The sequence below is a fragment of the Electrona antarctica genome (assembly GCF_951216825.1).
Source record: "Electrona antarctica genome assembly, chromosome: 20".
NCBI lineage: Eukaryota > Metazoa > Chordata > Actinopteri > Myctophiformes > Myctophidae > Electrona > Electrona antarctica.
The window spans coordinates 23,638,556-23,772,655 of NC_136801.1; the positions used below are offsets into that span (position 1 = coordinate 23,638,556).

The 134,100-nt window shown below is 41.9% G+C and overlaps 10 protein-coding genes across 11 annotated transcripts in view; 5 read left to right on the top strand and 5 right to left on the bottom strand.

Annotated features, from left to right (window-relative positions):
• The window catches only part of LOC306913077 (ADP-ribosyl cyclase/cyclic ADP-ribose hydrolase 1-like), an 11,945-nt gene extending 10,798 nt beyond the window's left edge, over positions 1-1,147 (bottom strand). The window contains exon 1 of the mRNA XM_079489600.1: positions 562-1,147. Coding sequence (XP_079345726.1) covers positions 562-782 — 221 coding nt within the window. The 5' untranslated portion in view covers positions 783-1,147. The remainder of the gene's footprint in view (positions 1-561) is intronic.
• A 4,915-nt stretch (positions 1,148-6,062) lies between these two features.
• LOC306913213 (ADP-ribosyl cyclase/cyclic ADP-ribose hydrolase 1) lies at positions 6,063-16,690 on the bottom strand (the record flags this gene model as incomplete). Its single annotated transcript, XM_079489801.1, has 8 exons — positions 6,063-6,189; positions 10,853-10,939; positions 11,820-11,912; positions 12,021-12,094; positions 12,387-12,469; positions 14,643-14,778; positions 16,043-16,175; positions 16,611-16,690. The coding sequence occupies 8 exons, from the start codon at positions 16,688-16,690 to the stop codon at positions 6,063-6,065; spliced, it is 813 nt and encodes a 270-aa protein (XP_079345927.1).
• Positions 16,691-21,326: 4,636 nt separating this feature from the next.
• LOC306913214 (nuclear pore complex protein Nup155-like) lies at positions 21,327-25,424 on the bottom strand (the record flags this gene model as incomplete). Its single annotated transcript, XM_079489802.1, has 1 exon — positions 21,327-25,424. The coding sequence occupies one exon, from the start codon at positions 25,422-25,424 to the stop codon at positions 21,327-21,329; it is 4,098 nt and encodes a 1,365-aa protein (XP_079345928.1).
• A 1,657-nt stretch (positions 25,425-27,081) lies between these two features.
• On the top strand, positions 27,082-27,837 carry LOC306913215 (transcription initiation factor TFIID subunit 7-like; the record flags this gene model as incomplete). The annotated part of the gene is made up of 1 exon (XM_079489803.1): positions 27,082-27,837. The coding sequence occupies one exon, from the start codon at positions 27,082-27,084 to the stop codon at positions 27,835-27,837; it is 756 nt and encodes a 251-aa protein (XP_079345929.1).
• A 2,083-nt stretch (positions 27,838-29,920) lies between these two features.
• On the top strand, positions 29,921-33,740 carry lsm5 (LSM5 homolog, U6 small nuclear RNA and mRNA degradation associated). The gene is made up of 5 exons (XM_079489089.1): positions 29,921-30,049; positions 31,717-31,812; positions 32,859-32,886; positions 32,981-33,053; positions 33,494-33,740. Exons 1-5 carry the CDS (start codon positions 30,001-30,003, stop codon positions 33,524-33,526), a joined length of 279 nt encoding a protein of 92 aa, XP_079345215.1. The 5' UTR covers positions 29,921-30,000; the 3' UTR covers positions 33,527-33,740.
• A 196-nt stretch (positions 33,741-33,936) lies between these two features.
• psme2 (proteasome activator subunit 2) lies at positions 33,937-39,903 on the bottom strand. The gene is made up of 12 exons (XM_079489088.1): positions 39,805-39,903; positions 39,340-39,424; positions 38,757-38,789; positions 38,590-38,652; positions 37,807-37,893; positions 37,102-37,147; positions 36,513-36,610; positions 35,883-35,951; positions 35,633-35,700; positions 35,380-35,434; positions 35,207-35,293; positions 33,937-34,194 (listed from the first exon to the last, which is right to left on the bottom strand). Exons 2-12 carry the CDS (start codon positions 39,385-39,387, stop codon positions 34,114-34,116), a joined length of 735 nt encoding a protein of 244 aa, XP_079345214.1. The 5' UTR covers positions 39,388-39,424; positions 39,805-39,903; the 3' UTR covers positions 33,937-34,113.
• Positions 39,904-40,201: 298 nt separating this feature from the next.
• On the top strand, positions 40,202-69,963 carry LOC306913583 (E3 ubiquitin-protein ligase RNF31-like). The gene is made up of 24 exons (XM_079490339.1): positions 40,202-40,434; positions 42,665-42,866; positions 43,799-43,945; positions 48,194-48,349; positions 50,549-50,614; positions 51,318-51,453; positions 51,670-51,831; positions 53,711-53,861; positions 55,539-55,699; positions 56,305-56,447; positions 57,068-57,355; positions 59,712-60,041; positions 61,012-61,197; positions 61,738-61,944; positions 62,521-62,694; positions 63,105-63,203; positions 63,937-64,026; positions 64,224-64,338; positions 64,981-65,093; positions 65,358-65,471; positions 66,443-66,491; positions 66,703-66,799; positions 67,661-67,826; positions 69,253-69,963. The coding sequence occupies exons 2-24, from the start codon at positions 42,666-42,668 to the stop codon at positions 69,298-69,300; spliced, it is 3,399 nt and encodes a 1,132-aa protein (XP_079346465.1). The 5' UTR covers positions 40,202-40,434; position 42,665; the 3' UTR covers positions 69,301-69,963.
• Positions 69,964-81,166: 11,203 nt separating this feature from the next.
• irf9 (interferon regulatory factor 9) lies at positions 81,167-92,119 on the top strand. Of its 2 annotated transcripts, none has more exons than XM_079490098.1 (10): positions 81,167-81,242; positions 83,249-83,304; positions 83,853-83,975; positions 85,175-85,358; positions 86,882-87,015; positions 87,573-87,657; positions 87,870-87,929; positions 88,997-89,410; positions 89,875-89,990; positions 90,377-92,119. In XM_079490098.1, exons 2-10 carry the CDS (start codon positions 83,251-83,253, stop codon positions 90,491-90,493), a joined length of 1,287 nt encoding a protein of 428 aa, XP_079346224.1. In that variant the 5' UTR covers positions 81,167-81,242; positions 83,249-83,250; the 3' UTR covers positions 90,494-92,119. The 2 variants fall into 2 exon arrangements, with proteins under 2 accessions (XP_079346224.1, XP_079346225.1); XM_079490099.1 differs by having other exon boundaries at positions 89,000-89,410.
• A 94-nt stretch (positions 92,120-92,213) lies between these two features.
• On the bottom strand, positions 92,214-98,476 carry emc9 (ER membrane protein complex subunit 9). Its single transcript, XM_079489440.1, has 6 exons — positions 98,287-98,476; positions 96,438-96,654; positions 95,650-95,726; positions 94,884-94,953; positions 94,505-94,599; positions 92,214-94,066 (listed from the first exon to the last, which is right to left on the bottom strand). Exons 2-6 carry the CDS (start codon positions 96,630-96,632, stop codon positions 93,886-93,888), a joined length of 618 nt encoding a protein of 205 aa, XP_079345566.1. The 5' UTR covers positions 96,633-96,654; positions 98,287-98,476; the 3' UTR covers positions 92,214-93,885.
• A 3,348-nt stretch (positions 98,477-101,824) lies between these two features.
• Positions 101,825-127,842, top strand: ezh2 (enhancer of zeste 2 polycomb repressive complex 2 subunit). The gene is made up of 19 exons (XM_079490097.1): positions 101,825-102,257; positions 107,543-107,666; positions 109,411-109,539; positions 109,662-109,781; positions 111,136-111,256; positions 111,393-111,554; positions 111,748-111,853; positions 112,712-112,875; positions 118,470-118,567; positions 119,051-119,411; positions 120,309-120,475; positions 121,333-121,468; positions 122,737-122,862; positions 123,452-123,630; positions 124,172-124,267; positions 124,370-124,451; positions 125,074-125,154; positions 126,519-126,603; positions 127,535-127,842. The coding sequence occupies exons 2-19, from the start codon at positions 107,550-107,552 to the stop codon at positions 127,593-127,595; spliced, it is 2,391 nt and encodes a 796-aa protein (XP_079346223.1). The 5' UTR covers positions 101,825-102,257; positions 107,543-107,549; the 3' UTR covers positions 127,596-127,842.
• The last annotated feature ends 6,258 nt before the right edge of the window (positions 127,843-134,100 follow it).

The following is a 134,100-nucleotide window of genomic DNA, read 5'->3' on the forward strand; positions in this document are numbered from 1 at the left end:
TTCTACATTGCTTTATAGATGCTTTTATATATATATATATATATATATATATATATATCGTATAGATTTTTTTTCCATCACTGACTTTTATAGCCTAGTTTTACACAGTTTAGGCTCGCAAAAAACCCCTAAGTTAATTTAACTGAGTGTAAAAAGAGGGTGTGTGTGTGTGTGTGTGTGTGTGTGTGTCATAAATATTTATATAAATTATTTTAACGCTAGAGCCATCCAGGATCCTTGTGAATCATTCATGACCATAACACCTTTGACTCTGCATGTGAATCTGCATTTTTGATGAATTGAACAAGGTAATGTAAATGTACTGTAATTCTGCAAACTGTAAATATTTCAATCAATCAATGTGAAGAAAGAAAAATTAACTGCTATGCTCTATATATGGTGGCACTGGCAAGTGGCATGAACATCCGATGTCATTCAACAGGAAATAAACCTGGACCCATTCCGAATGATGTTGTCAGTGAAATATCGATCATCTCCTAAAATGAAAACACTTAATTAACACATAATTAACACATAAAAAATGTCTTAACAAAAGGCTACCTCTTGTTAAAGCGCGTCGCAAACGCTTCGCATCTGGTGGTGAATTCCTCCCTGAAGCTGAGCGGTGCGGGGGTCAGTCCCAGGGTCAGAGCCAGGACCAGGACCCCCAGCCCCAGCACCACACACACCACGACGACCACCAGCCAGCAGCCACGGCTCCGCACTTTGCGTCTCTGCTGCGAATTCTTACCGAGCCCTGCATACTCTTCTTCACGTTCCATGATGATCGGTAACAGTGAGTATTCTTCTCGGACTATCGATCATGCAGCAACAACAGTGTCTCTCTCAAAAGCTGTTTCCTTGTTGTTGTGAGTGACTGACCACCCGCAGCGGGTTGTGTTTGTTTACCAGCAGCAGTAAAGTGCACCGTAGCAGCATTCACAACACACTCACGTCTATTTGTGGAACAAGTGGGGCTGGACAAGGCACAACAAGTCACTGCGCGCAACACTCACACACACACACACACACACTCACCACAGTAAAACTGGTGGCCAAGGCTAGTTAGTTGACTCTACTCTTCTTCACATAAATCTTCTGGAATGTCACCTGTCGTGACTCTGTCACTGATTAAATGGATACAAGAAGAGTGGGACTCGAAGAGCATATTGGTTGTTTTATGGGTCCCTCCCAAGGGGCTGTACCTTCAATACAAATCTGAAACATGCTAAATTGGCCATTTTGTCTAAAATGTAAAATAAATAAAATCTAATAAAAAGTCATAAGTAATGTAAAGTATAGCCTACATCAGTGGTTTTCAACACTTTTCACATCAAGGTCCATCATTTATTTGGAATTAATTTGAGCCACGGACCACCAATTTTGTTGTCGCTGGATAAGATTTTATCCACAATTCCATGCTGTATTGATGTTGGTACTATTAGGAGAGATAACAGGCAAACGTTGATTAAAATAACAATTCTTCTACATTATCTAATTGTGTAAACGTCCTGTTAATTAAGTAATGCAGATGTTTCACAATAATTTTACTCTTAGAGAGCGTAAAATGAAACCAAATAGACTATTTGGTTTCATTTTACGCTCTCAAGAGTTAAAGATCTGTAAGGGTCCATTTGGATACCAACTCTCCACATTTAAGTTCTAACTGGGGACCACCTGGAACCTCATCATGGACCACTGGTCGTCCCCGGACCACTGGTTGAAAACCACTGGCCTACATGATGGCACTTTATTATCAGACTTACATCCTTCAACTTAAAATGCCCCAAAAGACTAGCAATTTTTGTAGCAATTGTAGAAATAGTAGATCCTTCCTACTATACCGTTATATATTATTTACATGGCTATGAGGCAAGCTGGGACTTATTGCAGGAGTGTGAATTCATGAGGTCCAATATCTATGGCTGCCAGTTGCAGACTTGCAGTTATAAGTTAGTTGCCAAAACCTCCATCACATCAATATCAGTAACGGGAGAGACTGGCAGGAGGCAGGCAGAAGACAGCTGTGGTGGCGGCGGTGGCTCAGGGGTAGAGTGGCTGGATGGGAACCGCAAGGTTGCCAGTTTGAACCCGGGCTCCCCCAGAGTTAGTGTCGAAGTGTCCTTGAGCAAGACACTGAACCCCTAATTGCTTCTGATGTGCTGGTTGGTGCCTTGCATGGTTTCTGCCACCATCGGTGTATGAATGTGCGTGTGAATGTACTGCACACAATCTATGTAAAGCGCCTCGGATAAAGGCGCTATATAAATGCACCATTTACCATTTGTCAGTAAATGACTACATGGATGGTCACCAGTTAAGTGAGTTGCGAACAAAAGCATGATTTTGGTGGAGTGGACAATGGGGGAAAGGCTGCTCACTTCGAAATGCTTTAATCATAATTGACCTGTGTCGTCGGATTCACTTCATGGTTTAGGAAATATACACATAACATTCAATGAATAATGTGATGGCGTGCAGGTGGGGGGAAAAAGGTTTGTGTCTGAGAACTGAGAAGAAGACAATAATTATTTTCATAAAGTATTTACTGTAATATCCAACACTGTTCCAGCATGCCCCGCTTCCGCTACAGGTTGTAACGTGCCTCACCTCCCTTTATGTGACACTTAAGACTCAACTTTGGTATGAACTTCTGGCTCAGTGGTCCAGGCACCTTGGCTGGTAATCCAGTCTGGCGGTAAAAAAAAGGCTCAACTTCTTAAACAGCCTATGTGAAGTTGTATGTGTAATGGACTTAAAGCTGCACAATGCAACTTTCATCATCTACCCTGGATTTGAACCCGGTTTCCTGCATGTACAAGTGTTGGAAGTTTTACCATTAGCCTGCTTGCTCAGGTGATACATTGAATCATCAGGTCCTTTGTCTATATACGATCTAAATGTCTTAATAGATGAGCAGGGAGACAACATACAACCACCCTAATTGTATAAATTATATTGTATTAACATACCCGGTACCCATACAGATTGTTATACGCCATATTATAACATACTCTACTACAGTCTACCATACAGATTGTATAAGTTATATTTTATTAACTGTGAGATGGAGGATGACTGATTTAAGCAGTCACACCTGGCCTGAGTCAAACTAGAACTGGACTCAGAGCTGGGTGTGGCTGCGCACCTGTTGTGCATGGACTTGATCAAGGCACAACAGAATAAATCAGTCATCTCCACAAACACTCAGGGGAGAGGCTCTGTCCACAAACACTCTCCCCTGAGTGTTTGTGGACACTCTCCCCTGAGTGTTTGTGGAGATGATTTATCCTGTTGTGCCTTGATCAAGTCCACCCAGGTGAAAAAGAAATATACTAAAGTATAGTACATTTATTATATAAATGTATTTTTTTCAAAAAAATTAAGTTGTACTTAGTTGCACTAAAGTTGCACTAAAGATATATTTAAACATATTTTAAATATATTGTAATGTACTTTCCCCCCCGAAAAAAATACAATTTAATTACAAATAAAGTACAGCACAGTACACTTTTGCTGGTGTCATTAAGAATATTAAAGTATACTATCATTACATTTATAGTGCATTAACAATACATATCAAGTACTAAATAAATATATAGAGTATATTGCAATTATGCTTAAAATATATTATCAATGTATTGCAAATATACTTGTATTTGTTTCAAGCATACTATCAATGTATTACAAATATACGAGTATGTAATAAATTAATTTAAAGTATACTTTTAATAGTTTGAAGTAGTAATGTAATAATAACGCATTTAAACTCACTACAAGTACACAGACAATTAATTTAAAATATACTATTATTACAATTAAAGTATGTTTGTGTTGTAACATTATGATTACATTGCTAGTATACTTGAAACTATTGTAAGTATACTTCAAATTAATTTATATTATACTCCAAGTATATTTTGAGCATAATTACTATACTACTATTACTATATATATTTATTTAGTACAAATGAGTATATTAAATATACTTCTGAAAAGTATAAATTTGCATATATTATTAAAAAAAGAAAAAAAAAATGTCATATTGTAAAGGCTTGAGGTATAGTTGCGGCCTGCAAGAGCCATGACAACTCTTTGTTGGCGCAACCATCAACAACAAACCCAATCCAACAGATACTACGCATACAGTATGAGAGAGACTGGCCAAATGAACAGACATTTACAGTCATGGTTTTACTAAACAAATTACATAAAACAACATAAATCACCAAAAAACACTAACAAAACACTAAACACAATGACCCATAAAATAACGCCAATATGCATTCTAATATTCAAATAACACCACAAATAAGAACAATAACAGACAGTCCTTGGAACCCCAGTGCATGCTGGGAAATGGACTTCCTCTAGCCACCAATATAAGTATATTTTAATACACTCAAAATATCATAATTTTAAATATATTTTAAAGGAAAGGTACTTAAGTTGAACAAAAGATAAACATTATTTGAATACACTTTTAAAAGTTACATTTGATATTTTTGTTTAGTACACTTAAACAAATTACAAAATTAATTTATGTTGACATTGAATGTGTATATATTCAATATATTTTGAATTTACTTAATAACAATACATTACAAATATAATGTAAGAAATATATTTCTAATAGCATCCAGGAACATTCATGAATAGTATACTTAAAATAAAGTAGACTAAAGTAAACTTTAAGTGTAATGCTTTTTCTGTATACTTTGTCAGCATTATACTATAAATGCACTGATGAAAAATGTACTTTTATGAAGTATAATTAAGTGAAACTTCAATACATTGGTCATTAACATACTTACAAAAATGTATACTTGAACATATTTTGATTGAATTTGTGAAAAGTATACTTTTTATATGCATATTATAGTATATCTTAAGATAAGTGCATATTGAGGATACTTTCCTAGGAGTATACTGTATAAGAACTTCAAATATAATAGTTTAAAATATATTTAAAATGAAATGTATTTAAGTTCAACAAAAACTTAACATTATCAGAATACATTTTTGAAAAGTACATTTAATTGAATTAGAATTATGTTGACATTCAATGTACTTTCTAGAAATATATATTGAATGCACTCTGAATATATTTGTAAAAAAGATTATTGGAAAAAAATGTACTGTTAGCATGCTTTGACAAAAGTACCAATATACTTTTAGTACAAAAGTATACCTTCAGTATAATAAATGTACTAAAAGTATATTTTTAATATATTAAAATACATTACTTTTTCACCTGGGCATGCACAACAGGTGCGCAGCCACACCCATCTCTGAGTCCAGTTCTAGTTTGACTCAGGCCAGGTGTGACTGCTTAAATCAGTCATCCTCCATCTCACATTAACATACTCTACCTACCATACAGATTGTTTAAGCATTATTCAAACTGGTTAAGCACGTAAACCCTGTGCCGAATAGTGAAAATAGACGATCTACGATCTCACAACATGTTGCTTTGTGAGGCATTGTGAATTTATAGATCTGATAAAGTTTAGTTATATTTGTTTCACTTGTTTCACAACATTTGTTGAAAAGGTTTGAAAATGTTGTCAATCTAATGTTCATGACATGCCCAGATAAGAAATGAATTGAGTCCACCACTGTTGCAAAAATAAATTGTTTATTCCCAGATGTATTGTTTTCTTTCAGCATAACCACATTGTGTCTCATTGTGTCTTATACCGCCCACAGGGGAACTTGAGTGAGTACTGCCCAGTGCCCATGCAGTACATGAGGAGCGCGGAGGGTGTTTTAAGCATTGTTATACTTTAGCTATTGAAAAATAGCAGATCTACAATCTCGCTACGAGCTTGTGCCTTGTAGGTTTGCTATTTTTGAAAAATCGTCAAAATGTAGTGCAAATCGAACATTTTAACTCAAATCTTTGCTTCTGGGGGAGTCCCTGGAACAACACATTTTCAGATGGGAGTCCATGGCCAAATGCAGATAATTCTTGACATGAAAAAGGTTGAGCACCACTGACATAGAAACATGAGGTTTTTCAGAAAACTGTCATGATTTAGAAGACATTTGTAGAATGGAGCTCAGGTCAGTCTTGCTGAGCACTGGAGCCGTACCGGCACAGGTGCTTCTCTGTGCAGCAGGCTGTCGGCACACGTCCGACAGGACGACTGTCTGGGGTTCTGCATGCACTGAAGGATCTTCAAAGTCCTGTGGAGTTAATGTCGATTTTGAGGCAGCAAAATTTAGTTTTTAGTCATAGTCTCTTGACTAAAAATGCAACCAAGTGTAAAATGATTTGTACTGAATCAAGTCCCTTCCTAACATTTTACTCTTAGTCATCAGAGCTTATTTTCATTTAAGTTTCCATTTAGTTTTCGTCAGTGAAAAAAGGTAGTCAACGAACATTTTTTGTCGTAGTATTAGTCGACACTGCTGTGGACAAACATGAGCAATATAGTAACTCATTTAGTGATTTTGTGTTGTGTTGTACACAAATAATATGTTATATAATGCACAAAGTGGTTCCCAGTCATGTTTTTCTACCGATATATATGCCAAGGCAAGTATACGTATTCTCCTGTGCAGTTATTTGTACTCTATCAACCATTCAGTATCTTGGCAGCAGTATAGGTCGTGTTCAGCTCTTTCTCTTTGTGTTGTGATTCTTAGAAAAACACAACAGAGGCAACAGTACCGTAGCCTGATATCAGACTGAAGCCTGAATGTGTTCACAAGTGTCTGGACTCAGGCAAACAGTAGCAAGCAGTATCAATATGCTGCAATGTATAACTAAAGTAAATGTCAGGAATTCTAAATGTACTTAATTGGCATCAAAATGTACTTAAAGTACCAAAAGTGGAAAGTACTACACCACTGTTCACAAGTAATAAAACATGCAGACCCAGTAGTCGAGTGCTCCTGTTTTGTATTTTAGTGCAGGAACAAAAGCCCCAAAAGTTGACTATACCCCTCCCCGAGGTATAACAAAACGGGACATAGTTTTTTCATATCTTTAGGATGTCCCGTTCATGAAATGGATTGTCCCGAGATTTACTTTTACTGCAAAAGTCTTAAAATTGATCCATGAAGTGACTCACCACATAGGCAATAAAAAACGCCTATCTGAAAGAGAGAGTTCCAAGTAAATCCTCTGTCATTTTTTACCTGCTGTTTGTTTTTACATCATACTTGCACAAATTGTCTACAGGTAGTGTGCCTACATCCCAGAACAATCAGAATGCCAATATTTGGTTCTAATGTGAATCAGCAGCCTTTTATATAAGGCCTTAAATAGGCGGAAATAGCAAAAAGTTTACTTTTCTGACATTCACTTGTAATTTTGGTCCTACTATTTATCAACAAAATGTGACATTGTTTTTTCATATCTTTAAGATGTCCTCTTCATGAAATGGATGGTCAGAAGTTTTACTTTTACTGCAAAAGTCATTAAATCCATCCATGAAGTGATCCCCACTGAAAGAAACGCCTACCCCCCACCACACACACACACACACACACACACACACACACACACACACACACACACACACACACACACACACACACACACACACACACACACACACACACACATTATATATTTTTATGTTTACATGGAAATTAGAATGTATTATTTTACTGTCCAATGACACAGGCCAAGTTATTGTGGAACATCCTAGTTGGATATTTCTGATGTGAAATGGCACAAGGGACCCCCACAAAAAGTCCACCCCAAAATGGTGCCCTTTTCTGGGGGTTGGGCACCTTCCCCCTCAGTGCTCTCTGCCCCCAGGATGCCAATATTTGGTTCTATTGTGAATAAGCAACCGTTTATATAAGGCCTTATTGTGACCGCAGGTCGCGTTTACTATGAAATCGTACATTTTTGTCCGTCAGTCAGTGTAACACTCTAAAGCCCCAATATATGGTGCCCAGGTCTCATAACATCACGTGGCATCGGAGATCCCTGATGTCATAGTAAATACAACCTGATGTCGCAATTAAGCCCATACAGTATATGGAGATCCCTGATGTATCAATATTGGCCAGCAACTCTACATCTGACCTCAAACCGCGCCCGGCAGTCGGCGAAAACTAGAGTTCTCAACAGGCCTGAAAATGAAGGCCCAGCTCATGTGCCCTCATCAAACCCTTTACACTCAAGACACTGCCCCCGCTGCCACCCTTAGATCTATATGGAGCTGACCTGTTCTGACATTCCATATGTTGATCTGACCTCATCAAACCCTGTACACTCAAGACATGCTCCATATATGGCCAGTACAGAATTCATTCCATATGTTGATCTTAACCCCCATGCCAAAGCGCCAGCGCTCGCCCAGCAGTCACCCAGGTGGATGCGTGCACGTCACCTCGCCCTTTATGACGCGGTCGCTTCTCACCCTCAGGCGTCTTACTGGTTATAAGTGGATCTATCTATCTATCTATCTATCTATCTATCTATCTATCTATCTATCTATCTAACAGTTTTCTTTTCAAGAGTTACTTCTAAATGTTCTAATCCTGATCTAATACTGTAAAAGGCCTATACAAACTTAATAACAGGAAATATATTTTGATGCCATGTTTTTAGTTTACTCACATTCATGTGGAATCTAAGGATGTTTCTGTCTTGAGCCTATGCCTCAAAACAGCTGGAATGACAAAATATTGTTATATAAGGCAACATTGTTGTATGCTAGATGTATAGGTGTGAGTGAGGCCTAACGTCTTCTATGGTACTACTTATCAATCAGCAGCTTATTCTCAATGTCATCTTGAGCATTGTGGGGGGAACTGACTGACTGGGGCCAAATTGGTTTCCATAAGCTGCTGATTGTTGATTATTCATTAATAATGGCACACACGGGGGCACGGTGGCACAGTTGGTAGTGCTGTCGCCTCACAGCTAGAAGGTCCTGGGTTCGATTCCCGCTCGGGGCGCTGTGGGTGCTGGCGGCGTGTTTCCTCCTCCGCATCATCAGTGCCCATACCCGAGGCGGGGTTGGCGAAAGGGGCTTTCTGTGTGGAGTTTGCATGTTCTCCCCGTGTCCCCTAGGGTAGGTACCCTCACAAAAAACATGCAGTAATCCTGGTCTCTAAACTGCCTCCCCCTGGCCAGCCGGGGTGCCTGATGGAGGGGAAAGGAACTGGTTGGAATAACGTGTTCCTTCCACGCGCTACGTCCAACCAGGGAAACTCCTACTGTCAGGTGTAAAGGAGCAACTTGGACACTCAGGCATGAAGGAAGCATGAGTTCAAGTCCGTTGCTCTCCCCATGTCCCCCATATATGGGGACTAGGTTGGCGGAGGGTGTGTAGAGCCCAGGATCACATTAGATAATTGACACAGGGGTGAAAAATGGGTTACAAAATCGTGGGATAAACATTATTTAAAAAAAAAAAGAATGGCACACACAAAGCTGTGAATTCTACAGCATTAAACCATACTGCATTTAGGCTATATGGACCTATAGAATACAACATCAATAATGTGTCATTCTTGATGCTTTCAGGTGTAGCGATATTAGGTCCATCTGAGAATAATAGATTCTATATGAATATGAAGTGGCTGGGTAAAAACATATTGTCTCCACCAGGACGAAAGGCATGGCATCTCTATGTTTTTCACCCTGTCTGTCCGTCCGCGTGTGACCGTCATCTGTACAATAAAGAAACAGTTCTTTCAGATTTTTCATATTCCATCCTGACTGGCTAAGATTGACTTCCAGCCCACAATAACCTGTAATTGGTCTGGCGGAGACCTGTACTCTTGAGTGTAACACCTATGATTCTAACCCAGAGTGCCTATAAAACCCTAGCCTGGCTAATAAGCCAGACTCAAATTGCCAGAGGCAATTGTTTTTGACAACGGCTGATTCGTTCTGGCTTATTAGCCAGGCTAATAAAACCCTGCTCATGTACGGTAGACACTACTGTCTACAGACACCTGTAGACACTGGGGTCACTGTATGCACTTTTTTTGGTGCAAAAAGTTAATTGAAGAATTGCATGACTTTTGCATTCAAAGTAAATAGATTGATGGTTGATACTGCAGTTTCTATGCTTTTGGCTATTTCTGCCTCTAATAAGGCCTTATATTAAAGCCTGCTGATTCACTATAGAACAAAATATTGGCATTTAGGTTGCTTTAGGATGTACCTGACTAGACCATCTGTGCAAGCATGACATAAAACCAACCATGCAGCAGGTAGAAAATGCTTGGATCTCCCTCTTTCATGATTGAGGCGTTTTTCATTATTTGGTGAGTCACTTCATGGATTAATTTCATGACTTTTGCAGTAAAAGTAAAACTTGGGACAATCCATTTCATGAAGGGGACATCCTAAAGATATGAAAAAACTATGTCCCATTTAGTTCTAACCCTGATAAAGAGTAGGACAAGTGAATGTTGCTCAGAAAAGTTAACTTTTTACTATTTCCGCCTATTTAATACCTTATATAAAAGGCTGCTGATTCACAATAGAACCAGATATTGGCATTCTGATTGTGCTGGGATGTAGGCACACTACCTGTAGACCATCTGTGCAAGTATGATGTAAAAACTCCCTCTTTTAGGATAGGCGTTTCTTTGCCTATGTGGTGAGTCACTTCATGGATTAATTTCATGACTTTTGCAGTAAAAGTAAATCTCGGGACAATCCATTTCATGAAGGGGACATCCTAAAGATATGAAAAAACGTTGTCCCGTTTTGTTATACCTCGGGGAGGGGTACCTCAAAAACTAAGCCTCTTTTAGAGGGTTCTTTCCTGCACTATTTGGGAGGTCTCTTCTGAAGCGCCCTGGTCATTTTTCTTTCTTATTAAAGTTGTCCCTGTTGAGAGCACATCAGACTTTAGTCGACACTCACAGGTCATTGTCTGTGCATGTCCAGCGGAACCCTCTGCTCTGCAGAATGCTGATCAGTTCCACTATTGATCCTGTGCTGCACGATTCTCTGCGGCGTAAGAAGAACAAAGAGACAGACTCTCACACCTAAATATATTGTATAGATTATAGAACAGTAAAGGCTCATTCATAGTCTGGATTTTCGGTGGTGAGGTGACCACCGAACTACAACATGACGTCACTGAGCCGTGGTGAAGAGCAAACCACCGCCACCGCCCCAGCCCTTCTCTCTGTTTTTACTCACCACCGGAGCGGTGGTCACCTCACCACCGGAGCGGTGGTCACCTCACCACCGGAGCAGTGGTCACCTCACCACCGGAGCAGTGGTCACCTCACCACCGAAAATCCAGACTATGAATGAGCCTTAACTGTGTTCATGTAACCATAGTCATAGTCATAGTCAAGGAATAAACAAATTGTTATGGACATATGTGTTATTATTACTCTCATGGAAAAACATTCAGAGACCACGAGGAAGCCCAATGTGCTCATGGAAATGAGCAGTTGCTGTGCTATGGAAAGGATAATTTATATTCTGAAGAGGAAAAGTGAAATGTATGATGAGGTTTGGGGGTCTTTTACCCAATTCATAATGATGATATAGCTGTAAATAACTCCTAAACCGTTTATTAGACGCTGTTGCGTTTTTCCCTATGTGCTGATTTGTTTTATTCTCATTTCTCTCTTTTTTTTGTGTCTATGTAAAATATGGGTTACAGGCTTTAGCGGGAACAGCACATGTTCGAGCGCTAGTCTGAAAATTGTTTGGACTAATGCTCCGTCGGAATTACCATCGCTTCAAAAGTTTGGGTATGACTGTTGTCATGTCTTGCAATTTTGTTAAAATGTTGTTAAAAACTGTGTTCATCATAGCAGTATGAGATCCATTTAGTTTAGGGTGTGTACTGTGTGTATGTATGTATCCTCACATAAAGGGTCCCTCCAGGTTGGATACGACCTTGATGTTGACATGGTCCACCATTCGTGGGTTCAGACTGTCCAACTCAACACTTCCAAACATGCTGTGAAATGAAGAAAATAAAAAGATTTAATTTTATTGCAGGCATATATTATACAGTATTATACTGGCATATTTGCTTTATAATGAAAGAATGAATGTCTCACTTTACCTTTTCCTGTTGAAGGCATTGTTAATAGATCCGTTCAACAGAACCGTGATGTTGCCACATGCTGTTTCTGCAAACTGATCAAGCATAAAGACAGTGGCAGTAAGTTACAAAACTTATTTTTTTATTTTTTTTTATTTTTTTTGCCTGAGATGATCCAAATTGTGTTGTCAACCGCTTACATTTTGTGCCTCTCGCTTTACCATACTCTGTTCAACAGATTCTTATGCTTGACACACTTGATAGCAAAGAGAACATTTTTTTAATTTTAGTGCACAACTTCTTGTTGTGTCTATTGTTGATACCTGTCTGTTATGTCTGATAACATCTATAACAAATATATATATAAATTAAAAAACTAAAACGTACATTTTGTGAGGCTTGCCTCCACAAGGAGTACACTGGATGATGGATACATTCTGACCACTCTGGACAAGAACCTAAATCAAACCCTGTAGAACAAAATATTGTGTGTGACTATATGTTTTATAGTGGGTACAGAACATACAGTAACATAGTGCAAGGGTTTTCAACTGATTGATTGATTGATTGATTGAAAAATGTATTAACAGTTTGCAGAATTACAGTACATTTCAAGCACAAACTCAATACAAAGGCTGTTAACTGTGAGTGGACGACCCAATTAAGTAAGCATTACACTTGTTTACAACAGGGTCCACCATGTTCAATTCATCAAAATGATTATGAGCCAGGGACCACCACCCTGACTGAGAATCAACCTGGGGACCACCACCCTGACTGAGAATCAACCTGGGGACCACCACCCTGACTGAGAATCAACCTGGGGACCACCACCCTGACTGAGAATCAACCTGGGGACCACCACCCTGACTGAGAATTAACCTGGGGACTATTGTTGTGTTGGGAGGGGGGATATGGTGGTGTGGGAAATAAAATAAAAAATCACACCTGTGTAAACTGAGTGGTGCAATGCAACTATACGTACTAGGCCTCCTCCCTGGCCTCTGTGGCCTTATTCACACATATCAAACGAACATGCTCTGTTCCGTCCGTGTTTCATGGCCGCCTCAATGCTTTTCCAATGGAAGTCACGTGGTTTGACCAAACACTTGTGTTTGATTGCCCCCCTCCCCCCATCATACACAAGTGTTTGGTCAAACCACATGACTTCCAATGGAAAAGCATTGAGGCGGCCATGAAACACAGACGGAACACAGGATGTTCGTCTGAAATGTGTGTGTGAGGCCTGTGTGTGTGTGTGTGTGTGTGTGTGTGTGTGTGTGTGTGTGTGTGTGTGTGTGTGTGTGTGTGTGTGTGTGTGTGTGTGTCTGTCGCTGCACAACAGTGCCATCCAGCGGTATTGGTGAGGTGGTGCAGCTGTCCGTGCTCAGACAAGGCAAGACAGACACACACACACACACGCACACACACACACACACACACACACACACACACACACACACACAGCTGCTTAATGGAGCGGTTAGGCACCGCTCAAAAATCCTCCAAAAATGACTCATTATTTTAGGAACAAGGTGATGAAGACAAAAGGTCTAAATGTGTTGCACGAAATGCACAACTAGCCCGTTGTCACGTAACCAAAAGTGCAGGAAGGAATCTTTTCTTCAATCCTTACATGTCATTGTGTCCCGTTAGATTGACCATTACTAACCCTAACCCTATCTCTAACCTAAACATACCCTCACCAACCTTAATTAACGCATCCCTCACCAACCTTAATCCGGTCGTTTTAACGCATCCCTCACCAACCTTAATCCGGTCGTTTTAACGCATCCCTCACCAACCTTAATCCGGTCGTTTTAACGCATCCCTCACCAACCTTAATCCGGTCGTTTTAACGCATCCCTCACCAACCTTAATCCGGTCGTTTTAACGCATCCCACGCCAACCTTAATCCGGTCGAACTAACGGGAGGTGGAACCTTAGGGAAGCCCCCAGATCGGTTTCAGTGCAAAAATATCATTTTTTTCCTCCACTACAGGTGTGCAGACTGAATATACAATTACAGGCTACAATTATCTCTGGACAATGGATTGCAAATAATGAACGATGACAAAGAGTGTAACCCAAGAAGATGATTGACAGGTAACCTCGTTCTCAAGGAGATAAGAACTACTAAATGTGTCTAACCGGAAGTACAGGACATGTCCAGCCTTTTGGCAGTGGTAAGTGGTAACTAAGTACATTTACTTAAGTACTGTAATTAAGTACAGTTTTGAGGTATTTGTAGGCTACTTTACTTGCGTATTTTTCGTCACTTGTTACTTTGCAGATTTTGTTTATTATTGCAAAACATACATTAACTTCAGCCCTATACACATTTCGGCCATTTGAAAATAGAACAGAAATAGGATGGTGTCAAAGGTCATGTCTCACCTAGACAGACCACATGATCTCGGTATAGAAGAGCAGGCGGACAAAATACAAGCACCCCAATAGTACAAGTTATATTGTATTAACATAATTAGATTTTATGAATTGAAAAAAAAGTTAACCACAGAAAATGTCTGCCTAAAATTGAAAACCCTGATGGTAAAACATGTTGAAATGTGTCGATCGGCGGGGCAGGGTCACTTCAGGGTTTTTAGCCGGACTATACAAAAGTAAATAGAATCCCTGCACCTATGTCGTCCTCGTGGCCGCACCAGATGAGGTCATTGAACATGTAGCCCACCAAGGTGTCCTCCAGAGTCCAGAAGCCACGCAGCACGGCTGCATAGCTGTGCACCAGAGTCCGGGTCTTACTCCAGAACAGGAACTGATGAATGAACAAGGAAGCAAGAAGCTATTCAATATGGTTTAGGAGTCAGTGGTTCCCAAACTTGTTCATATCAAGGACCCCCGAATTGACACTAATTAGCCCCGCGGACTCCCATTTGAAAAGACATGCCAGGGACCCCCCATAAGAAAAGATTTTCAACCTGTTTAATTTCAAGGACCCCCAGTTTGACATGCATTAGTCTATATACGGTCCCCCATTTAATAACATTTCTATCTCTGGGACCCCCAATTTATATTGTAAAATCAATGTTAATTTTAACTCTCAGAGTTACAGACCCATAAGGGTCCATTTGGTTCCAAATGATAACTTAGCTGGGTCCCCCCTGGAACTCCCTCAAGTACCCCTGGGGGTCCCCGGACCCCACTTTGGGAACTGCTTTAGGAGTCAGTGATTGATTTTATTTTAGTGTCAACCTTTGCCCTGGGCCTAACTGAAGTATATTTGCTCTTTGTATTCGTTGCTGTCGGGCAGAAACCTACTAATTCCTTATGTTTTTTTGTAAATGAATGCCCTACTTGATCATACTACAGTACAGCGTCATGCAAAAGCATCAAAAGTAGCATATCTACAACCTCAAAACACGAAGCGAAGCGTTTTGAGGTTGTACATCTGTTCATTTTGCTATAGTTTTGAATTTGAATCCTGAGAATTAACAGTTTTGGACAGGTTTCCACCCGACATAGATAATATGGTCTTTGAATTTCATATATTATATTATATTATTTTATATATTATACTGAATAAAAATGCTCTGATTCGAGTTGACTTGCAATGGTATACACACTTAAGCATTTAAGACTTTTTTAAAGATTTTAGATTGTATTCTTCGTACGAGGATTAGCGACAAATTGTGATCTACAAGCATACAACGTGTTTCACTGCAAACTTTCTGACAAGATATTTTATGTGTACTGTATAATGGACAAAGGGATTTGGGGGACACTTGACATAACAGTGCGGCGGTGGCTCAGGGGTAGAGTGGCTGGATGGTAACCGCAAGGTTGCCTGTTCGAACCCCGGCTCCCCCAGAGTTAGTGTTGAAGTGTCCTTGAGCAAGACACTGAACCCCTAATTGCTCCTGATGTGCTGGCTAGTGCCTTGCATGGTTTCTGCCGCCATCGGTGTATGAATGTGTGTGTGAATGGGTGAATTGATGCACAATCTATGTAAAGCGCCTTGGATAAAGGCACTATATAAATGCACCATTTACCATTTACAGTAAAAAGAAGAAAACACTCACTCTGTCACAAGACCAGGTTTGTTTTGGCACCATGGCATCAAACAGCTGATGGTAGTGCTTCACCTTTACACCACAAGAGGAGCGCTGGATAACTGCCTCCTCAAACTCTCTCCAGATCAGCTCACAGTCATAGCTGAAACACGCACGCACGCATGCACGCACACACGCACACAAACACACACACACACAGACACACACACACACACACACACACACACACACACACACACACACACACACACACACACAAACACGTCTGCCTGTATGTAATGTGCTGTTTACATTTCTGACAAATAAATATTCAATCAATCAATCAAAAAATCACACCCGTGTGAACTGAGTGGTGCAAGGTCTTATACAGCCTGATCAGCTGTGGTCTGACGTAATGTCAGTGACCATAGCAACCATTCTCATTTTTTTGGGTCCCACGTGGGGCCACGTACAGGTACCATGTACAGGTACACGGGTACATGTACAGGTACACGGGTACAGACAAAGCTGGTTGTTGGAGTGGTTTGCACCACTCAAAAATGTGCAGTGGGACATACAGGGACTGAGAGAGTATTACCTTGAGCCTGGGTGTAATAGTGTGATGTAAGTGTAACACCGTCCAATCACAATCTGTCTTAGGTTGGGTGTTGTCCCCATCTCCGCACACAACTCATGATTAGGACAACACAGCAGCATTATAAACCCTTTGAAATGAATACAAAGAAAGATGATTATAGGTATCATGATGTCAAACACCACAAAGAAATAAATAAATAATTAATTATATAAAGAGGATGACATGCATTGTAAAGAAAAGAAAAGTAAAGAAAAGGAATGAAAGAAAGAAAGAAAGAAAGAAAGAAAGAAAGAAAGGATGCAAAAAAGAAAAATAACTCAATCAAAGGCAGCGGCAAACAGATCTTTAGTTGTGTTTTAAAAGAAACTAGAAGTGTAACACCGTCCAATCACAATCTGTCTCAGATTGGGTGTTGTCCCCATCTCCGCACACAACTCATGATTAGGACAACACAGCAGCATTATAAACCCTTTGAAATGAATACAAAGAAAGATGATTATAGGTATCATGATGTCAAACACCACAAAGAAATAAATAAAGAATTCATTATATAAAGAGGATGACATGCATTGTAAAGAAAAGAAAAGTAAAGAAAAGGAATGAAAGAAAGAAAGAAAGAAAGAAAGGAAGGAAGGATGCAAAAAAGAAAAATAACTCAATCAAAGGCAGCGGCAAACAGATCTTTAGTTGTGTTTTAAAAGAAACTAGAAAAAGTGCCCCTCGGGGCACAGGTCTCCACCAGGGCAGGTCAGGTTGTGGCCTCCTGGTGGCGCTATAACAGGCCAATGTGAAAAGGGTGGGATATATTCCTCAGCCTAGTAGGAAAGTCTGTGAAAGATTTCACTTAAATCGCACGCTGCGTTCATGATTTGAGGCTTTTTGTTCAAAACGGGCCAATCCTGCAAATTTTGAAAGCTAATGTTAGCCAATCAGGATGGAATATGAAATATCGGACAGATCTGTCTTGAGCACATGACTATAGAGATACTGTGTAACGATTTGTGGGATTTTTGGACAAAATATGGAGTCGGCCTCCTGGTGGCGCTATAACAGGCCGTTCTGGAGAATTTGGGGCAGAGGTTCATCGTTGGCATCTAGGGAGTGTGTGTGCAAAGTTTGGCATCGACCGGGTTAACGGTGCCGGAGATTAGCTGTACACAGACGGACGGACACACACGGAAATACACACACACAGACGGAGTGTAAAACACACACGGACGGAGTGCAAAACATACTCTCTCCCCATGCCTTCAGCCTGGTGGAGACAATAAGAGTGGCAGCAGACCTGTGGATTTCTGTGAGTTTGTTCCATGTTGTGCATAAAAACTAAATGCTGCTTCCACACATTTAGTTTTGGTTTTAAGGACTCCCATGCAGATGACCTGAGAGATCTGGATGAAAAGAAAGAAAGACAGACAGACAGAAAGAATCCCACCAGTATAGTCAGGGTCAGTGACTTACGTAGCAGGCTGGACAGTGCAGAGGACTGTAATGTTTTATGTGAGGTCATGGTGATGGTGAGGGAAGCCTGCTCTGGGTTCCCTCATTGGTCTTCACAACCGAGACAGATCTGTGGCAGAGAGGCAAGTTGAAAGTGTATACGTGTGTGTGTGTGTGTGTGTGTGTGTGTGTGTGTGTGTGTGTGTGTGTGTGTGTGTGTGTGTGTGTGTGTGTGTGTGTGTGTGCGTGTGCGTGTGCCCGCGTGCGTGCGCGCGTGCGTGCATGTGAGTTTGTATTTCTGGGAGAGTAACTTCATTAAAGATGAAGTGAATGAAAGTGTTTGTGATGTCTGCATAAAAACAAACACGTTAGTTTTAATAGCCTTATAACGGTGACTGCCCCGTGGTTCAACCTCCCGTTAGTTCGACCATGCGTTAAGGTTGGCGACCGGATTAAGGTTGGCGAACATAAAAGCCCCCGGCTACACCCCCCGGCTACACGAAAATTATTTTGCAACAAGTTGGCTAAACTTAGTTTGTGAGTTTCAAACACTTTTTTAATATCATGTCTATAAAAGGCTGTAGCTACTTTGATAAAAAAAAGAGATCACTGTCACAGCCCATACAGAACTGTTTCTCAATTCTGGAAGATGGTCCATGTTAATTTAGTCCCTCCAGAAGAATGCGGGCAAAAATCCTTATCATGCGGGAACAAATCCATCATTATGCAATTGAATATGTGCAGGGGGTTGATGAGAATTCATGCTGTGAAATGGCGGGAATTCGCTCAAATTGATCTTGGGAAATGTGTGGAAAAAATGTGGGAAGTTATAATGCGTTTTGATGAAAAAAGGGTATTCTCCTATACATCCTGTTCTCTCTAGGCTACTATGTTTGCAGTGCTTGGTAAATCCAAGAAAACAAAACATCAAATGAGTTCTTACCATTTCGGTGTATGCTCAAACCCTAGGAAACACCAACAAAAGCTATACTTCCACCAGAGGGACGTCCATGGCTCTTCTCCTCTTGCTGTGGTGATATGAGCAGCTTGTGGCCTCTCCTCTCTCGGCCTTGTGGTTGACATAATCCAGAGGCTGGTCTTCATAACCCAATAAAAGCAGCTCCTTCCTAATTCTTAGGGAACAGATAAAGCCTTTTTCTCTCAGCTTGTCAGTCCAAATAGTTGATCCACATGACTCTTGTTAGGGTGCCATTAAAAAGAAGGAGAAAAAACCCCTCTGACTATACAGCCCTTTCTCTATGACTGGGTGATGAGAGCTTGAAGAAGAAACATTGGGCCCTATCCTTACCCTTATGCTTAAATGTTGTAAGCATTTGTTTTGCTGTTTTGAAAAAACAATTAAATATAGTTCAAGTAGCCGATCTACAAGCTCACAACGTGTTGATGTCGATCGGCTATTTTAACTATTTTTTAAATGTTTTTCAAAGGAGTAAACAATGCCTAAAAAGTAGCGCGATTGTGATTCCCGTTAGTAACTGTCTGCATTTTAAAATTTTGTTTTGTTTTGTATGAACAAACAACTTACAATACAATTGTATTTATTGTGTCATTTATGAGGTTCTGAATGTGACTTTAATAGATCTATAGATAGATAGATAGATAGATAGATAGATAGATAGATAGATAGATAGATAGATAGATAGATAGATAGATAGATAGATAGATAACCTTATTGTCATTCAGCAGATACATAAAATGCATAAGAGAACGAAATGTCAATACATATTAAGGAAATTAACAGTTTTGACTTTTGAGTGTGATATATTCTAACTTTCACCGACTCCCGTGGACCACTCGACCCCATTTGTTTTACTGAGGTTAGAAATAAGTTTGGGGTTAAGTTTAAGAATATGGTTCAGTTTAGGCATAGTTTTACTGATGTTAGGTTTAGGAATAAGCCGGTTTAGGCATGGTTTTACTGAGGTTACGTTTATAGGAATAAGGTTAGGGTTAGGCATAGTTTTACTGAGGTTACGTCTATAGGAATTAGGGTTAGGCATAGTTTCCAAAACATACTGGTCAGGCTACTACTTGGCCTCACTCCCCGAACCCACCTCACCCCTGCCCACTTTGACAGGCTGGAATGGCTTAGGGTTGACGACAGAGTACAGCATCTTGCAATGGGTCTGGTCCACAAGATTCGATACACCACCAAGATACCCATGTACCTGTCTAAATACTTCCTTAATGTCAACAAAGTCCACACCCACAACATCAGAGGGAGTTCAACAAACCATGTGCAACCCAGATTCGGCACAAACCAAGGGACTAAATTCATTTTGCTCCTATGCCACCAAAATGTGGAACGCCCTACCAACAGTTATTAAGACATGCGAATCACTTGACTCCTTCAAAACCGCTCTCTCAAAGGGCAACTACGGACGGCTGCAATTCGAAACTGGCCCCCGTAAAATCTGAATCCCCCACCCACCCCTTTCCCCTCACTGTATATGCTTTTTCCCCTTTTTCCCTCCTCTATGATGATTTCCTATATTTCTGAGGGGCGCTAGCCCCTCCTATACTACAGCTACAGGTTTAATGTTTGTGTTTAGTTCAATGTTTGTTTTAAAAACACCATTGACAATGAAGAGAAAATGTACATCATCTTGTCCCTAACACAAACATTAAATCCCATTAACAATAAAGAGAATTTAATGTTTGTTTTGACACCGTTTGTTTTACATCATCATTACATCACCTAATCACCTCCTCCATGTTGTAAGATGATACGAGAGCCCCTCACTTCACACGGTTGTGATTTTTGGCTTTATAGAACTGTATATTTGTACGTCTCTAAATGTTATGATGAATTGAACATGGTGGACCCTATTGTAAACAAGTGTAATGCTTTATGGTGTCATCCACAGTTAACAGTTTTGTATTGAGTTGTGCCTGAAATGTACTTTAACTCTCCAATCTTTTAATAAATACGTCAATCAATTAATCAGTTTACCAAGGTTACGTTTAGGAATACCTGGTGGCGACTGTTCCGAGGTCACCGGATTTGCCCCGGGGCAACTGTGTTTTGGGGCAAGCATTTTAGTATTCCTGGAGGGGTACCCCATCCCTCCAGCTCTTGCTTAAACAGAAAATGCTTTCTCAGGTCGCGATACATTTTAAGCTAATTAATACTTTCTACTGATTGGCTGAAGATTGACCGCCCACCTGAAAATATATTGGATTTTATTGTTGTTAAAGTTCTATTTAATGTATGCCAAGTGGTCTATCATTTGGCCTTGATGGTGTATTCAGGGGTTACACAGAGAAGCTCAGTTGCTCCAGCTTGGCCTTCAGGGATTTGAAGTTACCAATGTTTTGTTGCAAGGCGGCAGAGTTAGGGCTGAGACCTTGCAGCTCCACTAGGTAACCACAGATGCTGTCAAGACACAAGTTAGTGAATCGTCGTTGTCTGTCGTGCACGAGTACTGCACTGGGGTCGTCCACATATCCTGAGAGAAGCACATGGATACACTCCATCAGGTGGAGGGGCTTCTTAAGGCGTTGCCAACAAGGATCCCGTGTTTTGGAGAGTCGGTCATAGACTTCCAGCAGGCGAGGCAACTGTACTCCAATCCCCCGCATGGTTTCCGTGACAAAGCCTGCGTTCCAGTTCGACTTACACACCTCCTGCTCTAAAAACCTCACTAGGAATTCAAGGGGAAAGTATCTGGGAGTTCCAGCATAGTTATTTCCGAGCGACACCACTTTACACTTGAGGGCCCCCATTCTGTCCGCAGGACTCATGGCTACACTGTCGGCCAGCTCTTTCTCCATGATCTCCTGCCACAGCGAGCACACTAGAGTCGGATCCGAGTGTCCAGCGCAATGAATGATGGCCAGCTTGCACTCTGACAAATTAAAACGGTCAGCAAACTTTTCATAGAGCTTAGCGATATCCAGAAGTTCCGAGTCCAACTGTGAAATTATATTCCTCCCTGAGGGATGTCTATACAATGCGTCCTGGATCTGTACTTGGATACGCACCACCTCCATCTTTTCTTCAAGTTCATGAAGGAACTCTCCATCGGCCCAGGAGGAGCTCCTAGCAGACAGGATGGCTCTAGAAATGTACTCCAAACGCTGCTGCAGGGGGATCTCAGTGCTGTACATGTCGGCAAGGCGTGCCAGTACATGGGCTGCCTTTCCAAAGTTGCGTCTCTTCTCGTAGTATTGCCACAAGAGGTCCATGTTGTGCACCTTACTCCGGGCCTGCTTTATCATGTGCATAAGGTGTTCCTCCAGGAATGGAGAATTCATCTCCAGCAGCTTATCAGTAAGGCCAGCCTGGATCAGCCAGTTGTAGAGGGCTATGTGAAACAGCTCATCCTTAGACCTCCGGGCCAGACCCAGCATCTGTTCCAAATGGGCAGTGGCATCCTCATTACTTGGCATGTCATGGTCAGATGTCAGAACTGGTGGTGCAGGCTGCTCTGGGACGCTAGGAGACTGAAGGGCAGCCATGCTCTGGTTCACCAGTTCCTGCATGGCATCTGTGATGCATTTATAACACGACAATCTTTCCTGCCATGCCGTCTGTCCAGCTCCGTCCGCTTCTGGCTCCCCGCTCTTATAGAAGCGGAGTCCCAGACATTGGGGATCCTTCTTGTCCGCTGCCGCGAGGCACAACTCCAGGACTCCCTCGTAGAAACGAACCTGCCTGTACTGAGAACAGACGAGGGGCAGGTCTGTGTGACGGCTGATCTGCTGGTACAGTCGTAGAGACTCTCTCAGGGTTCTCTCTTTGTCCGCCTGGTTCTGAATCTGCCAAGACCTCTGCAGCAGCTCATTAGCCTCGGAGCACACACTATCATCACTGCTGTACAGTAAGGGACAGACGTCCCTGAGGTGATTACTGACCGCATCCACGGAGTCACTGTTTTCGATGTTAACGTTAATAAGCGCTGTGATGAGAGCTCCTGTAAGCTCTTTCCCCCGAATTACCACATCCTTAAAACTCACTCCCTTCATCTGCTCCTGGAGCTCCTTGGGGAGCACTGAGATAACGTGGCTAAACTGATGGTCACAGAGAAGCTTCCAGAGGGCCAGTGTCTGACAAGAACGATGAACCAGCTGCTGTATACCCTGTAGGGACATTTTCTCATAGACCTGTGCCTCCGTGTGAAATCTCCCCTGGAGCCCCTGCTGAACGTGCTGTGAGCTGGACCCGTCGGACCGCATGACACCCTGTGGCCTCCGTTGAGGGTTGGCAGGGGAGCTGAAACTGGCTGCTCCCAAAGATGAGGGGATGAACTGCTGAGAGTTCTTATCAAGGAATTCCCGCAGACCCTCTAACTCCAGGAGGACCGCCTCCAGATCACAAGAGCTAACGCTGCTCTCCAGAATAGTCGTAGTCTGATTCCCTTTGTTAATCTTCTCAACAGCAAGGCTCCCATCCCAGATACTCCCCAGAATACGGGTAAAGTAGACGCTGACGCCATTATGTTTTCCTGAGAAGACCGCCTCAGGTTCAGCCGACATCGAAGCAATAGGGGCAGCACCAGAAGGGATGGGGGTCGAAGCCACAAAAGGTCTAATTGGTGAAGGTAAAACACCTGGCAAAGGAGAGCTAAACATGGGTCCAACATGGCTTGGAGATGTGATGGTTGAGGGGAATCTCATCTGTGCTTCTCCATATCTGAAGAAGGCTCTAGCAGCCCACACTGAAACATCTCTGTCACAAGCAGCATTAGAACAAGCCAGGATCAAAGCTGTGGCACACGCTTGCTCCTCCCCATGCAGCTTGAAGAATTGTTCAATTTCGTCACCTTCTCCTCCAGCACCGCTAACCAAGAGGTGGCGCAGTTGGTCAACCGGACGCAGCTTATGGAAGATGTGACTACCCTTAGAAGACAGAAGGACAAATCTTTGTGGGGGGACACTGTGTTGTTTAACTACCACAGGCGAGTCTATAATGGGGACCAGGTCTTTGTTCAGTGGAGTAGAGACCTTGGTGGACCTCTTCCCATTAAGAATGCAGAGGGCCCAGGAATGACCGTCTACATTGGACATTACCTGAGTCTCCATCAGGGGTTTCTTGAAGGGGAAAGAGTCGTGGTTGATGCACCACAGGTTGTCGCTATCCTCTGTCTCAGACGCAGCCATTAGTAGAACTCCTTTGCTAAGTAGAGCCTTGTGGACCCTTGCGGGTTTCTGCAGGGTCGAAGATGCAGAAAACCCTGGTGGAAGACGGACATGCACCAAGCAAAGAAGGCTGGGTCTCGCAGTAACATGCGTCTGTTGTGTCGATTCATGGGGGGTGGTGCTGAAGTAGAGACGCACACCTCCATGAGTAATAGCAAGCAGGTGACAGTGTAGAGACTCAGATCTGTCAATCACAGAGATCTGGACGATAGGTTCAAAGATGGAACGATCAATCGTCCTGGCGATGTTTGCAGCTGCTCCCACAATGCAACTCTGTGCCATAGATGCCACGTGACTCATGCCCATGCCATTGGCACCTAGGTCATATACCTGTAGGACTCCTTTATCTGAGCGTGTGAAGAGAGTGTTGCGAGAGTCGTCAATGGCTATCTGCACAATGGGATCATCATCTGAGAACCAGAACTGGAACATGGAGGGAAAAAGAAGGGATAGTCTGCTTTGGGAGAGGTTGATTTTTTGGCATCGCTGGTTAAACCAGTCTGCCTCGGCCTGGTGGTACACAATCTCATACAGGCAGCCGTCCTTGCCTGCCACGAAGATCCGTCCGTAGTCTGTGGAGGCGATGGCCAGGATGTGGATGTTGTCTGTTGGTACAGAGTAGAGTGGTTCCGGCAGCAGTTGCATCCCACCATGCATGCTGTCATTCAACCCCGTATGGCCTTCGGGGAAACTGAATCCAAGGATAACCACGTCCACTGGAGTGGCCAGTACCAAGAGATAGTGGATGCTAGGCTGGAAAAACCCTGGCTTTGGTTTCACGAGACCCACCGACAGGATGGTTTCAACGAGACCATCAAAATATGCCACATCTCTGCCATCTTCATAGTTCCACATGAAGATGTGATTGTCTACGGTGAGCCACGCTCGACTTATCTCGGTAAAGACTCCCATCATGCAGTTGCACTGCACGTGGCCAAATTGCTCCACCAGCTCAGGAGGTAAGGGTACTCTGTGGACCGCACTAAGCTCCGGGAAGTTTGGCACACCAAGTAGCCCCAGTCCCTGGAGGGGATAATCCACGTCTGACATTCCAGAGAGCAATGGTATGTCATGGGAGCGAACCGACAGCAGCTCTGACAGATCAGGAAAGCAGCGGTCCGCTTGCAGGTGTCGGTCAATGAGTCGACCGGCACTCTCCAGCGCCTCGGCGAGCGCAGCAGCCGGGCTGCTGGGTCCAACGCTGGACGGCATGATGCTGATGCTACCCTACCACCACCACGGTATTAAGCTGTGTTTCTCACCAAAGTGGCTGTAGAGTTAGTTTCCAGGGACACCGATATGAATTATGAATTAAATATTCTCAACAAATAAACAAAGAGCACTGACAGGCAGCACGCCACAGTCCATGCACTACAGCTAAGTTGAAACACACACACTTTTAAGGAGGTCAGATGGGCCCGGTTGAAACCTTGCCCAAATATGGAGCTGACTGATATATGTCACATAATGTCTGAGAGAATGAGATCCACAAGAGACTCCAAAATTGATATGCATTTGTGCCGTGCTGTTTTTTAATAACAATCATACATGCATAAAGTGATTAATATAATTGTGATAATATGTTAATTAAGAGGGCCACACTAGGCCATGACATCATCAGTGGTCCATACGCAGCATGCCACCATACTGGAGCCACATGCAGTCCGCATTCGAGTCTATGACTCGAGGCACCATGCCACTGAACCATCAGGAGCTAACAGACTCCAGGGCTCCATTTTCATCACCGCCCATATATGGAGTTGACTGATTTGTTTGTGCCTGATGCCATCACAACAGTACATTGAGGTTAGCATAGGTTAGTCATAGCTGCATTGGGAACTCCTTATATGGTTATGGCTGAGTCATGTATAGGATTTCACTTTTCACAACAGCTATGACGTCTGTCACGTATTATAGTTAGTTATAATACGTGTTAGTTATAGGTAAAGTTAGCTTAAGTTGTGGCAAATCTGCAAAAAAAATGCTTACCACTAGCTTTCTTCACAGATGTGTTCATAAAGGTGTCCACTATCACAGAAAAACATTGTTCCAACCCAACTCCCTTGGGAAACTTTGTGACAGCTGCTGAAAGTTGGGGTACCATTATCAACCAATATAAGGCAAAGAATTCCAAATTTCATTATACTTTAAGTAGCATGTGATGTGTCAAACTAGGGGGTTTTCATGATGCTGAATCCATTCCAAGCATTAGTTTTGCACAAAAAACACTCCTTGGGCTAAATTCGGCCATAGCCACTTGGCTTGTGCTGACCTCATCACATTTGTGATGACGGCTATGGGCATTTTTAGGCAAAGGAGTGTTTTTTGTGCAAAACTAATGCTTGCAATGGATTCAGCATCATGAAAACCCCCTAGTTTGACATGTCACATGCTACTTAAAGTATAATGAAATTTGGAATTATTTGCCTTATATTGGTTGATAATGGTACTCCAACTTTCAGCAGCTAGCTGTCACAAAGTTTCCCAAGGGAGTTGGGTTGGAACAATTTTTTCTGTGATAGTAGACACCTTTATGAACACATTTGTGAAGAAAGCTAGTGGTAAGCATTTTTTTTCCCAGATTTCCCATAACTTAAGCTAATTTTCCCTTATTATTAGTATGTCACACCAGTTCAGGAATGGATGACATCATTCTTGTTGTTAGATCGGCATAACTAGGTACTCTCCAAATATGGTGATTATGCCCACTAATTAAAGTTAAATAGGGGTCATGAATGCAGCAAAAATACACTGCAGAACAATCAACTTGTTCATTTTTCACGGAAGCTGTTGTCTCTTAATTAAAGTCAACGTTTATGCAGCAGTGTTAGCTGTCGCATGCAAAAAAAACAAAGCAAGGAAAACAATAATGACTTCTAAATACAAAAGACGAAAAGTTGTCAAATCAAGGAATAACGAAACAACAGAGGATGCTCCCAATGACCAGGAGAGTCAGTTCATCCTCAGGCTGCCTACGGAATATGCATCAACAGTAAGAAGCATTGCTCAGTCTACCAGTGCGAAAGACAGACTCACCATCAAGTTCCACCCGGATGGTCATCATGGAATTGTAACAGTGGACCGTGTCTCCTTGGCCTGCAAACTGATGAATCTCCCCTGCGTCCTGGAGTCACTGAAAACAGTAGACAACAATACCTTTTATAAGACTGCTGATATCAGTCAGATACTGGTGTGCACGCTAGATGGAGACCTTAACCCGCCGACTGAAAGCACAAAGAGCAAAATGAAGGACAAAGAAATGGACAAGAGGTTTCTCTGGAATTACGGCATCACTCGCCCCCTGAAGAACACGCGGAAGAGAAGATTCCGTAAGATGGCAAAGAAGAAATATATTGAGTCTCCTGATGTGGAAGATCAGGTGAAGAGGCTGCTAAGTGCAGACGCAGAGGCCGTTAAGTCCACGTATAAGGTGGAAGCGACGGAGGAGTCCCAGGAGACGGACCAGTACGGCTCTCTGGACAACAGCCTGGGCTCCTCACCGGCCACCTCAGGACACAAGCTGGGCCAAAGGTCCAAGACCCAGCGGGACGAACTGAGGGAGCTCTTTGATGAAATCAGCAGCAGCAGCGAGGAGGAGGATGAAGTGCAGTGGCAGAGGACCTGAACATCTAGAACAGGGGTTCCCAAACTGTGGTGCGTGCACCCCCTGTGGTGCACCCCCTGGGCCTGTGGTGCACCATGAATTCCTGTTCTGTCTATAGAAGTGTCTATTTGTACGTCTCTAAATGTTTTGATGATTTGAACATGGTGGACCCTATTGGAAACAAGTGTAATGCTTAATTGGGTCGTCCACTCACAGTTAACAGCCTTTGTATTGAGTTTGTGCTTGAAATGTACTGTAATTCTGCAAACTGTTAATAAATTCTTCAATCAATCAATCAAAAAACCGCGCGAGCGCCTTCTAGGGGGTGCGTGACATGAAAAGGCTAATGGTGGTGCTATGGTTTTATTTTAAATATATGAACAAATTATGCCAATAATATATGGCAAGTATATATGGCAGAATATATGCCATATTCAGGTTCATATATGTGGATATATGCGCATATGTGGATATAGGAAATATATGTCTCTATATAGCAGGTGGCCAATTTAGAATAATATGTCACATATATCTTGCACATATAAAAAATATATGTTCATATATTTCATTTCCATGTGGGCCCGGGTGCGTCAGCTAGGTCAGGAGGTAATGGGGTTTGGCCGAACTGCTGATGTAGAACATGGACGACGGCCTGGTCAAACACATGCATGCAGGAGGAACTGAGTCTGACTCAAAACTGATATAGGCTACTACAACAATAGTGATGGAGTATCAGGTGCAGATGAAATCTAGGATATTACCTAAACTCTACCCCCTCTGTCTGAAGGAAGCCGAACAAAAATGTACCAGTTCACAATATGTAACAATAAAGCACAACAAACCTTGAAGAAACAGCAAGAGAACATCATGTAAGTAGAGAACCAGGCCCTGAAGAATCGCAGGCATTTGGTTGATTGATGTTACAGTGTAAAACAGTCTATTGGCAGCGTGGAAGTTAAGGAAAATACAGCATTCTTCTCCTTTTGTGGATAAGCAGACGAATTTCCAAGATATCGGATGTTCAGAAAACCTGTGGTGGTTTGGGGCCACATGGCACATGCGATGTGAATGACTCTTTTCAGATGTACACCCGTTCTAGTACAAGCCTTGTACAAGTTCCAGTGTACATGATGTTCTGGACCTTCAAAGCTGATCAAGGAGATCCTCTCATGTCTCTAAGGTCTGCATACTTCACCAGCTAGAACAAAGGCCCATTTTCCAACCTGACCAGAAACTCCCCGGAAGCTTCTGAATTTCCCATTGGTCAGGAAATCCCACTGGAACAGGATAAAAAAGAGAGAGAGAGATGTGGATGGTCCACATGAGCAGAGCAAAGGAGCTCTGCTGGCTTTGGCTTTTGACTTTTAGTTTTTAAATGCCAGTGGTGGAAAAAGTACTCACAGCTTTTGTCCCCACACCACACGTCTCAAGATTTGCCATTTTGCCATTGACAATTCCGCTAAATATGACGTAAATTAATCATCAAAACATTAAATGCCATTGACATTGAAGGGAAAGTTCAATGTCACAGGCAACAGGCATTCTGATTAGCCAGTGTGATGCATGATGATAAGAGCCCCCCTCACTTCACATGGGTGTGATTTTTAACTTAACTAAAGGTATCAATACTGCAATATAGAAATAGGCTGGAATTCTAAATGTAGTTGAGTGAAAGTGTAGGCTATAGGTGGCTGCGTTACTACTTTCCTATCGGGCTCATTAGCCGAATGGTAACATACGCTGCTTACTGATACGAGGTTCTGGGTTTGCCTCCCGGCTGGCGCTACATAAGTACAAAAGTGTTGGCATCAAAATGTACTTAAACTACCAAGTAGGCCTACTCATTATGTGGAATGTCTAATTTCCAGTTTTCAAATTACATAAAAGTATTTTGAAAATATTAATTTTCAAATGGCCAAAATATAGGCCTTATACAGTATACACATGTACAGGCCTTTTACAGTCTATGGTACAGGCCTACAATTCTACTTCTACCCGGGTTGAAGTGGTTACTCATGTATATTAATGCAAATGTTGTCCAGCAGGGGGAGTGGTTCTACCAGGCTACTAAAATGATACATATGGCATCGATCGATGTGTGTATGTTTGATTGGTCTGGCCTGACTGCCGGCATTCTTCAATCAATCGATTGATCTAGTCTGTTATTCAGAAACCTGAACCAACATGGCGTCGACAGCACCACCAACAAATCCTTCACAGTTGCTCCCACTGGGTTCGTAATAGACGCATGTATTGTTTATATATTAATATTTTAGCATTAAACTCGTGACTAGTCGGCATGGATTGAACGGTGGTTGTATTTGGAGGACAGCAGGATGTTGTGTAGAGATGTAGCGTTCAGCATTTTAGCGTCCCGCTCTGTCCACCATGTTCATGATGCACACGTTTTTATTAAACTTGTTCGTGACTAGCAGGACCCCCAATTAAGCTTTTGATTGATTGACTGAAGTATTTATTAAGAGTTTGCAGAAATACAGTACATTTTCATTCAAGCACAACTCTATACAAAAACTGTTAACTGAGTGGACGACACCATAAAGCATTACACTTGTTTACAAGAGGGTCCACCGTTTTCAGTTCATCATAATATTTAGAGACGTACAAATATACACTTCAAGGTCAAATTAAATTGTATTTGGCCTTAAGGCGGTTAAACTGAGTTATACTAATATCTCATTTCGCTGGGGACCCCCTGGAACCCCCTCTGACCCTATGTGTATGATGGGGTGAAAAGAGTACACAGGAATGTGTAGACTATTCTGAGTAAGTCTCTTCAAGAGAGTAAAAGCAGGCGTCATTGGGATAGATGGAAAACTTCTCTGTAAGTGTTACCTTTCAAAAGTACGTGTACAACACTTAATGAAAGTAAAATCAAATGACTGATTGTAGGGAAAAACTAAATCCATTCTCTTTGGATCGAATAGTAATCTCAGCAAGGCGTCTTCTCAGTTAAAAGTGGGTGACATTATTATCACAAGAAAAGACTAAATTACCTACCTAGGTTCCATCCTGGAGACAAATCTTTCCTGTGATAAAATGGCTACCAATGTAATAAAAAGGCCAACAGAATCTTCTCACTGGTCAGCAAAAATACTTTGAAGACCCTAACAGGAGCCCTCATTTCTTTGACTATTCATGCACCTCATGGTATCACAGCACCTCACATTTCCTAGTAAAACAAGGCTCAAGACATCCCAAAACCAACTAGTCAGGTTTCTACTTGGCCCAACTCCCAGAACCCACCTCACCCCCGCTCATTTTGATAGGTTGGAATGGCTTAGTGTTGACGACTCGCTACACCTCTAAGATACATGTACCTGTCACAAATACTTCCTTAATGTCAACGAAGACCATGATCACAAGTTCACAACACCAGATGGAGTTCAACAAACCATGTTCAACCCAGATTCGGCTCCAACAAGGGGTTAAATTAATTCACTCCCTACCAACGGGTTAAGAAATGTGAATCCTTAGACTCCTTCAAAACCGCTCTCAAAGAGCACTTAAGGGCACTTAACATTCAACTTGTCATCATGTACTTCAGTGGTTCTCAATCTCAACCAGTGGTCCCCAGCTAAATGATGGAATGTTGGTAACCAAATGGACCTTTTATTTATTTTAACTCGTAAAATTAGACCATTGTTTCATTTTACGATCTCAAGAGTAAAATTATTGTTAAATATCTACATAGTCACGGAAGCATGGAATTGTGGACAAAACATTCTTTAGTTGTGTGTCTGAGAGGCAGAATCTCGTCAAATGGTGGTCCGTGCGTGGCTCAAATGCTGAATAAATAATGGGCTGTGGTATAAAAGGGTTGAAAACCACTGATCAATGCACCATCAGTTAATTAACCCTTCATCTCAATCTATTTTTCAGAGCTTGTGGACAAATGCATCGGCTCTCGTATTCACATCGTCATGAAGACGGACAAAGAAATCGTGGGCACTCTGTTGGGTTTCGATGACTTTGTCAGTATCCTTTTTTCAGATTCTGGTGGTCTATTGATTTTACACGATGCAGCAGCATCATTGTGCAAACTAAGCCCAGTCCCCACCAATGATTCACATTAGGCCTGTCACAATTATTACATAAAATGTCTAATTTCAGTTATTTCAGAGATAATCACAGTTATTTGTGCATAATCGTCTCGTCATAATCTTTTTTTCTATGTTGGATTTTCAAAAGTAGTTGAAATAGCAGAGAGATACAAGCTCAAAACGTCACGTTGTGATGCGTTTTGAGCTTGTAGATCGGCTATTTCCACTATTCACAAAGTATAAATGTATGCGATTCATCCAAGTCATTTGTCGTATCTGCCCATTGCACCTTTTGTTTACGAAGCCTAAAAGCCAAACAGAATTCATATTTTTATTCATGTGTTCCAATGCTCAAAGCCAAAAACTCAATTAAATCGTTAATCACAATTATTTGTGTGACAATTATTCGTCAAGCTAAATTTGTAATCGTGACAGCCCTAAATGCAAGACCTGCAACAGAGTCCCAAAACGGCACTGACGGTTTTGTCTTGTCTACCTCATGGACCTTTGCGGATTATACCAGTGTCAGTCCTTTTTTATGTAGATTACGTGGTTGACACAGTCACACACATTATGGATGTTAATCCCATGTACAACGCCCTGATTTTAGTCTTGTTCACCTTTATACCTTTATCTCAAGTTTGTGTAAATATGTAGATTTTCTTATTTTGTTGATCTCTTTCCCCCCCCTTCCCTTTTTCTTCTGTGGAAAAAGCAACACGATAGGAACTATGCACAAAAACACATTTCACCCACTCTTAAGGTACCCACACACCGAGCACGTTTTTCGGATTTTTAGCTGCGTTTCTCCATCGGTTTTCAATCGGTGTGCAACCACCTTTACTCTGTGAATCTGACAATAAAGCTGATTCTTCTTCTGACAAATGAGTGTGGACTGGGCCTTAGTACTGCACTGAATGGAGTGGTTTGGACTTTGTAGAGACATTTCTTTGAGTTGAATTCCATAACTTATTATCTCAGACATGGTCCTTGAGGATGTGACAGAATTGTAAGTATGCATCTGGTTGCATTAAGTCACATTTTGTAAATTTAACTAACTATATATAGTATCTGTAACTTTTCTTCTCGAACTTGCGTTTTAGTGAACTCACGCCAGAAGGAAGGAGGATAACTAAATTGGATCAGATTCTACTTAACGGCAATAACATCACCATGGTATACAATTTTTCATTCGGCTTGTTTTTACTTGTTTGTATTCAATGAGTATCAGAAATGTATTCTGTGGAAACCCAGGTGTAAATTGATATAGTAAACTTTATAGTAAGTTTGGTAACCACTTAATTCCTATTTTCAAAAATCGTGAAATTAGCCGATCTACAAGCTCACACGGTGTCACAATGTGACTTGTGAGGTTGTAGATCAGGTCTACAACAGAAATGTTTGCAAATGACGTACAGCAGGTAACCAAACCATATGCTGTCTCTTAGCGATTTCGCTTGTCTCATGCTTCCATTTAGAAATGCATTTTGAAACATATTTTTGTATTTAAACAGTCCACTCCAAACGGCAGATAATGCTATTGAGCTCTGTGATATAATTGTGTGATAAAGTTCAAATTAGGAATGAAATGCAATGTATGTTTGTCCTTTCTTTAGCTCATACCTGGTGGAGAAGGTCCTGAGGTATAGAGGAGCAGCAGCAGAGGGCGCTGTGCTCATGTTTTGTTTTCTGTTGTGGATATGTCTCATTCCTTACTTTGTTCTACCTTGACTTTTTATTTGTGGTGTTTGAACAGAAATGACTTTTCTATCAGGTTTGCTAATTGAGCATTTGTGTTAATTGTACGTGTAAACCACATTATGAGAGACTGCTTTTTGTTAAGAATAAAATCACAAAGATTGACACAGCCTTACAGACCGCTTCTTTCAAACAGATTTGTTTTCCATTGTATCACATGTAAACAATATTATACAATTAATGATATTCTATCATTTTATATTTGCTCCCAATTACTGACACAATATACACTTATACAGCACAAGCTGACAGCTGCAGCCTGCATGCGTTTGCAACGACAGAATATACTTGACTCCATGTGTTGTTTGGATGTGTTTATTGTCTTAACAGATGTGATTTGAAAGGAGAAAAGTGTTTTAAGACACTGGTTTGAGAAAAAGGGTCGACTGCCTGGCGTGTTAGCTGTGACTTGCTTAGTTACTAGTTGGAAGGTTAATCTGTCATAGTTTTACTAAGAGGTCAAAGAGGATCTAGTGGTTCAGTACATGGGGGACTTCTCTTCTCCTTTCGGATTGGTCACCTTTTCGAGATTCTTGTTGATGATGTCATAAAGCTCCGCCTAGCAAATTAATCAGAACACAAGGTTAAAGTGATAAGTTAGTTTTTGGCTAACATGGCATTTTCAGTACTTCTGTTGGCTGATAGACTTACAGAGTGACTCAAATGATTCCACAAAATAAGCCTCAATTCAGAGTAATACTACTGTGCTACAAGCAGACAATAGAACAAGGGTTAGAGCCACTGATTCATGGATGGAAGAGGCAGAAAAATATAATTGGAACATGGTTATTTTTGTTCATAATGATCCTCAAAGATGGATATATGGGGGCGAGTATGTAACAATATATACCTCCCCGTTTGGCCTTTCCCCCCCTTTAAGGCTATTTCGATAGTAATCATTGTTATGTCTCTTTAATAAACAGAAAATACATTTTCAGGATAAATGAGTAAAATTAGATGTGATGAAATGAGTAGACAGAATTAGAACTGGCACACTACAGTAAAACTGAAAGTTGACTAATGGGTTCTTCTCGTTTGACTGGATAAAATGATTAGCCCAAACTGAAAATTAATGTTCTGTTTATTAACGTCGAGGAGAGACGGGGAAGACCCCCTACCAAAAGTCCATGTACCTCCTTTAAGCCCTGGCCTATAGAGCGTCGCAGTCCCGCCCCCTACCTTTTAAGCCTTGTACAAAGCCAACTCGAGTTGTGACAAATCATGACAACAAACACAATTTTTCGGGCCAAACAAATAATTAGAAAGAAGAAAACTTTTTTTTGTTGTTTTTCTTCTTTGAAATTATTTGTTTGCTCCAAAATATTGTTTTTGTTGTCATGATTTGTCACGACTCGAGTTAGGTTTGTACGAGTACGACGCTTATAAGGTCTTTAAATAAATACTTTTTGAAATGTCTATGGGAAAAATGCATTGGGAATTATTTCCTGGGCCTGGCGTCGTCATGAAAGGGGGGGACTACGACGCTCTATATACTTTATTGTACAACAAGCTCAAGATCAGCTATATTCACCCATCAAATGTCAACGCGATTACAAAAAGTCTTAACTTACATAGAAGCCGCGGATGTCTAAGATGATCACCCTCATCTCACAGTAGATATTCACATCCTTGTCATGAACGAGTGAACGATAGTCCATCTGGAAGAAAGCAGATCACAAGCGTTGCATTAAGCTGTGTTGAATGTGTGTTACATTTTGGTAGATACAGAGTCTCCATGTCTTACCACATGAGTTTCTTTGCACGCTTTGGCAACAGCATCTCCTCTCTCTAAGAAGTACCTGAGCAAGAAATAAAGGGATAAGACAATTATATTGTCTTTCAAAAAATATCAACAATAGGCCATCTACGATCAGAATGCAATGCATCACATTACATGTGTATTATTTATAGCTTGTAGCCAATCTATAAAAATAAATAAAATGGCTACAGTACATACTATAGAATTGCTGGAATTAAACCACTGTTCTGAAGCCTACTTGTTTATGTTGACCTGAAAGCCATCCACCTTCGTCTTCACAGCAGTGATCCTCTCCAAGATCTTCTCCTGTGCTCAGTCAGAATAAAATCATATGTTAACTGCATCAGACGTCTTGACCGAAGTTGTCAGTCATTAAGTGAAAGACAATAAGGTTCATGTTCATACAAAGAAAAAAATATATGTGTATATATATATATATATATCTCCACTGTATGGAGTCAATAAGCCTAACATCTCTTGAACGTTACCTGGATAGCAACACCAAAGTCATTTCCATCTTCTATCTTTGGGATCAGGTGCTGAATCCAGCATGACACCTAAAATAACATTTATTAGGAACATTATTGATCCACAAGCAGGGTACAGCGGATTAAAATACCATTATTAATGTTCTAGCCCAAGATTTAGACTCTCGTAGTGTTTATTTCAAGTGATATCGTCAGAATCGTAAGAAACCTTGGGCTAGCCTATTACTAAATATTGGGCTATTAATGTTCCATTATACATTTTCAGTCATGTGTATCATTGGATGTCATATGCAGCAACAGACAAAGGAATATAATAATTAGCACCAGATGGCAAATGTTCATAAAAATACAGTAGGCTAAAAGTGACATTGTGATACTTTGTGATATGACAGTGTTGCTCACAAGTCACAAAATAACATATTTTCAAAGCAACAAAAAGATCTGACACAGATTCAGCATGCAGTGTTCAAATCTAACCACATGATGTCGCTGCAATATCAGTAAAATACTCCCCGTGCAGGGCTTAAAATCCCAACAGCCTTGATTACTTTTAAAGAATAAGATTGGATTGTTTTTAAAGTATTTTAAAGGCCTTTAATTAATCACTGTTCATTTAGACTTCTTACGTACAGTGATGATGGCCTCTCTTAGTGCAGCGATCTCTGGTTTTACTCTGTCCAGCAACTTCACAATATTGTCATTCCCCTTGATGAAGCCACATTTAGGAGCTGAGAAACAGAGAGGATAAATTTAGTTGTTGGAAAGAAACCAGCTGTTCAAACACTTTTCACCTTTCTGACTTAGTGAAATTATTTTTCCATACAGTGTACGAGTACGTGTTTCAAGTATTATCATATGGTGTGTGCTACAGATACATGTGGTCTTTGCTATTTGGACTATAAAATTGGGACCACCAGGGGCCCCTGGGTCAGTTTCCGTGTAGTGAGAAGTAACAATCGATTTCTCATGTATAATAACATTTACACAAATTTATCGGAGGAAAAAAGGAGAAAAGAAAAACAGTCCTACAAGGGGGGTGGGGGTCTATATAATCATTTGAAAAGGGGGTAAATGGCCCAATGAATGAACAACCAAACACCAAGCAAGCCAACAATCCCATTTGTAAAAGCAACAGTGTTTAGAGTTTTCTCTGTCTAGTTGTTGCTGTGTAATCAAACTACACCTGACCTCACAGTGACTGAAAACACATGTTTAATACCTTTCTTCTTTTTCTTCCCATCTTCATTTTTGTCTGTCTCCATTTCCTGTCAAGATGACAATCCATGAAAGACTGGTGCTTAATTTATACATTGTTTGAGCTCTAATCTATGCATTTTCAATACATGTTACTATCACATAGCTTCACATAAACAGCCTAAATAAATCTCATGTGCATTTTTCCATGCTGGTTTATTACCAACATGTGTTGTAAATAATTAAATAACAGTAAGTTTATTCTCCGAACCTCGTGATAAGTTGGTTATTTCAACTGACACCTTGAGAATTGACACCTTGACAACAATGCGATTACATTACATACTATTGTCGCCGTCTTGTGGAAACCTTGTAAAACCTCTTGGTAATATTCTTCATTTATAAAACCTGCAGACATACTTTCACTTTAAAATACATTTTGAAAAATGGCTACAAATTTGCAACGTGTGACATTGCGACACTGCTATTTTCGCTACGTTTGTGTGTTACTGTAGTAAGATGAAGGGTGAAAAAAATATGCAAGGTTTCTGTCTGACAGCAACAATATGTAATGCAGTTGACGACGTCACATACTGCTGCAGAATATGGGAATATACGTTGGGAAAAAAAATACATTCTGTACATATGAATGGAAACGATTCTGACGATAATACTGATTACTAGGCGATTATGTAATTACGATAGGCATACTGGTGGTATCTAGCCTCACCTCTTCCTCTGGAGTAGGAGGGTCTGGGATGGGGATCTCCAGAGGAACCTGTAGTGATGTCATATCTGTGATACTGAAAGCATCCTCCTGACAGAGGGAAAAAAGAGGGATTGTAGTGATGGGACATGATGAGATGAGGCTTTTCCTAATAATTTAATAGGGGCGGCTGTGGATCAGGGGTAGAGTGGCTGGATGGTAACCGCAAGGTTGCCAGTTCGAACCCCAGAGTTAGTGTCGAGGTGTCCTTGAGCAAGACACTGAACCCCTAATTGCTCCTGATGTGCTGGTTGGTGCCTTGCATGGTTTCCGCTGCCATCGGTGTATGAATGTGCGTGAATGGAATGCACCTATGCATCTATGTAAAGCGTCTTGGATAAAGGCGCTATATAAATGCACCATTTAAAACGACATTTCAGACAAAATAACGTTTTGTACCCTGTAATGTCTGTGTTTTAAGTTAACGAAACACTGAGGATAAACAGACGATCTACAAGCTCACAATGTGTCGCTATAATGATACGTTGTGAGCTTGTAGATCAGCTAGTTTAGTGCAGACTAGAGGGAAATGTAAGGGGGGCTAGCTAGGGGCCCCTGGGCTCAATGAAGTGGTTAACCATAATGCTAGGCAACAGGTTCATTTTGTGTGAACGTATGTAAATGGTATCTACTTTTAGAATGAACATGTCTTGTTCAATGGTAGATATCTACTTCAAGAATGAAAATATTTGAAAGTTCCCTCCGTGTAAAGCTGTATGCAATGAATGAATGTTGAAATTGTTTTACTCTCAGCAGATCATCCAGCAGGACGATCTTCGAGGGGATGTAGGTGGAGAGAAGATTATCTGCCTGCAGGCAGGAGAAGATAAATAGATGCAGTATTTAGCATAATAAAGCCTGTGAATATAATAGGCCCTCTGTTTGTGTCCAATATATTTTTCCAAGGCACAAACCTCTTGATATAGCGACTCGCGGAAGTTGTCCACCTGTAGAAAACAAATAGACACACATGCATTATAAGTCAGTAGTTCTGGGAGGGTTCTGCCAGGGTCCCTGGCACAAAATATGTTCAGATGGCAAATACATAATTTATTAATTTGGGGGTCCTTGACATTAAAAAGTATGAGAACCACTGGTAGGTAGGCTATAAGTGAGTAAAGTGACACACATCAACATGCATTGCCATGATCATCATCAGATCATTATGTCCCTTATATTATATTATGCAGGGGCTGGGCATGTAATTTGACCTCCTGCTTGTGCTCTAGGAAAGGAAAAGGGGCTTCCCAGTTCCCATAAACCTCCCACATGAGGTGAGTGCTCACTGCTGTTGCTTGCCGAGAACAATATCTCTAGTCTGTCCTGAAGAACATTAGTTTGGCAGCTTGTAGATCAATCTGTCCTTCTCAGCAAGCGACACCGTCGTACTACGAAATAAACAAAGCACCGTGCGTGGGCGTACGTAGCCTACTACCCCACGCAATGCATTTAATGTTTGGTATTATTTTAAACACATTACCAACGACGTGACTTTACCTTCATTGCGTTGTCTTTCCGTATCTTCAACACGGCCGCTTTCGACATGGTTATGAATTAAAGTGGGCTGCCTTTATTTAATAATCTGCATGAATGAAGAGAAATCAAACTTTAGTACCGACGTCGTGTTACGGTGTAGCTGTTTCCTGGTCGTCACATAAATAATAAACTTTCGATTCATTCTAGCAGATAGATTGACAAAATGAATAAAGGACACCTCCTCCCCGGGGCTCCCCTTGTTGTAGGCCTATCTCCTAAAACTTAGGTTATTTCCAGTCCCACCACGAGATCGTATCGATGAAACCAAACAAATGATTGTATAATAATTCTAACAAACACACTATTTTCAAAGTAAATAAATGAACTCGAACGCACATAATAAAGAAGGCAAGAAGCGGTCCATTTGCGAGAATGAACGAGAGTGAGATTTAAGTTAAAAATGACCAAATATACATTTAAAATTACCTCATAAAATGTCAACACACAAACTGCACGACGATAGCGTGGCGTTACGTCACCTTAACTCCTCCTTTCACGTCCACTTGGCAACATTTGGTGTTGCCATGTCCGCTTGTTATAAGCGACGTTCGAGGGTATGTATATATGTATATATGTATGTATGTATATATATATATATATATATATATATATATATATATATATATATATATATATATATATATATATATATATATATATATATATATATAAATATTAAAACATTTCCTTTTTGGGACATTATTTTCAAATATCTGGTGAATATTAGATTGAACTTGCCAATTTGTGGAGTGGCTTCTTTTGGGCTTGTTTTCATATAGACTTGGTCCCTTATTTCTGTCGCCAAATCTGGCAACATTGTAGCCGTACAACTGGAGTCAGGGAGTTCCGTGTTCAAAGCTGGATGGATGTGTGCTTCAGTTAAAAGTTACCATTGTGTATCATCTCACCTGTGTGTTGTTGACAACATCAGAACATTATGGATTGGAACGTAAACACACCGTAAACATGATGAAGGCACAGCTTGTAACGGCGGTGGTGTAACAACACAGTGAAGTGAAAGCTTGAAGACCAGAGCCTGCATAATAAGCATAACAAGTATGTGTTTCTACTTTGTTGTCGTTGTCTTATGCTTGCTTTAGTATAAAACAATACGGTGTTGTAGTGCGACAGTGTCGCTTATTGTGGCTTTGTAGATCTGTTCTTGATTGTTTGTCGGCCAACGACCGCAGTTATTTATTATGTCGACTCATCATCCGTCAGTGGGTGACAGTGGTGACTCGAGGGTCGAGTTTCGGTTTCAACTTTGGCATTTTTCTAAGTCCACATTAAGAAAGAGAGAGCGGGAGACGAGACTGCCACTTCTAAATTTAATTTGGATTAATATTTGGTTATTGTTTTAGTTATTATTTTTGGACATCACCTTGTTGTTTGTTGAATATTAGGTTCATGCTTACGGTACTTTGCTTTAAGTGCTGCCTCTGATCTTGCACTTGCTACCTGCTAAATGACTGAATGGTTAATCCCCCTTTCATGTTGTTGTAATAACAATGATGAATCTTTATTTGGAGGGGGGGGGGATTTGTATACGGGTCAGTGACGTGACACCCCTAAAAAAGTGTTTTTTAAAAACCTTTAAATAACAGGAATAAAAATCATTTACTTTTGTTCTACTCACTCTCATCTTTATGGAAACATATTTTGTTTTTAGATATTTTATTGGAATCAGAATTTATTCAGCATTTTGTTGTACTTGTGCCTAAAATCATCATATGGTGTGACATGACAATAATTGTTTATAAAATGAAAATGGAGTACACCTTTCTTAAGTTACTCACTTTATCAAAGTCCTTTATCATAACTAACCTGTAATCCACTATAGTTTTGTGAAAATTTCTTAAATCTGTATATTATTTTCGTAATCAACACTCAATGTGAGGCCCATGTTGTCGGTCTTTCAACATATTTTGTATTTATTGTGACACAACTTTCTCTAAAATTACACAAATATTTGTGACTCTTCCTGATACTATTTGCTATGTAATCCATGAACATTAATGGTTTCATCATTAACAAAGGTATGATTTTTTCACTATTTGGAACGTCACACCAAATGATTTAGTGTCACACCGTATGATCATATCTTCATTTCTCAAAGCAAACTGTGTTTTAACCTACCTATTAGTGAGTACTGAACTTTACAGATTGATTAAACAATTACTCAGGAAAAACAGCAACAGGAAAATTGCTTTAACATTGAATAACATGCAAATGACTGAATAAAACAAAATTAAACACATTTTATTGTGGATAGTTGCAGATTTTAGGTGAAGCTGTTTAAAACAAATGTTTAAATGGACAAAAGAAACATGGGTCTTTGTTATTTATTGTTATATCTGTAGGAAAATACAGTTTGCATCATATGGTGTGACAAAAAAGTCATATGGCGTGACAGGCAGACAGTCACACCATTATGATATAGTGTCACACCATATTATGTTTTCTGCACTTAACATAACCTTGAGGCTACTAGCTACACATTAGCATGCTAACAACATGCTAGCTATAACAAAGCAACATAGATTTACATGTAATTATGACCAAAAAATCTAATAACTTTAGCTTTTTTAATGAAAAAGGTGTCACACCCACAGACACTCGGATGAGTCGCATTGGTCAGCGTTCCAACAAGATCGTATTTCATGGAAATGTTAAAATGATAATTCACCACAGACACCTGTCATGCTATTGTAATGCAAGTGCTGAGCAGCCTTACTGAAGAAGGACCTCTCTATCCCAATGGGTGTCCAAACAATTGCCTGTTGAAATTTCCCAAAATGTTGTCACACAATATGATTTTGGTTTGGGGGACAAAATCTTTTTGATCAGAAATTACTGAAAACATTATGCTTGGACTTTGAAAAGATTAGGCTCACAAATAGACATCTATATTATATTTATGGAATTTTTAAAAGAATTTTAGCATTTTTTCCCCTTAGTTTTATTCAAGTTCCTACTTTGAGAAACAGGGCCAGGACAGTCGCACCATATGAGTTTTGCTATGTTTGGTTGAAAATTCTGAAGAAATGAGGAATGAAATGTTTTAATCTTGAGTATGTTCACATGAAGCATAATGTCCTGCACAATATTCAGAAGGTTTTTGACAAATATATTTTGTATTTATACGTGTTTGACACTGAGGACAGCAAAGGACAGCATGTCACGTCACCCACCCATAAATAAATCAATCAGTCAACAACATGCTCTACCCTTGCGTGAAACAGTGTTAAGATGAAAACACCTGAATTGTGTTTCCTTGTGTGGTCAGAATGAGCAGTGAGGTGATGCAGCGCCTGGATGAGGTGAGGAGGAGAGCGGGGTCACAGCTGTCGTCCTCGGGTTCGGCCCAGGACGTGCGGGCCGACGTCCAGCAGATGGCCAACATGGCCCTGTCGCTGTCCGACAAGTACCGACACATCGAAGCAGAGACCATGCTGAGGGACAACGCTATCGGGAGCAACAGACTGGAGGTGAGGCCTTATTGATGCTTACACTGTGTGTGTGTGTGTGTGTGTGTGTGTGTGTGTGTGTGTGTGTGTGTGTGTGTGTGTGTGTGTGTGTGTGTGTGTGTGTGTGTGTGTGTGTGTGTGTGTGTGTGTGTGTGTGTGTGTGTGTGTGTGTGTGTGTGTGTGTGTGTGTGTGTGTGTGTGTGTGTGTGTGTGTGTGTGTGTGTGTGTGTGTGTGTGTGCGCGCGCGCGTGCAGTAGGCTACTTAATCGTGGAGTGGCAGTTGCTCAGTGGCCGGTAGATCGGCCGGATGGGAACTGTGAGGTTCCCAGTTCGATCCCGGGCTCCCCCAGAGTTAGTGTCACATGTTCTTGAGCAAGACGCTGAACCTCAAATTTCTCCTCATGTGCATGGTTTCCTCTGCCGTCGGTGTATGAGTGTGGGAAGGGAGGTCCCTTGTAAGCACTTTGAGTAAGCACTCTGTGCAAAGAAAAGCGCTATAAAAATGCAATTCATTATTATTATTATTATTATTGTAAATCTCATTCAGTTGTATGGGTCCGTGGGATGGCCGCGAATTACACAGACACAGAACTGTCAAACTAAGGTCAGTATGAACAAGCCGAAAGCGAAGTGTAAAGACATTTAATTCCTCAAGTGTCCTGAGTGTAGATGTAACATAAGACTGCTCTCACTCCTTTGACAAAGGGATGTTTGTCTGTCTAGCTCACACTCCTTCCTTCATTCATATAAGATCATCACTTGTCTGTCTTTTCAGCCTTAGGATACAGCACCTGCCGAAAGGAGACCTACTCATGTCTCTCTCTCTCTCTCTCTCTCTCTCTCTCTCTCTCTCTCTGGCCACTGGAACAAGTCATTAAGAAAGAGTACACATATATATTTCTTATGATTAGAGCAGTGACATGAATCATGATTGATGAGTTTTGACTCTCCAGGTCACGGAGTCTCTGAACAAGCTGGTCAAGGCCCTCAGCATCCTGGAGAAGTATGGTTGTAATCTGACCAATCCCAACAGGCCCAGATTCTGGCGCAGCGTCAAGCACAACAACCCAGTCTTCAGGGCATCCGTGGACGCCATCAAGGTGAGGAATGATGCTTTTTCCCCCCTTTTTTATTATTATTATTATTTTTTTACAATACAGGTACAGGAAACTATGAGCAAAGAGATGGAAGGACACGATGCAGGACCTGTGTTGATTTTGTTGACTAAAACTATGACGAAAAATGTTCGTAGACTAAAATGGTAAATGGTATATTGTGCATTTATATAGCGCCTTTATCCAAGGCGCTTTACATAGATTGTGCATTACATTCACACATTCACACACCGATGCCGGAGGCAACCATGCAAGGCACCAACCTGCACATCGGGAGCAATTAGGGGTTCAGTGTCTTGCTCAAGGACACTTTGACACTAACTCTGGGGGAGCCCGGGTTTGAACTATCTGGTTGCTCTACCGCTGAGCCACTGCCGACTACTTTTTCACTGTTAAAAATGATAATAAAAACTAAATAAAAACATAGCTTTGATGACTGGAACTATGACTAAATATACTGACAATGTCGTCAACAAAAATGACTAAAATGGCTAAAATGTTAGGCATGAACTAGTGGAGAAGAGATCCAGTAGAACTAAAAGTAATTTTATGTTTGGTTGCCTTCTGCTGTTGCGCTCTGAAAATAGCAGATCTACAAGCTCACAACGCATCACATGCAACCACGTGTAAAATCAGGCATTACGACTACGACACCATCAAGGGCCGCCAGACTGGAAGGTGAGCATTCTTTCCTGCAGTAGTACATTCTGCTGTAATAGACTTAGGGAGACCCAGTACAACATTTTGCATAGACAACACAGGACGCATGCTGTGTTGTCATGCTGAACATGCTGACATGCTGAACAAGTTTGACCCTTCAAGATCTCCATTATGCTCTAAATGCAAAGACAAAACAGGTACCTATATTCACAGTTTTTGGGACTGTTCGACAATTTCCAAATTCTGGTCCTCTATTTCCAAAGAGATAAATACAATCTTTAAATGTAAAATTGTAAAGAGACCAGGTTTCTTTTTGCTCAGCCTTCCAGAGCGGACCATGTCCCTGAACCCAGCTAAGCAAAGCAAAGCAAAGTTCTTTGTTTACCCAGAGTGAATGGACTAAGCTCGAGATGCTTGTTTACAGCCAGACCCTGCTCATAGAACATTTCATGGTAGGGGTTCAATGCCTTGCTCAAGGGCACTTCAGCGGTGGTAATTTTAACGTGCCGGTCCGGGGATTCGAACTGGCGACATTCCGATAACAAGACCTCTCCGCAAACCGTTCGGCCACCGCTGCCCGCTGCTAACGTTATGCTTCTTCAAAAACACAAGGGAATGCTTGATGTGTCTTGCTATAGCTGATGAAATGTTCTGATTAATTAATGCAAAAATAACCAATGATCCATTTTTATTTTTAATTTTTTTCTTATTTAGTTAATTTTATTTTATTTTTTATTTACTTTATATTGATTTTTTATAATTTTGTCTATGTCTATTGTTTGTCTGTATTTGCTAGCCTGTCTCTTATGTGCTTTATTGTTGAATTGAATGTGATTTATAATTTGTCTGTCTTAAAAACAAAAAAACAAAAGGACACTACAATGTAAGGATGACAAGCACATATGTGACTGTGTGTGTATACTGTAAATCAATGTTCGCTAATAAATAAACATAAAAAACTAAAAAGGGCCGCCAAAATACGTTTTAGTCGCCTAAATCAACTGTAGATTTACTCAACTAATGATTTAATGACATGATATTTACGGTAGTCGACTAAGATTAGACTCAAGGTAAAACATTTCAGATGACTAAAATGTGAAAAATGTGCTGTCATAATCAACACTGTGCAGAACAAGTCTCCAGCTGGAGTCGAACCGGTTCAGCTCGACGGACTATACGGGGCGGCCGAGTCCGTAATTATTACCTTGTACTGAAAGTATGATGACGTTATTGAGAAAATATATTTATCCCCTGATGTACTGCGTGCATCTAATAATTAAATGTCACCATCTCTAATGTAATGTCTTAATAACTATATCTAACCTAATGTCTAAACAGAACCATTTTAACCTAACCATGTGTAACCTAATGCCTATAAACGCAACAACCTTTATCTAACAATTTGCACAATTAATTATATATATATATATTTTTTTATCATTATTATCATCATCATCTGTAATCATTAACTTTCTGAGGAATATATTATTGCCAGAAGGTCTAAAGGTCACTCTGCACATTTATTATCTCAGAGGTTTAAAAGGAGCAGGCAATTACAGGCCTCTGGGGACCCCGTTCTTGAAAATATATAGGGTTTAAATGGTTTACGCCCAATTTTACATTTCATTGTGCAATGGTGGACGGCTGGACGCACTGTGAAAATACGGTGGAAGTTGCATGAATACAACAGAATCAGAATCAGCTTTATTGTCACATCACAGTTTTACACGAGAAGAAAGGGTTTCAGATTCACAGTCAGCACACTCGTAGGGTTTCTCTTAGCTTATTTACAAACGGAACAGCCGTAGGGTCTCTTATCTTATCTACAATACAAGTAAGGGGGTTTAAGATATTTACAAGCTTGTTTCACAAACGGCACAACCGCAGGGTCTCTCTTATCTTATGTACAGGCTGTACAGACGTTCAACCAAGGGGTCTCTTTTTCCACATTATTCCACAAATTACATATAGTACCTGAGATAATGTATATAAGGTGCGTGAGCATAGCAGCCGCTGTTTGCGCATAGTCCGTGGGTGGTTTAAGAAGACCTAAAGTCCAAGTCAACTAGTCCCTGGTATAGAGCGTCGCAGTCCCGCCCCCTTTCATGACGATGCCAGGCCCAGGAAATGATTCCCAATGCATTTTTCCCATAGACAATTCAAAAAGTATTTATTTAAAGACGGTTATGCCGCGGACAAAGCCAACTCGAGTCGTGACAAATCATGACAATAAACACAATATTTTGGACCAAACAAATAAGAAGAAAAACACCAAAAAAAGTGTTGTAACCTGCTGTTTTTTTCTTCTTTCTAATTCTTTGTTCGTCCCAAAAAATTGTGTTTGTTGTCATGATTTGTCACGACAAGAGTTGGCTTTGTACGAGGCTTAAAAGGTCTTTAAATAAATACTTTTTGAAAAGTCTGAGGAAAATGAACGGGGAATCATTTCCTGGGCCCTGGTAGGGGGCGGAACTGCGACGCTCTATAATCCACAGTAGGTTCAGGCCACTGAGCAAGGCATCGCCCGGCATCAGGCCGCTGAGCAAGACTCATGCCATTTCCATGCTTCAGCAATCTGACGGCTGTCGGGTGGAAACTGTTCCTTAGCCTGGGGGTGCTGCTCTTCATACTGCGGTAGGCCCAGCCATGCCCTTCCGTTAGTGTTGTTGTGAGGGGTTTTGAACAGTTTGTGACTCTGTGGTGCTTGTCCTTGATGCACTGGGATTTGGCTACACACCACTTGTTGTGCAAGCGAGCTCGGGGAGCTCGCCTCCCATTATGCGATCCGCCGAATGCACTTTTCTCGGGCAGTACAGTTCCCATACCAGACTGTGACACAGCCTGATAGGATACCTTCAACTGAGCTGTTGCAGCACAACCTGAGGATGTGGTGTCCTATACTCCAAGCTTCTTCAGGCGTTAGAGCTAAGCCCCCAGTAAGGCTATCCAACGTTGAAGCTGCCACTACCTACTGGCGAAATGTAGAATTGCAGCACTTTCATGGAGGTGGACGGACGTTCATGACGTCACGTGCGTAAGCCCGGACCTCAAAATTGAGGTCCGGGGCTAGGCTAGGCTATACTTCCGTTCGCTCGAGCCATTGAGTTATAATTATACTTCCGGCAGTCTTCCGGGTGCTTCAAAACGCCACTGAGCAACTTCCACTGAAATGAATAGCTTGGGGGCAGGGCTAACGCTCCAGTTCGGTCTCTATCCTTTATAGCTCTATGGTTAGAGCCAGTACAGTCGCTGTTGGGCCTTTTTCCTCACGTGTGTGCAAATGTGTTGTGAGCTTGTAGAGAGGCTATTTTTGTTGTTTTTTAAACATTTTGACAATTTTCACGTAATGACATGCTCAAAATACAGTAGTGACGCGAAGTTACCTTGACAGCGGCCACTAATGCTTAAACAAACAGGACAAGATAACAGAAGGATCGGGGTAAATTGTAGAATCAAATGAATAAATGAGGTTTTACAGTATTGAGATATTGTAACATCTTAATTGTTTAGTCCATAAATGGTGCAATATGAAAAGATATGTCGCCCACCACTGGACGTGTGTGTCTGAAACAGGGTGGACGGGCGGTTCTGCATCTGTACGGATACACCAGTCAGCAAATTGACGGCCTCAGCTTTCCCGACGACGTCTCTGACCCTGACGTTCCCAATGTTTCAGCTTTGACCCTAGAGGTCATGACCCTGCGCTCGGAGATGGACATGCTCATTAAGGTGAGAGTTGAGCATCATTGGGTAATGGGTACTGACTAGGGCTGTGAATCTTTGGGTATCCCACGATTCGATTTGATTCTGATTCTTGGGGTCACGATTCGATTCAAAAACGTTAAAAAAAAAATCAAAAGCATTTTTTTCCAGATTCAAAACGATTCTCTATTCAAAATGATTCTCATTTTCAATACCTAAGATTTCATCACAATCTACTCCAGTCTTGAACTGAAGTGACTACAGTAACTTGAAAATGACTGAAGACATGATGTTTACTGTGGTTAGGTTAAGCTTACATTTCATATCACAAACACCATGTAATGAAAACTATTAATTGTAGCAAAAAAATGAAAAATTATGAATCGATTTTGAATCGTTCATAATGGGAATCACGATTCTAATTCGAATCAATTTTTTTGACACCCCTTGTGACCCCTAGTACTGACTTCTTTGGATTGGAAACGCGTATATCGGTAGCTCCCAACAGGGGTTCTTCACACTCAAGGTTGTGCTGCTGTGCTCCATATCAGTGGTTTTCAACTGATTGTGAACCAGGGACCACTACCCTGACTAATAATCAACCACCATAGGGACCACCACCCTGACTAATAATCAACCATGGGGACCACCACCCTGACTAATAATCAACCACCATGGGGACCACTACCCTGACTAATAATCAACCACCATAGGGACCACCACCCTGACTAATAATCAACCATGGGGACCACCACCCTGACTAATAATCAACCACCATGGGGACCACCACCCTGACTAATAATCAACCACCATGGGGACCACCACCCTGACTAATAATCAACCACCATGGGGACCACCACCCTGACTAATAATCAACCACCATGGGGACCACCACCCTGACTAATAATCAACCACCATGGGGACCACCACCCTGACTAATAATCAACCACCATGGGGACCACCACCCTGACTAATAATCAACCACCATGGGGACCACCACCCTGACTAATAATCAACCATGGGGACCACCACCCTGACTAATAATCAACCATGGGGACCACTGTTGTGTTGGGTTAACCCATTCTGGGCGGGAACCCCTTTTGGTGTTTTAATCATCATGTTATGCTTTTGCTATTGAAAAATATTTATTAATCTAATAAAAATAAAATGAAAATGTGGCACAAATCTTTGAATATATATTATTACAGAGTGAACATTTTAACTCAAATCTTTGCTTCTGGGGAGGTCCCTGGAACTACATATAAGTTTTGGGGTCCTTGACATGAAATATTGAGCACCACTGATACAGAAACATAAGGTTTTTCAGAAAACTGTCAGGATTTAGAAGACATTTTTTAAATTTCGACGTCAGGTCTAAATGGGTTAAGATTAGTGCTTTGGTAACATTTGCTATACTTAAACCCGATGTCTGTACGTACCACTGTTTCTCAACTGTCTGCTCTAATCAGTGGTTTTCATTCAACTCTTCATGTCAAGGACCATTATTATTTATTCTGAATCTGAGCCACGGACGGACCACCATTTGATGAGATTTAGCCTCTCGGACCCAAACCTTATAATATTTTGTTGTCGTTGGATAAGATGTTGTCGTATTGATGTGGCGTGTGTAGACTTCTTGCAAATCAAGTAATGCAGATGTTTAACAATAATTTAAACCTTTTACGGGTCCATTTGGTTTCATTTTACGCTCCTCAAGAGTTAAAGACGCTTTTCACATGTTGGGTTTGAACTAGTGCTGCCAACGAATATTCTAATTCCTAATAAAAGAATAAAAGAATAATCGAATATTTTAAATTAAGATTCGAATTAAAAAAATAACTAAATAAATAAATAATACATTTGCTGTGAGTTCTGGCGAGACTCTGTACCACGTAAACTAAAACATTATACAAAAATTAGGCTATTAAGATAATTATGAATCATTCATTTGATCTCGCAAGACTCAAGAGTGCATTTCTCAGCACCAACCGTGGCCCATACAGGACCGGACCATATAGATAAAGAAAGAGAAAGTTTTACAGCATATTATTGTGCAATATTCATATCATATTCATATTAAAATCATATACATTCGACATTCAAAATCATTCGAAAATTGATTTTGAGTTTTAAAAGGAATATTCGAATATCATTTTTGGCCAATTCTGGCAGCACTAGTTTGAACTCAACCCTACGTTTGTCTCCTGTGTATTTTGTTGGTTTCAGGAAACACATCCCCATCCAGAGTTATTCAAAGACATCGTCCCATTGCTGGTACAACATCTGCAACAGGTATCTGCAGTTTCTGCACACTACTTGACTGCTAACTAAACAAAAGTAATAATATCAGTTTTGTTCTTTCACAATCAAACAAAACGTGATTATTGATTATGGCATTGTGCAGTCTCCTTTCATTTGTTTCCTCTGATCTCTCAAGCTGTTGGGGTGGACTGTTAAATAGGAAGAGACAAACATTCCTTTGTGCTGTGCAAAAATGTTTAGTCTACCAATGAAGTTGCACTGGCAGAGACAGAGTTTGACTGTTGTCTCTACAGCCTGTCTCTTCCCAAAACCTTCTCATAATCAAGAGACACTAGTCTGTAGAGTTCCAGAGACAGTGTAGAGTTCAGAGACAGTCTGTACAGTTCCCACGTTGGCTGTTTTGTTTCCCAGTACAACTTTTCAGTGCATGACGGATACAGACATGAGAGAAAATGACTACATAGGGAACCTAACCGAGTGAGACAGGTAGGCGGGAGCATTTAGACAAAGCGTCGGCCAAAGTTTCAGTCTTGACAGAGTAGTTTGATTGCAGACTGGACACACACACACACACACACACACACACTAGAGTCGTGCAATTTCCCACAACTCCAGCCCTATCCCTGCCCTGGCCAAGTGTTCAAGCCCAGCCCGTCCCACTCACGCACGCATTCATTGTTTTAGTGCTGTAATAACGATGATATGGTGTCTCAAGTTTTTTTATTTGTTCCAGGAGGAACTGACCTGTGATGCTGTGGTCATCCCCCCAGAGGAAACCCAGGGGTCTTGGGCGTCACCTTCCACACCCAGACCAGCTGAAACGCAGCAACAACAACAACAACAACAACAACCCAATACAATATCTACAGGTGAGCCCATGCCACGTTCTGTGACTTTGTCAACAAGAAGCGTAAATAGAAAGTACTCATACAATGTTTACACATCTCTGAGTCTGTACATGAATCTCACTTATTCTTTCACTTTCATTCTCCCTAATTTGGTTTCTTTCTTTTCTCCCTTTCACTCTCCTCTCTCTCTCTCTCTCTCTCTCTCTCTCTCTCTCCCCCCCCCCCCCCCCCCCCCAGTCTCCCCCCCGGTCAGTGAGTGTAATCTATGTGGTGCTACGTCCACTCTGCTCTGTATCGCCTGTGGTCATCTTGGTTTCTGTGACGCGTGTGATGATTTCTTCCACCGGCATCCAAGCAGAGCTGTTCACCAACGGGACGTGATACATAAACCCATGCAGGGTAGGTCTGCTCTGATGCCCTGTAGCCACTAGCATACAGTAGTAAATAAGTATGAAACCGCCCATTTGTATCCCAATTACCGGTAAGTCATTATTGCGAACGCAGTGATTGCGAACGCAGTGAGCATTTACTATGAGACCCAGCAGATCACGTCTGTGTGTGTGTGTGTGTGTGTGTCTGTGTGTCACGCTGTAACACCACCCGCCCACCACCAGAGGGCGCAGCTGTATCACACACAAAAACACACACACACATGCACGCACGCACACACACACACACACGCACGCACGCACGCACGCACGCACGCACGCACGCACGCACAAAAAACTTAACTTAAAAAAAAACTTAAAAAGGAAAAACGCACACACAAAAAACTTAACTTAAAAAAAAACTTACCTTAAAAAAAAACTTAACTTAAAAAAAAAACTTAACTTAAAAAAAAAACTTAAAAAAGAAAAACGCACACACAAAAAACTTAACTTAAAAAAAAAATTAACTTAAAAAAAGACTTAACTTAAAAAAAAAACTTCAAAAGGAAAAACGCACACACACAAAAAACTTAACTTAAAAAAAAATTTACTTAAAAAAAAACTTAAAGAAAAAACTTTAAAAAAAAAACCTAAAAAAGAAACACGCACGCACGCACACATACACACACTAAAAAAATAACTTGAAAAAACATTTAATTTAAAAAAACTTAACTTAAAAAAAACCTTAAAAAGTACGTAATTTATTCTAATTGTTGTTATTGCAATTTACGAGCTGCGTTCGCTTCCCGCGTTTGCGCGTCTTACTTGTACTAGGCAGAGGCAAGGAAGCAACCAGGTGCTCAGGAGGTGTGCAGGTATAAAAAATGTAAAAATAGTAAAAAGGTGCTCCTGGGATCCCTGATGAAGACCGTATAGGTCGAAACATGTCGGTTGAATACAGTTTTCCTCCTTTTTTAACTTTAAGTGTGCCCGGATCTCCGCTTTGTTCTATAAGTCATTATACTAATTCCCAGTTTGCCATGATGGAGATGTAGCCGAGCATGCGTTGCCTCTGATATGCAGCTGTTTATTTTCACCTAACACTGAGGAGTTTGACTGGGAGAGCATGACGGCGCAGTGACCGAGTTCCCCCTCCCCTGCCAGCTTCCCACCCATTAACACGGCCGATAGGCTCTATGCACATAGAATAACTCTTCCTACTTCCAGGGCCCTCCCTTCCTTACTTCCTTCACAGGTGTTACCACCAATGATGCTAATTAAGGCTCTGTTCCATTTCCATTTTCCAAACCTTATCAAGGACCCCCATAACTCTTGAGAGTGTACAAATGGAACCAAATGGACCTGTAAGGTTCCATTTGTTTCCATTTGTACACTGAGTTACATGCCTGTACGGGGGCCATTTGGAACCTACTCAAGGACACGTTGAGACCCACTGGTGTAGCACAGTGTTTCCATATATATAGCAGCACCCTGACTCTGTTTGACCAGAATGTAACAGAGCCTTCATTAGTACACCTGTGAAGGAAGTATAGGAAAGGGGCCCAAGTTCTTTCCAAAATGGCGTGTGTGCAATAGAGCCCATTGTGTTGGTTGAAGCACACTATGTGCCAAGCCAGAGACACTGCAGAGGATTCAAACCCCTAGTCTATGCGGTGGTGCGTGGAACTTTAGCCCTGCCCTACCGTACGCCACCCAGATGCCGCTGTGCTTTGACTAAATAGTCTTCAGAAGTGTGCCGTCATGTGTACTGTACACGTCGGCAAACTCATTAGTCTGTTATAGTCCATAAAGTGTCTATACTCTATACCTTATATTGGATAACTTTGCTGAGGGCTAACATGCTAATCTTTGATTTTGTGGTTGTTGTTTTTGAACTTGCACACGAACAGGTTCCTGTTCGATCTGTGGTATTTCCTCAGTGAATATCCACTGCTCCACGTGTGGACAGAAACTGTGTGTTAAGTGTGACCGACTCTACCACTCGCATCCTGACCGCACGGCACACAACAGAACCACCATCACGCCTGCCAAGCCTTCCAGGTGAGACCACATGGCATATGCATGGACTCAGTCACTGGCTGCAACTGATTTCAGTCATTTTGATTCCGATAGAAGCCAGCATGTCTTCTATGGAAGCATGCTGCACAGCAAATATAGCAGGTTGAGAGCTTGCAGATCTATCCGGGTTATTATTTTAAGATCTCAATAGTCTCGGATATTTCATATAATTTTAAGCACAGGTTTAAAGCCTCAGTCTGTGATTTCTTCACCTGGTTGGCAGTATGTAGAACAGCAGGAACAATATGAACTAACGCATCATAATTGTGTTAATTGTTCAGGAATCAGCACTAGTGCCCCCGGCCCACACTAGTCTCCTTTCACACTCGCCATACAAACATTTGAAGTCGTGAGATTGTATTTTGCTTTAACGCATTTTGGGCGGGAACCCCTTTTGGTGTTTTAAGCATTATGTTGTACTTTAGCTGTTGAAAAATAGCAGATCTATTAAGAATATATATTCTTTCAGAGCGAACGTTTTTAACTCAATTCTTTGCTTCTGGGGTGTCCCTGGAACAACATATTTTCAGATGGGGGTCGCAGGCCAAATACATGTAATTTGTAGGGGTCCTTGACATGAAATATTGGCATGTTTTAGAAGACATTTTTTTAATTTCGACGTCAGGCCTAAATGGGTTAAAGGGATATTTATTTATACAGTAGTATTGCAATGTGATTAGTCTTGTTCTAGCCATGTCATAATATTACAGGCAAAATGATTGAAAGATTAAATAAAACTAAAGAAAAATTGCAGACCGACAAGCTATTTATAAAGCTTATAGATTGTATATGTTTGATGTGTGAAAGGGAAACCCACTGTGGCTGCCACATGATGTCACCTCTTAAAGCAAACATTACAAGTCCATAGACATGGCTGCCACATGACGTAATTTCTGAAAGCCAGCCCCTCAAAAAGGGCGTACGTGGTGTAAGTACGGGCGGCGGTGGCTCAGGGGTAGAGTGGCTGGATGGTAACTGCAAGGTTGCCAGTTCGAACCCGGGCTCCCCCAGAGTTTGTGTCGAAGTGTCCTTGAGCAAGATTCTGAACCCCTAATTGCTCCTGATGTGCAGGTTGGTGCCTTGCATGGTTTCCGCTGCCATTGGTGTATGAATGTGTGTGTGAATGGGTGAATGTAATGCACAATCTATGTAAAGCTCCTTGGAAAAAGGCGCTATATAAATGCACCATTTACCATTTAACCCATTTTGGGCGGGAACCCCTTTTGGTGGTAGAATTATGTAATGCTTTAGCTATTGAAAGATCTACAAGCTCAGATCTACAAGCTCATAGCGCGCCACCGAGTGGCACGCTACGAGCTTGTAGGTCTGCTCTATTTTTGAAAAATCGAAGAACCACTGACATAGAAACATAGCTTTTTCAGAAAACTGTCAGGATGTAGAAGACATTTTTAGAATCTGATCTCAGGTCTAAATGGGTATTCTTTGTTGTGTGACCCTGTGACAGCATCTCAGAAAGGGAGACCTTTGCTGGTACTGATGAGAGACACTTGGACACGGTGACCTTCTAATTACCAGACGCATTTCTAACCACTAAGCTGCGGCCGCCTACTGTTAGGTTCTAACTCATGGTTGAGAAATATTTCATTACAAAACTCGGTGTGTAATATTGTGGTTTGTTTCTCCCGTCTTCCTGTCCAGCGGCAGCCCGTCTCTCTCTCCATGGGAGTGTTCTCACTGTACGACGGTCAATGAGGTCCGGGCGGTGCTCTGCGCGACCTGTGAACGACCACGCCTGGCCACGGCCACCTCCAGCGCTCAGGAAGAGTCCATGTCCGTCCCCTCGTCCCCCAGCAGCACAGGTTGGTCCAACAGTGTCCGGAAATTAGGGATACGAAAAAAGAGGAGTGCTAGAGGGGTGAGGTATATTGTGAAGAGGATTACTACTAGGTGAGGTAGAATATGAGAGGAGTGCTAGGGCAGTGGTTCCCAAAGTGGGGTCCGGCGACCCCCTGGGGTACCTGAGGGAGTTTCAGGGGGGACCCAGCTAAATGATCATTTGGAACCAAATGGACCTTTATGGGTCTGTAACTCGGAGAGAGTACAAATGGAACCAAATGGACCCTAACAGGTCCATTTGGTTCCATTTGTACGCTCTCAGAGTTAAATTAGCATTGATTTTACATATAAATTGGGGGTCCCATAGATAGAAATTCTATTAAATGGGGGTCTGTAGACTAATGCATGTCAAACTGGGGGTCCTTGAAATTAAACGGGTTGAAAATCCGTGTCTTGTGGGGGTCCCTGGCATATCTTTTCAAATAAATGTCAATTTGGGGGTCCTTGACATGACAAAGTTTGCTAGGGAGTGAAGTTAGAGTCTAAAGAGGTGAGTTTTCGGATGGGTACCTTGTGAACGAGACAAGGTGACTAACTGAGTGTGAACGGCGGTGTGTTGTGGTGACAGAGTGGCAGTGCAAGAGCTGTACAGTGGTGAACCAGGGCAGCAGCATCCTGTGTGAGGTGTGTGAGCGCCCCCGCCTGGCCACTCGTCCTCCTGTCATCACCCCGCTCTCCTCCATCCCAGGATCTCTGGGCGGCGGCGGCCAGGTTGGTCTTCACTATGTCATCCTCTTTGGTTGTAATATTTACATTCTCAATGTCAGTGTTTACAATAGCAGACATGATTACAAATTTAAGTCTTGATGATTAATTGTCACACAAGTAATTGCGATGAACCATTTAATTGTGTTTTTGTTTGTTTTTTAGGCTTCGTAATCACAAATTGCACAGGGCAGATATGACAAATAACTTAAATTACAATTACAAATAAATCACTGACACATTTAATAAAAATGTACAAAATTGCAGAAAATGTGTTGTAAGCTTGTAGATCTACTATTTCTGCTATTTGTGAAAAATGTATGGACATTTTTTCAACATGGAAATATTTGACGATTATGCAAAAATAATTGGGATTATCTCAAATAATTGCAATTAGGCGATTGTGTAATAATTGTGACAGACTAGTGCATTATTGTTTTTATAAGACTGTGATTCACACACAATTTGAACCAAAAACATGATATTACCACACAGAACCTGGCATAGCAGTGAGTTCTCATTGTCATACGACAGAGAATGCATTCTAAAGGATGAGGACTTCTGTTTGGATCGTGTTCTAATAAAGCCCTTTGTGCCGTTGCTCAATCTTATGTCTCCTGTCTCAGTGGGTGTGTCAGGGGTGCACGTACGTCAACGTGAAGCCAACCCTACAGTGTGAGATGTGTGGCTCCCCCTGCAAGGAGCCAGCGGCAGCCTCCCTCGTGGAGCGCTCCCCCAGCAGGGAGCCGAGCCCCCCGCAACCCAAACCCAGAGTCCAGGAACCGAGCCCCCCGCAACCCACACCCAGAGTCCAGGAGCCGAGCCCCCCGCAGCCCAAACCCAGAGTCCACCCGGACCTGAACAGACAGAAGCTGATGAGGGACGACGGACTCAAACTGATGACTCAGATAAGGGTAGGATTCACAAAATATATTGATCAACAGTAAATAAGTCTTATTAATTAACAACTGGAATCCTATAGGGTGCGTTCGGAAATGCGCACCCGGAATGTGCTCAGTTTTCAGCTGGGCGGTGAGGTCATAGAGCATAAATAATACACCTTCCTGTAACATTGAAAGGTAATTCATAACATTAGCCTCCTTGCTGTTGGTCTACACGTTGGGACCAATTTCGCCACGCGGAGCATTCGGGTCAGCAGTGACGCACGCACACTGGACAACCCCAACTTCTGAGTCGGTTCGGTCAGTGCGGGCACACCCAGGTCGCAGCGCACTAGATTTTCGAACGACAACGCACAGAATGCACTGAATAAACGAACGACAAGAGGGCACACCAGTGTGCTCAGTGCGAATTTCCGAACGCACCTTTAGTTGATACATACCTTCCCCAGTATGTGAGTATGTGCTATATTGACTGTAACGCCCAAGTCCCTGTACTTGGGTGATACTGGTTGCCGAGGAAGTTCAGACGTGTGATCAAAATAACTGATGTCCAAAAATGTCCGTTGAGTATAACTTTGCTTTATTTTCTGCAGTCATTTTCCTATACAACATACAGATAAAATAATAAGAAAGAAACTGTAACAAACACAGGCGACCAGCCCTCCTGAACACAGTGGAAAACTGTTAGGCCCTCATTTATCAACCGTGCGTACGCCAAAATATGTGTGTACGCCGAAATTACCGCAATTTTCGGCATTTACGATTTGCGCCAAAGATTGAAAATGATCTTGTGCCAAGACAAAAATCACGTCTGGTCGGGAGCTGTCGTACGCTTTGTCCTCACCTGTTTTTCTGTCGTAGAACAGCGGAGCAGCATTGTTTGACCAGCTGAGAGGCTGTCACAGGCATCGAAACATATGTATTCACTCCTAAAATGTTTATATAAAACTGTATGTAGGTATGTATATGGGCTAAATGTAAAAAAGGAAAAAAAAGTAAAGGAATACATCAACGATGTGTCTTTGTGTCATATGAAATTAGTAGGAGATTTCCAACTTTACAAGCAAGCAATTAAAATCGCGCATTTAAAAACAATGTTGCAAGTTAGATGCGTAAGCCATTTAAACAGTGTTTTGCATGATGAGCACATACATGCGAGGATTTGGGCTGTCTGTGCTGAAATATTTCCATGACGGGACGTTTAGAGTATAGTGCAGTGCTGCAGCGCGGAGAGTCCCAACATGTGTAGCCTACTGTAGCCTAATCTACAGCAGGCCGATGTCTTTCTGGAGTTACAGTATGTGCAATCTCCTCCTCGTTTAATAAACCCGACGCGTCGCTCGAATGCCAAATGTGCCGTGCCAGCGCAAGTGGGAACGCATCGGAGATAGTATAGGCTAAGCCAGCCTGCAGCCCACCACCACCACCACTGTCCAGTGCCACATGAGGCTACGGTTTTGGCTGCAATATTCATATAATTGACAGTTGACAGCGAGGCAATTTAAATAGACTGTCGGACGTGCATGGTCAATTGGTCACGGTGTCACGGACGGACCACAGTGATAGAGAGAGACAGACAGGACAGGAGATGCACCTTGCAAAACAGCAGCGTGTGTGCGCGTCTATTTTTTGTTATATAATTCATGGTTCACAGGTTCAGGTTTTCGTTCACTAATATATCTTGTTGTATATTAAATGAATAAAGACTTTAATAATTGAATATACAACTAACAACACAGTGACAGTTGCTTGCAAATTGCGATATGTGCGTGCGTGCGTGCGTGCGGGGGGGTGAGGCGGGCAGCAAGGGAAGCGAAGCGAGAGGAGAAACAGACAGGGTAGTCCTACAGTCCTACAGGTTTATTTATTTAAGATACAACAAGTTGTGTGTGCGTGCGTGCGTCTCTGTGTGTGTGTGTGTATGGGAGGGGGCAGCAAGGCAACTTAGGCAAGCGAGTGAAACCTTTTTTTTCCTGTAACCATGGTTTCCAGGTCGTATTGCAGTTGTTCATGTCGCAAAAACGAGGGCGAGGCTTGATTTCATAGGGCGTGCCAGATTGATTTCAGCCGTCACATTTATCACTGCTAGGAATGAAATTAGGAAGGATCAGCTGTCTGCGATCACTTTATAAATGCCGACCCGACGTGGGTGTACTACGAATCCTACACTCGAATTTGGGGCAGAATTTACACTCAATTGATAAATGAGGGCCTTAGCCTCTGCCGTCTGCCACTGGCAACACCTGTGCCTGATTAGCAGCCTGGTTAAATACCTGGGCTGGCCTTGACATTGACCAAGCTGCAGTGACATTGTCAATCAGGAAAACATTAGGTCATAATGGCTCTTACATTGACCTTTGACCCTCAGGAAGCAGAGAAGAGAGGGTTCACTCCAGAGGAAGCGTACGCCGCCCTCTGCGTCTGTGGAGGAAGTGACATCAACCCCTGTGATTGGCTGACGTCAGAGCTGCCTCACCTGCTGGACGAAATCTGCGCCATGGCACTTTCAGTCCAGCAAAACTACAACGCAGGGGATTCCGGGACGGCGGGTACCGGCGAGAGGGATGGAGGGACATTGCCGCCATGTAGTCCTAATGCCCTCCAGCTGTCCAGGGCTGAGGCCAAGCAGGCGTGGCTGGCAGTAGGGGGCGACACTGAGAAAGCAGTGACACAGCTGCTGAGAGACAGACAGGCCAAGGTAACAGGATCTGATGCTACGCTCTCATGTGCTATTAAAGATCCATAGACTGACTGACTTTCTATCTTTCTTTCTTTCTTTCTTTCTTTCTTCCTTTCGTCATATTGTCCCTCATTACGTCATATTGTCTCTTTATTGTTAATGGCATTTAATGTTTGTGTTGGCACCGTTTGTTTTACATCACCATTACATCACCTAATCTATATTGGTACACCGCTACTATGCACTTATGCAGTATATTATTTCAGGACAAACATGCTGATGGTGATGGGTGTAAATTAGGTCTTGTCCATTAACTGTTGGGTGCAACAGCTCAAACTCCTCAGTGATGGTCAAAGATCCATTAGCACTAATACATCTAAGGCTTCATGAGTCATGCTGGTGCTTGGAGAAAGACTGTAGTTAGTTGACTGTAAAACTCCATGATTCTCTCTCTCTCTCTGAAGGGTCATTATAGCATTACAGTAGCCAAGATCCTTTAAATCATATAAAACAGTGCTTAAAGGACCACTTCACCACTTTTCAACTTATCTTCATATAATAGGAAAATGGCACGATTTCTTTCTACTCAGTCTGTGTCTCATAGGAGGGGCTGTGGGCAGTTTAGAAACTGTCCTCCAGTGACATCATCATTAGGCAAGATTTTTTTTACAAAAATGTTATATTTTCATTATCGTGAGAATGATGGCTTCCATTTTCGCATTGCAACTTTTCAGGACAAGAAAGCCTGCAGTTTCTATTAGCTTGTATTCCCCATCGATGATGTCACTGGAGGACGGTTTCTGAACTGCCCACAGCCCTCCTATGAGACACAGACCGAGTAGAACAAAATTGCGCCATTTTTTCATGATTATTAGTGAGGACCTATTAAATGAAGATAGGTGGTGAAGTGGTCCTTTAAAAACACAGTGTTACAACATGTCTTAAACGTTGGAAAAACGTTAATCTGCGAGCATGTGTGATGCGTTAGATGAGAGAGCTGCGCGCCCTGGGTTTTCGGGAGACGAGCCAGTGCGAGGAGGCTCTGCGGCTGAGTGGAGGTGACATCAGAGAGGCTTTGTCTCTGCTCCAGCGCCCCCTCCTGGAGCCCTTTCACCAGCGCATCTGGAGCGAGCAGCCGGAAGTTCCATTCGACGCCAAACATCCCGACAAGCAGGTTAGTCAGTCTGGTGGTTAGAGACACCCATAACAGACCCCGGGCCAGTTCATGGCATGTTTACTGTACACAGGCGTTGGCATGGCGTTATGTCTCCGCCAGTGTTCTTTTTATATTTTATAGCTGGGCATACGCTATTTATGCTGCTATTATTATGACATCACATGCACGAATGCTTGCACCGTTTGGCGAATGCACGCAAGGCCCCCTTTTCCACCAGGGTTGAACCAGTTCCGTTATGTTTTCCCCCCACTTACATTTTAACAAAAATAATTGGTTCACATCCCAAAAAACTTTGGTTCTGAACTGGAACCAAAAAATACTTCTTCATGCCCTGAAGTGGGAACCAAAGTGGGCGTGTCACTACTCAGGTTGGAAGATGCAAGTGTGATAAAAAAAAACATCCTAAACAATATGAATAACGGAAGCGGTTCTGGAACCAAAGTGCTTTTGGTGGAAAGGGGGGGGGGGGGCACAGACGCAGGGGGCACGGCGGTACATGAAATGCACCCTTTTATTTCTCCGTTCACTCTTCCACAGAGGCTGTGCAGACGACTGCTGGCGCTGTACGAGCTGCCCAGCTGGGGGCGCTGTGAGCTGGCGCTGTCTCTGCTGCAGGAGGAGGAGGTGTCGTGCTCGCTGGAGGACGTGGTGCAGGTCGTGAAGGAGTCCCAGGACCGCGACTTCATCCGACGAGTCCTCAACAACCAATGTCCCTGCTGCTTCTGTAACTACCCCCGCAGCAAGGTGTGTGTGTGTGTGTGTGCGTCTTATCCAAAGTTAAATGGTAAATGGTGCATTTATATAGCGCCTTTATCCAAGGCGCTTTACATAGATTGTGCATTACACATGTATAATATATTATATAGTATAGTATGTATAGTATGTATAGTTAACATAGATACGTTCTTAGTTTATGATTCATGATAACTACTTTTTATATATGTGATGTATGCCATGCTTTTGTTATTGCTTAATGTAAATCGCTCTGGATTAAGAGCGTCTGCTAAATGCCTAAATTGTAAAATTGTAAATTGTAAATTGCATTACATTCACACACACATTCATACACCGATTGCGGCGGAAGCCATGCAAGGTACCAACCAGCACATCGGGAGCAATTTGGGGTTCAGTGTCTTGCCCAAGGACACTTCGACATGTAGACGAGAGGAGCCGGGGATTCGAACCGCCGACCCATGGATCATTGGATGACCTGCTGATCTACCTCCTGAGCCAAAGTTAAAACTGCATACTTTGTTCTGAACTACGGTTTTACCCATGCAAGATCATAGAAACTCTGTGTGTGCGTGTGCGTGCTGACAGATGCAGTGCCTGACGTCGTGCCAGTGCTCGGTGTGTCAGGAGTGTTTCTCGCAGCACTTCACCATCACGGTGAAAGAGAAGCACATCAGAGACATGGTGTGTCCCGTGTGCGCCGGGCCAGACATCAACGACGCCGAGCAGCTGGACAGTTACTTCTCAACCCTGGATATACAGGTAATAAAGCTACAGTAAGTACTGCAGAACCAAAGGTTCCCGTGCCATGTGGCTCATGGTCGCGATTACAAATTTAAGTTGACGATTAATTTTCACACAAATAATTGTGGATCATTATGAATAGCATTAAACGTTCTGTTGGGCTTTTAGGCTTCGTAATCACAAATAGCACAAGGCAGATATGACAAATGACTTGAATACTGTATAAGAAATCGAATAATTTTATACAAAATGTAAAAAAATAGCGGAAATGGTATTGCTTATAAGCTTAAAATTGTATTGTTTTGTTTTAATCGGCAATGATGTAGCAACAGCCTGACTCTACTTTGTAGCCGACTCTCAAAGTCTTGCTATGGGTCCTTGAAATTGAAATTGTATTAATGATATTCTTATTGACATTGTTTGGCTAGCTGAAGGCCTGTCTGGAGAACGATGTCTACAACCTCTATCATAAGAAACTGACGGAGCACACTCTGATGATGGACCCCAAGTTCCTATGGTGCTGCCTCGTAAGTCTTCCAGCTGATTCAACATGGCATTGTCATTTGAAGTTACAGTGTTGTATAATAATTATATAAATAATGTCAAACCCGATCTCACCCAAACACGGTGAAATTGCACGGATTGGCAATTCTGTACATTCAATACTAGTGAAAGCCATGCATCCATCGCAGTCAAAACAGTAGTAGTATAATATGTACGTATTTTGAGGTTTTCTAGGCGTGTATGTATGGAAATGCCAATCCGTGCTATTTCACCGTGTTTGGGTGAGATTGTGCTGGATGGATTATGGGGAAGTCTTTCCAAGCACCACTTCTTCTTCTGTTATATTTTGTCATACTGTATATGTTTGTTTTCATGTTTGCTGTAGTGGCATAGTACAGTGTAGGAAGAGATGATAATATGACATGGCTCAAACCCATGATGTTGCATTTTATGGATTTCTGACCCTCACTGGTTGATTCACCAGGAGGTGCTGTTTACACACATTGTACTCCTGTGGGGTACAGGCATAGGTTCCGACATACTAACAATCTGACAGTCATTAGTCCGACACGGCGACACCCTGCTATTCCCCTAACCACGCTAACCCTAACCGCAAGCATGAAGCAACGCATGTCGGGAGCAACGGGTGATTTGCACATTTTTGGTGTGTCGGATAAGCGTGCGCACCCACTCCTGTGTTCACACATGCGTAATATGTGTGTGTTTGTGTGTGTGTGTTCTTTCTGTCCCTCCCAGTGCACATTTGGCTTCATCTATGACGGAGACCAGTTGAAGGTCACCTGTCCATCCTGTAACAAGAGTTTCTGTTCTCTGTGCAAGAAGCCTGTAAGTGCAACCGGCGGGTTTTACGTGCCTGTCCTTAAGGCTGTTCTTAACATAACACGTTGACCTTTTACAATTGTACTCGCTGTTGTACAGTAGATCTGCAGTTGAAGCTCAACTCATGTTGTCATTTGTTTGTTATCGATTGTGTTTAGTTATTGATAGTTTAATAATAAATGCAATGTTCGCTTCTCCTCCAGTGGGAAGTTCAGCATCAGGATATGAGCTGCGATCAGTTCCAGCAGTGGAAGCGAGAAAACGATCCAGAGTATCAGAAGCAAGGCCTCGCCTGCTTCCTCAGAGACAACGGCATCAGTCAGTCTCTAGAATAACACGCTTCTATGCTTCTATTCCGCATGAAGTTTTATTTGGGGGGAGGGGGGGGGGGTCCCCCCAGATTACAGTGAAGTGGCAATTTAAGACCTTTTTTAACCCATTTTGACCTGAGGACAATTCTTAAAAAATGTCTTCTAAATCCTAAAAGGTTTATGAAAAACCTATGATTCTCACGATTTTTCAAAAAAAGCAGACCTACAAGTTCATAGTGCGGCACTCGGTGCCACGCTATGAGCTTGTAGATCTGCTATTTTCCAATAGCTAAAGCATAACATAATGCTTAAAACACCAAAAGGGGTTCCCGCCCCAAAATGGGTTCTAGACGGGAACCCCTTTTGGTGTTTTAAGTATTTAGCTATTGAAAAATAGCAGACCTACAAGCTCATAGCGCGCCACCGAGTGGCGCGCTATGAGCTTGTAGGTCTGCTATTTTTGAAAAATCGTGAAAATGCGGCACACATCTTTGAATATATATTCTTTCAGAGCAAACGTTTTTTTTTTTTTGACGTCAGGCCTAAATGTCACAAAGTCACCCAAGAGGTTGGCATGTACTGTAAATGGAATACATGGAACTGTTGGTATTAATTTAACTACTGCCCCCCCCTCTCTCTCTCTCTCCAGCATGTCCTAACTGTAGGTTCCAGTATGCGTTAACAAAGGGAGGATGTATCCATTTCAGCTGTTCCCAGTGCAGATACCAGTTCTGCAGTGGCTGCAACAACCCCTTTCACACTGTAAGTTCACATCATTTATTACTTCATTTATTACTTTATTACTTTCTCGGATATAATGCAATTGATTACCTCTGTGTAAATGTAACTGTGTGTGTGTGTGTGTGTGTGTGTGTGTGTGTGTGTGTGTGTGTGTGTGTGTGTGTGTGTGTGTGTGTGTGTGTGTGTGTGTGTGTGTGTGTGTGTGTGTGTGTGTGTGTGTGTGTGTGTGTGTGTGTGTGTGTGTGTGTGTCTCTCTCTCTCTCTCTCTCTCTCTCTCTCTCTCAGACTGCATGTAAGACGGCTCACTGTAAGATCACAGGCCTCCATGCTCATCATCCTCGTGACTGTTTATTCTACCTCAGAGACTGGGACCCAGCCAGACTACAGGCTCTGCTGCAGGTATGATGCTTAATGATGTACAATAGACTGGGAACCAGCCAGACTACAGGCTCTGCTGCAGGTATGATGCTTAATGCTGTACAATAGACTGGGACCCAGCCAGACTACAGGCTCTGCTGCAGGTACAATACTTAATGCTGTACAATAGACTGGGAACCAGCCAGACTACAGGCTCTGCTGCAGGTACAATGCTTAATGCTGTACAATAGACTGGGAACCAGCCAGACTACAGGCTCTGCTGCAGGTACAATGCTTAATGCTGTACAATAGACTGGGAACCAGCCAGACTACAAGCTCTGCTGCAGGTAGAGACTAAAAACAAACAGGGGGAGACCAAAGCGACGTTTCACGCCTTTTCCGGATCACACTGGCGATTTAGCAACACAGACCAGGCTTTCCTCTGAGGTGGAAAGTCTGGTGATGCGGGGTTAGCTGACAATAATATAACATGCTAGATTTGATCACTATACGCTAATATTTTACAATATTATTCTGTGTAATTTTGCATAGCACCGATCTAATCTTAATGTAGTGTTGTGTAACAGGGCTGGGAAGGTATTTTATTATTTTATGACTCCGTGAACCTACCCTGGATAAATAAAGGGTAGGTTAAATAAATACATAATACATTACAGTGCATACAGTATGTGTGCGTCTAATGAAACTTGTGGTCTGACACTGAGAGAGTCTTTGTGTAGAGGGAGTTGAGGAGGGAACCTTTCCTGGTAGACATCACAGGAATGTCAAGGCTACAGCATTAACAGTGGATGAGTGGTCTTCCTCAAAGACACAGCCTGTGTCGCACGCACATCCGCTATTTATCTCTCACTCCACACGCGTGCGTGCGTGCGTGTGTGCGTGCGTGCGTGCGTGCGTGACAGACACTGTACTCCTACTTATACGAGATGTACCAAAACAACTGTTGAAGAATCTTACATCTCTGTATGTGATGTCTTGATGTTGTTTCTCAGAGGAATGTTCAGGAGTTCAACACTGACCCTCCTAATGGAACACAGACTGGTAAGACAACTTCCTGTGTATACTGTATATATTTGTTCATTTACTTTGTATTATTATTAATGTCTCATAGGAAAAAAAAACAATATTGATTGATGGAACCATACATTCCTTTGCTTCAGAGTCCAGTTCACTCTGAACAGTTGTTTTTCATTCTGAACAGTTGTTTTTCATTCTGAACAGTTGTTTTCCTGTGTTGTATTCCTCGTCCCAGACGCCTGTGGTGTGATGGAACAGAAAGATGAAGCTGGCCAGCAGATGGACTCTCCCTGTGGGATCAGGACCCAGCCAGACCACGCAGGCCTCTGCGAGTCAGTTCACATTTCATTCATTTATTCAAAATCCTGTATGTATTCGTACATCTTGGTGAAACTGTGTCCCAGGTGCTTGGTACAGCGCAATCAGACAATGTAGGAAATATACTGGATACTTAGGGCTCCATTTTCGTCACCGCTAAACCCCTTATCCCTAAACTTCTTTGCTTTTTTTTACTATTTTGCTAAACATTTTTGAATAGTTCAACTAGCCACTAGACTGCTGATGGCCCTCAGGGGCATGGCACACTTTTGATCAGGACAGGAAATCTGTTCAAACCTTCCATAAAACACCCTGGCCCTCCTTCCAAGCACCCGACCTAGACCCTTCCCCTCCTGGCACCGTGGAAAAGACCACTGACCACCATCTTGGGCGCATCTTACCCTTTATCTCTAAACGTCTTTGTCATATCAATCATTTTTAAATCGTTCAACTAGCCAATCTACATTGACACGTTGTGAGCTTGTAGATCGGCTATTTGAACAATTAAAAAAAAAAAATCTAAATAGTAAAAGAATGTCAAATACGTTTAGGGATAAGGGCTAAGGGGCGGCGCAAGATATAGCACCACCACTATAGTCGGGAATGCAGACTCACTCCATATTTTCCACCACAGTCTGAAAATTCACCTCTTCACTCCGCCTCACCCCCTATAATGTTATTTAGATAGCATGTTGTTAGGCCTACTACTTGATTTGTAGCACTAAACTGTTTTTCTTTGCACTCATATTTACGTGATCATGTATTTGTCAGTTACTGTGATCCTGCACATTGTATGATAAAAGCATCTGCTTTATGCCTAAATTGTAAAATATATCCTTTAGAACGTATCAAATGTCACTTCCTGTCTTTCACAGGAAGCACTACAAGGAGTACCTGGTGAGCCTGATCAACAGCCACTCCCTGGACCCCGCCATCCTCTACGATGACCAGGAGATGGCGGTGGCCTGCGACCGCTACCAGGTGGACCTGCCCAGAGCCGAGAACGAGGAGGAGAACGTGCACGCCGCTCGACTGCTCAAGGTGAGACGCGCAGCGTGTCACATCAGGACATACGCCTACGTTACGAATAGGTGTTGTGGTTTTTAGTTACCATATAGACATAATTATGCAAGCTCTTGGTGTTCAAGAGATGTGTTGATTATCATAAACAAATTCATACTTCCATCTGTGTGAGAGAGAGGCTGTATAGTCCAAGTCAACATCTGGACTTTATTAACCCATTTTGGGGCGGGAACCCCTTTTGGTGTTAGCGTTATGTTATGCTTTAGCTATTGAAAAATAGCAGATCTACAAGCTCATAGCGCGCCACCGAGTGGCGCGCTACGAGCTTGTAGGTCTGCTATTTTTGAAAAATCGAAGAACGACTGACATAGAAACATAGCTTTTTCAGAAAACTGTCATTTTTAAACAGACATTTTTAGAATCTGATCTCAGGTCAAAATGGGTTAAGAACAAGAATGTCTGGGAATATCACCAACAACCCTAACCCATGCAGCATTGTGTAATCTGGTGCAACTAAGCAGCGTGATGTGGTGTACTAGCCCTTTAGTTAGGCTACAGAGAGTCTGGTAAACACATATTTTGGCTATAGACAGGGAACGTTGGAGTTACGCAACTTTCCAGAAAGATCGATCACTTCTGTAACTCAAGAATATAAAGTTGGGACGACTCTCTGGTGAAGAGGGGAGTGGAGTGGAGGCGAGAGGGAGAGAGCAAGTAGAGAGAGGACGACGACACAGAGAACCGTGTGAGAGATGGTAGCTGCTGGACTCTGGACGTTGGTTCTCTGCTTCTGTCTGTCACTGAATAAACTGAAGATGTCAACAACTGCTATGTCTTCCTAATTCTTTTCCATAACATAGGGAGCTGGGGAGAGGTAGCCTGGCTAATAAGCCAGACTAATATCACACAACACTGTCGCGGTATAGTCTGGGCTGGCTCCACTTGGATTTCATTTCCCGGGGGGCGGGTTCAAACATTTTCTCTTTGACGCAATTGGTCAGAGATACTGTCAGTCAAAGGTCTCAAGCAGGCCCATATTGCATACCGTGTCCCGATTGGTCCGACCTGTTCTCGGTTGTAGGAAAGAGGCGTGCTACTGAGCCTCGCCAGACCGTAATCCGCTGGTAGGCAATTTTTTTTGGCCAACGGCTGATTCGGTCTGGTTTATTAACCAGGCTAGGGGAGAGGGGCTGAATTTGAATTAGTATTGTACTTGACTGAAACGTAAGCCATAACAGTTGTGGGTACTGGGTAGAGAGGCAGCCTTGTAATTTGAAGGTCAACCGGGTTACCTCCCGGTCAGGCCAGCATACACGTGTGTCCCTGAGCGCTAACCATGACCTCCTGAATCCTCCACGGGATTCAGATGGTTATTTTTGTGACCGAATGACAAACCGAACCCTTCTCGATTCTAACATGTAATGTTTTTCTCCCTTATTTGCAGAAACTAATGGAAGTTCCTCTTGGAGAAAAGGTTCCTGGACGCAAATGAAGATAACTCAACCTGATCTGTTTTTAATCATACTTCGAAGCATTATTTAATCATAAATTGATTTTTATTTTTGGACATTTTTATCAACCTCCGATCTATTTTCCTCTACAAGACTTGTCAGCGGCTATTCCTTATAAATGTAATTCTTGTTTTCGTTTTGGAAGGAGGAGATATTTTGGGGATCTTTATGCTTTATTTTATGCAGTAAAACAGAAAGACATGACAAGTGGGGGTGACCTTCGGGCTGTGGCCATACAGGTAGGACTACAGCCTTATTTATGTGGTATCATGTCACTCTTAGTCCCCCATTTACCACTGTATGGCTGTGCCCATACAGGTAGGACTACAGCCTTATTTATGTGGTATCATGTCACTCTTAGTCCCCCATTTACCACTGTATGGCTGTGGCCGTACAGGTAGGACTACAGCCTTATTTATGTGGTGTCATGTCACTCTTAGTCTCCCATTTACCACTGTATGGCTGTGGCCATACAGGTAGGACTACAGCCTTATTTATGTGGTATCATGTCACTCTTAGTCCCCCATTTACCACTGTATGGCTGTAGTCCTACCTGTATGGCTGTGGCCTTACAGGAAGGACTACAGCCTTATTTATGTGGTATCATGTCACTCTTAGTCTCCCATTTACCACTGTATGGCTGTGGCAGGTAGGACTACAGCCTTATTTATGTGGTATCATGTCACTCTTAGTCCCCCATTTACCACTGTATGGCTGTGCCCATACAGGTAGGACTACAGCCTTATTTATGTGGTATCATGTCACTCTTAGTCCCCCATTTACCACTGTATGGCTGTGGCCGTACAGGTAGGACTACAGCCTTATTTATGTGGTGTCATGTCACTCTTAGTCTCCCATTTACCACTGTATGGCTGTGGCCGTACAGGTAGGACTACAGCCTTATTTATGTGGTATCATGTCACTCTTAGTCCCCCATTTACCACTGTATGGCTGTAGTCCTACCTGTATGGCTGTGGCCTTACAGGAAGGACTACAGCCTTATTTATGTGGTATCATGTCACTCTTAGTCTCCCATTTACCACTGTATGGCTGTGGCAGGTAGGACTACAGCCTTATTTATGTGGTATCATGTCACTCTTAGTCTCCCATTTACCACTGTATGGCTGTGGCCATACAGGCAGGACTACAGCCTTATTTATGTGGTATCATGTCACTCTTAGTCCCCCGTTTACCACTGTATGGCTGTAGCCGTACAGGTAGGACTACAGCCTTATTTATGTGGTATCATGTCACTCTTAGTCCCCCATTTACCACTGTATGGCTGTGGCCGTACAGGTAGGACTACAGCCTTATTTATGTGGTATCATGTCACTCTTAGTCCCCCGTTTACCACTGTATGGCTGTAGCCGTACAGGTAGGACTACAGCCTTATTTATGTGGTATCATGTCACTCTTAGTCCCCCATTTACCACTGTATGGCTGTAGTCCTACCTGTATGGCTGTGGCCTTACAGGAAGGACTACAGCCTTATTTATGTGGTATCATGTCACTCTTAGTCCCCCGTTTACCACTGTATGGCTGTGGCAGGTAGGACTACAGCCTTATTTATGTGGTATCATGTCACTCTTAGTCTCCCATTTACCACTGTATGGCTGTGGCCATACAGGCAGGACTACAGCCTTATTTATGTGGTATCATGTCACTCTTAGTCCCCCATTTACCACTGTATGGCTGTGGCCGTACAGGTAGGACTACAGCCTTATTTATGTGGTATCATGTCACTCTTAGTCCCCCGTTTACCACTGTATGGCTGTGGCAGGTAGGACTACAGCCTTATTTATGTGGTATCATGTCACTCTTAGTCCCCCATTTACCACATGAACCCCAGCGTCCCTGTTCTGGGCATGTCATAATAGGCAAACGTGATTCAGCGAAAATAAGCAAAGTTTCTGTGAAAATAAACGATCTACAAGCTCATGACGCCTCACTGTGGTGGAGGGGAAGGGAGGGCCAGACCCCTGTGGTACCCTGTCAACAATAAGTGGTTAATGCAATTATATTTTTGCAAATATTATCTTTACAGGACTCTAAAGAAAGATGACTTAATGTAAAAGGCTATTGTTGTTGTTCTTTCTTCAAATGTTTTGTGATAATAATAATAAAAACATTATTTTCCCAGTGCCGGGTGTTTTACAAGTAACTTTGGCACAGAAATGTATTGACGGGAAGACAGAAGTTGCAACGACATAAAAACAATATCATTATCAAGGAGGCAACAGGATGGGGGTGAAATACAGAATGTGCTGTGTTGGCTCCTAAATGTGTCACATGCCGCCACAAACACAAAAGAGACAGGAAATTAAGGTCATATGCAGTAGTCAGACAAATGCCATGTCCTTGTCAGACTCAGACATGTTGTACTTTTCAGTCACACAATTTCGTTTTTTTATGTAATTATTATGGTTATATTATACACTAACGACTCTTGAATTATCCCCATACTATTAGAATCTCTTTATTTTATTTTAACACATCATTACATTTTCTTTTTAAAGTCACCTTGAAATTGTAGCAATACTTAAAGGACCACTTCACCACTTTTCAACCTATCTTCATATGATAGGTCCTCACTAATAATCTAATAAAATGGCACGATTTTTTTCTACTCAGTCTGTGTCTCATAGGAGGACTGTGTCTTCCAGTGACATCATCATTAGGCAGATTTTTTAAAAACAAGATATTTTTACAAAAATGTTTAGATTTTCATTATCGTGAGAATGATGGCTTCCATTTTCGCATTGCAACTTTTCAGGACTAGAAAGCCTGCAGTTTCTATTAGCTTGTATTCCCCATCGATGATGTCACTGGAAGGCGGTTTCTGAACTGCCCACAGCCCTCCTATGAGACAGACCGAGTAGAAAAGAATTGCGCCATTTTTTCATGTTTATTAGTGAGGACCTATTATATGAAGATAGGTTGAAAAGTGGTGAAGTGGTCCTTTAAGTAGCTGGTTGGTTGGCTGACTGGTAGCTCTGGTCCATAGCATTATTTCGATTTAAAAGGAGTTCTATGGGCCAGAGCTACCTGGCTTGCTAGCTAGCTAACTAGCTGGCTGGTTGGTTGACTAGCTGTCTGGTTAACACCTTTTTGAGCTCGGTGAGGATTGTGATGTGTATGCATACATGCACACTCTTGCATCTATACATAGAGTATATAGGCTAATAGGACTATACACTCACTCACACATGCACTTGAACCTTGAATTTATGAATACGCACCTGCACTGATGCTACACATATGTAATGTTGAGTATGGAATGTTAGAGTATACCCACTTCCCCATACAGACCCCAGACATTACACCCTTGATTACAAGCATATCTTTGGGCGAGAGAAATTAACTGCAGTTTCTTTCCATTATGATTATAGAGTTGACTTATCGGCATCTTTGACTTATGTAGGTAGACGTTTGGACATGTTTTCCTCTAACTCACTTGCGGTCAGCACCGTCAGCTATTCAGACCATCGCGTGCCTATAGGCCTCCTGCCAGCTACAGAGAAACCACATGTGTGTCGTGACACAAATGAACGGTTATTACTTGACATGAAACAGATCATAGCACCCTCACCCATCAGGTGAACTGGAAGCTACAGACCGATATGGATAAAATAGTCATTGTAATTCTCACTTTGGTCTGCAGTTCAGGTACAGTAGGATTCTATTTTAATGACACTTGGTTGTTGGGAGAAGTCTATATATGTGAAAATACTAGTCAGATGTAATGACAACATGCCATTTAAATGCATAATGTGATTGCTGGATGTTTTACTGCATGTTTCTATGTTTTTAGACAATACTGTGACGTGAAGTTTATAATTCAGAAAGTTTCAAACGTGTTTTTGAGGTGTCCATATAAGGTCACCCTAGGCCAGGGGTGCACACACATTTATGACGTGAGATCTACTTTCAAAATGACCAGCTCAACAAGATTTACCCACTGAAAAAATAAGTGTACCATTGCTGAAAATAGTTTAAATATATAATGTACCTGGGGGGGCTTTGGAATAGGGAGAAAATATGACAGGCAGTTTGCTGTCATATTTCCTCAATGGCAATAGCACAAACTTTGGCATGCTGCTAGTCCTACATACTTACACATACGTACTTAGATTCTCCAGAGAAATAAACGTGTAAATGCTCATGTTAAAGACACCACTATTTACCGGAAGTGGGCGTGGAAAGCGGGCTGTGAGATAGGCCTATTCAGCTTACTGTGGAGACAAATGCTGGAACTTTTTACTTTGAAATAATTTGTAGTTTCTGAGTTATTTAACTTAAACGCCCAATGCATTCTCAATGGCAATAGCACAAACTTTGGCATGCTACTAGTCCTCCTAGGCCAACTACTATTTTCGCTCAAAACCATCACATTATTAGTCGCCACTGATGCTCATAGGATGGCACAATTTCTGTCTACTCTGCATCTCACTCAGACTCACTGGTGTGCTGCTGTTGACGGCTCAGAAACATGCCTAACAATGACACTGTCCCTGTACAGATTCTGATGATGTCAGGTTGGTGGCAGGATTCAGTCGCTGTGCTGGGACGCTGGAGATGAAACACCAGGGAGAGTGGAGACCAGTGGATGGCTTGTCTGAGTGGAACCAGAACTCATTAGCTGTAGTGTGCAGACAGCTTAACTGTGGCACTGCTGTTTCAATGGAAACTAGATACAGTTTAAGTTGGATAGACTATAAAGTAAGGGTATGGGAGATTACATCTCCCTGCGTTGGGTCTGAGACTTCACTGATGGAGTGTGGAATAAAGACGTCTGACGGATCCTGGAGGAGACTGAAGGTGATCTGTTCAGGTAACAATGAATTCAACAATGACACTAATAGTGTCTTATTTTAGTTTTCTATCTATCCACCCATCTGTGTCTTACTCTATGTCCGTCTGTCAGAGGATGTTTAACTATTTGTTCTTTTTTTCCTATCAATTTAATTAATGTGCATGAAATATTTCAGGCAATGGTAACGGTTTCATCGAGAAATACTGTGATAATGTGATCAAGCTAACTGCCACTCACCTCTGTCTCTGTTACAGATCTGCTGTTTAAACCAAACATCACCATAACTCCCTCCATGAAGGGGGTTTCTGAGGGCCAGCAGCAGCCTGGGCTGCAGGTGTTTGAGGGTTCCAACTTCACCATCAGCTGCTCCGTCCAGCCACAGTACCCAGGAGGCTCCTTCCAGCTCTCCTTCAATGGATCCAACACAACACACAACCGCACACAACCAGCTGTCAATCACGCTGCCAACTTCCGGTTTCCTGTAGCAGATCACACCCACCAAGGGAACTACAGCTGTTTTTATCACATCTATGTTTTTTCTCAGAACTTCTCCTCCGGAAGCGAGCTCCTCTCTCTCACCATCACAGGTAGCACGAATGAAATAAAAGGCGTGATTTGTTTTCCTGTTTGGATTTTGTTAAAATGTATAAACTCTATAGTGATAGTAGGCCTAATCATTGCTACAGTGTGTTCAGTAACAGGGGGTTTACCTGTCTCTCCAGCTCTTTATGCGTCTTTATATGCTACAATGCAATCTGCTACTTTCAAAAGATTTTTATGCATTTGAAAACTTGAAATGGGAAATTTCAAGTTTAAAAAATTACTTTTACTTTTGCTACTTTACTAAGTACATTTTGATGTCAACACTTTTGTACTTTTGAATTCAGGACTTTTACTTGCAACGGAGTAGTTCTATATTCTATACTTTTACTTAAGTAAAAACTTTGAGTACTTTTTCCACCACTGACGTTTTTAATTCTCCTCCTATTACAGCTGACATCTTCAAAGCCTCTCATCGGACTGCGTTCATCATTAGACTTACAGTCATAGTGTCGGTTCTGGTGATACAGTTTATCGTCCAGTACCAGTATCATCTCTACAAGGTATGCTGTACTGTACTGTACTGTACTGTACTGTACTGTACTGTACTGTACTGTACTGTATGCAACATTATCCAATACAAAACTGGAACGTAAATGAGCTAATCAGACTGTTGGGACAAATTTGACCTTATATCAAAGTTTGGTGCTTTCCAGGCAACTAGACGGCAGAAAGCAAGAGCGGAGAACGTTTAGATGAATATCCCCTGATACCGTGCTGGTTCCAGGGAAGAGGTAGGAGTCCAGAACCCAGAAGAGGATCTCCAACAAGCAGTGCTGGAAAGTACTGTACTTAAGCGCAATTTTGAGGCATTTGTATCTACTTGAGTATTTCCAATTTTCAATACTTTAGTTACTAGTTACTTTTTATTATTTTTAGTATTAATTACAAAACACACATTAAAGTACTCATTGTGCAGAATGTCCCATTTAAAGTTTTCAAATATATAGATCTTTTTGAAAATTGCAGATCTACAAGCTCACAATGCATTGCATAACGACACATTAACATTCCGGCTGTCACCCGTCTCTCCGGTGGTCACCAGACTATACCTGGTTGTCACATAGTCTATTCCTATGAGTCACTATAAATAGAATAACTATAAATAAAAATACATCGCATGGATGCACCTGGGACGTATCTTCAGTGATGATGATGATAATGTTCTAAATTTAGGCTGCCATGGAAGTACAGATTTGCCGTTGGAACATTTAGGCTGATTCCTGGCCTGCCTGATGACTGATACGTCTTCTAGCCAGTTGTGATTAAAATGCATTAAATCAGGATCTTATCAGTTCGGTTCGGACCAAATTTGTGCTAACCAAACACACATATCACAGGCTGCTTCAGCATGGCTTGCTGGTAGATCTCTCTGGCTGTTGCTCCTCTGATGCAGCAGCTGAAAGCTGTTGAACTTGAATATTTCGGGGTGCAAGCCCATCCTATATCCAGCTTTTGGTGTCTGTCCACAAACTTTGTCCTACCCAAACATTAAATTCCCATTGACAATGAATGGAGAGTTTTACGCCATAGTGAGCAAATAGACAGTGTCTATTTTACCTCATGATGATTACGTACGATGATAAGAGTGCCCATCACATCACACAGGTGTGATTTTTGAGGGGCGCTAGCCCCTCCTATATTCAGCTATTTGTGTAGATATTCGTCTTATACAAACATTAATGGAGAATTTACGTCATATGTGGACGGGCAAATCGGTATTTTTGTCCTACACGGGTGTGATTTTCTTTTTAAATACAATAAACTTCTACTCGACTGATGTAGTATATGAAGAGACATACACTCACGCACACACATATCTTACACACACACACCAACACATCTTATACACACACAATCATTCAACAATCATAACACTTGCACTATACACAATCATTCAATGGACCCCCTTATAACACTCGCACTATGCCAGACTCACATGCACTCTCACGAACATCACACGCACATGTACTGTATATTCAATGGTATAGTTTACCATGTAAGGACCGTTTTGGGCCAACGCAGAGTGAATATTGGTCAGTACCATGTTCTGACACACACACACACACACCAGCTAACTTGGGTCCATACACACTAATGGTGACATACCAGTGTGTGTGCACGTACATACACAGCCATGTATTGCCCAGTATAATAGAGACAAAGAATCCTTTTTATCCTGTAAACCCATCTCCCTTTTTCCATTCTGTCCATCCCATTCCCCATTTCTCTACAACATATCCACTTGTCATAATAAATGTATTCCTAAAACCTTGCTGGACTGTCTGAGTCTCCCAGTTCATTTCAACCGTAAATCTCCTGTTACCTGGTTGGTTGTTTGGTTGAATGGCTGGTAGCTCTGGTCCATAGCGTTATTTAGATTTAGAAGGAGTTCTATTATATATGGACCAGAGCTAGCTGGCTTGCTAACTAACTAGCTGACTGGTTGATTAACTAGCTGTCTGGTTAACGAACTGGTTGGATTTTCAACACAAAATCACACCTTTTTTAGCTCAGTGAGGATTGTGATGTGTGTGCATACACTCTTGCATCTATACTAGAGTCGCCTATATACGTTGTAGGCTAATAGGACTATACACTCACTCACACATGCACTTGAACCTTGAATGTATGAATACGCACCTGCACTGATGCTACACATATGCTATCATACATCATTCTGTATATAGGCATATTTGTTTTGGAATGTTAGACTTAGAATATACCTTGATTACAAGCATATCTTTGGGCGAGAGAAATTCACTGCAGTTTCTTTCCATTATAGAGTTGACGTATCGGCATCTTTGACTTATGTAGAGACTAGGGAGACGTTTGTACATTTAAACAATGTTTTCCTCTAACTCACACTTGCGGTCAGCTATTCAGACTGTCACATGCCTATAGGCCTCCTGCCTTTTCTCGTCATCTTGCACCTTGCTGCCATTCTTGCCAGCTACAGAGAAACCACATGTGTGTCGTGACACAAATGAACCGTATGAACGGACAAGAAACTTCAAAAACATCTAGATCATAGCACCCTCACCCATCAGATGAACTGGAAGCTACAGACCGATATGGATAAAATAGTCATTGTAATTCTCACTTTGGTCTGCAGTTCAGGTACAGTAGGATTCTATTTTAATGACACTTGGTTGTTGGGAGAAGTCTATATATGTGAAAATACTAGTCAGATGTAATGACAACATGCCATTTAAATGCATAATGTGATTGCTGGATGTTTTACTGCATGTTTCTATGTTTTTAGACAAGACTGTGTGTGACGTGAAGTTTATAAGATTCAGAAAGTTTCAAGCGTGTTTTTGAGGTGTCCATATAAGGTCACCCTAGGCCTACTATTATTTTCGCTCAAAACGTATTGAAGACTTTAGGCTTACTTCACCCATTCTCAACCTTACCATCACATTATTAGTCGTCACTGATGCTCATTATAGGATGGCACAATTGATGTCTACTCTGCATCTCACTGGCGTGCTGCTGTTGACGGTTCAGAAACAACACTGTCCCTGTACAGATTCTAATGATGTCAGGTTGGTGGCAGGATTCAGTCGCTGTACTGGGACGCTGGAGATGAAACACCAGGGAGAGTGGAGACCAGTGGATGGCTTGTCTGAGTGGAACCAGAACTCATTAGCTGCAGTGTGCAGACAGCTTAACTGTGGCTCTGTTGTTTCAACGAAAACTATATACAGTTTAAGTTGGCTAGATGATATGGTATGGGACATTACATCTCCCTGCGTTGGGTCTGAGACTTCACTGAGGGAGTGTGAAATAAAGTCCTCTAACAGATCCTGGAGGAGACTGGAGGTGATCTGTTCAGGTAACAATGAATTCAACAATGACACTAATAGTGTCTTATTTTAGTTTTCTATCTATCCACCCATCTGTGTCTTACTCTATGTCAGTCTGTCAGAGGATGTTTCACTATTTGTTCTTTTTTGCTATCAATTTAATTAATGTGCATGAAATATTTCAGGCAATGGTAACGGTTTAATCGAGAAATACTGTCATGTGATCAAGCTAACTGCCCCTCACCTCTGTCTCTGTTACAGATCTGCTGTTTAAACCAAACATCGCCATAACTCCCTCCATGAAGGGGGTTTCTGAGGGCCAGCAGCAGCCTGGGCTGCAGGTGTTTGAGGGTTCCAACTTCACCATCAGCTGCTCCGTCCGGCCACAGTACCCAGGAGGCTCCTTCCAGCTCTCCTTCACTGGATCCAACACAACACACAACCGCACACAACCAGCTGTCAATCACGCTGCCAACTTCCGGTTTCCTGTAGCAGATCACACCCACCAAGGGAACTACAGCTGTTTTTATCACATCTATGTTTTTTCTCAGAACTTCTCCTCCGGAAGCGAGCTCCTCTCTCTCACCATCACAGGTAGCACGAATTAAATGAAAGGCGTGATTTGTTTTCCTGTTTGGATTTTGTTAAAATGTATAAACTCTATAGTGATAGTAGGCCTAATCATTGCTACAGTGTGTTCAGTAACAGGGGGTTTACCTGTCTCTCCAGCTCTTTATGCGTCTTTATATGCTACAATGCAATCTGCTACTTTCAAAAGAGTTTTATGCATTTGAAAACTTGAAATGGGAAATTTCAAGTTTAAAAGAATACTTTTACTTTTGGTACTTTACTAAGTACATTTTGATGTCAACACTTTTGTACTTTTGAATTTGGGACTTTTACTTGCAACAGAGTAGTTCTATATTCTATACTTTTACTTAAGTCAAAACTTTGAGTACTTTTTCCACCACTGATGTTTTTAATTCTCCTCCTATTACAGCTGACATCCTCAAAGCCTCTCATCGGACTGCGTTCATCATTAGACTTACAGTCATAGTGTCGGTTCTGGTGATACAGTTTATCGTCCAGTACCAGTATCATCTCTACAAGGTATACTGTACTGTACTGTACTGTACTGTACGCAACATTATTCAATACAAAACTGGAATGTAAATGAGCTAATCAGACTGTTGGGACAAATTTGACCTTATATCAAAGTTTGGTGCTTTGCAGGCAACTAGACGACAGAAAGCAAGAGCGGAGAATCTTTAGAATAGAATCCCCTGATACCGTGCTGGTTCCAGGGAAGAGGCCAGGACCCAGAAGAGGCTCTCCACAAGCAGTGGTGGAAAGTAACTAAGTACATGTACTCAAGTACTGTATTTAAGTGCAATTTTGAGGCATTTGTACTTACTTCTGCTCCATTAGGCTACATCTCAGAGGCAAATATTGTACTTTAAACTCCACTAGAATTATTTGAAAACTTTATAGTTACTAGTTATGTTTTATTACTTTTATAATTATTACAAAACATTAACATTAACCAGTTAAACCCTATACATTTCATCCATTTGAATATAGCCCATCTACAAGCTCACAATGCGTGGTTATGCAATGCATTGTGCAATGCATTGTAGATCTGCAATTTTCCCCCAAAAAAATCTATACTGCACAATGAGTACTTTCTACTTTGGTACTTTTAAGTACAACTTGATATCAAATTGTACTTACTCAATGTATTTACTCAAGTCAATTCTGAACTTGTAATGGAGTATTTCTACATTGTGGTATTGATTTGATTGGTATTCCATTCTGTTCATCCCATTCCCCAACGTATCCACTTCTTTTAAATAAATGTATTCCTAAAACCTTGCTGGACTGTCTGAGCCTCTCAGTTCATTTCAACCGTAAATCTCCTGTTACCCTGGTACAAAACAACTACATCTCAGAGCCACAAATTGTACTATAGGGGGATGCATACTGTGTTGTATCGCTCAACTTGTCAGTTTGTCATCACCCCCTTCACATTCAGTAGATCCTGTGATCTTTTTTTTGGCCGGATGTAATTTTGGGGTCTGGGGTCTAGTAGCTCTATAGTAAATAATACAAATAGAAATCGCTATATAAAATTGTGTAAAAAAATACATATTAAGCCCCATGTTCGAATGCCTCTGCCCCCCTGTAAAAAATAGCTAAAATGAAAGAAAGCAGCAAATTAAAAAAGATTAACACTCATCTTTTACTTTCTCTAATAACAACCTAAAACATGAACCTTGGTTGAAAAAAAACTAAAGTTGTCCTTTAATGAACTTAACTCATCAAAGGCACCGCTTTTTTACTTGAAATTTGCGCGCGCGCGCACACACACACACACACACACACACACACACACACACACACACACACACACACACACACACACACACACACACACACTTTGAGTGGCAGCCATAGGTACACCCACGCAGACGAAACCTTACCACTGACTGTCCTGGGAATGAGATTTCACATTTCAGTTTACAATGTCGCCCCCTGGCGTTCAAAACACGACTCAGTTCTCCAAAGTCACGTGCTTTCCTGGAAAAGGAGCGTCTGTGAGCAGCAGCAGTGAGCTCAGTGGACGGACCTTACTCTAAGGGACGGACGGACTGAGAGCTACAGTCTACATCTGTCTCTGCTCCGAGGAAACTGCAACTGAGAGGTAAACGAAACCTAACGTTTCTTCCTTCATTTTAAGCTACAAAACACCCTTGTTTGATTTGCAAACAGCCGATACGGCTCTGAATTATTATAACATGTCGTGAACTAGATTTAAGTCAAGTTTGGTTTAACTGTTTATTTTGCCTTTCGTGCATTTATAAAGTTGCTCATATTCTTGTTTATCATTAAATAATGAAAGGTTCATGAATATTTACCTGTAGTTTTCTCCAAATGCAGCATGGATACAAACGATCGGGGGAGGGGGAAAAATAGCTGTTGAACTTTAGTTGTTTTTGTACAGTAGGCCTATATTTGTTTTGATACAATACCCTGAAACACAAAAACAACACCTACCAGGGTGTGTGTGCGTGTCTGTGTGTACGCGCGCGCAAAAGCTGAAAGGCATATGATTTGATTACACACTCCCAAACAGGATTGTAAATGTGAAGTATTCTTTTGATTGATTGATTGAAATATTTATTAACAGTTTGCAGAATTACAGTACATTTCAAGCACAAACTCAATACAAAGACTGTTAACTGTGAGTGGACGACCCAATTAAGCATTACACTTGTTTACAAGAGGGTCCACCATGTTCAATTCATCAAAACTCTCAATTCTACTATTGTATAGTCCTATATATTTCATTTGTATATTTGTATGGTGTAATCAGCCTGCAGTCAGTCAGTGTCCATGCAAGAAGGCAGCATCCCAATAGTCGTAGATGGTGCGCACTTGTCTTAGCCCCAATATGTTCCCCTCAGTCCCTACGCTCAGTCTGTAGCTCCGAGCTACAGTACAGAATGAGCGTAGGGACTGAGGGAACATATTGGGGGCTTTGGGGCTAGTGCGTACTGTGCGTAACTTATGACCACAGCGTGGGAGGCAAACACGCTGTGGTCATAAGTCACTTCATGGCACGAAGTGTTAATGTTTTGATGAATTGAACAAGGTGGACCCTCTTGTAAACAAGTGTAATGCTTTATTGGGTCGTCCACTCACAGTTAACAGTCTTTGTATTGAGTTGTGCTTGAAATGTACTGTAATTCTGCAAACTGTTAATACATATTTCAATCAATCAATCAATAATAATGTAGTTATTAGCCAGGATATATAACTTTTTTTGTTCAGTTCAGGGTTGGCCGTGAACATTTGTTCCCTTAGCCTAAGGTAGACTCGATTCTGACATTTTGGATAAAATAATCTACGAGAGTCTCTTCCCTCCGTAAATGAGTTCCATCATTCTGCAGGATTTCCTGGGGGAACTATGATGTTATGTCTGCTCAGCTGCTCACTATTTGTCAACATAAGCACCTGACTTAACCTGACTTAACCAGTGTACTCTCTGCTGCCCCATCTGGCGGAGTCAGGTTACACCTGACTATCTGTAGCAGCAATGTTGTTCAGCGTTACACCTGACTATCTGTAGCAGCAATGTTGTTCAGCGTCGCAGTCCCGCCCCCTTTCATCACAGGCCCAGGAAATAATTCCCCATTCATTTTTCCCATAGATGTTTCAAAAAGTATGTATTTAAATATCTGTAAGCCTCAAGCAAAGCCAACTCGGATTGTGACAAATCATGACAACAAACAATATTTTGGGCCGAACAAATAATTACAAAGGACTGAAAGGAGAACAAAAAACAAAACAAAGCGTTGTACCCAGTAGGCCTACCTGCCCTTTTTTTCTTCTTTCTAATTATTTGTTATAATTTCCAATATGTAGCCTAGACTTCAGTTCAGTACGGCATCAAGGTTAAAGGGACTAGGCTGTATATTATCTCAGGACAAACGTGCTGATGGTGATGGGTGAGTGGCTGTAAATTAGGTCTTGTCCATTAACTGTTGGGTGCAACAGCTCAAACTCCTCAGTGATGGTCAAAGATCCATTAGCACTAATACATCTAAGGCTTCATGAGTCATGCTGGTGCTTGGAGAAAGAAATACATGACTCCTTTTAGTTGACTGTAAAACTCTGATGCTGATGATGTATGTTTTGTTTTTACAGCCATGCCATCTAAGATCCGCTCCACACGTAAACTGTGCACCTGGATCGTAGAACAGGTGAGTTTTGTGTGCTGCAGCAGTTGGTCCAACCACTGTTACCATCCTGCCAATACTAAAAAGAACAGTGTTTCAGTACAAATGTATAATTTTAATCCATTTTATAAAATACAAAAATGTATTTCAATGGTTGAAGAGTATAATAGGTGTGTTTGTATGTCGGTCTTTAGTATATTTTCTTGTTGTTGATGGTGGTGACTGGTGATATTTTGGTTAATAAAATGTCTTATATCTGTGGGGATTTCCTAGATTTAAATGACTATGTAAAAATGGAGATATGTTTTGCCAAAGGGACTTTTGTTGTGGCAGATTTTATTTGTCAAGCTTGGGAAAGAAGACAGAGTACTCTGTATAAATCTGAGTTGTAATATAATTAATTATGTAATGTAAACATGCTGTAAAGCATGGATTATGTAATGTAAGCTGTAAATGCAATTGTGAAATGGTGTCTTATAAACCCATGAGGGTTGGGCACATTGTGTGCAGGACACGAAAATAAATAAACAATCATCATAATCAATCAATCATCATCATGTTTATGACTCCAGGTCAACAGTGAAAGGTATGCGGGCGTGATATGGGACGATGAGGCCAAAACCACGTTCCGTATTCCGTGGAAGCACGCTGGCAAGCAGGACTTCCGCAGCAACGAGGACGCAGCCTTCTTCAAGGTAGGTAGAGAGACAGAAAGAAAGAAAGAAACCTATTTCTTGTCTGTGTGCATGCACCGTGCTCGCCTCTCACACACTTGATGGGAAGATTAATAATATCACTCACCTTGGAGGCCCAGGGCGGAGTTCTCCGCCCAAGTTCAAGGTCATGGTCAAGTGCCCAACACGGAGATTGATGATAACAAAACCGTTCGCATCGCTCTAGAGCCTTGGCGCGCTTGTTGCCCGATCCGATGACGTGTCAAAAAGTGACACGTCATCGAAAATGTCCCCTGCCTGTTAAGCTGACGAAAACGAAAATCTTAAAACGATCATAACTCCCGATCTAAATCATCCCGTCTAATTCTGAAAAAAGATCCTGTGTTTGACAGCCTTCCGCAGTCCAGTCGCTAGTCGCGATAGATTTATTATTACCTCCCGTTGTTGTCGATCGACTCTAGAGTGGTGTGGCTATTGTTAGCTGCTACACAGACATGCACACCAGCTTCCGGTGCGCCGGTAAAAGTGGTCCGTGCGCTATAAATGATGGGCACATGAATGAAATGGATTAAATAGTTCCGGGCCTCCAAGGTGTTATGAGGAGTGAGCAATGTCTCCCTCTCCTTAAAGTGATATTTTTGGTTTAAAAATAATGTTTTTGTTAAAAGGTTAAATCACTATGTTCTGATAGTTTGCTATATAGTGTTTGTTCAGTAACAGGGTCTCCCTGTCTCTCCAGCTCTTTAATAAACAGAAAATTCATTTTCAGGTAGGTGTCAAAATTTCACCCAATCAGGAGAGAGTAGCCATTTATCATCTTAATTTTTATAGTGTTCCAGTTCCAAATGTGTCTGCTCATTTCTTGTTGGAAATACTTGTTTAATCTGTATGCTGACTGAGTTATCTATGCTGATTGGTCTGTGTAAATACAAACATTGAAGACAAAAGTGAGGATGCAAATTGTGATTGGCCAGAATGAGATGATGTATGATGACGTATGATGATAAGTCACACGGGTGTGATTTTTTTTTTACACTTATTTTAACCAAAGAAAATCACTTACCTTACCTTTTAATGAGGGCAAAACAAGGAGCACTTTGTACCGCAGTATAACAGCAGCCATAATGATATCAGGGTTACAGAGAGACAGGAAAAAGAGAGAGAGACACATGTACAGTTTACTGCTTGTACATGTAACCTCCACCCCATTCCTCCTCCAGGCATGGGCAGAGTACAAGGGCAATCCCAAGAAAGGTCCTGCTTCTGACACGGCAGCTCACTGGAAGACCCGCATGCGCTGTGCCCTCAACAAGAGCACGGAGTTCAGTGAGGTCGCTGGTCGGTCACAGCTGGACATCACTGAGCCGTACAAGGTGTACCGCCTGGTTCCCCTCAGTGAACAAGGTGAGATCCAGCACAGACAGGCCTCCTTTTCTTTTGTAGCGCTTGGTAAGCCCGTAGAAAGCAATAAGCTTGAAAAATGAACAAGAAAATGGCATGGAGCATGTGGCGCATGCATGTTGCTCCATAGGCTTTTAGCTCTTTATTGGGAGTAGTAGGACACAAGTATTATGACTTAATGGCCCTACGGAAGCCTTATGCGTCCGTACAGTATTTAGTATTAGAATATATAAATATGGCACCTCTTACAGTCGCCACTAAATCAGGAAAGCTAAGCTTAAGAGAGTTTAATTGGAGAGCACATTTCATACACAGGCACAATTCAAAGTGCTTTACTGTACATAAGGTATCAAAAGACTTTAAAAGGCTTCTAAAGATAAATAAAGCTATGGGAGTCAAACCTACACCACCAGAGGTGTAACTATATAAAATCATTTTACGAGTAGATATCCAGTAGATATTGAAGATGTTAAGTATAAAATGACAGACATTGTATATTTATTTATAGACCACTTATCAAAACAAAGTTGCAGAATGCTTTTCATAAAGCTAAAGAAAAACAGTACAAATTAAAACACATGTGCAAAGAGTGTAGTGCAGTTTGAAATGATGAAAAGCAATCAATGATGAGATTAACAAAGACAGTGCACAAACACAAATCTGTAAACCACATCCTGATGAAAGAGCGGGCATAACATGTGTAATTGTCTTGTTTGCACACCATTGCATATGGCAGGAAACCATGGTAAAAACAAATACACCCATGGGTGTCTCTCTCGTTGTGAAGTCCACTGATACACACACACCCAAACGGGAGGCCTCAACACTTAAACTGATTAGTGTTGCAAAATGTAATTGTACTGTAGGCTATATGAAAACTTGTCTAACCTGTTTGATCTTAACACATATGAACATGAATATGAACACAATAAAACGGCTATGGCCTACAGGGCAAACTTTTCAGCAAGACAGAGAAGCACCTGACAACCAAAGTTCATCACATTCACATCAGCTGGTGTGTGAACACTCTGCACAGGTGATCTAATCTGCTGCTAGCAGCATTACCCTGAAACTAAAAATGTCACACCTTTTACTGTAAGTGTTTGTATTGCTTGGTTCTTTAGCCAGTACAGTACAGGGTAAACTGTGCCCTTATGTGTCCTTTGTTTGTTCAGGGTTGACTGCAGGTGCGCTGGTCTCAAAAAACTCGCAGAAAAATACTCGATCTCTGCACAAAGGATAACTTGCAGAAAAATACTCGATCTCTGCACAAAGGAAAACTTGCAGGAAAATAATTGCTCTCTGCACAAACTATTAAGGAATACTATAATACTATACTATAATAGTATTAATTTGATTTTAACATGCTCATGAAGTTCAGTCAGGGAACTCAGTTCCGTTAGTTCCCTATTGGTAGGGGAGATGCAGAGTGCTTTCTCAGAGTACCTAAAAGCAGGTACATTCATCGCCAAAATAACTGTATTGCTCGTTTTCTATTCATTAACAAACTGGTTCTATTGGGTCAGGAGTGGTGGCGGGGCCGCAGAAGAAGAGTGTGAAGGCAGCCAAACAGACTCAGAAGAGGAAGCTCAGCGAGTCAGGAGGTCAAGAACCTGTCCAGGCCAAACACATCAAGGAGGAAGTGGTCACCCCTCAGCTGGTGAGTCATCCCCACTGTGTGTGTGTGTGTGTGTGTGTGTGTGTGTGTGTGTGTGTGTGTGTGTGTGTGTGTGTGTGTGTGTGTGTGTGTGTGTGTGTGTGTGTGTGTGTGTGTGTGTGTGTGTGTGTGTGGGTGTGTGTGTGGGTGGGTGGGTGGGTGGGTGGGTGTGTGTGTTTGTCCACGGTATCACATGAATCAGTCACACAGGCTGCACATGAATCAGTCACACTGATTGCTGCACAAGTCCTGACAAGTAAGCAATTCCTCTATTTTGCTTTACCCTTATGCACCTCTACAATCATGCCCTCCTCCCTTATGCGCACGTGCACACACACACACACACACACACAGTGGGGATGACACATTGGTACAGGACTTCACATTCAAGGCAAAGGGATACGGTGTTGTATTTCATTAATAATAATAATAATAATTCTACTTGTATAAGACAAGAATCTATAAGAAGCTATAAGAAATGCAATTTATAGAAAGCATTCTAAAAACGCAAAGGATTCCTAAATTGGTGTTTCAGTAACGTGTTGCTGGTTTGATTGCAGTGCATTGAGGACATCCTGTTGGGAGGAGAGGGGGCAGCGGAAACACAGGAAGCAACTCAGCAGATCACCTTGAAGGCAGGAGGATGTACGTTCAACCATACCTGCTATATGCTATTTTCAAAATATTTTAATACATTTTAAAACTACATTTTGATACCAATACGTTTTTACTTTTACTCAAATACATTTTGATTTCCTAACTTTTACTTTTAAGTATTTCTATATTGCAGTACTGATACTTTTACTTAAGTGAAAGCCATACTTTTTTTCTGTACATGACTCTCTCTCTCTCTGTAGTGGTGGATGACGAGATCCTGTTCGACATGCGGCTCGAGACTGCCCCACCCTGTACAGGAGGTAATAACATCAGTATAGCAGAGCTGTACTTTTCTGATAGCCACCAATTCTGATAGCTGCTGCATAGCAACGTCATATACATGCCTCTCAACACTGCAGTCTTGACAGCGACATCATGGTATCTCTCTGCAGTTTGAATAATGAATCATTTTATGGTTACATGTCATGGGTCATGGGTCAACATGTCATGTTGACTTTCACGTTGGCAAGTGTTCTCACACCAGTGTTGTTTTCGTCGACTAAAACTAAGACGAAAAATGTTCGTCGACTACCTTTTTTCACTGACAAAAACAAATGGAAACTAAATGAAAACTAAGCTATGATGACTAAAACTAAATATACTGACAATTTCGTCGACAAATAAAAACTAGACTAAAATGTTAGGAAGGGACTAGTGGACAAGTGATCCAGTATAAGTCATTTTACACTTGGTTGCATGCTGAAAATAGCTGATCTGTAGATCGGCTATTTTCAGCAAGTGTAAAAACACTCATTACGACGGCATCAAGCCCCGCCAAAATACATTTTAGTCGACTAAATCAACTGTAGATTTAGTCGACTAAAATCTTATGACATTTAGTCGACTAAAACTAGACTAACACTAAGACATTCCAGGTGACTAAAATATGACTAAAACTAAATGAAGTTTCAGTCCAAAGACTATGACTAAACTCAAATCGAAATTTGCTGCCAAAAACAACACTGTCTCACACTTTATCTCCCTATCTCGCTCTTGCCTCCCACTCTCTCATATCTCTATATCCCTCCCACTCTCTCTCATAACATTTTCTCTTCTATCGCTCGCCTCTCGTCCCTTCTCCCCTCCCTCTCACCACTCTCTTTGAATGAGAGTGTATATATTTTTCTGTGTCTTTGCTCAGCTCACACATTACAAATAAGCTCTCAAGATTGTTTTTGTTTTATCCTTTTGACAGACAAATATATGGTCATGTATATACGGTATGCATTTTTGTCATAGATATAAATGTCACTCTCTCTCATCTGTCTCCCTCTCTCTCTCACCCCCTCCCTCCTCTACCTCTCTCCTCTCTCCCCGTTCCTCCCAGTAGTCCAGGACTCGTACCTGGTCGTAGTGAACTACCTGGGCAAAGAGGTCCTGAGGCGGGACATCCCGGGAATCGACGTCCGCATTGCCTACGTGCCTTCCTCGTCCGCCCCGCCGACCCCGGCCCACCTGGTCGGCGGGTTCCCCCGCGTTGCCCTCCCCGAGCCGTGCCCTGGCCCCCTGGAGGACCCTGCCCCCAGCCCTGCGTTCAGGGCCCTTTCCGACCTGCTGGCCTACATGGAGAAAGGAGTGGTGCTGACCACCGGCTCCCTGGGCGTCTACGCCACGCGCTACTGCCGGGGCAGGGTGTTCTGGACGGTCCCGCCCACGGACGCGCCGGGTCTGCACAAGTTGGAGAGCAGTGAGCACAGCACCGAACCCACACTGGTCTTCAGCAAGGATACCTTCAACCAGCGTGAGTCGCCTTTATTCAGACTGCTGCATGTTAAGAATCATTTTAATTTAAACCACCTATTTTATACTTTGTCGTACGAAATTTGCAGATCTTCACAAAGCGTTAACGCTATATATATGATATGTATGTATGTATGTATGTATGTATGTATGTATGTATGTATGTATGTATGTATGTATGTATGTATATTTATTTTACTTGTTTTTTTATTGTCATTAGGGCGTTACTGTATCACATTCACATACATTTTGAATTAACAGTATGAATTAACGCATTTAGTTGCATTGTTCAAATATTTACAGGAGGGAAAATGGAATAAATAAAATTGAAACTTCACCTTCTTTCACCTTCAGATTCTCCTCTGTTTTTTAAAGTTGTTGAAATGGTTTACCTATTTATAATGACATGTGGCCAGGTTGAAAAAAAAGTGGTTAATGGTTGCTGGTGGTTTTGGTGGTTTGCAGAGCTGGAGCATTTCCGCGTGCATGGTGGTGAGCTTCCTCAGTGTAGCATCACTCTGTGTTTCGGCGAACAGTTGAGCGACACAGAGAACCCGTCCAGCAAACTGATAACCACTCAGGTACTACACACTCACTCACGCACGCCTCACCGATGGTTCCAACTGTTCTTAAATCAAATCGGAACTGTAGCATTTCATGCAAAGATAGCTGAAAGATTTGCTGTGATGCTTTGCATATGGGCATCCTTATAGGAGGGAGGGGAGATTGTTTCTCATTCATTTTTCCCTTCCAGATTTTCCTAAATCACTTTCTCAGACACAACATAGCTTTTCTAACCGTGAGGCTGTCGTTACTCAAAGATGGTTAGATTTAGGATAGAGTATTGTCCTCACAGTGCACACACACGCAACATGAAGCTGTACGGTAGCTCAAACGGGTTCACATTAAAGGATCGGGTCGAGGGCTGCTGTTGAGGTACTGATCCATTTGTGTCTCTGTGTTGCAGATCACACTGCCGTGGGCTCAGCAGCAGGTCCAGGAAGCACAAACCTTACATATCTTTCAGACCCTGGCCGCCAGCCCGCTTGGAGAATTCACTCTCAACCTGGTCGCATGCACCTGAGAATCCAGGTTCTACTGATTTGTACTTCATCAAACGACCATGTCTTATGACAAAAATGTGGTTCTTACCGTGTACAGTAGGAGGCGAGCCATCTAGAAGAATACTTTATTAACAACGTTGAACGATACACTAAGTAGAGTCACAAAACACCCCAGAGGGTTTGTTTACATTGTGGTCAGCACATTAATTGTATCAGCCCAATGCTGCTAGTAAGCCAAAGGGAGTAAATCCCTGTATATTTTTCACATATTGTGAATTTGTGTGTGTTTCACATTGTGTGGGAAGCCACACACGCCGTTAGATACTGTCTTGTATCAGTTTTAAGTAATTTTGCCATATGACACGGTCATGTGACAAAGTATAAATTAGCCTTCTGGCATTGAGGAACGCTACAGTTCAGTTCATCTCATGAATCAGCTCATCCATCTCGGGTTGAGGGTGTGCACGAGATGTTGTGCACGTCAGGTATAGCTCTGATTTAGTCCTCCTTCGTCATGCACAGCTGACCGGTTCAATTCCTGTTGCTATCGAGTGTTTCCACTGAAAATTAATTGGTTCAGAACCCTAGAATTTGGTTCGGAACTGGAACCAAAAAATGTCCGCTTGTTCCGTGAAAGCACCACGGTTCCAATAATCTGAAATGGAACCAGTTCTAGAACCAAAGTTATTTTGGTGGAAAAGGGGCCTCTGTTCTTGAAAGGCACTATTGACCTATACCCGTTATCACTTAATAGTGTAGCCTCAGCCGGGAGGCCTGATATGGGAATATGATACCTGTCAAAGGTTATCTTTTACAACCACTGCCAGTTATGCAAATATTTCCTTCTGGTACAAATTACGCTCCAAATTAATCTTTTCCTATACACACCGTGCTCAGAACAATAGTACAATAGTACAGGACCGGTCACATAAAGGGAAGGGTAACCGGAAGGCTCACCCCAAAACACGCTCGCCACCATTTTTGTTTTGCGCCGACCAGCGACCACATGCTGGGGCGATTTGTTTTACTGATGATAACATTAGAAATAAGAAGTTTATGGTTTGGCATAGTTTTACTGAGGTTAAGTTTAGGAATAGGGTTAGGTTTTGGTACAGTTTACTGAGGTTAAGGTTAGGAGTAAGGGTAGGTTTAGGCATAGGTTACTGAGGTCACATGAGAATGTAGGCTATATACACGGTCATGTTGAACATTATTCAAACTATGATAGCTTTTCATTCTGTTAACTTTCAAAAATGTCTGCTTTAGTACTTTGAGGAAAATGCACCACAGCTGTACCATCTTTTCATAGATTTGAATACTAGTAGACCATAACATATTATCATTACATACCGTATACCATATTGTCATTATCAGCCGGTCATTGTAATCACTTCTTATCTGCTCATATTCTCATTACATATAGGCCTACCATATTGTCATTATCAGGTCATTGTAATCACTTCTTATCTGCTCACCTGTTACATAAGAGAGAGAGAGATCTGTTCCAAAGTGTCCACTGTGTTCACATCGTACCCCTAACCCTCTGAAGGGTGTCACTGTGTTCACACCGTACCCCTAACCCTCTGAAGGGTGTCACTGTGCACACCGTACCCCTAACCCTCTGAAGGGTGTCACTGTGTTCACACCGTACCCCTAACCCTCTGAAGGGTGTCACTGTGTTCACACCGTACCCCTAACCCTCTGAAGGGAGAGATCTGTTCCAAAGTGTCCACTGTGTTCACACCGTACCCCTAACCCTCTGAAGGGTGGCACAAATAGGACTTTTTAAATGACAGTACAGCACGTAATTGACTGGTTGATTGACAACCATTTTAGAGAGACAGATTTCAAGACACCTTTTACCGCGTGGCCCCTCGGCTGTCTTTGTCCGTCTGTGACTAATGTCGCCAACCACTGTCAAATGTAGTCCCCGAATTTGTTTTCTTTTTTATCCATAATCTCAGATCAACTGTCACTTCCACAGGGAAGTCACAGCGTATGCAAATGTTTCCAGCCTGAAAGTGGACATGCACATTTTGGAACACATCTCTGCTTCATTGTTACACAACAAACCACCTTTGTGTAAGTGAATGTCTGTTTTAACCACTTCCCTATTCAAAGAGATGTGGTGTAGACTGGGTAATACTAGTGGACTTGTGGGTCCTTTGGGACCCCGGTGAAATATAGGGTTTACGTAAGAGGTTAATCCATTTATAAAAATCATTGTCTTAATTCATGTAAGACCAACACACACACAAATGTGACATGTTTGTTTGTGGTGGGTTTGATAATATTAACTGTTGGTATCAACTGTCAAATATGGCTGATTAAATACTTTGCGCCAAACGCACTTACAGTAGTAGCAGCAGCAGTACTCAAATAGATTTTTTTAGCTCTGCATCATTCCATACTATAGCTTTACAATAACTCATAACATATGCTCTTTATCAATTAATTCATATCTCACCCGTTTCTGTGGCTCGACATAAGAAAAAGAGATGTGTTCCAAAATAAACTATCCACTGTGTTCACAGTCACACGTACCAAATACATGTACACAACAATGACTTTCAACCTGGAAAAGTCTCAAATAGGGCTCTATGAATAGTTCATTCATTGGTTTTACAACACTGACAGTTAATGTCAAAGTGTTAGTTAGTTAGTTTGAGTTAATAGTTAAATACACTTTTTCATATTAAAATGAAAGTGGACCAGCAAATAACGTTTTTGGAACACATCGCGGCTTCTTCAGTTTCATACAAATGGACACAACAAACTCTTCTCCATGTGTATGGATGTCATTACGTTTTAATTCATTCAAAAATCATTGTTTTAATTCATTTAAAACCTACAGTACACACGCTGGAGGAATGTGAAATGACACGCACTGGACGCTGTACGCATGGATCAAAGTTCTCAATTGCCACGGCTGATTTCAGTCATTTGATTTCAGTCATCATGTCGCACACCGAAAACAGACGATCGACAAGCTTGTGTTGTGAACTTGTAGATCGGCTATTTTCGGTTATTAGTTATTCAAGGGCTCCTTTCATGCCCTTTCACAAATCACAGATTAAGATTTCGGCCTCACAAAAATGTTTCAGATGCAAGACTTTAATTTGCTTTAATTCATGTATGTACGTCCTGTGGTGTTGTGGGTAGAGAACGATGTGTCTGCAAAACTACCAAGATGTAAATATTTGTATTGTTACTGTATTTATGCATGTACTCTTTTTCATTTGTCGAAACACAAAAGGCATTAAAAATAAATGTGTTATTTCTCTAACCTATGTTGACACGTGTGATGTAAAACAGTTAGTGATAATCTCTGAATGTTTGCACATCGGAGAAGACTTCAAGTAAAATAAATCTGGGATTCATTTTTTACAAAGCTATGCTAACTAATACTCCTCTACACGTTTCCATTGGCCGGCGACGCCAGCTCCGCTATCTTGTTATTCAGCTTCTGATTTGTCCAGTCCCTTGTGATGTCGTCCAGGTGAGTGTCAAAATCCACCAATAGCGTGTGATCTCCGGTCTCCAGGATCTGACTGGCTATGGCTCGGGTCTCCTCCCACTGTCTCAGCATTATCCTAGGGGTCACATGGCCACAAGTTACTATTCGTCCTCTGAGGAAATGTATCGGGTTTAACCCATTTTGGGCGGGAACCCCTTTTGGTGTTTTAAATATGTTATAATTTAGCTATTGACAAATGGCAGATCTACAAGCTCATAGCACGCCACCAAGTGGCGCGCTACGAGCTTGTAGGTCTGCTATTTTTTTTAAATCGTGAAAATGAGGCACACATCTTTGAATATATATTCTTTCAGAGTGAACGTTTTTAACTCAAATCTTTGCTTCTGGGGGGAGGTCCCTGGAACAACATATTATCAGATGGGGGTCAGCGGCCAATTACATATATTTTTGGGGGTCCTTGACATGAAACATTTTGAACACAACTGGCATAAAAACATGTCAACGGTCACTCTAAATGGTTTGTGGTTTTGAGTGAGATAAGATAAGCTCTTACGTGTGTTTGTCTTTGAGGGTCCATCGTGAATCTTTGCGCTCGTACATCACTATAGGAGGAACCCGATCGTCTGGAGACATTTTGGCACCGTCAATCTGAATGTGAAATACAGACGGTCATGATCAACACTAAATCTTAAATAAATGTCTAGCCTGCATGCATAGTTGCATACATACATACATGTGTCCAAACAACTAAAATACCATTCTTATCTTATTCTTTCTTATGATATAATAAGTAAATAGCTATTTTTAGCTTCAAGCTTAGGGTTACAGATGGCAAAATAAGCATGTAAAAATGCTGTGTGTGTGTGTGTGTGTGTGTGTGTGTGTGTGTGTGTGTGTGTGCGCACACACATGTGTACGTGCGTGCTGCTCACCATTAACAAAACAGCACTGCTGAACTGCTCCGCGATCTTGTCGGCTATCTTCAAGGCACACGGCGTGGGGCTTCACGGTCAAAAAGGAAGAAAGAGAAACATTAAAACTCAGCTGAAAACGTTTGACACTTTTTTTTAGGTTTTTTTACGGATAATACAAGGTGACCTCAGAGACAGTGTGGCACGACAGAGAAGGCAGAGTGGATACAACTCAAAGACCCTTGTGCAGCTGCTAATGGGTGGGCATTGAACCTTTTCTTGTAACTACTAACAACTAACTTCTGGTGCGCTATCCTATCCACTTAGATTAACATGATAAAAATACAGGTACTGGGTCGCACACACCTCTTGGTTGCAGTTTGAGGTTACAGGAGGGCCCGCTCTCTGGCCATTAAAGCTGCAATGTGCAATCCATCACTTTTTGGTTAACAAACATTATTTTGCTGCTGCAGTGGTTGTAGTTTGATCAACAGTCTCAACTGCTCTTCTATTGAGACATTTACTGTAGAGCCTGAGCCTGTGGTTGGGTAGGACACCTACTGGTTGACAAGTGGTACTGTATTTACTCAAAACCAAACAGGCTTTCTGTATTCGCTCAACAGTAGATGGAGGGCTCTTCTGAGGACAACCTAGCTTGAGCGTGGGACCCGGGTTTGAATCCTGAGTAGGGAATGGAAGCTTTAAGTCAACTTGTTCTATCTCACGACTTATTGCATCGACTTTGTCACTAATTATATCGGCAATGGTGGAAATACTGGTCACTGACCTGCTGTCTGCTATACAAGCGTTGGCTTGGTAGTAGCCAACTATCCTCTGCTGCGTCTGTGAACACCACACGTCAACCTGAGATGCAAGAAAAACAATATATGCCATTGATTAAATGGGGTGTTGAGAGAGCGGATGAGAAGGAGTCACATCAAGAATATTACAATTACACATCCATTTAGTGACTTGGTGTCTACTTCATACATATGCCCTGTGCAGGCTGTGCTACAGGAAGGTGGCGTGCCCACACAGCCAGTGCGTGCCTCTGGCTATACACCCCTATCCTCAGGATAGGGGACTGAAGAGGAGCGCTTGGTTTTGTTGCTTACCTTAGCAAGGCAAGTCACGTGAGCCTCAAGGCTGTGCACAATGACGAGGGTGTCATCCGAGCTGGCAAGCTGTGGTTAGTCTCGCGTTACCAGACAACTATTCCACAATCTCCGAATGCTATTGAGCTGAGTAACGGAAGCTGCCATTTCCATTCACGAAAATACATTTTTTATTTCCTTTTCTGCTAAGCAACAAGCTAATGTTTTCTATTTATATTAGGATAAATGTACAGAAGTGGCGAGAAGGCTCCACTTCCGCTTTATCGCATACTCATGAGACCTCTTCCGTTGGCCCAGACTGTATGATGAAGCGTTTAGAAATCGCGGAGGCAACAGTCTGGTAACGCAAGACTAAGCCGTGGTGGACGCAATCGTTTATCACACTAAGCAAAACGAGCGCCCCCACCCCATTTCAGCCCCATGTCCTAGGAAACAAAATGAAACAATGGTAGCGTAGTACCTGTGTGAGGGCCAGCTGAGTGATGGGAGCCAGAGACAAGTGAGAATGAAGAAGTGGGACACAGTCTGTGATTAGGACGGCGCCACCTTGTGAGCTGGGGGACAACAGCAGTCCGTTGATGCTGCACCGCGGGAACAAAGAGGCGTGAAGGTACATCTTTACGTAGGCACGACAGGACAGCTCCACCTCACCCATGACTGAGACACAACACACAGCTCTGTAAACGGTAAAGAAAACACACACACGTCACACACACACACTTTATTTCTCAACATTTTGAAGATGGTACCTGAAAAGGTATTTTCTTTTTTAGATCACTCAGGAGTTGCCCCTGAAAGTGTATTTTAATTGTAAGATATGTAAGATATATAACAACTTATTCATGTATTTTATTTATTTTTTATGTTTTTTTGTGGCTTTCACCTTTATTTTATATTTTTTATGGAGGGACAGACAGTAGGCTGACAGGAAATGGGGAGAGAGACAGGGGGAAGACATGCAGTAAAGGCTGTCGGGATCGGGAGTCGAACCCGCGGCACACTGCCAGACTGGATTACCAGCCAAGGTGCCCCTGGACCAGGCCTTATTCATGTATTTTTTATATATTTGAACACAAATCTTGTATGGGAGGGACTCCCTTTCACAAAATCTTTTCAGGTAGTGATCTGCGGGCCAAATACATCATTTATTTGGAGATCTCTGACATGAAGTTTGAGAACCACTGGCCTACACTGCTCTTTTAGAAAAGGTCTAACTGTCCACCCTCGGCTGACAGGTGGATCTGTGGACAGGTGGCTCGCTCTTAGCCCCTTTTGGGGACCCTTGTTTACTTTTTCTGTTAGAGATGCTCCAATCAATCGGCCACCGATCGGTGATTGCCAATATTCACTACAAATGACTCGATCGGTGATAGGCAATTTATCCTATCTGTGATCGGCAATTTACCGTATCTGGAGAAACCGATCTAAAGTGGTATAAAAGTCAGATATATAGTATATCATTTTTCATCTTTGTGACAGACCATTCCTCCCCACACACACAGGAACAGTTTTGACGTGGGTTTTGACATATCATTTGGAAATATTCAAATTTTCCCCTTACGCACAAGATCGGTATCGGCTGATCATGAGAAAAACAATTGGTGATCGGGATCGGTCCCCAAAAACCTTATAGGATCATCATCCCTATTTTTATCTATTTTGTATATATATAGTTTTTTATTGGGGACAGCCAAGCAGTACATCTGACAAGAAAATCTTTGCACAGTCACCCATTTTTTTTTCTTTTTTAAAATCATCACAAACATCAACAAACAGCGTACACCCCCCCCCCCCCCCCCCCCCCCAACAAAACAAGGACAAACAGGACAAAAGTAAATAAAAAAATAAAATAAAAATAAAAGTAAAAACACAGGTCACATCATGGATGGGGGTGGGGAAACTGCTGATGTTTGCTGCAGTAGGTCAGAGCCTTCTGTGTGTGTGTGTGAGAGAGAGGGGGGGGTGGGGGGGCAGGCAGTATTGTATGTACTGTATGCCTTGGTGCGAGACTATCTATCATACTATGTATTTTAAAGATTGTGTCATATGTCTATCAAAATCGATCAAACGCATCTAGTCTTGATCCAACAGTAGCTCCGTTTGGAAGCTCACTCTCCGCTAGCTCTGGTCCATAACGTCTCAGAGCTAATATCGGACAGTGAGGTTCCAAACGAACCTACATACCGGTACATTATACTGTGGATGCATCCATACAACATCTGCATGCATACACTGAATCAAAGGAAAAGCAGAAAGCTAACACCGTTAGCATGCTGGCTAAGCGAGCAGGACTGTTTGCATATTCTTACCTCAAAGAATAATTGATTTGATTTAGATGTTTACAATACACAGCCTCCAGAAATGACTGATCACTCTGCGATGCTACATCAAATATTGTTGTTATTATTAATAATAAAACACTGAATGATGATGATAACGGTTAGCTATAGTCTTCAACTGCAAGCTACTTCCCTTTCCCCGCCCACAACAGACCGCTTACGTAGTTTGATTGGTCACCATGTCCTCGTTTTAATATTTGATTGGAGGGTTGAGGTGTCAGCCATTTCTTCAGCTGCTGTGTCGAGTTTAGTTTAACAATAGTGCTCCTCCTGGTGGATTGAGTGTGAACCGCGTTTTTAGTCTCATTTCAAGACTTTTCAGGCGTCCCACAAATTTCTGTTGTAAAGCTCTCTCATCGTCTCTTGTCCTGCAAAAAAATAAAATAATAATACAAAAAATGTAAAATATTATAATATATTTTCAGGAAATTAAGAAAACATTTTATTTAGAAAACAAAGCAATACTGCCTCAGTGCCTCATCAAAGTTGGTGTGACTATTGTCAATTACTTGCATGAGAGGGGAAGATGTGGTGGAGTTAGCTGTTTTAGCAGATAGTTTGACTGAGGGTCTCAAGGAGTTGAGAGGTTTTGTCCGAAGCCCCTTTTAATACTTTCCATTGGTTCAATTGTTTTCACAATGTATTGTATCAGTATCAAAATCAATATTATATCTTGGTTTTTCAGTACAATGGCAGGTGTAAGTATCAAACAAACATTACAAACCATGGGTCAAGGTCAAGTGTATTTATTAAATTGTATTTATATATCCCAAGCTGGGCAATTAATTTTACAGCAGATAATAAAAGCTCTAAAAGACACAATACAGTAAACATACAACAACAACAGTCAACAACAGACATATGTATACATTATCACAAGATACAGATTATTACCTTTAAATATAAAGTGCAACTAGAACCAAAAGTGCACCAAGTGTAACTACATCTATCCTCACCACCCACCCCTGAAACTACACGGCAGCTATACCTCCCCCTGCTTCCCCCATTGATGGCCCGGATGGAGGTTGGTATAAAACAGAATTTGTGTACCTGTTATTTTTAGTAACAGGGGTCTTTAACCACTGGCCGGAAGGCAGCAATATATTCGCGGCAAGGCGCCCTGAGTCTGAGGGCGAGAAGCGACCTCGCCCTTGGCTTGTGCACTCATCTGCCTGGGTGACGGCAGACTGCTGGGCGAGCGCTGGTGCTTTGGCATGGGGGGGTCAGATCAACATATGGAATGATTTATGTACTGGCCATATATGGAGCGTGTCTTAAGTTTACAGGGTCCATATATGCAGATCTAGGTGATGATCCAGTCTTCTCCATGTATGGTTATCCAGGGTTAGATAAGGTCAGTGTCGTGATCTTCATATATGGAGATGGTCATATATGGTGGCATGACGTGTCATGAAGCGTGATGTCACGAGGTGTGACCATATATGAAGAAGTGATGTCACGAGGCGTGACCATATATGAAGACGTGATGTCACGAGGCGTGACCATATATGAAGGTGTGATGTCATGTCACGAGGCGTGACCATATATGTAGGTGTGATGTCATGTCACGAGGCGTGACCATATATGAAGGTGTGATGTCATGTCACGAGGCGTGACCGTATATGAAGGTGTGATGTCATGTCACGAGGCGTGACCATATATGAAGGTGTGATGTCATGTCACGAGGCGTGACCATATATGTAGGTGTGATGTCACAAGGCGTGACCATACAGGCATGGAGTGACTAACTAACGATGCAGGGTTTCATAGTAAATGTGACCTAAGGTCGCAATAATAAATACACAGTAAATATTAATAGCTTCAGGACCACAATGGAAACAAGGCCTTATGGGGCTTCTTGTGTTATCCTTTTGGTATAGCATTGTATACCACTGTAGTATGGTATTTGCAAACTGTTAATAAAGTAATAGGCCTACATCAATCAAAATCCTATAGTAATACTAATGATAACACTCTTGAAATGTACTTTAGTACAGTACAGTACTCAAGTAACAGGCTGCAGGCCGCTTTATTGTCACAGACTGTCACAGTGCTGTCCCCACCCCTTTTCCCCATATGTTTCTTTTCCCTTTTTACCTCCTTTATGATGAATTCCTGTTCTGTTCTTTGGCTATATTGAAGTGTCTATTTGTATGTCTCTAAATGTTTTGATGAATTGAACAAGGTGGACCCTCTTGTAAACAAGTGTAATGCTTTATTGGGTCGTCCACTCACAGTTAACAGTCTTTGTATTGAGTTGTGCTTGAAATGTACTGTAATTCTGCAAACTGTTAATACATATTTCAATCAATCAATCAAAAACAGAGTTTGACAGTGTGTAAACCAATGTTACAAAATAAAGCTGAATCTGATGTTGCAGTGGACCTGAGACGACCACGTAGCGAAGCTGGTGGGCTGGCCAGCTTATGTGGCTGTCAACCAATTCATGTATAGAAAAGGGAGCCTTCCTTCGTCGCTCTCAGCCCATAAGCTCGTAGAAGAGGATGGACTTCGTGGCTGTCAGCCAATGAACGTTTAGCAAAGGAGGGGTTTTACAAACTCAACGACCCTTTGCCGGGTACAACCCCCCTACAACTGAACCAAAAGGTACAAACGGTACAGCAGCTAAATCAAAAATCTCATTCATCAAACGAAGCCCACTTGACTTTCAGCCTCTGTACTTTTAGGAACAGACAATTGCAGCTTTATTGAAATACATATACACACTGTCTGCAGAGCTCCTCCGTGCTGTTGTAGTGCATGGGGCAGGTGGAGGAGATTATGATCTCAAGAGGTCACCAGGTTTATTTGGTAATACATAGTACTAGGGGTTGTTGTGGTTGGGAAACATATCTTTTTTTAATACGACAGCACTAAACAAAGGATGTTTTGATGTCAATGTTTGGTTATTTTAGATGTCATAATAATCATTGTTGTTATTAAATATTAAAGTAATACATATGAACATCAGTTGATTGAGAGGGTGGGTGCACATGGAACAAAATGAAACCATTGTTTCCATATCCACCCTTTCAGAGTTAAATTAACAACACAATTTGACTATGTACATGCATTTTAATGTTTGGTATATTAATAAATGTGAGAACAAAGGGAGAGAGTCTCCATCCACATGTCCCCCCCGCCCCTGTTCTAGGGCCCCTGAGTCAGCGCGGGCTGCCCATTGGTCAACCCCCCGCGATACGATCCGACCAACCGCGCGGGCGCACAGTGACACTCCTGAGCAACGTCGCCGCCGATTGACCCAACCGTTTGGCGCTCGTTGAACGCGGCCCCGCGTCACCGGGCTCCCCGCAGCACCTGCGGGAAGCCTCGTTTCTATTTACCGCTCGGCGCCGACGTCCGGGTGCAGAGCCCGCCCACCGTATCCGGCACGTTTCCACGCACACACACGTGGCGCACGTGCAGACCGTTTCCGTATTCGCCCTAGGCCGGAACTGCGACCTGCGAGGTGAATCGACCCTAAGTATAGTTGAACGTGCGGTAGCCGGTAGGCACTGGGCAGAGAGGAGGAGGAGAGTCCGCGAGTCGAGAACACACACTATTTGCAAAGGAGGAGAGAGACGTTTGAATCCTTACCGAGGCGGAAACAATATCATTACAATTACATTAAACATTTATTTAACCGGTAATAACAATAAACGGCGTTTTAAACCGGAGTTTACACCGGTTTAACGGGAGAAAGGAGAGCCGCGCGAGCTGGAGCCTGGCTGGAGGAGAAAGAACAGAGCCGGGTTCTGTTGTGTGTTGTATGTGCCGGCTGTTGGAAGAAGAACCACCAAGAGCTAGTAGCATAGCTAACGAGCTAACAGTGTGTTCACTATAACAAGCAATTCATTAATCTGTGTTGTTATATTGATATTATTATTATTGTTGCATAGCTGAAGCAGTGCGTTGGATGAGGACCGAGTGTCTCTTCAAACGTAAGTGAAATGATTTTGTTTGTCGCTCGCACACACACACACACACACACACACGCACACACACACACACACACACACACACACACACACACACACACACACACACTGTATTAATGCATCTGTTGTAAAATAATTGGCTCCTTTAAAGAAAGGACTCATGAGCTGTATTTCAATTAAGTTTCTTTGTTGTTCAACTAGAGGTGTGATTGTTTTGTTTGATCATTGTGTTCCTTTCAAAGTATTTACTTTTTTAGTCATGTCAAAACAGTAAGTTGTCAAATTACTGTTGGGACTTTGAGTTGGGTCTATTAGGCATGCACCTTCCCCCTGTTATGTATGTCTTGTATATTTCTTTATGTCTCTTTATGGACTCCTGTCTGACTGACCGATGACAACCTAATTTTAAAGTACTTACTTGTTACTTACCTAGTTTCTACCTACCTTAATGTAACTCTGACGGTGTACAATTCAAATAAAGAATACAAAAATGATGAAATGAAGCAGATACATTGAAAAAGAAAAGCACAACATGAAAGGAATACAGTTTGAATTGCAATTTCACTTTGTTCACTTTTTCCTTCTCAACCAAGTAATTTGAAGCTTTTGTACAATGAAATACATTTAAACAATGTAGATGAATTCAAACATTGAAATGGCACTCAGACTGTGTTCTCTGATAAGGCTGTAATGATCACATGTTCAGTGATGATGCGCTCTAGTGTTGATGAGGTTTGTAAACAGAATTTATCCATGGATTCTTCACGACATCACTGCTGTCTTGTGACAGTGAGACTGAAAGAAAGGTTAATTTAAGGCTCATTCATAGTCTGAATTTTCGGTGGTGAGGTGACCACCGCTCCGGTGGTGAGGTGACCACCGGAGCTGAAATAACGTTGAGCGGTGGTGAGTAAAAACAGAGGGAAGGGCTGGGGCGGTGGCGGTGGTTTGCTCTTCACCGTGGCTTGTGACGTCATGTTGTAGTTCGGTGGTCACCTCACCACAGAAAATCCAGACTATGAATGAGCCTTAACGGTTCAGGTAGCGCAAGTGTTGGTTTTTTTCTTTGTTGTTAAAATGATGTATTAAACGGCTCTATATTCTGATCCTCATTGGCGTGCCGTAGAGGCGTAGACTACATCAATGAGGATCTGAATATAGTGCCTTAACCGTTAAAGTTTAACAAACATTTTGTTTATCCAAATCGCCCATTTATAACCTAAGTTATACTTTGAGTTGACTTTGAGTTGACTTGGACGGTGGACCCCCGGGGGTGGTCTTTATTGGGTCCTCTCCTTTTTCCCCTCAACGCCAAATCTCTTCGCTGGAAATAGCCATACACAGTGCTATTTTCGGGAAAATGTTCGACCCCAGAATAGTGATGATCTGGCTAAAGGCACAATCTGTGATCCAAAAGTAAACAGTCAAAAATAACACACATGGAGACATGTTTTCATGCTGTTTCTGTTGTTGATTAACATGAGCTCTTGAAATAAATACTACAAATTCCAAACCAACATGTAGATGCATTTTTGTTATTAATTGTTTTGCAGCAGTAAAAGGTGTATTGATGTTAATGTATTAATCATTGTAACAACACTGGAATATGATATACCGGCTACAGTATATTATATTCCCATTTCATTTATGAAAGTAAAAAATCACACCCGTGTGAAGTGAGTGGTGCAACTCCGTGTGGGGGTCACCGGTGGGACCATATATACAGTTAATATGTGTGTGTGTGTGTGTTTGTGTGTGTGTTAGGTTGTGCACAGGTGGTGAAAAACAACCATGCTGTTTTCGTGCTCGGACGCACCCAGCCACCCACACACATAGCTCTGTAAGGGAGTGGTTGCACCACTCAAAAAGAAAAGATGACATTCCATCTAGCGATGAAACTCTTTAAAGTAGTTTGTGTGTATGATTTGGATTGAGGCTCATACTAGCGTAGTAGCGTCCCATCTGTGCTAGAGTTGTCCCGATGCCATTTTTTTCAGACCGAGTACAAGTACTTAATTTTTGTAGTTTTTAGTACTCGCCGATACCGAGTAACGATACGAGTACTTTTTATTTTTGTTGCATGACTTATTTGACCCCCTTTTTCCTCATAGATGCAGATGGATCTCTGATCTACACTTGTCAGTTGTCATTTATGCTTGTAGATCGGCTGTTTCTGGCGATTTGCTGCAGTGTTGGGTCAGACTTGCTCCCGTTGCATTCGTTCAGCCTAGTGTCAATTGGATGTTTTGGTACTCGGGTCAAAGTATCGGGCCGGTACCGAGTATGAGTACTTGAGGGTGGTATCGGCCCGAGTAACCGATACCAGTATCTGTATCGGAACAACTGTAATCTGTGCCTGTTTGACAGTTTGATAGGGTCGGTTGACTGAGTGACAGTAAGATCATTTCGAGAGAAATAATTATGGAAAGAACCACCAGACCAGACATTGTCTAATTGTAAACGTTTACCCCAGGTGACATTATCGTTACGTGAGATGAGCATTTGTGACAGTTGAGTTGTAGCCTGGATCACTTGGCTGGTGGTATAAATATACTTTTTAACTCTTGACACCAGCGTAGACTAGAGTGCCACTGCCTATACTGTTAGGTGCCAGTGGTGAGAGATCGAGAGAGAGACAGTAAACATTCAATGTCTGCTCTAGTATTCACATCACAGGTTTTGTGTGTGTGTGTGTGTGTGTGTGTGTGTGTGTGTGTGTGTGTGTGTGTGTGTGTGTGTGTGTGTGTGTGTGTGTGTGTGTGTGTGTGTGTGTGTGTGTGTGTGTGTGTGTGTGTGTGTGTGTGTGTGTGTGTGTGTGTGTGTGTGTGTGTGTGTGTGTGTGTGTGTGTGTGTGTGTGTGTGTGTGTGTGTGTGTGTGTGTGTGTGTGGTAGGTACTCAAGTAAATGTACTTTAGTTACCATCTACCACTGCCAATTCCTGACAGTCCCGTCTGTTCACAGGAAATTGGACACGGTGACCGGCGTGATTGGACGGGGCCAGTTCGAGGGTAGAGTACTATTTGTTCATTGGCAAAGAGACACTAATGGCATATTCCCTTCCTTCTGTTTTTAAAATGGATCAATCTGGTGTTCTCCATCGAATTACATAACCTCCGCCTGAGTGACCATAGAACTGGAGTGACTAGATCGGACAGAGCAGGTGACAGCAGGTGTGCATAATTGTCTTCTGTCCAGTGATGGAAAAAGTTAAAGTATCGATAAAGTAGAAGTCGAGTATTCAAAATGTTATTGAAAGTATCGCTCATTTACAATAACAATAGTCTGGTTGCGCTGTCAGGGCAACCACACTAATTAATGTATTCTTGGCCAGTTCCCACTTGAAAAAGAGACGCAGTCAATGTGTTTACTGGTTAAATAAAAGTTTTTTTTTTTTTTGGATTTATGTTTTTCTAACCAACTCAACTTCAGCTACACTCACATGATCCAAAGGTAAAGGTTCGATTCGATCTAAATCGATCTGGAATATAAATATATTGATCTGTCACAGCAACAGGAGCATGTATGACTGACAGCCCCTTAGGACGACTCACGCTGAGAGCTTGTAGAGCTTTGCAACTAACTAAGTATAATAAATAAGGCTTGAAAGTTGATGGCCTTAAATAACGCATTATCGACTACTTCTGCTTCTGAGGAAACGAGCGACAGAGAAGTTAGAGTAATGCTTCCTGTTAGACTTGTGAACCAAGTGAAGAATAAAGACAGGGTCTCAAAGTGTGGGAATTCCCCCGGTTTAGCATTGTATCATACAGTATCATGAGTCATTTTTTGCAATGTGAATGTATGAGAGCAGAAGAAATGTGTGATTTAAAGTGAGAATCTGTCATTATGCCTGGCCTGGGCGTACCGTGTCTTGTCTGTGACCACAGAGCGGTACATTAATTAGATGTTCCCTGAGCTCATTGTGTACAGTATATTCCCAACGGACACAAGGGGAATGGGATTGGCTTGAAAACCTTCTGCGTTTGAATCGGTAGTTGGATGTTTATGAGGTGTGCGGTGCTCATGGAAGGGGGCAATTAAATCCAGACACTGACCAGATCCATCATCCGAGCAAAATTCTTTAACTTAAGTTTAAAAAATAAAAATGGAAGCCAGGGTCTGTCACACACAGGATTTTGTTTACTAAAGTTTGTCTACTCAACCACCCGTGCCTAACCCATCCTAAACAACATTCTGTGGAACAAAACAGAGCCAGACCCATTTATTGTTTTGGTCAATATATTGGCCATTGTTTTACTTATTTTGATGATTTCAGTTTTTTTTCCAGTTATGTAGCTGATGTGTCCTGACTTTTAAATGATTATAATAAATACATGTTCTTTTTTTTTCTTTTCTTTTTTCTTACATGTGCATTTCTGATTTCTTTAATCTAACAAAAAGTTTGTTTTTGTTTATTTTTGTTTGTTTTCTCACGAGTTAAATTGGTCTAAATATCTAATTGGTGGGCTAGGACTCTATAACATGAATCTGGCATTGCTTAGCCTCTGTAAAACAGTCTCAACTGTCCATCCACTATCTTCTCTTGAGTGACGGGATTCATAAAAATATACTTTCACTCGTATTTGTTTATTCTGTTTACTTGCTTCTCTATACTCTGACGCTGGAGCAGCAGAGATTCTAAACAGGCAAAAATAAATGCTCAGTCTAGAGGTGTTTTGGGACCGATCACCAATTGTTTTTCTCACGATTGGCCGATAAATTACCGATATTGTGCGTAAGGGGAACATTTGGATATTTCCAAAATTATTATATGTCAAAACTGTTCCTGTGTGTCGGCCTGGGCCATGGCTCAGTGGTTCAGGCACCTTGGCTGGTAATCCAGTCTGGCAGTGTGCCGCGGGTTCGACTCCCGATCCCGGCGGCCTTTACTGCATGTCTTCCCCCCATCTCTCTCCCCATTTCCTGTCAGCCTACTGTCTGTCCCTCCATAAAATATATAAAATAAGGCGAAAGCCACAAAAAAAGAAACTGTTCCTGTGTGAGTGGGGAGGAAGGGGAGAATGTTTTAGGCCTGTCACAAAGATGCAAACTGATATTATACTATATATCTGATTGACTTTTATACCACTTAGATGTCATGAAAGATCGGTTTCTTTCTCCCTGTAAATTGCAGATCACTGATAGTCATTTGGAGCCAATCACCTCTAGCTCAGTCCATTTTCACCACTTACACACTGTACAAATGTACGTAACCAAAGGCGTTGGTTAAATTTTTCCATCCATGCACCCATGATTCTGACACCCTGTGTGTGTGTGTGTCCCCTCAGGGAGAACATGGTGCTGACAGGGAAGCGATCAGAGAAGGGGCCCAGCTGCTGGAAGAGGAGGGTCAAGTCAGAGTATATGAGGCTCAGGCAGCTCAAACGCTTCAGGCGGGCTGACGAGGTCAAGGTGGGTAACTGACACTAACTGTAACCCGAGACTCACATTTACACCGATTTTAAACACGTGAACCCTCTATAGCATCCCTATCCATGCAGACAACAAATTGTCGACAATTTGTTAACGTAGACACACACAAAAAAATCCATGTAGGAATCATAAAAGAACAGCTCAATGTTTACAATGACGATGACCAAACCGCTGACTGAGTTTGAAACATTAGCCAGAACCGTGGGTCTGTGTACTGCCTAAACTCAGCACAAACGCTCACGCCAGCCTCTCGTCTATCTAAACGAGCCACAACACACTCCACATTCATAAAATAACTGAAAAACAGCAGCTTTTTCCCTGTGATTCAAACGAAGTGATTATTTTTGTCATTGTAAACATTGAGCTGTTGTATTTCTTTCTCTTCTGCACCGTATCTGTTATTTTTCTTTTACTTATTGTGTTTTATGCACTATAAAAAAATGTAAAAAAAATAAGAAAAAAATAAAAAATATATATATATAAAAATAAAACAGTATAATTGTTTGCTTTGTTTGATGTTCTGTGTAAAGCACATTGAATTGCCTTGTTGTTGAAATGTGCTGTTGAAATAAAACTGCCATGCCTTGCCTTATCCGTCCGTTGTGAATGCACATTGGAAATGATTAAAGGCCAGAGAAACAACAACAAAGCATGAATGACGTAGACCACTATAAACTATTGCAGAGTTTAACTGGCTATTGCATCAATTTCTATGCAATATTTTGGTGACGAGGGAGGGAAGCAAGGCAGAGACAGAGGGGGGAGACAATGTTAGAATAGAAAACACACCTGGGCCATGGCTCAATGGTCCAGGCACCTTGGCTGGTAACCCAGCCTGGCAGTGTGCCGCGGGTTCGACTCCCGATCCCGACGGCCTTTCTCCCCATTTCCTGTCAGCCTACTGTCTGTCCCTCCTATAAAAAAATATAAAATAAAGGCGAAAGCCACAAAAAAACATGTGTGTGTGTGTATTAGGGGTGTAACGATATAGTAACTGCATCGAAAAATCGATTTTAATTTAAAATTTAATGGAACTCTGAAACGTGATCAGTAACATTACGAAGTACATCTTTGTGATGTCACTGAGATGTACCGTAATTTCCGGACTATAAAGCGCACCTGAATATAAGCCGCACCAGCTACATTTAGGGGAAAAAACAAATGTGTGCATATACAAGCCACACTGGACTATAAGCCGCAGGTGGCCATAGAGATAGATTTAGAAGGTCCCCTAGTGGCCGTTAGCTGTAAATCCATAGATTAGCCGCACCGTTGTATAGGCCGCAGGGTTCAAAGCATGGGAAAAAAGTAGCGGCTTATAGTCCGGAAATTACGGTACTTCATAATGTCCAGTTCTAGGCAACACAGAATGGGGAACTTTATTATTTCCACACAACAACTCTAAGGTAATATTAATGACATAGTAAAATGTTGAAAATTAGTGGTTCTTTCTTTCTTTCCTTCTTTCTTTCTTTCTTTCTTTCCTCTGTCTCCTCTTTCTTGTTGCTTCACTCTCCACTCCAACACTTTTACTATCCTCTTTCTCTCTCCTAATTCTCCTCTCCCTTTTGTATTTCTTATTTTAAATTTTCTCTCCATCTCCTCTCCTCTCCTTATCTCCTCTTTCGCTCTCTTCATCTCCTCTCACCTCTCTTATTCCTCACCTTCTTTCTTGCTCTCCTCTTGTGTCCTCTCCTGATGTTGGGTGTGTGTGATGTTTCAGAGTATGTTCAACACCAACCGTCAGAAGATCTTGGACAAGACTGACATCTTGAATCAGGAGTGGAAGACCAAGAGAATCCAGCCTGTGCACATCATGACGTCTGTCGGGTCCCTACGGGGAACCAGGGAGGTCAGACCTGTCACTCGATTAAACACACACGCAGTTGCGCGTGCGCACGCCGCACACACACACATACACGCGTTCTGCGATGTCAATGTTCATTAACACAGTTTTGTTTTGTCTGTCTGTAGTGTACTGTGGACAGTGGATTCTCAGAGTTTAACAAGCAGGTGATTCCGCTGAAGACGCTGAACGCTGTGGCTTCAGTTCCTGTCATGTACTCCTGGTCACCGTTACAGCAGAACTTCATGGTACACACACACACAGTGTAGTGACCTTTCTGGGGGCAAACATTTGGTGAAAACTACTGAACTACAAGCTTTACACACAACACAACCCTTAGTGAGCTTGTAGAGTTTGCTATTTTCAGTGACGATATGCAGAAAGTAGAGTTTTGGTCCCAAGATTACCTTTCTAGTCAAAAAAATCACACCCGTGTGAACTGAGTGGTGTAAGGTCTTATATAGCCTGTCTGACGTAATGAAATCATGTCTGACGTAATGAAATCACACCCGGGTGAACAGGGTGAACATAGCAACCATGTTCATTTTTTCTGCACAGAAAAAAAACCCTGTTCACCCGGGTGAACAGGGTGAACATAGCAACCATGCTCATTTTTTGCTCACTAACAAAGCCAGTTGTAGGAGTGGTTTACACCACTCAAAAAATACAATATTTGTATTTGAAACGCAGCCACCCGCTTTGTTTGGGGACCTGATGACGGTGGTTGCTATGGATACAGGTCTCTGCAGGCGTGTCACAGAGCATCAATCAATGCATTGATTACGTGCAGCTCTGCGACACGCACTCGAATCACTGGAAAGGTTTCTATTGTGCATAGTATTGCACATGTGACAGTTACACTCATTTGAGTGAGTGGGTGCAGATGTTATAACACAGTTACATTCATTTGAGTGATTGGGTGCAGGTGTTACTTATTGCACAGTAACACTAACACTCATTTGAGTGGGTGCAGAACTGCAGATGTCTGAGGTGACTTTATCCAAGGTTTCTTTCTTTACACCAGTGGTTCCCAAAGTGGGGTCCGAGGACCCCCAGGGGTACCTGAGGGAGTTCCAGGGGGTCCCCAGCTAAATGATAGTTTGGAACCAAATGGACCATTATGGGTCTGTAACTCTGAAAGTGTACAAGTGTACTCTGTACACTCTTAGAGTTAAAATAACATTGATTTTACAATATAAATTGGGGGTCCCAGAGATAAAAATGCCATTAAATGGGGGTCCGTAGACTAATGCATGTCAAACTGGGGGTCCTTAAAATGAAACGGGTTGAGATTCACTGCTGGAGCCATAAAAATCTTCTCTTATGGGGGTCTCTGGCATATCTTTTCAAATGGGTGTCCGTGAGCTAATTAGTGTCAATTTGGGGGTCCTTGACATGAAAAAGTTTGGGAACCACTGCTTTACACCACTTTCTAAGTCGCAAGTGCACACAGTCTGCACGCTTGATTACAAAAAGTACTTATTTCGACATCAATTTGTTGATATCCATACGTAGAACAATGATAGAGAATAGAATAATTGCTAAGTGTGTGTGTGTGTGTGTGTCTGCGTGTGTGTCTGCGTGTGTGCGTGTCTGCGTCAGGTGGAGGATGAGACGGTTCTTCATAACATTCCCTACATGGGAGATGAGATCTTGGACCAGGATGGAACCTTCATAGAGGAACTCATCAAGAACTATGATGGCAAGGTCCATGGAGACAGAGGTAAGAGACTCTCTCTGTCTGTCTGTGTCTCTCTGTCTCTGTCTCTCTCTGCCTCTCTCTCTCTCCCCTCTCTCTCTCTCTCATGCCACCAATCTGCAAAGAAATGACACGTGTGTTTTGTGTCTGTGTGAATCAGAGTGTGGGTTCATCAACGATGAGATCTTTGTGGAGTTGGTCGGCGCTCTGACTCAGTACAGCGACAACGAGGATGAAGACGAGGACGAGGAGGCAGACTTTAAGATGCCGGACAAGATGGAGGACCACACCTCTGACAAACACTGCATCGTCAGCAACGAGAGTATGCACACACACACACACACACACACACACACACACACACACACACAATTCAACATACATCAGCTGCTTGTGTGCTTACTCTCTCTGTGTGTGTGTGTGTGTGTGTGTGTGTGTGTGTGTGTGTGTGTGTGTGTGTGTGTGTGTGTGTGTGTGTGTGTGTGTGTGTGTGTGTGTGTGTGTGTGAACTGCAGGTGGAAGCAGCAGTGACGGTTCCAAGAAGTTTCCTTCAGACAAGATATTTGAAGCCATCTCGTCCATGTTCCCCGACAAGGGCTCAACAGAGGAACTCAAAGAGAAGTGAGTAAACCTCTCTCTCAATTGTGTGTGTGTGTGTGTGTGAGAGCTATTACATTGCAACTGAGGGGAACTCTAAAGAAACCATAAGAATTGTGCATTTTGCTGTCGGAAATAGTTGGCCTACATAGGAAAGGTTAGGTTCGGGTAAGGTTGTGCACAAACAGCAGTTGTTTTTCAAAAGTGCTTAAAGGTAGTTGCTCTGTTTGTATGTACAGTAATTCTAAAAAAAAAAAAAAAAAAATGTTTTTAAAGGTAATTACTGTTTTGTATGTAGAGTGTTTCTATATGTACAGTGTTCTATAATGTTCCTCTCTCTCTCTCTCTTTCTCTCTCTGCCTGTCTCTCTCTCTGCCTGTCTCTCTCTCTCTCTGGTTCTCTATCTCCTTTTTTAGTGTGAAAGTCAGTCACTCTGGCTTGTTCCACATTTTTATCCGGGCCTTAAAGCAGTCTGTAACCTTTTAGTTAATTGCAACTTTAACCCGAATTAACATACTCTACCTGGCAGAGTGTGTTAATAAATAACAAAGCCTAAAATACAGCAGGCTGACAGCAGAGGGTCGGCAGTGATCCCTTCAGGAATATATACACATTCTCACACATCATTACCACAGCAAATCACCCTTTAACCACTTAAACCCTGTTCTTGGTTGGCCGGAGTCCCTCAAGGCTCTACACTGGTGAGAGCCGGAACACTAAATATCTTTGCTGAAAATAGCCGATCTACAAGCTCAGCATGTGATGCAACACGATAGCCAAATTAAACCTCTTCGTGCAATTGCCAAAACCTCTGTAATGTTTGGTGTGTTTGTGTGTGTTTGTGTGTGTTTGTGTGTGTGTGTGTGTGTGTGTGTGTGTCAGGTACAAGGAGTTGACGGAACCGCAGCTCCCGGGGATTCTGCCGCCGGAGTGCACGCCGAACATTGACGGCCCCAACGCCAAGTCCGTTCAGCGGGAACAGAGTCTGCACTCCTTCCACACGCTGTTCTGTAGACGCTGCTTCAAATACGACTGTTTCCTGCACCGTTAGTACACGCACGCACACACACACACACACACACACACACACACACACACACACACACACACACACACACACTGTTTCCTTCCTTCCTTGTTAGTACACACATTGTTCTCCTGTAGATGAATGAGCGTTAAATTACTTCCGGTCAGAGACCAGCTGTCTGTACTTAACCAGATCAAATCCGTCTGTGTTAGAGATGAGATTCAAGGAAAGACACAATGGGTACGTTTACATGAGTTCTTTCAACCCCTCTTAATTCCGAATAGAAGTTAAATCCTATTAAACGTTGTCATGTAAACACCTACAAAAACTTAAATCCGAATGAAAATGCTCGATGCGATTTAAAAACCATTCCGATGTCACTGACCGGATTATTCCGATGTTCAATGCGATTGAAAGAAAATTGGACTCATGTATACACTGCTTCGGATGTAAATTCATTCTGGTCTTTCTGAGCATGCTCATTTCCAAGGCGCTCCAACTCCAATGCGCTCATATCCAAGGCGCGCCGAGGAGTTTGCACATAGAGCGCGTTATTTTGTGCATTTTGCAAATGCACGAAATCCACACAAAAAAACGTGGAGCAGGCTGCAGCAGCAGTGGTGATGATCCCTCTGATCTGTGAGTGTTCAAAGATCCAACCGTCCCGAGTTGATGATCACTCTTGATAATTTTCAAACATGTTTGATAGGCCTATAGGTTATATAGCCAGCCTATATGTATCTGGATGCTTCATGCTACTGTAGGCTAAATGCATCGGGGGACTCACAGAAAGACGGAGGAGAGAGAGGACGAAATGCCGTCAGTCCGCTGTTCAGTAATCTCACACACACACACACACACAGTCCCAAGAATACGCTATTATCGCTATAATGTCCATCCTATCCCTTTAAACTTTTATAGGCTATAACTTGCCTATTCCAAGTTGCAACCAAAACGTCATGAAACATAACGGCTTTGAAGTTTAATTGCATTGATTGCAGCTGCAATCAATCTAGTATTAAACACCCAATTTGTAGCCTACTTTATGCCATAATGATGCGGCGATGGTGTATTGTGCAGATAAGCTATGCATTATATGCTTTATGCGATGTACAAGACCACAGATGGGACACGATGTGTGTGTGTGTGTGTGTGTGTGTGTGTGTGTGTGTGTGTGTGTGTGTGTGTGTGTGTGTGTTCAACAGTCTCTCTCTCTCTCTCTCTCTCAAAAATAACGAGCGACCCTTGATACAATAATAATCAGTGTGTTGCGTGCCCTGGCCGTGCTGTAGATATAAAGTACAAATAAAAACGAGATGATCACCTTCCCTGCGGAGAAGGGGAGCCGCAGCGGGAGGGGAATAAAAGACAGTAAACATAATCCCTATCCAACCAGCAGCCTCAAAGCTACTGCAGAATGAAACTAGAAAAAGTGCCCTTCTGGGCACAGGTCTCCACCAGGAGAGTGTGTGTGTGTGTGTGTGTGTGTGTGTGTGTGTGTGTGTGTGTGTGTGTGTGTGTGTGTGTGTGTGTGTGTGTGTGTGTGTGTGTGTGTGTGTGTGTGTGTGTGTGTGTGTGTGTGTGTGTGTGTGTGTGTGTGTGTGTGTGTGTGTGTGTGTGTGTGTGTGTGTGTGTGTGTGTGTGTGTGTGTGTGTGTGTGTGAGAGACACGGCTTGGCCTGTTGTAGCACCACCATGAGGCTGATTTGAAAACTGGCATTTCTTCCTCAGCCTAGTGGGAATATGCATGCACAGTTTCACCGCAATCGGACGCTGCGTTGAGTAGTTGTGGCGATTTGTACAAAACGGGTACAAAGCGGGCTACTCCTGAAAAGTTTAGAAGCCAATCGTAGGCAATGAAGGTGGATTATGAGAAATCAAACAAACCCGTCTTGATCACATGACTTTGGAGAGCATGTGTACCGATTTGTGTGAAATTTGGATAACATCTGAAGGAGTAATATTAGAAAATGTGTTTTACATATGTCGGCCTCCTGGTGGCGCTATAAAGAGCAGATGTGAAAAATTCCAGGCAAGGTTTTTCCTTGGCCTCTAGGGAGTTGGCATACAAAGTTATCCACAAATCCGTGCAGTTGGAGGTAAAAACACTTTTCGGCCAGTTATAGCGCCACCATGAGGCTGAGTTGAAAATGTTCACATGGCATTTCTGCCTCGGCCTAGTGGGAATGTGCGTGCGCAATTTCACGGAAATCACACGATGTGTTCATGATTTGCAGCATTTTGTTTGAAACTGAGCACTCCTGCGAACTTTGGAAGCCAATCTTAGCCAATCAGGATGGAGTGTGAGAAATCTGAAAGAGCCGTTTCGTTGAATGGCTCTAGAGAGACTGTGTACCAATTTGCGTGATGTTTGGACAAAATCTGTAGGTGTACTGTCCAAAAACTTGTTTTGCACAAAGCGGCCTCCTGGTGGCGCTATAACAGGCCTTTCTGGAATTTTGGGGCAGAGGTTCATCGTTGGCATCCAGGGAGTGTGTGTGCGAAATTTGGCATCGACCGGGTTAATATCTAACTTTCTCTAATTCTCTCTCATTTTCCTTTCTCTTCCCTTTCACTGGCCGCGGTTACATGCAGGCTGATCATTCCGAATAAATACTTCCGAATAAAATACATCCGAAGTAAAAAAAATTGCTGCGAGTTTACATGGGAAATGGTAATTCCGAATGAGCGTTTACAAGGAGATGTGATATAAGACATGATACATGTTAATTCCCGTGAAACTACGCCATCTGTTGGACACATAAAATATAGGCAGTTCATTGTCTCCACCAGGCCGAAGGCATGGGGAGAGAGTATGTTTTGCACTCCGTCCGTGTGTCCGTGTGTCTGTGTGTGTGTGTGTGTCCGTCCGTCTGTTACCAGCTAATCTCCGGCACCGTTAACCCGGTCGATGCCAAACTTTGCACACACACTCCCTGGATGCCAACGATGAACCTCTGCCCCACATTTTCCAGAACGGCCTGTTATAGCGCCACCATGAGGCAGCTTTTCACTTTTTTACATAAAACTGCACCGATCTGCGTGAAACGTTGCATGCACACTCCCTAGAGGCCAAGGACAAACCGTTGACCTGCATTTTCCGCATCTGCCTTTTATAGCGCCACCAGGAGGCCGACTTTTGTAAAACACATTTTTTGATATTACTCTTCCAGATTCTGTCCAAAAATCTCACAAATCGTTACACACTATCTCTATGGTCATGTGCTCAAGTCGGATCTGTCCGATATTTCATATTCCATCCTAATTGGCTATAATTAGCTTTCACAGTTTGCAAGATTGCCCCGTTTTGAACAAAAGCCTCAAATCATGAACGCAGCATGCAATTTATGTGAAATCTTTCACACATTTTCTTACTAGGCTGAGGAATATATCCCACCCTTTTCACATTGGCCTGTTATAGCGCCACCAACAGGTTGATTTTTGCAAAACACATTTTTGGAACATTTATATTATGTTTATATTAATCCTAAACATTTTGCCAAACATCTCACACAGTCCTATCCTCCTGGTGGAGACCTGTGCCCAGAAGGGCACTTTTTCTAGTTCATTATGTGACTGTCTCAACACTAGGCTACAAACATTACAGACGAAAGACGATACTTTGAAATCCCATCATTGTCTCCACCAGGCCGAAGGCATGGGGAGAGAGTATGTTTTGCACTCCGTCCGTCCGTCCGTGTGTCCGTCCGTCCGTCCGTGTGTCCGTCTGTGAACAGCTAATCTCCGGCATCGTTAACAGGGCGAGTGTTACGGATTAAGTTCATTACACACTGCAGTGATGTAAATAGGTTTTCAATGTAATGAGTCCCGGGATGGTCTTTTAGAAATGAGTCCCAGGGACATTTTATGAGTCCCACTTCAACCACGTTAGGAGTCATATTTTGCCATTTTTACAAATTGCAGCATTTAACTCCCATTTCATTTTATATGGTTATAATGTGGTTAATTCATGTAGAAAACAGAATAAATGATTATTATAACTAAAGCTAGCAAAATAAACTAGAATAAAAAACAGTACAGTAGTACAGTAGTGCATCCCGTGGATGCAGAGGTCATTGTTTTATTGCGTCCCTTACCTATAAACTGCGTTTTGGGATGCAAAATGCACCCTATTTTAATCTCTGACACTGTGAGCGCATCTGAAAATGCATCAGCTGATGTTTCACATCAAATTATTATCTTAGTGATGCTTCGTTCACCTTTATCCACGTTGAGGTAAGAGATTATTTATATTCACCTTCTGAGTGGGTGTTCTCATAAGACAAACGGCAGTTTAAATTAATGCAAATTAATATCACAAAATGAACGCTCCCAGTTAGGTTCAAGATCCGGAACCGAATCCAACATTGAGGAACAGAAATCTGTTCCATCACATTTGGAACCGCTTCCAGATTACCGGTTTAGCACACTGTCAAGCTTCTACAGTATTTTGACTTAAAATTATATTACCAATGGTTCTAAAACTTTAGCAATTTCAAGAACCACCATAATTATGAGGATGTTCCATTTGTACGATACAGTTACACACCTGTAAGGGTCCATTTGGAAGCCCCTCGAGTAACCCAGACGGTCTCTGGACTGAGAACCACTACAATACTATGTACGCAATACTGTAAACTGTTATTATTATTACATTATTTTAGTTAATTTGATTTGAGTATGCTGAAGAAATGGGGGAAAAAAACTGATTTGTTGCAAAACTTTAAGAGTTGTGAGTTGTGACCTTCCTTTGATCATGAAATATACAACATTATGTATTTCTTCACTTTTGTAAGTGAACTATTGTCTGTCTGTGCGTTATCTGTTGTATGTGGTTCGTTGTGTATGATGTGTTTTTGGGTGGGACCTAGCCCTGGTCCAGTGTCTCTCACTGACGCCCTGCCGGACTCCCATCCAATGCTCACTAGCAGCTTTTCCCACAGCGTGCGAGGGTTTACAATTCCCCGAAAATAAACAAAACAACATAACTACTCACTGACACAAAGCCTGCTAGACCTTGGTAAAAGTCTATTCTCGAAGCTGGGAAGTGTCTCAGGTCCCCAGCTTCTCTCTAAAATGCACTATTTTAGTCATTAAATAAAATGAATCCAACCAGATCGGCGCAGGCAAAACCCGCAAATGACGTGGTAGAAGAAATGACTCTGTCCGGTACATTGCTTTATTAAAATGGCACAAAGTGCATTTTAGAGAAGCTGGGGACCTGAGACACTTCCCAGCTTTGAGAATAGACTTTTACCAAGGTCTAGCAGGCTTTGTTTCGGTGAGTAGTTACGTCGTTTTGTTTATTTTCGGGGAATTGTAAACCCTCACACGCAGTGGGAAAAGCTGCTAGTGAGCAGTGGATGGGAGTCCGGCAGGGCGTCAGTGAGAGACTCGCTGTAAGCACTGGACCAGGGCTAGGTGGGACCCCACTGAATAGCCATGCTTAGTCAAGTGCTAATGGGGATCCATTATAAAGTAAAGGTTGAAATGTTGTACGAACCAAGGATCCCAACCCTACTCCCGGTGTGTAAGGAAGGACCTTTAAGGCCAGATGTATTTTCTGTTGTTACATTTTTGGTTCTCTGCCTGTCTCTCTCTCTCTCTCCTGCAGCGTTCCACGCCACCCCCAACACGTACAAACGTAAGAACATGGAGAACCTGGTGGACAGCAAACCATGTGGCATCGAGTGCTACATGTACCTGGTCCAGGTTTGTAACTACAAAAACAAAAACTTTTATTTATGTTGCAGAAGGAGGAGAGGACACTGGAGCATCACGGACATTTAGAGCCTTTTATTAGGTGCTAAGTATACAGAACGACTAACGTCACTGACTCTGATAAAGACCGCAAGGTATACTTAGCACCTAATAAAAGGCTCTAAATGTCCGTGCTGCTCCAGTGTCCTCTCGTCCTTCTGCAACTTATGTCCTTGTACCTGTGAAGCACCGGATCAGCCGTTCCAGGCTTGAGGCGCGTTCGTAGACTCCCTTTGTTACTTTTATTTATGCATTTGAATTCTATTCCTAGTGCCCTACCATTATACAAGAGTATAAAGTCTTTTTCTTTTTTTCTTGAAAAGTAACCCTTTTTGGGAATACAAAGCTTGCATTAATAATAATTTGAATGCTATAAATTGAATCCAACATTCAATTATTAAACGTTATATAAACCCTGAGCTCTTGATTGGTCAGGATGGGATGGTGAGAGAGTACGTTGCTGCGGATGTGGTGGCGGAGCGGCCCAAGACGCCGTCGAAGCGCAGCGGCGCCGTGGGCCGTCGCTCCCGCGGCCGGCAGCCCAACAGCAACGGCAACAGCCGCCCCAGCACGCCCACCACGGTCTCCTCCGAGACCAAAGACACGGACAGCGACCAAGAGGGAGGCAAGGACGACGACGACGACGGGGACGGAGATGACCACAAGGACGGAGATGACCACAAGGACGGAGATGACCACAAGGACGGAGATGACCACAAGGACAGAGATGACCAAAAGGACGAGGATCACCACAAGGACGAAGACGACAAGAAAGATGACAACACCAGCAGCTCAGGTGCACACACAGTCGCACACGCATACTGTACATGCAGCACACAGACATTACGTGGTATCGGAATGGCATGCTCGCCAATAATCATACCAGCAATTTTGGTAGTATATAATCGGCAGCTTTTCAGATACTGGAATAACATTAAAGTTCTCAGTTGCCACTGACTCATTTGGATTCCATCATGTCTTCTATGGAAGCATGTTGCACAGCAACAGTAGCTAGGATATTAGGCTATTTTACGGTTATTTTAAGATTAGAGCATTTGAAGTGGTCAAACTACTAGCAATATGTTCAGAAGCATCTTCCATAAAAACATAATGGTCTAGGATATTTCATAAAAGCAAAGGTTTAAATCTGTGATTTCTTCATCTGGATGGCAGTGTGTAGAACAGCAGGAACAATATTACTAAAACATCATTTTACATATTGTGATTGTCTAGGAAACTAGTGCTAGAGTGTGTGTGTGTGTGTGTGTGTGTGTGTGTGGGGGGGTCCTTTTACATGTGGTTTCAGTCGTGATATTTTATTTAGCTTTAATACATGCTCTTGTTACTAATTATTAGAGATGTCCCAATACTGTATCGTTATCGGGTCATATCGGTACACAGGGGTAAGGGGTTGACACTATGGCAGGTAAATAAAATGTTGGGGCATGTGGAGTTTGCTTTGGAGTTGCCCAAACTGCACGTGCACATATGAGTGAGGAGTCTGTTATAAACACAACACGAGATGTATAGCTAGATAGCTATAAACACAACACGAGATCACAACACTGGTATCGGTATTTGGTATCGGTATCAGCTAACACAGAAATTGTGGGATCGGATCGTGAACGAAAAAAGTGTATCGGGACATTCCTACTAATTATCCCTCTACGTGTCTTTCCGCGTGTCTGTCCAGAAGGGAACTCGCGCTGCCAGACTCCGGTGAAGCTGAAGCTGACCTGTGAAGCTGAAGCGGTGGACTGGAGCGGCGCTGAAGCGTCCCTCTTCAGAGTCCTCATAGGAACGTACTACGACAACTACTGCGCCATCGCCAGGCTCATAGGCACAAAGACCTGCAGACAGGTGGGCCGGAATCAAACACCAAACCGTGTTTTCTTTTTTGTGTGTGTGATTTGTGACGATATGTTTATCTGTATTATAATAATCAGATTGGGCCTGGGCCGTGGCTCAGCGGTCCAGGCAGTGTCTGGCAGTGTGCCGCAAGTCTGGCAGTGTGCCGTGGGTTCGACTCCCTTTACTGCGTGTCACTCCCCCATCTCTCTCCCCATTTCCTGTCAGCCTACTGTCTGTCCCTCTATAAAAAATATAAAATATAGGCGAAAGCTACAAAACAAAAAACATTTAAATAATCAGATTGGCTTTCAAATGGTACTGAATTTGAAACGGCTGCACAGATTTCAGTGCAAGGTCCTAATACATTATATCAATTTCCAGCACTGGTTATTATATTCTTCTAATGCAGATCTTTTTGTTTCAAATTGGCACCACTCATCTTCAGAATCAGACAATTTGAGGAAAGTGATGCACTTCTTGTGCAACAGTTACTTATGGATGGGCTAAATATAACAATGTAGTTATACTAGTGTCTGCCCATTTGACAATTTTACATTTTTCTAACTCAAGAAATAAATGAAAAATGTTTATCTGTATCTTATTGATCTGAAAACACAAAATTGGATTTCCTATTCTTTTTTTATATATGTTGTGGGGCGGTCAGGTAGCTCTGTCTTTTTTTTTACCCTACATAGTTTGCATCCCTGATTGAACTAAATTGCCGCCTGACAAGTACATTCTTTTCGGGGGATTGAACTGTTTCATGCATGTGTTTTTGGCAGGGGGCGTGCCTTAAAAACAGACTGACCAAATAAAACATTCTGTTATGTGTGAAAAGGCCTTAATTGTTGTTGATCCTCCGGCAGGTGTATGAGTTCAGGGTTAAGGAGTCCAGCATCATCGCCCGCGCTCCCGCCGAAGACGAGGACACGCCCCCCAGGAAGAAGAAGAGGAAGCACCGCCTCTGGGCAACTCACTGCAGGAAGATCCAGCTGAAGAAAGGTCAGAGGTCACTGCTACGTCCTGTCCTGAGCTGTCATGACGATTTTCTTGACGATTATGTTTGGCTTTTAGGCTTCGTAAACAAAAACTTGCACAGGGCAGATATGGCAAATAACTTCAGTATAGAGGGTATGCGTGCACATGCAGAAAGTGAGTGGCAAAACGAAGTAAGTTTAACGTCGTTTAATGCAATCAGAAGGACTTTTCTGTTTGGATGTTTGGGCTGTCAAGGCCAGAAAGTCATTTTTTGACACGCAGTACTGTAGGCGTTCCCGCATAACTTCGAATATGATAATGATGTCACATGCATACCCTCTATACCAGGGGTGGGCAACTGGCGGCCCGGGGGCCACATGCGGCCCCCACCTTCACTTAATGCGGCCCACATGTTAATATCAGAATATTGATATAGTATTGATTACAATTCCAAACCCGCTTTAATTACTTCTTGAATAGTATTAAATGACTACATTGACTAGTACTTAATGACTAGTATTAAAATGTTATTGTCTTTTTGTGTCCAATGTAGTTATGTTAACAGTTCATAAAGTTAACATAACTGTAACTAAATGTATTTGAAATTCAATAAAAAGGTTACTTTTCAGGATTCCAATTCAAAAATAGCAAAAAATTATTCAGGTTTTCAATTAAAATATAGCAAAAATCTACAAGCTCAAAACGTGTCACATTGCGACGTGTTTTGAGCTTGTAGATCGGCTATTTATGCTACGACAGTAATATGCACTGTGGCCCTCTGGAGTGAGTGTGGAAATATATTGGCCATCGTCACAGTTGCCCACCCCTGCTCTATACAAAGAAATGACTGACAGTGACCCATACCAATAATCAAAACAGTCCATACTACCCAGTCAGAAATGTACTCTGTCCTCTTTAGATGCCTCAATAAAATTATATTAGTGTGCACATCAAAAAATCACCCATAACTGTTGCAATCATTAAACCATATTGTTTAGTCATAAGCTGGTCCACCTGACTCTCATTGACTTAAATGCATTCCATGGAACTTCTGTCTCCAGTTGGCCTCCCTGTGCGTCTATGACGCGTGCTATGGCGTGAAAAGTGTGTCCTTGACTTCTATACATAGCTTGGCTTTAGTAGGGAACACAAAACCTTAGTTTTAGTGGAACCAGTTATTGTTTGGAATGAAAAGTGACATGCACTCAGCACATGACTAGATGCACTATCACTGCACTAGATGAACTATCACTAACTAACAACCATACTGTATTCCCCCCCCCACCATGTAGATGGTTCGTCCAATCACGTGTATAATTACCAGCCATGTGACCACCCCAGGCAGCCGTGTGATTCGTCCTGCCCCTGCGTCACTGCCCAGAACTTCTGTGAGAAGTTCTGTCAGTGCAGCTCTGAGTGTAAGTAAGAACACATGCGGGTGATGGTTGGTTGTGAACTTGTAGATCACCTACAGTATGTTCAATACTTTTGCTTGACACTCTTCTACGACAAAGTCATTTATAAGATTTATCAGTTCAAATATGGAGATAACGAGGTTTATACGCGATAGAAACAATTTAAATTTTAAAATCAAACATTTTTACAGGTTAGCTTTTAATGAATAATCAATTCTTTTTTTTATTGCTTTGCTTATTTATTAATGTATTTATCTGTTTTGCTTAGCCACTTACAGGGTTTGGTTTGCATTCTTATATGCAAAATAGTCAAACAAAAAGGAGATTTATAAGCTCACAGCACATCAGGATGACACAAGTTGTGACCTTGTAGATGCTATTTCCGCAGTGTGACACGATCATATGAAAACATTTTGTAATAAAAAACAAGAAATGACTCAAGTCATTATATATCAGCTTGCATTCCATTATATATTCTTTCAGAGCGAACATTTTTTCAGGCCTAAATGTGTTAAACTATATCTGGCTAGTTTGTTATTATACGTAGTTATAATAAGATTGTAATTGTGTCTGTGTGTGTGTGTGCATACAGGTCAGAACCGCTTCCCGGGCTGCAGGTGTAAGGCTCAGTGTAACACCAAACAGTGTCCGTGTTACCTGGCGGTCAGGGAATGTGACCCTGACCTGTGTCTGACCTGTGGAGCCGCAGAGCACTGGGACAGCAAGAACGTCTCCTGTAAGAACTGTTCTATACAGAGAGGAGCCAAAAAGGTACCCACACACTCTTAGGGCTGTCACAATTACAAATAATATATAATAAGTTGACCATTAATTGTCACACAAATAATGGCGATTAACAATTTAATCGTGTTGTGTTGCAATGTGTTGTGTTGCAATTTGTATTTCTTGTCTGCTTTTTAGGCTTCGTAATCAAAAATTGCACAGGGCAGATATGACGAATTTAATCATTTTTTAATGTTTTCTTTCCAAAAAATGTATAAACTGGCAGAAATAGTTGATCTACTACAAGCTTATACAACATGTCACAAAGTGACGTTGTAAGCTTGTAGATGAACCATTGCTGCTTTGTTTGAAAAATGTTTGAAAGTGTATGGACATCTTTCAACATGAAAACGATTGACGATTATGCGATTATCTCAAATAATTGCGATTAGGCGATTATGTAATAATTGTGGCATACACGGTACACACACACACACACACACACACACACACACACACATATGACCTAAACTCATTACCACAATCATTTCAAACATCCATCCATCTCTTCTCTTTCGCTCTCTCTCAGCACCTGCTCCTTGCTCCATCGGATGTTGCTGGATGGGGAATCTTTATCAAGGAGTCCGTTCAGAAGAATGAGTTTATATCAGAGTACTGTGGAGAGGTAGGATTCAGCTGGTACTCTTATCAGTAGGATACTTATACTGGTACTCACTTTTTATGTATAATAAAATTATTAACGCTTGTAACGTTGTTGTTTGATCAGATTATCTCCCAGGATGAGGCAGACCGCAGAGGGAAGGTCTACGACAAATATATGTGCAGCTTCCTCTTCAATCTCAACAATGGTAACACACACACACACACACACACACACACACACACACACACACACACACACACACACACACAGTTAGTGATCTATCTATCTATCCGGATTTTATTGAACTGAATTGGACAAAAATGTCTGGCCTTCTTTGGCCCTTGATCGTGGAACGATCTACAGTCCAGACTAAAATTGGCTTTGAAAGTTCCCTTGAGAAGTTTCAAAAGGATCATCTTAGATGTACAGTCCAACACCTGCACATGTTTGGATATGTATAGCCTATGTTCATGCCTATATATTTATTATGTCGGTTCAGATCGTGTATATTGTGTATTTTGCCCTGCTACTAAAAAGTAGGACTTTGGTGACTTGTTGTATTTATTCATAGGTACTTTGAGGTGTATTATGGATTTGTATTTGCTGGTCCAAAATGTAACATTGACGATGTAGCATTGAAGTGTAATTTTATCTCTGCCTCTTGGCCAGTTCCCACTTGTAAAAGAGACGCAGTCTCAATGTGTTTTCACTGGTTAAATAAAGGTTAAATAAAAAAATAATAAACTATGGAATCTATAGCGCCAGGTAAATCCACAGAGTTGTTCAGAGAGGTGATGTTTACGTGCTGCTGATCCTCCTCTCCTCAGACTTTGTTGTAGATGCCACAAGAAAAGGCAACAAGATTCGCTTCGCCAACCATTCTGTGAACCCCAACTGCTATGCAAAAGGTGAGAATTCTGAACATATAGTCTTTGTTTACAAAATAAATGTGTTATCAATTAGTCATCTATCATAAAGACAAAAAAAACATCATTACATTACATTACATTACAGTCATTTAGCAGACGCTTTTATCCAAAGCGACTTACAATAAGTGTATTCAACATAGGTAGGGAACAAAAACTACTAATCACCAGAAGTCTTTAGTGCATTTTCTGCAAAAACAAGCAACCAAGAGTATACCTAGCGCTAAGGTAAAAGTGCAATATATCAGCTACCTATTTCCTTAAACAGATGAGACAAAAAAGCTAAATCAAATGAGCATGGGCTAAAACAATTAAGTGTATCGACTAAACAAGATCCAATAAACAATACAACAATAGAAAACAAGCGTTCGTACAACTAGTTAACAACAAGTAGGTCAGGCAGAGAGGAAGGGTAGTGTTTCCTGAAGAGGTGGGTTTTCAACCTGCGGCGAAATATGGGCAGTGACTCTGCTGTCCTAACATCAGTTACATTAAACATCATGATAATTAAACAGACAAGAATCCTTTTGGCCAAAAATCTGCTAAACTAGTTCGCAGTAAGCATGTAGGATGATGAAATTCTTAGACACTTGAAGCCAGAGGTAGATCCTGTTCACAACAGCCTGCCGCCTACCACCATAAAGAGCAAAGGAAATCATCAGATAATAACGATGAATAAAATGATGAATGATTGAATGATGAATGAAAGATAGGACAGATTGAATTATTGCAGCTTCTGGAGTAAATCCAGCACTGTTGACCTTCCACTAACATGAGGATTTGTAGTAGAAATGTAAACTTCTGGATTAAGTCCTATTGTTCGTATTGGTACTTAATTCTTTGGACTCCACGCCGTTTATGCTGAATTCATCACAACGTGACCAGAAAAGGGAACAATTGGTTAATTGATTAATAATCTATAGCATATAGGCTACTACATACAGTGCCGTCGCTACGTATACGCGCAATACGCACTGTGTGTAGGGCAACACGCCGAGGGAGGCAACAAAATGTGCCAAAAAGTGACAAGCCGACCCTCATGATAACAATGTTCTCTGCGGCTCTGCCGCGTAATTACGAGCGCCCCTGTGTGCGTCCTCGCAAACGGCAAAAAATAGCCGATCTGCATGAGGAAACACATCGCTCTCGTCGGGAGGGGGGCAGCACAAATATCCTACGAGTAGGGCAACCAAAATGGTCAGCTACGTCCCTGACTACATGCATGTGTCACTGCTAATAATGAATGGTCACTGTTAATAAGTTGACAATGTGTTGATTGACTGCTGTGTAGTGATGATGGTGAATGGAGATCACAGAATAATGTGTTGATTGACTCTGCTGTGTAGTGATGATGGTGAATGGAGATCACAGAATAGGGATCTTTGCTAAGAGAGCTATCCAGACTGGGGAGGAACTCTTCTTTGACTACAGGTCAGTTGACTCTGCACACTACACCAGGTGGTTTTCAACCTTTTTCAAATCAAGGCCCATTATCTTTTTGGCATTTGAGCTACGGACGACCATTTGATGAGATTTAGCCTCTCACTCAGACCCAAAACCATAGAATATGTTTTGCTTTATCGTAGGATAAAGTTTATCGTAGGATAACGTTTTGCAAATCTATGCAAAATCAGATATTTTTCTTTTCTTTTCAGGATGGCAAGCTTTCAATTGTTAGACCTAGCACTCCTCAAAACATATATCTGGTGATATAGAGCGTCGCAGTCCCGCCTCCTACCCTGGACCAGGAAATTAAACCCAATGCATTTTCCTCATAGACATTTCTTAAAGTATTTATTTAAAGATGGTTACGCCGCGGACAAAGCCAACTCGAGTCGTGACAACTCATGACAACACAAACAATATTTTGGACCAAACAAATAATTAGAAAGAAGAAAAAAACGGCAGGTTACAACACTTTTTTTGTTGTTTTTCTTCTTTGTAATTATTTGTTTGGTCCAAAATATTGTTTGTGTTGTCATGAGTTGTCACGACTCGAGTTGGCTTTGTCCGCGGCGTAACCGTCTTTAAATAAATACTTTAAGAAATGTCTATGGGATAAATGCATTGGGTTTCATTTCCTGGTCCAGGGTAGGAGGCGGGACTGCGACGCTCTATACGTGGCCTATATTTGCATACTGGGCCCTGATTGGTCGGTCCCTCACAACTTAGACCAAATCTGCCGAGGGCTTCTTTTTTTTCCACTGGCAGATTCGTCTGGTTTCCAGGCTAGTTGTCCATGCTTAGCTAGGGCTCTCCACAATTGGGATTGGCATCGGCCAGGCTCTATTAACATGTATGACATTCACCCTGGTTACACACAATCGATATCAAATCAATGTTGTGCTTTTGCTTCCAACAGGTACAGTCAGGCGGACGCTCTGAAGTACGTAGGGATTGAACGCGAGCTGGAGATGGCCTGATTCTTACTTCTACCTTCTGTGGAACAACTACTCAAAGGCCTTACACATGCACACACGCATTGACGCACATGCACACCGTGACCTACACACCACACACACACACATACTTCACATCAGTTCAGGAATAACCCGTTGACTCGTCAAGTGAACCTTCAGGAATCTCTCTTTCTCTTCCAGTTTGTGCTTTTTCTACCAAACACGCTCTGTTTTTCTACGGTTATAAAGCCTTTCCTTGGTGTTTACAACTGTACTGTGCAAAACTCAACTTTTTGATGCTATTTTTCTGTATGTGTCGACTGGCGGCTAAACTATACAAAACTGTTTTTTGGGGTATCTGGCAGTTCCAGGGACCAGCATTTCACCAGCTCTTTTTATTGAAAACACGTGCAAGCACGCACGCGCACACACACACACACCCCATCTGTGGTTGTACTCCAGTGTGCAACGCAGCCCCTGTACAAACTGTGTGCTTTACATATACCGCGCACGGCTCTGCAGAGTGCCAGGTCACAAGGGCCACAGAGCAGGATCGACCAATCGAATTGTAAAAACGGAGGCCTGGCCTTGATTCTTTAGTGGGCTGTTTTCAACTGTTGTGTCAGGACCCAAAACCGGGCCATGATATGTTCTGATGGCGGTCGCAAATCAAGATATATATATATTGCTGCCGTCGGGCAGAAACCTCAAATCTCCATATTACTTTTCATGGTTTATTTACCCCTGCAAATGAATGTCCTACTTCATATAATATTATAGTGTTGCGAACAGATCTGCTATTTTTGAAACATTTTGAAAGTGTAAGTGTGTGTGGGGGGTTTTTATGAATATTGAACGAATTAAAAGTAGCTACACTGGATATAAAAAAAGAATCCTGAAAAGTAACGTATGGATGGACATACAAGGTTTCTGCTCGACAGTGACGGTATTTGAGTTAAAAGAGGGACCAAGTGTTAAACGAGTTGAAAGAATAGAAGTGAGCCGAGTGCTGCTGAGATAGAAACAAGAAATGATCACATAGTGATATTTGTCAGGTGAAAGAAGCGCTATCCCCCCCCCCCCCCCCCCCCCCCATATTAGTATGATTATTATTTTAGTAACGTGTATGTTTGTGTGTCACAACCGTTGTCTGCGTGCGCTGTCTCCGTTGTGTTCTCCCCCCCTGAACCGTGCTTCCTTCCCCCGTCACCTTGTGTGTGTGAGTGTGCGTCTCTGTCTGATATTTGCCTCTCCCCTTCCCATTGGCCAGAGGGCAGCTTTGCCGTTGCTTGGTGTCCCATTCATTGGCCAATCAGGTCAGTATGACTAGGGCTAGAACAGGTAGTCTAGTTTTCATGAGCTTTCATTGGTCAGGTTTCACCTGACAAAAAGGTGATGACTCCAGTCCTTGTAGTGATGAGGTGCTTGAAGTTAAAAACTGCCAAACGAGTTGTAGGAAGTCCAGATGAGGCCAGAACACCATGTTGGAATAGACCAAAACACTCATTACTGTGCAGGGTGTTAACATCATGATGTAATAGTTTATCAGGGAGGAAGATACTGCCTGTATTACAGTAATACCGATTGGATCGTTGCTTGAATACGATACGTGCGTTTGGCATCAGAACTAATACCTGAAGTATTCTGCCATCCCTCCAACCTGGAGGGATGGCAAAAAGGGCCTTGTTCCCATTTCCCTGAGTGACACATCGGCTGTTATATCCCATAACCCAGAGGGATAGTCACTTTGTAAATGGCTACTGTTGTCAAACAACCACTGACTGGGCAGTGTATGTTGGGCCATAAGTAATGATTGTGTAGTATACTTTTAATACAAATGAATGCTATTTCAAGGGGCAAATCCTGCTCATTCTAAATATAAGCTAAGATGGTTAAGAAAAAGCATTTAATAATGCTATATAGTTTTTGACTTGGTATCAAAGAATACTCAAAGTACTACATACTAGTGGAATCGGTTCACCTCTAGCCGTAACGTTGTTACTCCTCCAACATGGCAGTCTTTAACCTTCCTCAAAAACATTGCATGAGAAGCCTCTTTTTTTTAAACTTTAATTAAAGAATGCATCCCTGATTTAGAACGTGTGTTTTTGTGTCATGGACTGGTACCTACGTTGGGTCCTCCCACAAGAGACTAGTTGCCATATTATATTATATAATGTAAAAATTAGAGATAGTCCTTTAATGACCAAGGCCAGGCTACTTTCGCGCAGACTAAATGAAAGCCTGGGTATCGAGGCTAATGGCTACCTAGCCGGACAACCGTTTATTTTTCCTCTGTCCTGTAACACAACTGTCCTGCAAGAGGCCTGCAAGCCAGGCTTATGCAGAATCTTATGAATCTCATACCATCTACTAGTTGGTGCACATATTCTGAGTTTAGAGTGGAAGCAGTCCTGATTTATTCTGCGCACACATGCACACACCTACCTTGCTTTTGGGTGCTAATTTGGATCAGTCAAGACACAAAACCAGCACTACCTTGAACCAACAGGGCAGGAAATTGACATTGTCCAATTAAACGTAGCTCGTATGTGTAGCTGCAGGCTTTTGCCAGACACCGACTGGACAGTTTACCAGTGTGTGTTTGGCCAGTTGGTCTGTTGGTAGCCACATTACTAAATTGGCTGCGGCTGCTGAGTTTTACTCGGTCACTAATCTATTTTTTCCAGTGGCCATGGTTGGTGCCACAGGATTTATTTATGAACCTTGTTTGCTTGTTTAGGCTCACACAATGCACCGTGGTGTGAATGTGATGCAGCTTATAGATTTGCTATTTTGGAATATTTGGGAAATCTTGCCCTACAATGACATGCACAAAATGCCAGGTTGAAAGTGCATAATTTCATTCCTTTCTGTCTTCCACAACAACTTATTGATATAGTCGGGCCTTGAAATGGCTAGACGATATATGCTGTGCGACGCCCATGCCAATGGATGAGAGTTAGTTTCCTGCCCTGACAAATACTACAACTCAGTGAGGAGGCAAGTAGGGCCGGGCAATATATCGATATTAGAAAGATATTGCGATGTAAAACTAGAGGTCTGAGATTTTGGATATTGTATTATTGTGATATGGCATAAATCTTCCCTTGTTTTAATAATTTGAGCCTTGTTTTTATACTACAACATTTTCAAAAATGGCTAATGTACAAGCTCACATGCAATGTGTTGTGAGCTTGTAGATCTACTAGTTAGGCTTACAAAGTTCTATAAAAGAAAATTTGTATGGTCACAATATCGACATTGAGGTATTTGGTCAAAATGATTGTGATAATTGATTTCGTACATATCGCCCAGCCTTACCACAACCAACCAAAATCACAACGATCCTGTTTGAGCTTTTCCACTGAATGTCTGGTGTGTATGTCACTGATGTCTTCTGTTTATGTGTCTAGTTTATCTCACTAAATTATACCGTGCTGTACTTTTACTGGTAGTTGTTTCCGGGTTCTCGGGTCAGTTCAAGTGCTTTTTTGGAGGCATGCTTTCATAAGCACCCCCAAATATCCAATATCTGGGACCTATTTGCTCTCAAAAGGCCTGCTGGGAAAAGAATGCCCTCGCCAATCGCAAAGGCAACATCATCACAAATGCTCAGTATTCCATTGCTAAATGGACTTAGTATTAGTCGGGCCTGGCGTGGAACTCCCCAGTAAGGCCAGTATGGGTACAACGCTGTACTGGAACTCCCCAGTAAGGCCAGTATGGGTACAACGCTGTACTGGTGGACTGTGAGAAAACGTCTGTAATCCCAGTGACGGTATCCTGGACTGTCATACTTCCTGCTGTGCCTTCAGTCCTTGACAGAACACTGAAAAGTCTATTTGTAGAAGCCCTCCCGCCCCCGAGTGTCCAATTAAAGATGACTTGTATTTTAAACCTCTTCATCAATGTCTGCATGACCAAGTATTCTGCTTTTTATTTTATTTTTTTGGGCAAAAGAATCAGCCAACTCCACAAGGGAGACCTCCTTCGACGGTCTCTGTACTGTAATTATTAGCAGTGGAGCGGCATTTTTGCTGCGTTTCGGGTATTCCTGAATCCATTTGAAAAGCGTGTCATCCTCCGTTCTGTCTGTTGAGGTGCTCTGAAGACTGTTCGTGGAGGAGGAGGTGTTTATCTCTTTATTTAATTTTTGTGCAGGCCTGCTGGGTGCTTCTGTTTTTAGACTAGTAAAACGATGCTCAGAGCATGGGTGGTGAATGGTGATTATATGTAGGAACAAGAGATGTTTTTTTTCTTTATTTCTTTTACTGTACTGCCTGTTCCACGTGATGTCCAATCAAATATGATTATCTGTCTTTAATATTTTCTGAGCATTCCGTTGTCTTTCTTGTCAAATAGGCCTCTTTTAAACGACAACAATCAAACTGTCATGCTGTTTTGTTGTTAACCCTGGTGCTTGCAGAAAATGTCAGATTCGGAGTGGACACCTATCTGCCTGACTTGAAGCAATAATTACCAGCCTTTTCATTAAGTAGAACTGTACTTCCTCACTCTTTCCATCGCTCTCTCTCCCCTCTTCTATGCTGAGGTTGTGTTCCTCTCTTGGTCTCCAGTCCTCTGCACCAGCGATGCTCAACTTCCAATTGAATATGTAAAATTTCACAAGCATCACAACACATTGTGAGCTTGTAGGTCCTCTTTCCATTTCCGGCTGTTTTTGTCCAACGTTCGTTTCGCCTATTCTTGATGACTTTTCGTCTTGTGAGTTATGACATGCCCAAAATAGGGACGCTAGGGCATGTGGTTCACTGGTTGACTGATTAAACAGCAGGTTAAACCAGCATTACCAGGGTCTCGGAGGACCACGATCGAATATCCCTGCTTATTCTTCACTAGCCTCGATACAAGACATGTAATACTGTATGACTGTCTCGTCTCGATCCAAAACCAGTTCCTCACCTGACAAGTGAATGTTGGTGTTGTTCCAACCCCACCTCTGTTGTCGTCAATCATCCCAACGTTGAACCAGGACCATTATTATTCTCCTCTGATCACAAAGGTGCTGACTTTTTGTAATGTTTACAGGGAATTTTGTTGAAAAGTAATGCAGAATAAAAACATGTTGGAAACAGTTGTGCCGCTAGTTTTTTAAGTCCCCGTCCCCCCCCTCCCCCATCATATACAAAGTGTATAAAATGCCTTTGTTTTTCATTTAGGCCTGTTGACAGCAGGATTGTTATCTAAAGGGAGAACTATTGAAATTTAAAATGGCCTTTGTTTTTCATTTAGGCCTGTTGACAGCAGGATTGTTTTCTAAAGGGAGAACTATTGACATTTAAAATGGCCTTTGTTTTTCATTTAGGCCTGTTGACACTGACAGCAGGATTGTTTTCTAAAGGGAGAACTATTGAAATTTAAAGAATCTGGCTTTGTCCAAACATTTACCTATACAACAGTTCTTTCATTGGCTTGCTTACATAATAAGTTATAAATTAAAATACGCTAAATGGCAAAAAATAAGTTGGCTTGTGGTAAATATTGTCAGGGCAGGGATATCATGCACAACTGGACACATCAATAGGAATAATCTTTTTTTTGCATAATTATTGACATGGCCAACACATTTTTTTTTTAAGTGCAGATGAAATTTAAAAACCCTGTCGGTTTTGCAAAAATTACATTAGTAAAAATCTTATACTGAACTGAACAGTAGATGTAGAAATTAAATGACCAGCAGAGGGCAGCAGTGGCTTCAGAACCACTCCAGTCATACACAGCTCTCCTATCATATTCATAGTTACATCGTTTATAATATCAATATGTATTCTTCATTGCTTACAATAGAGACATAATATTCACAGAACTCTATTAATATATCAAGGTATCAAGACAGTTTATAAAGGTTTGCATTGGAAAGTAACTACAGTAATGACTTGTGTCTTGTTACTGTAATAGGCCTATCCTTTTGAGTAGATTCATAAGGTAAGTAATTCAGTAAATCTGCTAACACTTAGGTCAAGTTAGTTTTCGATGAATCAAGCTTCACTGAATACTCAAATACTTTGGAAAGGCAAGGGACTTCAGAAGTTCAGAGTATGCTTGACTTGCAGTTATTTTATTGTTATCAGCTGTTATTCCGTGATTGTGTATTTGTGTTTCATTTCCCCCACATAAAGTCAACCTTTGTTTTAGAAAGTTTTCTTTAAAAGGACAGGGATTGATTGGTAGGAGTAGGACATACCGTATTCATAATGAAATGCTTACAGTCAGATGACCATTTGTCACCTGACTTAACCATTTCAATATGAAGATGTCCTACTACCCAATCAATCCCTCTATGCTACTACTATAGGCCTACATGAAGAGTAAACAGTGTGAATTGGCTATTTTTTAACAAAATGTAAGAAAACAATGTCTCGTTAAAGTAATATTAAATGTCAACTCTTCAAGCATATGCGCGTAGGGTACTTTATTGCCTTAATATTTGCAAGGAAACATCATCCGCGTTCAAGAACTCGACTCAGACCATACCAGACCAGTATATCTTCACCATTTCTATTAA

Bases quoted from the DNA above. Each gene is read 5' to 3' on its own strand.
- ezh2 (XM_079490097.1), top strand. From the start codon at position 107,550: ATGGTGCTGACAGGGAAGCGATCAGAGAAGGGGCCCAGCTGCTGGAAG. The intron at 111,555-111,747 runs GTATGCACACAC...TGTGAACTGCAG, and splicing joins CTGCATCGTCAGCAACGAGA to GTGGAAGCAGCAGTGACGGT. The intron at 126,604-127,534 runs GTCAGTTGACTC...TGCTTCCAACAG, and splicing joins GAACTCTTCTTTGACTACAG to GTACAGTCAGGCGGACGCTC.
- LOC306913583 (XM_079490339.1), top strand. From the start codon at position 42,666: ATGAGCAGTGAGGTGATGCAGCGCCTGGATGAGGTGAGGAGGAGAGCG. The intron at 43,946-48,193 runs GTGAGGAATGAT...TGTCTGAAACAG, and splicing joins CATCCGTGGACGCCATCAAG to GGTGGACGGGCGGTTCTGCA. The intron at 65,094-65,357 runs GTAAGTTCACAT...TCTCTCTCTCAG, and splicing joins GCAACAACCCCTTTCACACT to ACTGCATGTAAGACGGCTCA.
- lsm5 (XM_079489089.1), top strand. From the start codon at position 30,001: ATGGCGTCGACAGCACCACCAACAAATCCTTCACAGTTGCTCCCACTG. The intron at 32,887-32,980 runs GTAAGTATGCAT...CTTGCGTTTTAG, and splicing joins CTTGAGGATGTGACAGAATT to TGAACTCACGCCAGAAGGAA. The intron at 33,054-33,493 runs GTATACAATTTT...TCCTTTCTTTAG, and splicing joins ACGGCAATAACATCACCATG to CTCATACCTGGTGGAGAAGG.
- irf9 (XM_079490098.1), top strand. From the start codon at position 83,251: ATGCCATCTAAGATCCGCTCCACACGTAAACTGTGCACCTGGATCGTA. The intron at 87,930-88,996 runs GTAATAACATCA...CGTTCCTCCCAG, and splicing joins TGCCCCACCCTGTACAGGAG to TAGTCCAGGACTCGTACCTG. The intron at 89,991-90,376 runs GTACTACACACT...TCTGTGTTGCAG, and splicing joins GCAAACTGATAACCACTCAG to ATCACACTGCCGTGGGCTCA.
- psme2 (XM_079489088.1), bottom strand. From the start codon at position 39,387: ATGTCGAAAGCGGCCGTGTTGAAGATACGGAAAGACAACGCAATGAAG. The intron at 38,653-38,756 runs GTTTGTGCCTTG...TCCTGCCTGCAG, and splicing joins GCGAGTCGCTATATCAAGAG to GCAGATAATCTTCTCTCCAC. The intron at 36,611-37,101 runs GTATTAAACATG...TCTGTTTCTCAG, and splicing joins TGGGAAGAAAAAGAAGAAAG to CTCCTAAATGTGGCTTCATC.
- emc9 (XM_079489440.1), bottom strand. From the start codon at position 96,632: ATGGGTGAGGTGGAGCTGTCCTGTCGTGCCTACGTAAAGATGTACCTT. The intron at 94,954-95,649 runs GTCAGTGACCAG...TTGACCGTGAAG, and splicing joins GCTTGTATAGCAGACAGCAG to CCCCACGCCGTGTGCCTTGA. The intron at 94,600-94,883 runs GTGAGCAGCACG...TTTCACATTCAG, and splicing joins GCAGTGCTGTTTTGTTAATG to ATTGACGGTGCCAAAATGTC.